Below are 137,847 nucleotides of genomic sequence, written 5' to 3' on the forward strand. Positions count from 1 at the left end.
GTGTATAATAACTGCAGCTCCATGGAAATAAACCATTTAAATTCTGTAAACTGTGTCGGAATTGAATCTTTTGGTTTTTACACCAGTTTAATTTGAGCCTTCTTCCTTCTTCCCCATGATAACAATAGTTGGTCTAAGTGCAAAGATGACAGGTAGTAACAGCCACTTTGGGATCGTTAGCAATTCTGTGTTCCTCATGAAGGTGCTGAACTGGTGACAGCATTATCACTACTTTTGTTTCCTGGCTAAAATGAAAAGTGCTAGGGGTTCAGCTCTCATGGCAGTCTATCAGGAACTCCACGTTAACAGTAATATGCTGTGGGTTAATTTTCTACATGGAACATTTCCCACAGCTCTTTCCATAGAAAAGCAATCCTCGAAGGGAAAGCAATCTATTGACTGAAGACAGGGCTGACAATGTGGCACATCTGTATAAACGAACTGGTTATATTTGTAAATACCTATATTAACCACTTAGTTAACACTGAATCAGAATACATGTGTTTTCCCCCTTTTTAGGGTCTACTCAGGCCTTTTTCCTGCCAGCCTGTCCCTGAAATTCTATGATGTTTGAGAAGTTTTGCAAAGTCAGAGAATAGTTAGCAATTAAATTTGATAACTAGTCACTTATTGTGAAGAAGGTTATAGAGAAATGTATTTGCCATCAAAAGTGCTCATTTATCACTTAGATAACACCTAGGGGACATAAGTATGATGAAGCATGACAACAGAGTGCTGGAGACAAAACATTTTTGTTTCTTCCTTTTCTTCACACCTTCAAGATATATGGTGTTGCTATTGAAAACCTATTCATACTTGAAAACAAGTCAGGTCTGAAACATGTTTAACATATTCCAGGTGGGGGAAAAGATAATAAGTAAATAAGGAAAGCCATTTATTTACCAAACCCCTGCAGCTACTGTATTATTTATCCCAGTGCAAGATGTTACCAAATAAGAATTGTGTCATTCCACACAGGTGTAAATGATTAATTACACACAGGACACAGAGTGTAGAGCAGACTGCATAGGATGCAGAAATGTTCCCATTTTAACTCAAATTCATTTTCAACTGTCACTAAATCCACCTAAGTACAATTTCTAATTTTTTTTGTATCCTTGGTTTTGGCTTCGTGTATGTGTGTGTAAAAATATCACTCTGTGTGCATTAGTCTTCCATAATTTAGGATAAAATAGGGTGAGTTACACAGGTGCACCAAGATTCCTCCAGGCATAATTGCATAAAATTATCTTTACATGAGAGAGATTTTTTTACATGTTTTCTGATGCTGTCTGATTACATATTTCTGGCCAGGAGTGATTCCTTGCCATTTTTGTAGGACCTGGGCTCGCTCACTGCACGATGAGTCCATTCTACTGTAGACCACCGTTACTTCTCATCTTCATACACTGCACAGCTACTATACTGTAGTTCATCCCTTGTCAAACGATTTAGCCGTTTTCTGCTTTTATTTCAACTGGGATTTTATTACTTACCTTTGCTGATTATTTCTTACAGCGTGATTCATACTTTAACACTATTTCTGAAAAACACCTGTATTAAGAATTCCATAGTACCAAGTTGAGACTGAAATATTCCAAGCATGTGTTAAGGAAGCTTCAACTTACTACTGTCAAAAGGCAGTGAACTGAAAGGATGTGTTGTCTTTAATCTTCCTGAAACAGGCTTAGTGTACAGAAACATTTAAAACCTACGGGAACCATTTTTCTAACTGTAATAATTGCTTAATATTCCAATAAAATATAGTGGTCAAAAAAGCAGAGTTTATCTCTATCCCAGATATTTATGACCTAAACAATACTCAGACAAGATTAAGAAACAAGTGTCAGAAAATAGTAGTTCTGTGATTATCAGAATCCATGAGGTCTTCTTTCTATTGGAGTTGTACATTGTGATTGATCAGTTTTGTTACTGAATAACATCAACAATATACCATGAGTTCACTTGTTATTGGACAGCAAAGAATACACACAGGAGAATTTGAAGGCTACAACTGTGGGAAAAATCAAAATCAGAGTTTGCATGTGCAGAGTCCACAGAGGACAGAAACCCAGACCAAGGCTCTAACAATATAATCTCTAAGATGGGAACGCCTAATACAACGGGAGTCCCACAGTCCTCTGTGTGGATTTTCTATTGTCAAGTAAGAATGAGCTCAACCTGCTTTCTTTCTTTTCAGAGGAACATGCAATAAACTCATTTTCTTCTGTGTCTTTTTCAATTAAATTTGGAGAGACTTCAAATACCTCTACTCCTGTTCCAAGTACATATATGCAGTATAATCACAGAAATTGTATTTCCTCAAGAAACCAGGCCTAAAAACAGATGAAGGAAGCACTAACAAGGTGCAGTTTCTTTATTATGGTGAGAGGTGACAAGGCTGGCCAAGCAGGTATTTGAATGGGAAGAGCTGATCTAGAATGAAAGGTTAAGCAAGGTAGCAAGGTGTTTGGTTAACCTGCCAAATGAGAACATTAGGGATGAAAACAGACAAACAGAAGGAGAGATAAAGATGAGAGAAGAAGTCAGAGAAGAGAGGGAGGAATAAATGAAGGAGAACAGGAGAATGGATGAGAACATGAAGAATAAAAACTGGCTTTTTGGGGACAAACAATTGACAGTGCTTAACAGCTAGCCCCTCTGGAGGACATAATCTCAAATTATTTGCAAGCACAAAATCATTCACCTTCATGCAAATTATTCAGGGAAAAAGAGAACAGCATCTCAGAGGAGATGTTGTCCTTCCACTTCTCTGAGGAAACAGCATCTGCACAGCCCTTCCAAAGCAAGGAAGTGAAAACTGGCTTTCTATAACAGCTGCAGATGTAGACTGCCAAGAAGTTGAAGTAGTTCATTGCTCCTTCAAGAGCCTAAAAATTCACAGCTCCTGTGATCCACTGGAAGCTTGTTTGGAGTTGTAAGAGTTTGAAGAATTCTCCTGTGGAGAATATCAGTTGTGGGAACATCAGTGTATTATCAACATTCTTCTGATACTCAATCCAAAACACAGCACTATACCAGCTACTAGGAAGAAAATTAACTCTCTCACAGCCAGAACCAGGACAAATGTAAAAGGCAATCCCCTCCATAACTGCCCATGCCCACCATGCTCTTCAGAACCACAACACTGGTGTAAATTACATCCTGCATAACTGTGGAAAGGCAGGCATCAAGAGAGGAGCACAAGGGCTACAGGTTTGTTTGCCTCACCTACCCCTACAGAGGTGACACCTCTCCACTTCTCTGTTGCACCTTCTTCAGAAGAAATGTCAGAGTTTGACCTTCCTTATGACAGTACCTGCTGAACAATCCTCTTTTTTGGAGGTAAGAAAAGTACATGGTATAGAGGGAAGAGGCAAGGTTGCCATCTTATCTTCAGCTCTTGCAAATAAATTCTCTCTTGCCTTCGAAAGAAACTGTCAATTTTGTTTCCAGCAAAAGGTCCCATGAGGATCCCAAGCAGTCTCTGAGGCTTGGCTGTGCTTAATGGGAATGGGGAGTGGGGGAAAAGTACCACAGCAGACAGGGGAGTGCATTAGCAGTGCTCCTTTGCTTTAAAATTAGACATGTGTTTTACAACAACCCTTCCTTCTTCTCATTTTTAAAGTTGATTATTTTCCAAGAAACTCTGAACTGACAGTACCTGTCTTTTAAATTAATTTGGCTAGAATACAAAGAGATGGAAATGACAGCCCAGAAGACACAGGTTATTCTGTATTTCCAACCAGTGCTCTCAACAAGCCTTAACAATAAGCACCAATCAATGCTTCTGAGGACCCTGAAATGTAAAGGAGGGTTTCAACATTTTATGGATAATGAAACTCAGACCAAAAAGAGTTTTGTGACTGCTGCTGTATGATTATTGCCCACCAAAGAAGGCTGACCTGCTCTGGTAAGCATGCGCATGTCTCCTTACAGTACGGTCCTTCTTCCACAGTTCACAGCCCAGTGTGAGAAATTAATCCACAGCCTCAAGATACTACAGAGAGATGAATTTCAGACTGTGGAAACCCCAGTGACAGAGTTTATCTCTAAGTTTATCTGCAAACTATTACATTACCTGCAAACTACAAAAGAAACTGGATTTGCTTCACTCCTGTTATATCTGACAACACTGTTAAGAAAATGGAAGAGGAGACGGGAAGAAAAGTGAAATATTTTGCAAGTGGTGTTCACCTGCAGGAGCCCCCACATTCTCAGAAAAAAAAAAAAAAGGAAGATTTTCTTTTTAGTGCGTGCTTTAGGGTATCTGAGCTGAAAGATTTTCAGTCTGAAGGGCAGACAGGCCAGGCTAGATGAGCAACTTTACTTTTCAGGCCACACCTATGCTTGTAATTGAGTTTGTGATGTGACCAACACGGGCCAAGCTGGTTACCTGAGTGACAATCATGTGAACGATTGGAGAGACAATTTGGGAATGTCTGAGTACAGTCTGTGCCTCAGGAAATGAGCTTCACCAGCATATAAAACCTACAGGCACCAGTCTTGGGAACCCTCTCTTGTGAGATCTGAGAGCTGGCTTGAAGGTAGATAGATTATAATGATACTACAACCATGTCAGCATCTGTGGCTGAATGGCAGACCATACCTTCTCTCCCTGCTGCTCTGAACAGCCCAGTGGACTGACTGTGGCTCGCTGGGATCATCTGGTCTGGTTTTATTAATGAAGGTCAGGGTGGAGCTGTACATCACCTCTGAGGTCAAAATTCAACAGTTCTGGATCTTGCATGAGATTTCTGTGAACAAAGTACAAAAAAAAAAAAAAACCAGACATAGTCAATTCATCTATAATTATTCAAGAAAAAGGTGCATTTATTCGCCTTCATAAGTTTTTTTTCATCAATGTGTAATAAAGGACAATGCTAATGGAGATCTATATATCTGAATACTGTGGAGTGGTAGATAGGTGCTTTCTCCCAATTTCCCCCCCCCCCCGAAGCAGAACCATGGCTTATCACCTGTTGGCCCTCAGCCTCAGCATAAATGCTCTTCCTATTCTGCCAGACATTACTTGTACGAACTGTAGTTTTTGATAGTTCAGAATGATCCCATCACTAGCATTTAACTGCTAAGAAACAATGACAGGAAAAGGAGCTGGTATGCACTTTTAAAATTATTTTTCCATGTACATGTCTACTTGTTGGGTAAAATTCTGTGAAAGACAAATTTGGGAATGTAAAGACTGACTTAACTGCTTCCTTGATACAAGAAAACAATGAAAAATAATGTATCATTTAAAAGATTTTTGTTTGTTTCAGGATTTTACACATTCTGAGTCACTTATCCATGTCACCAAAGTTTAATAGCTATTAATTTGATAAAATGAAACTTAATGTCACCGTATTTGTTAATTGAAAGTAGCACATAAGTGTTTCAGCCACAGCTATATTAGCACCAAACTATTTCAAAGTTAAGTTTGAGAAAGATAATTAAATAGGAAAAATATACTCTGGAGACTTAAAATGCACATTGCGAAACATCCATTATTAAATGGATATGCTTTCACCAACTAACAGAACCATTCTACATCTCCTTTATCCTTGGTTTGATGCTGAAACACAAAAGTACCACACTAATATGTCAGAAATCTATACCAGATATTAGAATATACCATATGTAAAGTATTGATGGGAGTTACTAGCTTTTTTCAACCATCTGGCCATCTGTTTATGTGCTGGCATTTAAACACTTAACTTTAAATACCTGTGTCCGAGTTCAACACTAAATTGGATTATTTTGATTCCATTGACCAAGACATTCTCTATCTTAAAATTTCCACTAGAAGGACTAATACAGTCTACTAGAAATAACATTCTTATTTAAAATCATGATCAGCCTGACAGCAAAAGCCAAAAGTTCATTCTCACACATAGTTGAAACAGGGACAAAAATAAGAAGACCTCAGGAATTATGATCTCCATTTAGCAAATTAATTAAAACAACATAAGGTAACTTAGGAATAAGAATACCCCTGAGAGTTTTTTTCATGACTTTCAAGATCATGGATACAGTACAAAGTAAAGTAATCTTTTGATGTTAGATGAGTGAAAGCAACTTCATTGGCATATTTTTTCTGCTGTTTTGAAGTTAGCACTGTGTTCTTATTTGTTCTGGCATAGTACAGTCTCCTCTATTTTTATTTAACCAAAAAGCACTCTTAAAAACATAGTATGTTAATATTCACATTAAATATTAGTGAGAACATAGTAAAGCGGTAGTAAAAGATAACTGTTAGAAACCCAAGTATGCATAGGCAATGCGGTAGTTAGGCTGATCCAAGCAGAGCTGGCATGTATTAAGCTGGTGTTTCCTGGCCTTTCTCACCAGTGTTGCACAAAACACAGGAGCACCATTTCAGCCTAACTCCAGTTGGAAACACTGAAACACTTTAAACTTAGGCTTTAACCGACACTTTCACTGTGCTAATTATCTTTCAAACTTTCACCTGAAGCTCCTGCCCCTCTACACTGTGGCATCCTCGTGAATAGCATGTACAGTGATATGCAAGTGCAGTCATACAACTCTCCTACCTGAGGAGACAGAGAATGTTAATTTACATATTTATTAAACATTGTAAGTAGAAGCACACACTGCAGTGCCAGTTGCTTTGTGAAGGAGGGCTCCAGTAGCAGCTGGGACTACTGCACTGGAAAACACACGACAGTCAGTCTGTTGACATACACGCAAATGAAGGTAGGGAAATGACACAATTAGGTATTTAAGACAAAAGCAACTTGAGAAATACCTGCACTTGACAGTGGAGCTGTGCTCTGCAGGGGCATGGAGAACATCCTTGATCACTCATTCTCTGCTGGGAGTGCAAGAGAGGCAGCACATGTGGCCATCAGCTGCCACCCAGCCCGCCCAGCAGTATGAGGGACTACAGAGGGAACCCAGTTCAGTTCTCACTTGGAAGGAGTGTGTTGCTCCAAAATGTAAAATGGAAATGCTCATTATAAAGAGACTCGAAAGCTGAAAGGAGAGGTTATTGTTGAAACCATGGGACAAGACTAAAATCAGACTGGTCTCACACCTGCTAATCGTAACTTCTTTCCTGTGCAAAGATTTCTGGCTGGTGATACTGAAAGAGCTACTTGAAGATAGTCACATCTTGACATCACACGGATGGGGGTGATAAAAATGACTGTAATACTACAAGCAGCTCATTTCTAAGTCTGCACCACTTCACCACTCAATACCTCAGAGAAGCCTTTCAACATGCTCAATGACAAACATAAACCCTCCACCTAGCCTGCAGGATTCAATCCATTCTCGCCCTTGAGTTTTTCCAGTGTATCTCCAGTGCCTGACTTCCCCTTTTAGATGGCTTTAGCCACAGTTGGTTGAGACAGCAACACCCAGGCTCCACTGTGGTGACAGCTCCAGCAGGGGAGGTAACAGAGCAAATACGTGGCAGCTCTTCAGCCAGGGCTGTCCTCCCCTCTCAGCCCTCACCAGCACTGTGGAGACCCACTCCTGACACACATTTGCTTCTGCTGTGACTCCCATGGGAACAACTCCCTCTGACCAGGACACAAGAGGACTCCTGGGAGTTGCAACACCGACTCCCATTGCAGAGACTGCCCAGCAAGCTCAGCAGTCCAGGCTGTGGAAGATCAGCCCTGCCCAGTTATTTGTAGTTGTGATTTACCATGATCAGGCCCTGACCTGTCTTTCTTGTCCCTTTGTGGGAGGTGAGGGCTCTTACTGCAGGAAGGGAGCGGACAAATGCAGACAGTAAGGTTCCTAGTCAAAAGCAAGATGCCACAAAGCAATCCCACAGGAGTCTTTGCTAATCCTAATCTTTATACGCTAAAAAAGGTATTGCTTCTTTATTGTAGAACAGGCAATCAGCCAAGCTGGTCTTTTATCCACTGCAGACATGATAATAGGAAATATGTATGGGCCTTACCCTACAATTAGGTGCATTCAGAAGTGTCCCAGGCTTTCCAGGCAGGCAAATGTAAAGCACCGTGACTCATCACTAAAGAGTGTGGTTGCTCACAGATTTGTAATATTTTCTTTAAATGCAGATCAGTTCCTTCCTCTTCGATAGGATGTCAGAAACCAGAATTTGAAGAGCCAGTTGGGGGCTGATGTGTCAAACTGCTGATGAGCCAGATAAAGCTGTTTGTGTCAATTGTTGTCAGCCCTAAAGGTGATGAAGGAAATCTTTTACCCACCTCACCCCAGGGAGATAGGTTAGCCACACTGAAGCAGTAAGGAGCTGTCCAGGATCCTGTTTTGTTTTAGTTGGTTTGTTTGTTCATTTTGTTTTTATTATCATTTTTTTAAATAACACTCTCAGGGTGGACCAATTTAGCCATGTATTTTTTTATTGTTTTAAAAAAAAACAACATCATTCAGCTTATGAATAATGCCTACCCCATGCCATGTGCATGTTCCTTTCTGACCTCAGCTTGGTCAAGTGAGTTTGACTTTATAATTATCTTGCCTTCTTCTGGCTGGCATGAAAGGGGATATTAGCTCCATTACTACCAGCCTATTAACTTTCTGCTTTCACTCAAACAGCACAGACTGGTTGTTTGGAGCCAAAGGTTTCCAATCTAAGCAGTCTGTAGATAGCACTAATATATATGCTAGTATATATACTTATAATTTAATCTGAGATGGTTTAGGGGTAGAAGATCTCTACTTGTAGCAGGGAAATGGGATGTTTACTAGGTCTTTGACATTATTCACTACAACTGCTGCTGCTTCATAGCAGAATATCACATGCCGAGAATGACAGCGTTATTTTACCATGCCCCACATTCAGAAAAGGGTTGGATTCTCCCACTGAAAGTTTCTGAAAATGCTGGTCTGCCACGGTTGTATCTGTAGAGCCAAGTTCTTCCTAACTTATTATTTAAATGCTATGCTGTCAAATATATACCACAAAATTGTTCTATGGAGTTTATGAAGTTGCTTATAGACCCATCATTCTCACACTTTGCTACAGGTAAAAGTCTGCTGGTATTTGCATTTTAGTCTACTGTAGTCAAACAGCCATGATACTGTACTAAAAATTAAGCCTGTGTTAAAGGCAAGCTGAAACTACCCATATATATACATCAAAGATACTTTTAAAATTAAAATTTAAAGGAAAAAAAATTTCTTCATGCTAGTGTTTGCAGATGAACACTCACCGAAATAATGCATATTTAAAGAGGAAAACGCCCTTACAAAGTACAAATCACTATTACCAGTAGACAGACCAATCCTACCTGAATTTTATCTATTTAATTTTTCTCATTTTCCTAACAGCTTTCCAAGCAAAATGAAAATTATAGAAGCTAAAAGCGGGCTAATACAAGATGTTTTCAACAACAGCAACAACGAAAAGTATGGACTCTTTTAAAGCGCTGACACTCATTTGACATGCACAGACACTAGATTCACCTGAATGATTACAGAAACTCCAAAGGGGTCATTATGTTTTTTTCTTGCATCAATAATCTACACACAAGGAAAGAATTTACACAATAGAATACAAGGACTCCATGGGAACACTGAAATAGAAACATTTCCACATGACACTGTGCTTCAAAAACATGGATTTACCTGTTATATTTTTAAATGCTTAACACTAATCTGCCCATTAAAAACTAGTACCCAACTGACCATTTAGTCTTTTAGCGTGTGTGAAAATCAACTGTCAAATGCAATGTATACCATACAGTAGAACTTACTATCTACTTCATAGGATTACAATGAAGATTAGTCACTATCTGTAGTGGCTTATCGTATGTTAAGTATTTTTCTATGGATTTAGATACAGCACTGTTCAACACTACAAAGAACCCCAGCTAACTAGCTCACTCCTGTGTTAAAACACAGTTGGTAAAATTCTCCTCCTGGCTTTATTGAAGCACATGAGGATTCAGAGAAAGTAGATTTCCTGAAAACGCCTTGAAGCATAGTGAGTTCCAGGCCTCATGACAGTCTGCATTAAAGCAGTCTCAAGACTATTGCTGAGTTACAATAGCCTCCAAAAAGTCATTCTCCAAAGAGGAACAACCGCAGCGCAGCAGTGCCCTGGCTCCTGCCTCCCACTGTTCTCCCTACCCCTCCCCACCCTTCCTCCACCCTATTCCCGTGCCAGGAGCTGTAAGGTGGCAAAGCAAACCCAACAGATGGGCTAAACACCAGCTGACAAAGGGACCGGGAGGTGGTTTCCTACTGGCTGGTGCCTGCCCACTACCACCCTTACTTTACTTATCAGTTTGAGGACAAATAAAATACCTCTGCTTTTCTTGTAAGTTCTTGAGGACACAAATCAATTGAAACATGGTAGGAACATTGTTCTTTAAGGGCTTATTTTTCATTCATAAACACAAATGAAACTACAGTATCACAATGTAAAAATAATTCTATTTATGGTAGTGATTTTAAGGTTAAGGCACAACAAGATGAGCTGCAATTACTGCCTCTGTAGCAGGCTTCCTGCACGTGTTTCTGTAAGTCACCACCTCTCCTCCTGGCCCAAGGTTTTTGCCTAATCTACTTTCATAGCTTTCTCTGTTAATATTATTAATCATCTTAGGAAAAGACAGGCTGGATATTTGCACAGGATCTATCTTAAAGGGAGCACTAATTGCTACAAATACTAATAAAAACAGAATCTACATTTTACCCCATCTACTTTAAAAAAACTGTTCCTTTCCCAGCTCTGCACTTTGTGCCCACCCAGCTGTGGCACTGTATTAATAGTAGAGCTCTAACAGGTGCTTGAACAGCACAGCCTGGTATGGGAACATACATAGAACAGAAAGATGCATTGCTAGGTGGAGATGTATTTACTGTCAGGAAACAATGATTTTGTGATAAAGAAGATGGAGTATATGACTGTAAACATTAAGTAGTATTTTCAATTGAGCTGTTCTTAATAATGAAAAATGTGTACTGGCCTTATTTTACCATCTGTACACCCTTAAAATGGTAGGGGCAAGGAGATGAAGCAATGATTTTTCCATGCCTCGTAGTTTTCTTGTGAGAAGTGGAAAATGCCTTTCACCCTAGCTCTGGTGCCAGGCATTGAGTTGTTTGCTATCACAGAATTTCATGTCAGATGGAAGAGACCGAACTGTGAATTTCTAAACCTACAAAAATATTTTCAGATGTCTGTGCAGCCCAAAGCAGCTGTTAAACCTCCGTATGCTGACAGCAGCTTCATACCTGGGCTCTGACAACAGGGATGAAGACATACCCAAAAAGACACTGGGCTTCTGAAAAAAACATCAACTGCCTTTGGGAGCAGAGCTTGTGAAAACAAAACAAAACAAAAACCCCCAAACAACAAAACACGAACAACAAAGGCAACTGATTGGGGAAAAAAATGCAGGCCTCACTCACCCCTGAGTGCCCAGGACTGTTCAGACAAGTCTGAAGGCTTCGCACTCCACCACACCAGTTGCACTTTTCACAGTTCAAGTACCCAATGAACTGGTGGAGAAAAAGCATTCATGATGGGTACATCAGTTAAAATTACACTGATGTCAAGTCGCCAGGAATATGAAAAGCCAGAGAGATTGTGACAATAGCTTTGTAACAATGGCTATTAAAATCAGCATCTCTCCCTCACTTCAAACTGCACTGTACATCTCAGCGCAGTACTTTTTCTATAGTTGACTACATAACAAACATCCAAAGAACATACAACATCATAACAGGAAAGTGTCATCCTTTGAGGCCTCATGTCAAATCAATGAATATTCATTCAAATAAACATCTGTTGTACCCACATATTGCTGTAATAAATCTGTTTTAATCGGGTACAAAAGGCTGGGAAAAAATAAAATCTAGACTGGCTTTTCAATTAGCCTCTGCTAAAAGGGCTTGATTTCCACTTTGTATCCTGAAAGCCACAGGAGCCACACACCGTGCAGTAGCTGATGTGGTGTGCAACCCTTGGCCAATCCACTTACTTTCATTCTGTAGACGCACACTCTTCTAGCAATATTGTTGTTTTTTGGCTGCCTGTGTTAATTTTCACCTCAAACAAAACAAAAATTTAAACACTTAATCCTGACTTTCAGAGCTCCAGCAAGCCTCATCTGGAGCATCACCAACAGAATGGGGGGGGAAAAAGGAAAAACAAAAAGACTCTCAGTGCTGACTGATAGATTTTTGATATTGCCATGTTTCCCTTTTACTAATTATGCCCAGATTGCTCATCATGCCAGATACTGTTTATGCTAGGAATTTTCTACAGCATACCTCGGGGGCAAATTGCCTGTAGTGGTGATCTGGGAATTGTCTATAGCCCACTTTAACAAACAAACCTCCAGTATTCCTCCAGATCACATCACATCACTCAACCCTCTTGCCAAATCTTCAGCATACTTTTCAGCCAAGCTAACTTCAGCTGCCCAGAGAAGGGTATTCCCTGACAGAACGATTGTTTATTCCCTCTAGAGCACAATATACACTTTCTGACCCCTTGATCCTGTGCAAGCTAAGAAAACACGGTGGTTTTAAGTCATTAGGCTGTTGATAATGAAAGCCCTTGAGGTAAAAGTCATCAAGGTGAAAGCCCTTGTGCTGGACAGCAACTGCCAGCTTGAGATTTCATGTAAATTGCACAAACATTTACAGTAATTGTACATTTCTTCTCTGCTGCAGCCAGTCATCCACAAGCTCATCTACTTTTCACAGATAGAATAAATCTTCTTTTACAAGTGGATTTTATTGCCAGTATGATCAGACTCTAAGTTTGGAATATTTACATTATTTCAATTGGCAGATTTCTTTTATCACACGGTGTACTCTAGGCGTACTGCGTGTAAAGCTGTTCAAGTACACACCAGAACAGCGCACTCACAATGGGTCAGAACATAAACTAAATCTCCGCCATGTACCATTTTCCTGTGACACGTACCGCCAACTGCTATTTATTATGCCCTTTCTTCTTGAAAGCATCCAGAATTTGGCACGCTGGTCGCTCAAGGAACAACTCCTAATTCTGTTTTTAATCTGGAACAGTACCAGGAGGGACGAGGATCCGGGGCGGCTCTCCTGCCGCAGGGGCCCTCCGGGTGTCCATGCAGGGCTGGGCTGGCGGGACAGCCAGGGCACCGCTCGGGCTCCCGCAGACACTGCCCCGGGCACCGGAGCTTCTCCAGTGCCCACGCGTGAAAATGTGCCAAGAGTGGAGATTTTCTGGAGGGGAGCATGTGAAGAAGGTAAAGGCCGGCTGAGAAACCACCGACGGCCCCATTCCCGAGCCGGCAGCCGGCGCCTGCCCCCAGCCTGATTCCCGGCGTGAGCTCTGAGGTGCGAGGCCGGGGCGGCTGAGGCGTCCGGGGGCTGCGGAGGCCCCAGGGCCGCCACGGGGACGCAGCCGTCGGTGGTCCCGGCCTGCCGAAGTCCCGGCAGTGCCCCGCAGGCGCCGGCGGGCCGGAGGCAGCAGCCCGCGGGCCCCGGGACCGGCCGACGGCTGCGGCGGCGACAGCCCGCGGAACGGGCCGGACCGTGCGCCCGTCGAGGGCCGCCCCCCGCGCGCCGCCGCTTTGTCCTTGCCCGGCCAGGAGCACGCGCGCCCTCGGCCGCGGCGGGAGAGCGCCTGCGCGCACCCGGCCCGGAGCGGTGCGCGCTCCGGCGGCCGCCAGGCGGGAGCGAGCGCCCCCTCTCCCCTCCCCCGCTCGCCGGGAGCTCCGCCGGCGGCGCCGCGGCGGCGGGCGGGGGCGGGAGGCCGGAGGCGTCCAGCGCCCCCTCCCCCGCCCCCGCCGGCGCGCTCCCGCCGCCCCCCGCCCCGGCCCCCCGGCCCGCCGCGGGAGCCCGCGCCGCAGAGCGGGGCCCGCCAGCGCCACCCGCCGGCCGCGGGGCCGCACCGCGCCTCCCCCCGTCCCCCCCTGCTCCGGCTCTCAATGTTCCACACTGCCCGGCCACAGAGCCGCCGCCGCCGCCGTATAGCCCCCCCGGCCGCCTCCGTCCCCTCCTCGGGCGCCGCGGGCCCGGCCCGGCCCCCCGCCATCCCGCCCCTCCGACCCAGCAGCGGGACAGGACGCCGGCGAAGGTAAGGGAGAGGCGGGCGAGGCGGCTGCCGCGGCGGCTGGGCGAGCGCGGTGGGGGGAGGCGGGGAGGAGGCGGGGGGGCTGGTAGAGGAGCTTTGTTCTTGTTTTCGGCGCTCGCTGCCTGGCGGCGGCCGGGGGCGCGGAGCCGGCCCGAGTTCACGCCTCACTTGGTGCACACGCACGGTGCGGTGCGGGGCCGGGCGAGCCGCCGCCGCCCGCCGCGCCGAGCCCAGCCGAGCCGCGCCGCGCCGGGCTCTCCCCACAAAGCGCGGCCGGGCGGCCGCCTCCAGCCCTGCCGCAGCTCCCCGCCGCGCCTCTCCGCGGCCCCCCCGGCCGCCGGGGCAGCCCCCTCCTTCCCCCCCACCTCCCCCGATCGGCGGAAAAATGTCGGTCTGCTTGGCGGAGCGGCGCGGGGAGCGGCGGCGAGCAGAGCTGAGCAGGAGGTGCAGTTTGAATTATGCTTCTTCCCCCTCCGGCAGCTCCGTGGTGGCCAAATGCAGCTCTCGCTGCTGGCCATGTAAATAACCAGGGCTGCTGCTGCCCGAGTTGCTTTAAATGCATCTCGGGGTTTTTCCCATTTAGACAAAAAACCCAAAACACCACCACCAAAAAAAAAAAAAACAAAAACCAACACCCTCGTTCTCCCCCCGCCCAGCCCAGCCCTTTAAATGCACAGAGCAAGTGTACATTTCCATCTGAAATCAACCCAAGTGTTATTGGCAATATATTTTCTCGGAGAGAGGGGGAGTGGGGGGATCTGGCGTTTGGACCCAATAAAATGCTCTGCTCCAGTGTAAATATTTACAGGGTATTAGTGACTTTTTAAAAAACATTTTCAGTGAGGTCTGTTATTTACCATGTGTCATAAGTTATTAATGCTCATTGCCTAAGTACCCTGCTAAATCTGTCTCATGCCTTAGAACAAAGTCGACAATTGGCATATTGTTTAAAGTATGAAAAAAATGCGAGTGGGTTTAAAAATTGGAAATATCTGTATTTTCAGAAGTGTAAATATTGCTTTGTAGCTGTCAAACTGCAGCCTTTGGGGACAAGACAAAGAAGTATATTTCGGATGATTTCTTAGTGAAACGGAGTTGTCACTAAGTCAGGTGTTCTCTGGAGCTTAGGGAATGGCTAGAGAGAGTCCTGCCTGTTTTATTAACTCTGCCTCATCTCTTCTCCTTCCCCCAAAAAAGTTCCCCACGATGTCCAGTGATAGGCAGAGGTCAGACGATGAAAGTCCGAGTACCAGCAGCGGTAGTTCAGATGCTGATCAGAGGGATCCACCTGCACCTGAACCTGAAGAGCAAGAGGAAAGGAAACCCTCTGCCACCCAACAGAAGAAGAACACCAAACTATCGAGCAAAACTACTGCTAAGCTATCTACTAGTGCTAAAAGGTAAAGGCAACAGTAAAGCATTCTGTATTATTTGTGTACGGTATTTTGAGTTGCAGTATTTTCAAGGCGGAAGGGTTCTCCTCGTAAAGCTATGTGGAAAGGAGTGAAGGACCAACTTTTGTAGGACAGGAGCCTACCAGGCAGTACCTTCATTAATCCAAGTCTTGTTTGGGTAATAATTATGCAGACTTGTCATACTTCTTTTGAAGAGTTGTTTGAGAACTTGGAAGCTTAGAGGCTGGATGCAAGGGGCACCTAAATGTGTTTCGTATTTGCAAAAATGTGTGAGAGTGTCAGCTTCGGGTGTCTTTTTCAGAGTTAGGTTTCCGTGCCTGATTGGTGTAGGGTGGGGTCCTCCTGGCGTGTTTTATTATGGTCTGTAGACTGATGACAAGCAATGTTCTTTAATTAAAGAAGTCACAAAACCCCAGTGGTTTCTGTGGGCCTTGTGAACAGCTTTTCTTGTCCGTGTATGGGAGAGCCTTACACACCTTGAAGTAATGCATTCGTCCTGCAGTTCAGGCAAGTTTTCTCCCTTGGGATGTGCTGATTCAAACTGTGGGGTTCTGTAGGTAGCCTCTACCATTTAATATTAAAATCTTCAGAAATGTTCCTTAGTTATATCTGTTGCTTTTTTATTTGCATATAAGGTTTCTGGCAGTCAGCTCTCAAGACACGCACTCTGGTAATTTTCTGTAAGTTTAGCTGTGTGAAATAAGCGAATTTTAAATCCCGTGATTCCAGTTGTCTTTGGAGATTTACCTTTCCAGTCCTTTCCCTCCAGTTGCTTTTCTTTACAAACATTTACAAATAGCCTTTAGCAAGAAATGCTGTAGAGTAGCTGTAGTGGCTCCAAGTTTTGCTTATTCAGCGTGAACACCGTAGTTCTAACTTTCAGGAACACTTGAGTCATTTTGAATTAAACCTAAATTCAGTAAATACTTTTTGAAATGTGTTAAAATCGCTGCAGAGTATGACTGGGTGGCTTTCATGACTTTTGGGCTTGTTAAAGAAACCCTTTGAGATAGGATGGCTAAAGAAAGAAAGGTTCTGGCACTGCTATGTAGGCTTTGTAATTTGTTATGACTTATCTTTTTTTTGAAAAACCTCAGTTGCAGGCTTTTGAGACTGAGCTTTCCCCTCTTACCTTTATTTCACTTAATTATTGCAAGTGTAATTCCATACATCTCAAATACTTTGGTAGCCTGACTGAATTTATTGGTATTAGTGCAAGTGTGTGCAGAGTGGTTTCTGTTAGTTTGTATTGTAACACTTGCTACTCACATGAAATTCACAACCTTTCTCATATGGATCTTCTTCTGAAGAGAAGTCTTATTTGATATTTTTAAGAGGAATTTACCGCGCGTCTTTTGAAATCCCGCCTCTGAAGTATGGAATAAACTGTCAAATTGACAAAAAGTTTTCAGTACTCTTCTTCTGGATCTTAGCATGTTGGGAATGGTTATAATAGAGTAAAGCTGAGCACAGATTATTTCAAGTTATTATATCACTTTTTATCCTGTAAATACAGCTACTGTATAAGGTTGGGGGAGGAAAGGCAGCAGAAGGTGTGGAGAGAAGCAAAGTTGATCCAGAAAGATTATTCCAGTAACAGAGACAGCCTGGCAGATCCGCAAATCCACTTTTTAAACACACGGCAAAGCAGTAGGTAAAATATCGTGGAAGGAGTGTGTCTTCTGCCAGCGCGGGCCCCTTCCTCAGCCTCAGTCACAGGTCTGTAGTGCTGGCTTGAAGTCATTGTCAAATCCGCCTGTACAGCCCCCCCGCCTCATTTGCATATTAGCTTGAAAAGAAAATCTCTCTGGTCAAAAGTGCTCGGATGTGAGAAAGAGTTACTTTTCCGGAGACTTGTGGGAAATTTCTACCGAACTGAGTTGTAAGTGTTCTGTTTACGTGCAGAGTGGAGCAGGAAAAAAGCTGCAAAGTTTCTGAGCTGTGGGATTTGGGTTATGCCTCTGAGAACAAAGAGGAAGCAGCCATGTTAGCATTACTGAAGGCAAAGCCAATCTTGCATTTAACTGCATGGTGGTAGAGGGCAGTGTAATTCCCTGATTTATTCTATAGACTATCTCAAATGCTTTGTGTCTGTTCTCATTTCACCAACAGAATCCAGAAGGAGCTAGCTGAAATAACCCTTGATCCTCCTCCTAACTGCAGGTATGTAACGGCTTCTTAAATTCCGGATGGTGGCAGGAGATTAATGTGCTCAGGCTAACGAATGGGAAACTTAGTGCTTATGGCTGGTGACTGTTAGACAAAAATCGTGTATAGGAGATTGAACAAGCATAGGGAACGCTTGATATTGAAGTTTGCTATTTTGTCTGCATGTTGGATTGATGTACATAGGACAGTGGATTTGTTTTTTCATAGTTGGTCGCTGCCTTTGTGAAGCATTAATTATGTGAACTTCAAAATACACTGAAGCTTTTGAGTTAATGTCAGAATGTAGTTTGAACTGGCTTTTTGAGTGCCAGGTATAGAGTTATCACTTAATTGTGAAGCGAAGGTAAAGATCCATATGTAATTTTTATATGCTTTCTCTCAGTGTGTTGCTTGGCAGTCAGATAAACTGAAGTATTGCATATAAGTTTATGTTGGTCAGAGTTATAGTCTCTTGATAGAGGATATTTTTAAGGAAGTTCCCAGCTTGGGAACATACCTCTGTTAGGTTTTAGAAAATGAAATTGTAAGCGTGGAAGATTGAGTGATTTAGTCTTAACGTGATGGTAACTGGAGCACTTGATCTGTGGCAAAGTTAAATAGTAGCATAACTGGCTAATTTCTTTAAATCTTCTGCATGTTTTACTTTTGTTTAAAGGATGCATGGAAGTTCTCATTAGCTGTGAGCACCCAGTGTGCATATTTGCAGTAAAGCTACATTTAAATACTGTTACTTTCATTTGATGCATCTCAGTAAGATTTCTGACTGCAAGGTATCTTGTGATTAATAGCTCGTGTGTAACAGTGAGCCTTGTACATGTTTAAAACTGCTGGAAGTGCTTTCTGATTTTATGTTGGAATTGTTTGGCTTTTTGAATTGTTGGAGAGGTTTGGTGCAGGTCTTGTGCATTCGGTAAAATGTGTGGCGTTCTCCTGTCTGAGTAGTTGGTGAGGGCAGGGACTAACTGGAGCTGTGTTCTGTTGAATCTGTGGTGAAGGTCTTACCCTGAGGACTGTGCTGTGTGTTGCCTGTGTCAGGCTGATGTATAATATTTGCATGCAAGGTTGGTGGCTCTCCCCCTTCAATAGAGACAAGCTCTATGGTGACAGCAAATGTCTGTTTGGTTTACGTTTTTTTTCGGGGGAGAGGTGGTTTTGGTTTGTTTTGTTTTTAAATAACTGTTTTAAATAACTTTTAATAAATTACTGGGATCCAGTTCTGTGTTCTTACTTAGACCCTTGAAGGGGATACAATGGGAGAGAAAGTATTTAAATGAAGTAGGACACCAACAGTTCATAGTTGCTAAAACGATAATTGTAGCAGTTTCGAGTACATCAAGTTACAGTTTGGCTTTTAGGAGGAGAAGCCTTCCCCCCTCACAGTCTCCAATAGCTCATTAGGAAAGCATGTTCCTCCCCTATTAACACAGGAGTATTGCGGAGTTTTTCTTGTGAGCTGGAACGACCAGGTGCCTGGGAATGCTGTTGAGAAGGATGAACAATGCCCTCCCCCCCACAATGTGTCTGAAATTATTCAAGTTTCTCTCCTAGAGAGCGTAGGGGAAAAGATTATTTTTTGCCAGTGAGGAAGACAGTGATTTTGTTCCCATAAGAGTTTTTGAAGAGGAATTTAACCCTTTTACTCAACACCAACTGTATGACAAGTGCAGTTTTACCTTTTGCAAAATAAAGATATTTACAAGAGAAACAGAAATTCTGGGTTTTCAGGATGAACAGTTTGGACAGTTTCAGTGCCTGAAGGATTACCGTTATATTGGAATTCACCTGTTAGAAGCAGCCTTTCTGGTATCAGGAGGTAAATGCAGCTGTGTTGTGTGCAAAGCAGCTGAAGCTTGTAACATGCTTTCTTACGGGGTGCAGCAGCGCAGATTAGGCAACAGCCTGACACAGTGTTTGACACCTCTTCATTGCTTGTCATCCAACAAGCAGCGCAGTGCTACTTATGCATTTCTGGTAAAAGAAAATTAATTTGTAAAAGAACATTTAAAAGTCTGTATAACTTGAGCATATGCACTTGTGCTTTAAAAATAAAAAACCTTGTGTCATAACTCTCCCAAAGAGATTTCTTCATGCAAAGTTGTTTCTTCTCTGGTTCTAGAGAGCACCCTTATCATTTGTAGTCCACATGTTGCAGACTTCACAGGAATACTGATGCTCTCGGACATTGATAATCCTTCTGGTTACTCAGTTACATAAGTGATAAAGTCAGCAATTTTTAAAATATGATAATGGACCATATAAACCAGTAAGTGTTATTTTAACGGGATACAGTACAAATACTGAAGAGCACGTTCAACTCTCCCGTATCGTGTGAAACACTGATGGCTGCTGCCACTTCTCGCTGCCAGTGTAACTGCACATGGAGTTGCTCCCTAGTCCGGTTCCAGCAGAGTGATCCAGGGCTGATTTACCTACTTTAAAATGACACTGTCTGGTTGCACTGTGATGCTTATGCAGGAGAGGTGTAGGTTTCCTCAGCAGTTAAATTTCCCACATTCACATCTACTGCTATAACATCTGTTTTATAAAAATGCCAGAGCCCCAAGGGAGCCACATTCCTGGGTGTTCTGAGCAGGCCTGGGCTGCACATCAACTTCTACTTTAGGCACTGGGATAGCAGAGTGTCAGACATAGTAAAAATGTCCAAATAGCAGGTTTTTGCTTACTTGTCCCAACAGTAGAGATTGGTTTCTGATTCTGTTAGTCGGGCAACAAACTATTAGAAAAATCACATTGTCATGCATCTCATCATGTTTGTGAGCAGCAGAGGGGCTGCATCTTGGGAAGTACCAAATATAAAGCTTAATACCTTAATGATGATAGCTTTATTCTTTAACATACAGTAACACTCTAAATTCCTGTGATTCTGGTGTGATTTCCAAGAAAGATAAAACATTGAAAAAATAAAATTAGATTTGATCTAAAGCCACTGAAGATAGGAGAAGGGGCAGGAAATTTTGTGCTGATTTCTCCTCATGTTTTCTCCTGTCCGACAGAAGAGCCTGAAACGAGGTATTTACTGTCCCACATGCACTGTAGCACTAGCACACATAGAGAAACTGAGGACATAGGTATCTGATCCTGTTTTTTCTTGCTTTTGCTGGCTTATCTTGAAGCTGTGCTACTTGGTGCAGTGTTCTGTATTTAATTTCTTTTGTGCTTTTAATAGCATAAAGCAAAGCTAAAAAGGTCTTGGCCCTATTGCTCCTAGGCAGCTCAATTTCAAACCATGGCCAAGCGCTTATACATACTTCAAGGTATGGAAGAGTGCCAAACCCCACAGTTATACATTCTCAAGAAAATGCTGCAAAGATTTTGCACATAATGTGTGGTAAATCTGGGCTGCAGAGATGCTCTTAAACAGGTTTGACATATCTAGAATAACTATTTTCAGTTCATGGCAGAAAACTGTTGAGATCAGAGGTCACCAGTCTGTAGCTGGGGTTATATCTGAGGTTGCTGTTCTGACCTGCCCAGCGTGGAGGCTGCGGCTCAGGTGTGGGGGGGGACTCAGCCGGCTCTGACACTCACTGTTCTGCATGGATTTTGGGACAGGCACAAGTGAGCCTCTTCCCAGGAGTATCATGATTTACAGCAGCTTCCTTTAGCTGTTTCTGGCTGCCCTGCTAATGCACAATAGCAGAAATATGTATTCCCTGCCTTCTTTCCTCACTCCTCCTCATTTCCATTCTAAAATTAATCATTTTTCATCTTCATGGGAAAGCTTTTGAAGTTCAACCCAGTATTAAGTAAATTTAGTAACACTCATGCCAGCTTAGTTTATAGTTTACAACCCATTTTACAACAAATCCAGTTTGGTATAAACTTTGTGGGAAATGAAAGTAAACACCAAAACCAGTATATCCACTCAGAGCTTAATTCATGTAGTTTAAAAAGAGGTGAGTTAAGATAGTACATCCTTCCCTTAGGCAGGAGAATTTAAGCAATTTATAGTCTGTTCTGTCAGTTGGCTTTAATATCTTCTCTTTGTCAAATTAAAGATTAGACATCTGAAAGCAAGTGGTTAAAAACAAAAGCGATCAAACAAGCAAAAAAAGAAAAGCCAGACAAAACACATGCCTTAGAACACTGATCAGAGAGACAAACTTCCTCCGTCATAGCTGCTGAGAAATGGGAATTCTTACTAAGGGAGAGCTGCTTGGATTGTCCCAAAGGCTCCCTGCTCTTTCTTGCCCTCTTGCTACTGAGTGCCCGACCCAACAGGTCTGTTGAAAAGATTTTCCTTAATAGGGATTAATATCTTGATTACGATTTATTTCAGGCCTTGTATGCTAATGCATACTAATGTGATTTCCTGAGCAATGCTACAAAAGGTAGTGGTTGATGATTTTGCTGTTTGTAGCCTCTCCTAGGCTTGCAAGTAGGTTGATAATTTATGAGTAGATAATTTTAAAATTACTTATTTCAAAATAGCAGTCCAAGGTATGTTTACTGAGCTCAATGGGAGCAAGACATGTAGGGGTTTTGTTTTAATACAGGATTCTTCTGCTTCCTAAGGACTGTATTTGTCCCTTTCATTACTGCCACATCTTGGGCTAATTCTACGCTGCAGAGTGTTGCCAACCCAACCCCATGGTCTGGAGTGTGACACAAAGAAAAATGCCTGCAAACCCCTGGCAGACGAGCACTATTACTGGTTTAGTTATGGACCCATGAATCCAGATGTTTGTAACTGTCTCACTGTGGTTATTACCCCATCAGTGGGGAAACATTGCAGTATGTATTTAAAGCAATATTGTGAAGGTATTCTTCAGACCAGCAATTTAAGCTCTTTCAATTGAGCTGTCTGAAACAATGAGGAGCAATGAACAATTGTGCTGCTGGTGCAGGGTCTTCCACCTGCAGAGGTAGTGCTGGATTCGAGCTAACGCAGCCTTGTGTTAGCAAGGATGGTGCTGCAGCTAAGCTGGTAAAAGCCCTCCTTCTCTTAGCATACTCTATCTACAGTAAGGCTATAGGCAAATGTTTACTCTGCAAACAGTTGTGCCTGTTGAAGATGTTACTGCACAGCTGTGGTTTGCTCCAGTTCTCCAGTTCTGCCATGGAGGTGACTACTCCCGTCAGTAAATGAAGCAGATTCATGTGATTACTCCACAGTGCTCCCCAGGGAGGAGAGAAAAAAAAGGAGGAAAAAAAAAAAAGTCATCTGAGTTTGCTTAAATGGTTTAAATAGGTGATTCAAGCTCACTCTGCTGGATTTTTCCTCCCTCCCTTCAGAGTAGGCATTGTTCTCACAAAGCATTTTGTCAGTCACACCAGGATATTAATAAGTCAATCCATCCCTTTGTCTCTCAAATGTAGTAAGTTTCCATCTCTCCTTTGTCAAAGCCAGGCATTAGTTCTGTTGCTTTTTTGAAACGAGTAGGAGGAAGAATATTCTGAATGCAGTCAAATGCCAGACCCCTGTACAGTAGCAGAAACGTGTGCCCAGGTCTTCACATGTACTGTTTGTTGTTTTTTTTTTCCAAACTGTTGACTTTCAGATCAATGGCAGTCCCCCAGTTTTGTGTTTATTCTGTTAGTTTCTTATTAGGCAAACATCTTCATATTGCTAAATATTGAGTCCCACTGAGAAAAAAAAAAAAGATGCCAGTTTTGCTTTTCACCTCTGCAGTGAAAACCCAAACTGTGAACACTAAATAGTTCCCTATAGAAGCAGAAGTTGATTAAGGTGTGTAAGAGACAGTGTGTGAGGTGTATGTGCAAAAATGCCTGTGCTGAAGCTGAATGAGCAAAATTTTAAAAACATCACCCAAACTCACTTGATAATGTATCTTCTGATAGTTACATTATACTTTCTATTGGTTCTCCATATCCAACACTTTCTCACCGCTGATTGCAATAAATGTGTGCTACAAGAAAAGAACGCTGAAGTTTGCAGAATTTTTCTGAGAACACAAACCTGCACAATTATTTCGAACACTTCCTTCCCTATACAGAAGTTTGCAGTTGCAGTTACAAAAATGCAATGAAGAGGGTTCACAACTCTTTTAAGAACGTTTGAAGTAGCTCTCAAGTGAATATTGAAATACTACTTTTTAGCATTGTCCAGCTCTCAACATAGTCCTGCAGTTCCTTCTGAAGCAATTCCCTCATTGTTAGTTGCTGAAGGCAAATCAGTGGCTCACAGTGTTTTAAAGATACCTGCATCTAGTGATAGTCTTGATTTATCCAGAATTATTTCTACTAAGCGTTTTCTTCCGTTCTCTTTCTTCCCTCCCTCTTTCTTTCCAGAAGAGTGTAGTCTAGGTCGGGGTAGTAAAGAGTGGTATAATTTAGCACAGCAATCAGAAGTCTGGTATTTTTATATTTCTGTCCATTTGTAGTAACAGCCTGATTCTGCCATCTTTATGTGCACACTGTGGGTTTTGCCTTATTTTTCAGTAGTCAGTGAAACTGCTTAAGGAGCAGGGATGAAACAAATTTAGAAAGGCACTTCAGTAAAACATTTAAGTGTTAAGAGCTAGAGTGCGCTGTTATTTAACATGCTTTTATTAAAAAAATGCAACAGTGGAATATTGTGTAACTCCTGAATGTTTTGAATTGTGAGAATATTTAAATTACTTTCTTTTCAGTTGAGAGTAGGTGACAGATCCACTAACTCGAAATGCCTCAAGTTTGGGTTTTGTTGTTGTTTGGTTTTGGTTTTGGTTGTTCTTTTTTCTGTGCTAGTACCAAGCTCTTGCAAGCTATAAACCAAGGGTTTTTTACCAACCCCCACAGAGTGAATTGCTCATGCAAGTAATCTCGGTGGCATAATTAAGGCAGGGTTATGCAACACAAATCAACGTATCTGCTCACGGGAGTAAGTTTTCATGCCTCCAGATTTGCATGTTAGGCACTTGTGTAAGCAGTGTGCACAGTGCTGTTGTACATGCTCTTAAATGTCTGCGCATTAGTCAAAAGGTCATATAAATCTTTCAGCAGTTTTCATTACCATCACTGTCAAAATGAAAAAAAAAAAAGTCATGGCTGTCTATCTACTCTAAAGTTGTGGAAATACTTCAAATACTTTTTTGTCAGCTATTGGCATTAGAGAACCGACCCTTATGATGTCTAAATTTTATCTGGAAACAATAGAAGATCCTGAAACAGACCAGTTTTTTAAACAATTCTTTAAGCACTGTCATGCACAAATTTCTACAAACTGTGAATTAATGTGTCCTTAGACTGATATTTACAAATATCCATTTGTATAACTGTAGAGAGGCCCTTCAGGCCCTGTGATAAAACTGATTAAGGTACACTATGTGTATATACATATACATGTTTCTTTTAACACTCAGACTCTGCATTGCTCACCACTGCCAGCCTGTCATATTTAGTTTGTACTAAAGAGTATGTATGGCAAGGTCCTGGCACACCCAATACTTCCCCAACAGACTGATTCGTCTGTTTGTGTCACTTACTCTTTTTTGATTTGATCTTTACTTTTACAGACTTGGGACACCTAATTTTAATTCAAATGAACAAAGTGCAAAGAGAATCAGCTAAACTACATTAAACCCTGTATTTAAAATGAGCGGACTGCTTCATATAAAACTGGTGTGTGGAGATCGCCTGAAGCGGGTGTAACTAGGATTTGCATAGATGTGGGATATTTTGAAACAGGTAATAAAGACATCATGAAAAATACTTTGAACATGTTTTCTGAGTTCAGGGCTAAACAGGCAGAGCAAGGATCTTCAGCTGCCATCTAGGACAAGAGCGCACATCCCATTAAGCTGGCCAGGAACTATGCTGTAACTTAAAATTGATGCCTTGCTTTCAGTCAGTAACTGCTGGTGATAAACGAGACTGCTTGCATTAATTTGGATAAATTTCCCTGTGCAGAGAGTGCACTGTGCTGTTATCTAGTTCAGAACTGTGGCTGAAGCAGTTGTTAATTTTAGAGCACTTACTGTAAAACAGACTGGCCAGATCTTTTAGGAACTCAATACAGATTTAGTTGACAGTGTTGAACCTACTGTTGTACGCATCACTTTCAGAAACAAATATGGGGCGAGATTGCCTTGATGAAATACCCCGGTGAGCTGCAGTTACCAGTGGGTCACTTTCAGGCTGGAAGAATCTGTAGCAAGGGTCTGTAGAGGACCATCCTGCAGTCATCAGTAAATGATGGGTTTATTATTGACATGGATACTGGCCTAGGGTGTATAAATATTGCATTTGGAGGTAACAGTGGGAAGGAAGGAGCTGTAGGCACACTGGAGGACAGGACTAGAATGCAAAGTGATGTGGGCAAATATAAGAAGTGAACTAAAAAATAACATGTAATTTAATAATGAGAACTTCAAGGGACGGCACTTTAGTAGGCATAGTCAACTGCACAAATCCATGAGGACAAAAAAAGACTGGATGAGGAGCAGTTCTTCAGAAAAGGTGTAGTCACTCTGAGGATCATGTGCTTTCCAGGAATCACCAATATGAGGCCACAGCAAGAGAAATAAATAGAACAGCAGTCTCGATAGGGGGGGTGTATTTAAAAGTAAAAAAGAAAAAAAAAAACATCTAAGACACATGGTATATGAAGCCGTCCCATTCAGTTCAGCACTAATAAAGGCCAGCTGGAGGAGCTTATCCAGTGTTAAGCACAACACTGCGAAGTGGCACGGGCTTGCAAGAAAGAGAGAAAGAGCGAGCGAGCAGTTGTTGCTAGTCCTGTCTGGTGGCTGTGAAGAGCAACTTAAATTGCCATAATGAAGAACTGCTTTAGACATGAGGAGTACCTAGCTTTAAAGACAGTACGCATAAGGAGATAGTGGATGTGCATCACCAGAGGTTTTTAAAAGCAACGTTTAGAGAAATGATGGGCAGGAGCAGTTTAGATACAGTTGGTTCTGTCTTTAAGCAGGAAGTAGGCTAAGGGACTTTCTGAGGACCAGTCTGTCCAAGCTATCTGTGATACTGGATTTAAATGACAATGTTAAAGGAAACTTCATCAGGAAGTGATTTTTCCACTAATTTAAAAACTGTATTTTAATTAGCATTTTGTAGTATAATCATCCTGGAAAATATACAGGTTCTATGATTTCAAGCAACAGCAGTAACAGCAATTATTTAAAAAGTCACTGAAAGCACACAGGTGTTGTCCTGTTGTCAAGTTAAAAAAGCAAATGTGTAGTGATTTTACTGCTGATTTATTATTTTTTTGCCTTTTTTTTTTCTCCCTGGCATTTTGACATTGTTTTCGTTTTGAGTCCAATTCTACTTTTCCTTGTACAAAGTTGTCACATTCTGCAAAATATAAATAAGCCAGGCACATGTCATCGGTTCTCCAGAGGTGTATCATCTTTGTGAGAAACTAATAGCACTGGTTGTGCAGTAGATACTTGGTTTTGATACTTCATGTGCTCTGTGCCTGGGTTCTCTGCTTTTGTTCCACAGGCATGTGAGTGCCTCTAACACTGCGATAAACAAAAGCAAGGGACCGTTATTCCCCTGCTTCACAGGGGCAGTTTGCAGTAGATATGCAAGCCCTAATGCATTTGTGCACAACACGCCAAATGGATCTGAGCACATCAGACACCAGTTGTGTAGCATCCTGCCTCTGACTGTGGATCCTATCTCTAAGCACCCCTTGGAGTCAGGGCTCTGAAGATTGTAGCGAAAATGTAAGCAGCCTGGCAGGTTTCCAGCGGATGAGTTAATGCTGCTATAAACTTCAGTAGTTCCTCTCTGAGGCATGCAGAAGGGTGCAGGCACTGGGAAGGTGGCCAACAAAGGCAAAGAGCAGACAGCAAAACTAAAGGCCAACCTCAAGGATTCACAATGCAATTGTCTTGGAGATGGGTTCCACCCTGGCCAGAAACCCTTCCTGTAGCTTCAGTGCAAATCAGTAAGCAAATTAATGTGCACATTCAGTGGGAAGCCAGCCTGACTTGTGGATGCTCAGCGTAGCTTGAGCCAAGACAGCTACACCCGGCGCTCAAGCCATCCCATGGCTGGATTAGCAGGACAGAGTGCTGCAGAAAGACAGGGGCTCTCAGTCATGCCAGGTCAGTTGACTGAGCTTGAAACTATAGGGGTTTAGGTTTGAACTCAGGTTATCACTTCACTCTGAAGTCTAGACATGGAAGTCATCAAAATATTGAAGACAGAGTAAACTGGTACAGCATCAGCAGGTCAGATTCCGTGGGACAAATGGAGAATGAACAGCAAAGAGAAACACTGGTGGTGTCCTTTCTGTAACAGAAGGTTAGCATCAGAAAGCTGTTTTCGTTTGCAATTTAAGTAAAGCATTTAGACTGTAAGTGCTTTGAGTAGAGCGAGTTTGGGGGGAAAAAAAAAAGTGTGTTACAGTAGTTCAGTAGCTATGCAATAGGAGATACGTTCAGCTGACGGTGATTCTTGCTGTGAAGCTGCAGCTATTGCAGCAGATAATGGACAGCCAGATTCCTCCCCACACTCAGGCATCTTTTCTAACAAACAAAGGACTTGTCTAACTCTGCAGTCACCACCTGGGGTATGCTCATACTGTAACTTGCTTTTGTCCTTCTCCCTGGTATCCCAACATCAGAGACCTTGTCCAAGCTGGAGGATCCACGGGACAAGTGAAATGGTGCAGGGGTGGTTAGTTAACACTGAGCTCTGTGTTACCATTGTACATCCGTGCTCATCCTACCTTGTTCATAGATATCTGGGACATGTCTGTATCTGCTTCATTAACATCCATGGCAGAAGCTGTAGTGGGACATTACAGATTCAGCGACACCTCCCGCTACGGCTACTTTAAGGGCCCCGTGAACCAAACCCATTATGCCAAAGCTCGGTTCTGTGTTTTGAGTTTTGGACTTCGACATCTTGAAGGGAAAAAATAAATGAGATTTGGTTTAATTTCTAGCCTATAAAGCAAAAGCAAAGAGAGGTCTTAAGAGGCTAAAATCAACTTGTAATGAATGCTGTAACAAACACTATATTCCCGTGGAAGCAAATTTAAGTGATCTAAGTTACACAGCACAACCTACTGCATATTAAGCATAGTCTGAGTCATTAAGCAAACTTGTTATGCAAAAGGTAGAAATACTATGCAACCTTAAATTCTACAAGCGTGATTAAACTGTAATCAAATCTGAGAGGGTCATCTTGACGTGATAAACTATTTGAAGCACAGTCTATGGCTGCAAAAGTGTTTGCTTGTCTGGAGAACATATATTATGTGATACCTATACAAACGTTATACGGCCAGGTAGTGCCTGGCTCTCTACAACAGCTCTATTTGCTCTTCCTCTGCACAGTGCTTGGATTGCTGGAGCAGTGTGAAGAGTTGCAGTTGCAACCTGGATACCTTGTGTTCTGATTTTGATTTGCCTCCTTTTAGGTATCTGAAAGCCAGAAGTACAGCTGGTGTACTTACTTATACCAGAGCAAACACACCATAACTTTTTTTTTTTAAAAAAAGAAACAATTTACTGAAGTGAAAGGGACATTACCAAAACAGAGCAGTATGACAGCAGTTATTTGTTTGATAATATATAGCACCAAACCTTAAATAGATCAATACGTGGATAAATCAATTGCTTTCTAGATTCTCTGAGAACAAATATGGTAACAACATTTTTCTTTCTAGTGTTTTGGCTGGCTATTTATTTTTCGTGGTAAAACTGCAGACTAGGATTATGTTAAGTTTTTGGTTTTTCTTAAGCCTGCTTGGGTTTTTTGTCTTAGGAATAGAGGAAACAAGATAATTTCTTATCAGTTAGAAGGCAAGCTAACAGTGGTGGTTGTCGATACTAAAACAACTATTGCAGACTGGGCACTGTGTGGTTCTCCTAGATATAAAGGGCATTGTGGGCAAAGTTCCCTGTACCATGGGGAGTGTGCCTTCCTAGAAATTAGTGAAGGTGGGGTCAGGGGTGGAGGAAATAAGGAAATAAAAAGAGATGTGAGCTGTGCTAATCAGATATTTTGTTATCAGTTTTCTTTCTGTACAGAAAACAAGCTCTGTAAGAACCTGCCTTCAGTTAGACTTCGAATAATTCTGATCTGGGCAGGAGGAACTGGGAACTGTTACTTCCTGTGAATTGCACTTGTTTACATGTGATTTTTCTATGCTTTACATAGAATGTCTAAATAAAACTAGAAATAATTATTTACTGAAGGTCTAATAAACTTAATTTGGCCTGGCATTGTGTGATGGTGATCCTAACTGCTCTCTGTAAGGTTTTAATGGAGGTGAAAAGGAGGAGCTGGCTCTGCAAGTTGATGCCAAGATATGCAAGTTGATGTACCTGTGAGACGTTTTGAGCTTTTCCTGTGGATCCATGAGTTTATAGAACTGAAGCTGTAGTTGATAAATATGTAAAGCTGTAGTAGACTCTTTAAAAAGGTATTAGAATGTTGGGGAGGACCCAAAGCTTGTTTTTCTCCTTTTTAACAGTTAAAAGGGTTCCTACTTTAGGCACTTTCCATTGGGCACTTGTCAGCTGGAGAGATGGAAGAGGTTTCTTCTGCTTTAGCTAATCTTCACCTTTAGTCTTCTATCCCTTCAGACACAGCGAGGGAGAAATCACATTACTGTTGGCTTGTTAATACAGTTACCAGGTGGTTTCAGATTGTCCTTAAAGTTTCTTTCCAGCCCCTTCCTGAGGGGAATTGGTGGTTGCAACAAACTCTCTCTTGTTTGAGCTGTGGAGGTTTTCTGGCTCAGTGCTTGGTTTTGGGCAGTGGATGCGGAGAGGCCCCACGGAGCATGTTGGTGCCATCCCCGCACCACCAGGTCCTGGGCTCTGTGGCCTGAAGTGTCTCTGCGCTCCAGTATAATTCAAATGCTGGAGAAGGTGATAGAAGATTTTTTGTTGTTGTTGATAAATCTGCATGGTGGTACCTTCTCCTTTGCATGGAGCGAGGTTAATTTTGTATGCTTGAATCTGGGTTGGTGCTTGATGAGAAAAGTTGAAGCATGTAAAGGACTGAGTTAGGCTGGGGGTTGTGGAATGGGTCAAATGTGTTTGCTGGCCGCTTTTATTGGGTGATCGCTAGTGAAACAGTTACGTGCTGACATATTAGGTCTCACACTGAGATTTTATTAGCAAATTTCATGTTCTCTGGGTCTTTGTCGCATTTATGTATGGGAGGGAGTTGGGCAGTCTGAGGCAGACAAAGCTTTGCTAACCTAGAAATCATAAGTTAAAATTAATCTGTCCTTGCAAATACCTAGGCTGTGGGTAACATTGGAAAAATAAATCTTTGAACTTGGGACCCAGCTTTCCAGAGTTCTTGGCTGCTGGTTCACATGGCTGTGGCACATCGCATCATTGAGCACCCCGGTACAGTGCTGCCGACTCAAATAGCCCGAGTCCCAGCAGGGTGGTGGGACTTTGTGCCTGCGGGTCGTTCCCCGCTAAGCAGTACCTGCACCTCTGCAGGCTGCTTCAGTACAGGATTGTGCCATCCAGTGAATGAATGCAACTCCTCATCCTGCCGGATGCTATTTAGGCCATTTGCGTTGCCTCTGAATTGCTCTGTGTGCTGCTCTGTGTTGTTAGCTGAGGAGCAGGCCGTGCTTGGTATTTGTGCTGCAAACGGCTACTGTCTCCTTTTTCCTCAAGCAGGACTGAGAGAGGTTTTGGTAACCCTCTGCTTTGTTTTCTGACAAATGCACTACAAAATAGACTTTAAAATTTCACCAGCAACAGTAGCGTTACATACAGATTTGGCATGCTTAATTTTTCTTTAGTCCTGTACTCAGATTCTGACCTTTGAAGAGTAAATGTAAATAAAATCTCTCATCTGGATTGTCAGGTTCAGCTGTGCTTGCACTCTCTTTCTGTTTTTAAACATGGGAGTAAGGAGACAGCAGTGACAGTGAACCTACCTCTTCCTACACCTGAGGTAAGCTGGGTACCTCTCCACTAGAATCCTCCATTCAGGCTGGGCAGCTTTCCAGTAAGGATGACACACGCCCACCCATGCGATAGCAGCTAGTTTCAGAGGCGTGGAGACAAGTGCTCTTTGAAAAATACTGCTGCACCAATAGAAACATCTGCTTCTTGAGAGCACGTGAGAAAGAACGTGTAGTTATGAGAGACCATATTGCCCCAGGTCTTCGTCCAAATCCATTTATGCCCAGGAGCGTTCCAGGTTTCTTTCTTACTTACACTGACTTCTGAAGCCTGAAGGGAAAGAAAAGGCAACACTAAATTGTGCAGTGAGTGGCCTGCGTAGTGCACTGAATGTTATTCCTGAAGGTAATTCTGTTGATCTTCTGAAGTCACTCACTGATCACAAAACTGAGGGGTCAGTTCTGGTTAGTTTTGCAGTAGATGTTGTTAGCAATGAATGCTTGAGGAGCAGTGTCTGTGAGGTGCTGCAACTGCTTGTGCCTTCCATAGGCAACATCTCCGCTCAGTACAAAGTCAGCTGGCAGAGTGCAAAGTGCCGTGAGTCATCCTGGCACTGCGGCAGTGTGTGACTACAGGCTGTGAACAAGGCGCAAGCCAGACCCTGGATTTTATCCCATCTGTGTGCAGTGCAGGACAGAGAAACACGCCTTTGCGCTCTGCTGTCCTAGGGCGGCTGTAAAAACTGCGGCATCTGGGTGCTGTTTGCAATTGCACTGGCTGCACATGGTCCCAAGACGCTGAAACCTTTGTTAGGAGTGAGTGTGTTCTTGGGGTGCCCCAACTCCGCTCCATCCAGGGCACCTCTTTCTCCCGGGGAGGAAGGTGTTGGCCAGTGTGCTGGTGGTGTAGCTGTGCTCTGCAGGTAGCGTGCCGCAAAATGAGTGTGCTGGCTGGTATCGTGCCCCTCAGGCTGTTAGGAGAGTCTCCAATTTTTTTCTAGCCTCTGAAGTTTCAGGGTTGGAGTCTGGATTGCCACTGGAATAGGAATTTGGGGAAAAAGATCTTTCTAAGTGAAGTTTGAAGCTTTACCATAAAACCTTTCTGTTCTAATTTTTGGTGTCTGCAATAAGTTGTTCCTGGTATTATTAATTTTTCTGGCAGGTGGAGTTAATTTATTTGTATATTAGTCTTCATGCTGCTGGATGAATTATAGATTTAATTATGGTCCAGGTGCTCAGAGCTTTGCTGTTCTTCTAAATTTGAAATATAAAGAAAAAATAAGTCTGAGTAATTTTTTGGCTTGTTGAGTAAATATGAACTTCAGGAAACTGTGTCAGAGTATAAATAAAGAGAGGATTTGCTTTGCAGAGAATGTTATCTACTGCAGGGTATCCTTTGTGGGGAGGATTGGTGCTCTGTGTTATACTGGGACACACCTTTTTACAGCTACTACTTTATGAAGCAGAAGATTAAAAACTTTTACCTATAATTCCTTGTATTTTCAGACAAAGTTTCTTTTGCAGTTACAGCTGATTACTAGTGGAGTTAACATAGTCATAACCGGAAACACTCCCTGATTCACTGATAGGTGTAAATAAACTGTCTGCTACTTGTAGTATTCCTCTTTGTCTGTGATACTCAGTCTTTCCTTTTTTGCCTGGCACAGTTTCATTCACAGTTCCTTAATGTTCTCATACAGTAAAGCTACTTATTTATGTTTGTTTGTTGTTTTTTTGTCCTAAAACAGTTTTCCATCTTCCTTTCCCTGAAACTGTATGAAATTTACATTTTGGATGACATTTGATTCCATGAGAGCTCTTCATAACTGGCTGTTCAGTCAGGCTGTAATAAAAATCCATGAAAAATTTCATTTTTTTACTGAGATTTCATAGGATATTTGAGCACGGGGCAAATGTATGAGCTATATTAATTAACTGGGACTTCATGCCTCTTTTGTTTCTATGTTTTTTAATTATTGCCTCTCTGCTTTGTGGCCTTCAGTCAGAAAAAGCACACAATACATTTCTTACCTTTTTCAGGAAAAGGTGTGTATGCTTAAATGCTTTTCTGAAGCGAGTGTGAATTGGCCCTGTTTCAGCTGCCACCAAACATCACTTGGCAAAGCCTATGGAATAACATGCCTGTGTGTCTGCTGCAGTACTGGGGACAAAAAAATTAGAGACCATGTTTCTTTAATGTATTTCACTGTTATAAAAATGCCATTTATACGTGCAATAGTATGAAATTTTCAGATGAAGACCAACTAATTTATTCTTGCAGTTGTCCCCTTGTGCTCTTTTTAATTTGGGAATCAGAAAAATTTGTGTCATGATTTCATTTTTCTTTTGGGGGCTGCATAACAGCTCCCCTCAGGAGTCTGCGGCTCCTCGCACAGAAATAACGTGTTTGATGCATCTTCTGAGGAAGCAGCCAAAAGTGCATGTTCTGACCTCATCTTTCAGCTTTTTCATTTCCTTTACTGACACTTAATGAAGTTAATATCACAGCCATTAAAGATCATTTTGTAATAGTAGATTATGTAATTATTACAGTTTCTTGTTGTACTGTTTTTAGTACAAAGTCAAGTTTGATGCTGATTCTTCATTTTGGCCTGGTATGGTTGTTTGAGTTTGAGGTGGGTGAGGACTTTGTTTTGGGGAAATCTGCATGTTTTAGAGCACCTGGATATTTTTATTTGAGATAAGAAATTAAGTTAAATTAAAAGGACCCCTTCTTAGTGTCTCTGTATTTTCCCCCTTTTCTCTGATGGTCAGTGCAGGACATAATTTCCAAATGTTTACCCGGTATCACTGGACTCAGTTCTGGTTCATTGGTACTGACATTATGAAGAGCTGTGCAACGTTCATCTTGATATCACTGGTGCTAGCGAGCCTAAAAGTGGATTCTTATAAATTGTGTTAAGCTCTCTTGATACACCGCAACTTTTAGTTAGGGAAGGTACACATCTAATTCCTTAATTTGAATATATCTTTAATGTGGTTAAGTTTAGAATAAGATTAGGGAGTAAAGTCTTCATAGGGATTTTCCTATTACAGAGCCTAAATTTAGCTTCTCTTTTATATAAGCATCATTTTATATCGTGAAGTACCTACACTTTGTGGGATGTTTGTGAACAAATGCACCGGGACCTGAGAGTGAAAAGGCTTTCAAGTCCTTTACTTGAGAAGGAAATGCAATTGGTGTCAGCGTGTTAGTTTGATGGAGCACATTTATAGGGGGCTTTATATAACCGTTGGGTGTGAACTTAAAACCATGTCTTCGTTTGGTACATTTGTTCATTTGTTGTGTCCTTAGGTTATTTAATAAAACATGCAGTGAAACCTTAGAAAAGCTCCTGGACTTTGTCTTCCAAACAGCTATTGCTGTCAGTGTTAAGGCTTTTCATGTCTTAAACAAAACAGTAATTTTTTTTACAGCAAAAGTGTGATTTCAAAGAGTTATTTACTCCTCATGTATTATTATAAATTTTTATTTTAAAACTGAATTATATAGATTGGTGCTTTTCCTGGTGTTGGAAGTCAAATTGAATGCACTGTAATTTCTGGAGGTAAGAATGGTACGGTGTGAAATACTTATTAAGATAAAAAATACGCAGCAAAACAATTTAAGACAGTGCCACGTACTCCTTAGATTCCCGTTGTTTCTGGCAGCATTTGTGGGCTTCACACGTGGATTTTTGTATCTGGTTGTATACAGTTGCTTTCAGCGGTACAGTGCATTCAACAGGGTTGGCTTTGCACCACTGAATTGTAATCAGTCCCATCTCATTCTCACTCTTCAATTGCGGTTCGCTGTAAGCACACTATAGATGCTCCCTGTTTAGTGCTCGGGAACTCTTTCCTTGAAAATTGCGTGCCTTTTTAATGTGTCGTGGCTCAATTATCACATTTGGTTTTGGCTGCCAAAATAGCCATATATATTGTCTAGCAAGTGACAGCCTGGGCCTTTATCTTCTCCTGGCTGCTTGCCAGCTGTTTAATTGAAGCCCTGTGTTTGCTGTGTGTCACGTCTGATGGTGGACTATTATACGCAGCTAAAACAATATTTTGAAAATGTTTCAAATGTAAACTAATTCTGTGAGACTTTACGTCCTGTTATTTACATGATCTGGTGAGGATGTAATGTAAGTAATTTTTTCCCCTACAAATAGAAACATTTATACCTCCGGTCATCTCATGGATTTCGAGGGCAGAGAGAAGACAAGATGAGGACACAGAAATGCTTTCTTGCCCCCTTGAGAGATGTAATTAAAGCCGTACACTTTTCATGTAATTTTTCATTTGCAGTTTCCAAGGCATTTTTAAAACCAAATATTCTCTTTGTTCTGCCCTTTAGAAACGAGCAAGCATGCAGAAACCGAGCTGAGATCTCAATGGGATTAGCAAAGCCTAGGGGCCATATTTCGTCTCAGATAGATAGTTTGGGTGAAGATGGCGTTGAGTTTTGAGTGAATGCTGTCTTAGAGAGGCAGAGAAGGACACAAGGAGCTGTACACAGCATGTTGGGTTGGCAGCTGCCTGCTTTCCATCAGGAAAGACGTGAGGCTCGTGTTACTCCTGGGAGAGCTGAACTTCTGGTTTGTGTCCTACAGCCCATAGCACCCGAGGGATGGAGCCCCATGGTGTGGAACCAGGAGATCAGAAAGCTGAGTGCTCCGCAGCGCTCAAGTGTGCAGGGAATCCTTGGGCTAAGCATGAATCCAGTTTTGCATCCTCCTCTTCATACAGCTCTTAGTCTCTTGCTCGCTCTCTCTGAAGAGCATGTGTCTTGGAGAGCTTCAGCTCCTGGGTGAGATTCCTATCTGGTGCAAACTGCTTTTGCCTTGAAAGCAATGAATGTACATTAGCTAACATTCTTGGCTATGTCGATTTGTTGGCAGAAACTTTGCTTTTTCCACTGCTTAAAGAAAAAATCAGGATTTGTTCTAGTGCTTGTTTAAAAGGAAGAATAACTGTTTAACAAGAAAGACATGATAAATGTCTTGGGAAACATCATTGCAATTTTAGGTCTGAGGAATGCAGAGCAGAAGAGAGCTTAAGAAAGATCCAATTTTTTTTTATAATTAAGTAGCAAGTGTTGGCTTTTTAAAAAGGAAAGAAAAATCCTGTAGGTAGGGTTAAATGTACAGAATTTTTTCTTCTTAATTGGAGGAGAAAAGATCCCATCTAGCTAAAGCCATCCAGAATGCTGGAAGAGATTCGATATTAAAAATAAAAAAAATGTAAAGGAAGTACAATTGTTAGAGTGCTCTTAAACCTGCTTTGTGGAACGTGTAATATCAGGGGTGAGCAATATACTCAAGTGTGTGCAGGCGTGTTTTTTTCTGGTTAATCTGCTAGAAAAGTTCTTGTCAACATCCCCCCACACCACCTTTTCAGAAGCTGACCTGTTTAAGTAGGGTTACAAAGTGACTATTAAAAGATATTTAGGCGGGAGTTGTGCAAATATGGGACAGCTGGAAAGTGAGTGGTTGTGGCAGTTCTGCTGTGCTGTTGCTGCCTGTCTGTTCAGAAAATGCATCAAAACAGTCGCTGGCATCACTTTGTTGTAGCAGGATCTACATAATTACAGTAGTTTACAACGTGACCAGTCTATCTAGTGTCAGAAAAAGGCCATGCATGAGTTTCTGCTTGACTAAACTCTGCCCTGTTCCATTAAGCTGTAAGTGCTCTATTTAGTATATTTTGCATGTGAGTTTCTTATATGTCTCAAATCATGTTCTTTTTGGGTGAGTCTGAAGACATCATTGACTACGTTTTGTAGTATACAGATAGTGGGTGCTGAAAGGTAGGCTGACAGAGAGCCTAGAGTGCGCGTGTCGCCTGGTTGGATACAGCAGGTGTGCGTGTGTGCTGTTGACGTGGAGACTTTGGCAGCTCCCTGATGGAGATGTTTACCAGATTTGTTAAGAAGTTGTTATTTCTGAAGAGTAGTTAAAACACTGACCTTGTTGAAAACAATTCCTTACATGTTAGATATATTCACTGCAAATTAATGGTGGCCTTGGGGAAGTGTTTTATTACCATTTGAGGTTTTCAGGGAGCCCCATGAGTTAGGTACAAGGAAGTTAAATCCCAACGAGGCTTACACAAAGCCCAGAGCTGGCAAAGCAATGATGCCGTGTACTTATCACAGCTGAACATTAGGTAGCTGCTTGACAAAGTTCATATGAAGGAGGACAAGGTCAGAACAGGTCTCAAGAATGCACAGCCTGTACGCTGCTACAGGCTGATGAAGCTCTGAATGTTGAAATAACGAAATATTGATCAAACGCAGAAAACTGGTGGAAAGCAGGGAGTGCAGCAGAGCAGGGTGAGAGCAGGGACCTGTGCAGCAACTGCTGTGCTGCTGTGGAAAGGTGCAGTGTGGTTGTGAGCCCGTGGTGTTTGGGGTGAGCATGACCCAGCTGCAGGTGCTCAGGGGTGTTGCTTGGCTTTCCCCACACTGGGCTCTGCTGCCCCTTGAGCGTCCTGTTACACGAGCTGCCTTTATTGCCAGTTTTTGACTTTCATATCTTGTCACTCCCTCTCCCATCTTCACAGCTGTGAAGTGAAAATAATTGGGGCTGAACGCTGGCTTTTTTGGAGGAATATTTGTTGTATATTTGTAGCTACTTTCTTTGGGAATTACCAAAAAAAAAAAAATAAAAAAAAAAAAAGATAAAATGAGACATCCTCTCCAGGACCAGGCAGTGTGTTCAGGGTTAAAGCAGGACATGAAAAGGGACACTTCCCTTTCTTGTCAAATTGGCTTTGGTTTCTTAGATCCATCACGCTGGAATGCAGCCCTGAAATGCCGATTTTCTTGTAAGGAGGAAGCAGAGCCAATTGATTTAAACTTATAGTTGCGTCTGCTGGCAATTTCCAGCAGAAGCTAATTACAGCTAGCAGCTATTGCCAGCAGATGACTGAGTGGTTCCACCTCTTAAAGAAAAGAGTTTAAACCTGCACAGGGTTTCTTTTCCCTTGAGATTGTACAGCTGGGGTAGAATTTTTCAAGCAGGTATTTTTTACACACCAACAGAAATCTTCCAAAATCAGATAAATTATTTTATCACACAAATAATATCTGTAGCTATTCCCAAACTGTATCACTATGTCGTTTGAAGACTACATGGCGTGCGTGTTTAAATTCCGATGTGATCAACCCAGCTCGTTTTCTGTGCTGTCAGTTCTGTAAATTACTTCATGGTAAATAAAATGGTTCAGACTTTTTTGCCAAATTAATGCTGTAGGTTTGAAAATTTTGCACCTCTTGAGACTGTGGTTCCACTAGCAAGAATTTTGTAAGAGTGAACCTTTGTAATAAGGGATGGTGCATGATTTTTTTCAACTAGCATCACTAGATGGCGTTGCCTGGTAGTCTTAACAGTTGGGTGTTAGTTTGAAAATAGCTGAAATTAATGTAAATTGATAGAGTAATTCAAAAATATTTAACCTTTCAGTGTGTGCATCTTAGGTTTTTCCCCCTTTGAATCATGCTCCTACTCGTTCAGGAGAGGGCGTTTCATTTAAGTGTTATTTCTGCATGTATAGCTCTTAGGCAAGTAGTCTGCTGTAGTTTCTCTTCTCGTTCTGCTCTCATCCTTGGCTTGCTTGAAAACTTCTTGAAGTTACTTGCTGAGGTACTGAGACTCAGACAGACCCTATACACAATTGGCCTCTCTTAATTGTAAGCTGAAATTATGAGTGGAAGGGCTGATTGGAAGATTCTACATCAGATGCACAACAAAAAGCCATGCCAGTATTGCTTTATGGAGAGCTCTTGGGATGGCGTATTTTTCTAGAGTGTGATGACCACTGTTCTCACAGGTGATGTGACATCAACGAAAGTGATGTTTGGGAGTTTTATTCTGTTTGTTTATTTTTTTCTGGCTGTTTTCCTCTGGTGTGTTAGTGGTTTGCCACAGCCCTGCTGCAGCAGGGGCAGGACAGCACAGTGCATGCACACTCTGCTCTGGTGGCTTTGTCCCAGGCAAGGCAGGAGGAAACCTGCCTTTGGCAACAGAGGTTGTAGCTGCACACAGAAGGACGTTAGCCAGGTGGGTTTATTCAGTGAGGATAGTAAGGAGAAATAATGAACCCAAGCAGCTTTTGTCCAGTGCTGTCTGTTCAGCTCCATCATCTGCCTCTGCTAACAAGTAAGTGAGAATTTGGTGTAACCTACTTCCTTTTCTTGGTTCACCAGCACTTTTAATTTAAGAGATCTCCTGCTTAAAATTATAGTTATTTTTAAATTCTTTCTTAACCCATTGCAGGTGTCAGTCTACTAAAAAATGAACAATTGTTATTAGCAGGAGTTAGTATCATTCACTTGTTGGGTTTCTTAGTTTAACTAATGGTTCTTGTCAGTTGATTTGCCTGAAATCCTACATTTAGATGTAGAGAGTGCGCACACCTCTGGTTGCTCTAACACTTGTATTTACAAAACAGTACTGTTAACATTTTTTGTATAAGAGTTTTAGCTGTAGGGTAGTGTTGCAATAACAGCTTGGACACCTATAAAGCACTATTAGATTTTGCAAAAGAATGAGAAATACAAAAGCCAAATTAAACAAACCAACAAAAAGTAAGTGTGTACCAGAATATATTTCGATGACAGTAGGTCACCAGTGCTACTGTTTACTTAAGAGATTTGAAACTGATTGCTGGACCTTATTGGAACAACTTTGTGAACACCACCGCAGTGTATTTCTGTAGGTTAATGTAGCTTTTTGAAAAGGCTCACATTAGAGAAATGACAAATAAGAACTGGAAGGAGAGCAAAGTTGTTTGAGAACTGCAGCACATTGGTTAACCACCTCGTCTTGTGTGCCAGGGGAGCAGTATAAGAATACCATAATCCTCTTTTATGTGTCTAATTGTGTATAGGTCAGAATGAATGGGAATAGCTATGGAGTAATCAAATAACCTATGGGCTAATTTTTGTCACTTTATACAGGATAATAGATAATAAAGGTACAAAATTTGGTACAGAAGAGCATTGGTGAGAGAAGTGTATGTTCATTTAAACACTGCATTCAGTAAAGTACTGAAGAATGTGCTTATCTCCCTCTGAAGTCAGTGGGGTTCAAACCCATGCAGAAACACTTTCCGGAGTGGGGTCAGTTAAATGGGGCCAAAGGCAGAAGGAAGAGGGGACAGCAGTGTGACAATCGCAAGTCAGGAATAGCCGTTGCATTCAATATGTTACAGGAGAAAGCTCTACCTCTAGCTGTGCAATGAATTGCTAATAGTTTTAACAGATCTCAGTGCCTCATCTTCAAAGATGTCTGATCCACCAGTGGCTCCGCGGGGGGCTTAGCCCCATGTCAGGTCGGTGTGTTTGGAAAGAACAGCCGTCGGTGCCTGAGCAGGGTGAGGAGGGGGCAAGCGGGGAAGGTGGGACCTGCCTGCTGTCCCCTTGCCTTTGCCAGCTTTCTTGTGGCGGTTTCAGGAATATGCCATTCAAAGGAATAACATTTCTGCCACACCTCCATCCCAGCACGCTGTCTGCAAGCAGCGAGAGCTGGAAATGTAAAGCCAGTAGTTGTCAGGAACTGGTCGCTGCATCGCTGTTATGAAGGACTCTTTCATGAATGTAAAATCAAATTAAACATTCAGTACCATTTTTTTTTTGCCTAATTCTTACATGAGGGCTGAATGCTCATCTAATCCTGTTTATTGGGGGCATTCAGCACATAATACTAAATGTGGTTGATTTTTTTTTTTATTTGCAGGTCACCTTTAATGGAGCTGTAAAAGTAAGTGTAAACTGCACCTTCTTTTGTCATCAGTAAGTGCCAAAGGCCATAATGCTCAGGGCAGGAGCGTCTCTGGGCTCACATGTGGGAGAAGGGTGGGCAACCCCTAGTGCTACCCAGTAAGTAAGAGGGTTGAAAGGTGACATGGGCTCTTGTTCATTTGCACTGTCAGTTCATACAGGCCTCCTCAACTCTGCAAATGCCTCCTTTTTTTTTCTTGGGATGCTTGCCAGGGGACCTTGTTGTGCTAGTCCCAACAGAAACGTGTTCAGAAGGACAGTTTTTGCTCTGAAGAGCTTACCCACTATAGCTAATGGTTCTCCTGCTTGGTTGAAAAAGAGGGCTGAATGGCTTCTCTTGACCTTCAGGTCAGACATAATTAGGAAACAGAGCTCAGGCTGTTACCCTGCATAGGGAGGTAGCACTTACCCCTTTGAGAGTGTCTTACAGAGGATCTTGGTCCTTGGTAGAATTTGATTAAGTACATTTTCTACACAATGTAGGCAATTCCTGTGCTGAAGAAAGTCAGGTCCAGATGCACTTTGCACATATGCCAGAAATGCGGGTGTCAGGCAGATGAAGCAGTGCTAGATCTCAAAACCCCTCTTCCCTTGCCTGATTTGTAGCTGTTGTGTTTGTTAGCCGTGCACATAAATGGGCAATGACCCAAGTGGAGTACCCTGTGAAGGCTTTAAGCTGTAACTGGGTGGATGGTGGAATAAAAAGGCAGATTTGGAGTCAGAGTGTCTTCATGAGCTGTCCACTTCCGTCACAAGAGCAGCTTATAACCCCTAGCAACTGCTGCTGCAGATCCTCCTTATTCACTCTTCCTCGGCAACTCCTGCTTGAATAGGCGATGTCTGCATATCCATGGTGACAGGAGGAGATGAGCCCTAGGGTGCTTCACCCCAGAAGATTCATCCCTTTCAGACACCAGGCAGGAATGGGCAGTGTCCAGAGGCGTCTGCCCGGCTGCCAGTGCTCTGTGTGTTTGTTTGCCCATCAATGACTGAGACGCCTGGCCTGGGTGCTGAGCAACACTGCTCCTCTAGCAGTTGTGTGATCATTGATATCAGGCTAAAGTTCTCACTTTCAAAGAAAACTTTATGTGTTTATTTTAAGTTACAACCTTTTTTGGTAAAAAAAAATAAAATCTGTTTCATCATGGTGTTTTCAGGAGGGCGGGAAAAATGTCAAATGGAAGCAAATATAGTTTTTAGTGGTGTGAAAAGCAGGGTTCAGGATCTGTGTCACAAGTGACTGCCATTTCTGCAGAAGTTGTCTTCCTTGGTGGGGAGCTGAGCTGCCCAGTGTAACGTCAGCATTGCAGGAGATCATCTAAAGCAGATCTGATGTCTTATCTCTGTGCTGGACATGTGGATTTCTCTGTTTGCTTTTAATCAGTTGCAATAAAAATAAACCTCTGGCTTGCTCTCAGTGCCTAAAACACACACCTTTGTGGGACTGCAGGTGACTTCATCCCTCTTCTGTTATTGCAGAACAAAACAACTTGCATGACACTTGTTGGGTCTGTTCTCTGAACCTGGAAGAAAGTCACATTGAGTGCTGGAAACTGGGAGGTCAGAGAGGCATCAGCCCTTGTGCGGGCAGGGCTGCAGTGAGGGGCACGGGGGGTGTCACCAGGCTCTTACGAGGAGTTGTGTGTGTATTTAAAAAGTGTAGACCAGGCTTGCAGGCAGCCGCCAGAGGGTCTGTCTCGATTTGCTGTCTCCTCTGGGAGCTCCTCTCTGTGTGTGGCTGCCAGCAGTAGGGAACGCAGAGCAGGGCTGCAGTGGCGATGTGCTGTTCTTCCCGTGCTGCTGGGGGGTGGCGAGAGGCGTGGGGGGCAGGGGAACTGCCTGCCATACAGTACCCGTTGCAGAGACTGCCCAAGGACAGAGCTTCACAGAGGGATGGACACTGTCAGCTGGCCTAACTTCATCTCGATGGCTACTGCTCAGTACAGAAATCTCAGCAGGTCTTGTAAGGAGCTGTGTGAATACACCAGAGACCATTGCAAGGGAGAAAAGATGACAGGTCCCCCTGAGAGAGACCCCCTCCATGTCCTGTACTTGTGCGGAGAAGACCACAGGAGTGACCTGGGGCAAGAAGACTGGCAGAGCATTTCTCAGGAGAAGCTCTTCCCTTGCCTTGAATCTTCTAGTGCTCCAGAAATAGGAGATTCAGTTGGAGCTTGCTGGGAGGAAACACTCATGATTTGTGTGGGGACAGAATGGTTGGTGTAGGGCATTTTGTGTGCAGGGTTGCATGATGAGACCATCTTCTGCCCATACCCAGCCTGGAGGCACTGTGGTGTAGCTTTATTTTTTTCCAGACACTGTGTGAATCAACTCAGGAGCAGGAGATTGAAGCAGCAAGACAGCTGTTATCCTCTCCTTTGAGACTGGGAAGTATCAGTATGCCGCCAGACCTGCTTATATTACATGTACTAAACACACTTGGTTCCTTTTTTCTGTCTGTTTTTCATCAAAAGGTTAGAATGCAGGCTGAGAGAAGAGGTACTTTGAAGGGCAGGGCCCCCTGCCTTATTATGCATTAGGCACCTTATAATAAACAAATGAACTGGAGGCTGCCTCCAGTGGTCTGATTCTGGTTGTACAAAGCCACAAAGGAGGGGTGGTGTTCAGTTCTGCTTTCTCTTGATGTTCTCTCTGCTTGCTCTCTGCTCCTCAGCTCCTTCTCTGCCTGTTAGCCTGTTCTCTGGCCAGGGGGGCACTTTCTCACCCTTTTGGGTGACAAGGAGCAGGAGGATTGCTGTTTCCAGGGAAAGGACATCTCCTTGGCAGTGAGTGTTTACCTGGGAGAGCCAGGAACAAGCTGGAGTGCCTGCCAGCCCGTCCCAAAGCAGTGATTTGGCAAACACGGGGTAGTAGAAAGAAGGGCACCCAGCGGGAATGTGCAGAAGCACACCTAAAAGACCAGTTTGTCCAGCTGTGTCCCCTGGGGGTACCTTGGGTTAGCCCAAGTGCTTCTTTTCACCTGCTAACTATGCTACAGGAGCAGCAGTCTACTACAGAAGGGAAGAGAAGATTTGCAGCCTTCTCTCGGTGTGGTCCTTGGCAAGGTGTGTGCTTTCAGAAGTGAGCTTGAAGAAACGCTTCCTCAGCAGTAGGCTCAACAGTTATTTTCGTGTCTGATCAGGACCGAATGAGCATGCTTTCACTTCCAGTTTTGTATGCCACCTCTCCAACAGTCTCATCTTCTACATGTTCTTTCTGGCAGCTTCCACTGTGGTGCCTCTTTGCCTTGAAATGCACCTTGTGATCCTGCTTTTGGCCGAGCGGTGGTAAATCAGGCTGGTGCATTGACATGGCTCTGCCCTGCGGTCAGCTGCGACTGCTGGCCCATGGCCAGGAAGGGCCTGTGCTTCAGCTTGTTTCCTGAGCCCTTCTCCAGACAGTTCACTTTGCTGCATCATTCCAGGGTTTTTAGGATGTCTCTTATAACCCCTGGGGTTTAGCTGGAGGCTTCAGGATTATTTTTTCTTTTGTCGCTTTTCAAATTGTCCACAGGTACTGCTGGCATTCTTGGCTGGCTTCCAGGTCAGACATGAAAATGAGCTGAAATCTCCACTCTCTTTCTTCAGCTGCTGGACAATCAGGTTGTTGCCTGCCTGAAACTCTCTCTTTGCTGAAGAGACCGTGGGGATGCCAGGAAGGGGCTGAGCAAGAACCTCCATGTAAGCAGAACAGGAGACGGAAGTGTCCACCCAGCTGATAACTGTGACAAATGCTGCGGGAGAAGCACCCTCTGTATTTGTTTGAATTAGGAGGACAAGGAGGCGTTTACAGAGATAAAAAGGGAAGAACAGCTTAAGCATATTTAATACATATTTGAGTTTAAAAGCACATAAATGTTTGTAATCATATAGATAATTCATATTTACTGAAGTATACCTTCAGCAGGGAAATGCTGGAAGCTGAGGGGTTTGTGATTCTTTGTTAATGGAGGATGGACTTCAGTTAGTCTGTTACAGTATTGACTTGAAGAGGATGGATTTGCTAACAGGGGAGTGATCCTGTCTGGCCTCAGACAAGGCAAAATGAAAAGTAAAAGAAGAAATAAGGGAATTTAATAAACTAGTGCCAGCTTGTGGCATTGGATGAGTAATCTCAAACAGCCATACTGATATTGTAGCTTTAAAGTTTTATATATATATATAATATATATATATATATGAGGGTGAAAAGGAAGATTTCATTCAGTAGACAGGATAGTGGCAGCCAAGAGAATTAGTTTACATTTTTATTAGGCATTCTCATTAAGGGAATAGGAGAGTAGGATTTATATTCTTCCTGTCTCATAAAGCTTATATGGGACGTTTCAGTACTGAGATGCTTAAGCATCTCAAACTAATGAAAAGATCATTTCAAGGCTCTTCAACCGCTTTATGGCTTCTGATAACAGAAAAGATGTGTTTATTTTGGGAGAGATTGCTTAACTGTTAGAGAAGTGTGTGCTTGAGCACTGCTTGAGCAACATACCAGCGGTTGTCACAGGCGTGTGTAACACAGGAGCTGCAGCTGTGGATCTAACTTGTTTACCAAGAAACCCAGATAATAGGACTGTGGGTTTTGTCTTTGCTCAAAAGAGCAGTGACTTAACCTGAAGAGATTTTGTATCTTTTACTAAGAGATTGTATCTTATTCTAAGAGATTTTGTATTTTGTTTGGAGAGATTGTAGAGGTTCTGAGAGATACTGTTCTGTAAAACAAGTGTTAAATCTGGAAAAACTGTAAATCAATTTTTATCTGAAGTACTGGAGGTCTGTTTCATTTTCAGTTTTATTGCCTCTTTTTACAGTGTTTATTAATTCATTAGCTACACTATTCATTGGCTATACATTATTAATGTTAATTATTGTTAATTGTTAAATGTTAATTATTAATGTGAATTAATTAACTATACATTGACATATTCTTCGTACTTTTATTATACGTTTATAGATAAAAGTGCAAGTTTCTGTTTTGGTTTGGTTTTTAATTTTGAATTAAGTAAATTAGTTCTTACTAGCATTTCTCACTGTCTAAAATATCATTGTGTTGGTATAAAGCAACTCCATTAACTTCAGTGACACTAGTCAAGCCCCTTGGTCAAAGGGGCTGAGTACACTTGTTCATTTTAATAATGGTCTGCATAGCTAATTCCAGCAAAATATTTCCAATACCAACTAAATGTACTAACTGCTATGCACCCTGCATACATCCTGTGAAAAGCTACAAATTAAAATAGCTTTGCTGATATATTTTCTGCCTCTTTCATTTCTATCCAGAAGGCATTTAAATAGAAAAATGTCCTGAGTTTTGGGTCTTCATTGGTCTTTGTTGCCTCTCTCCTGCCCTCTTGCACCTTGGATTTGCAGCTAAAAGCCATTCACAGCTCAAGAGCTAAACCTGCTCATCAGAGTGACAAAGGCAGTGGCTGGTTGTGAGAAACCAGCTCTTCCATCTAGATCCCTCTGGTTCCCTGAGAACTAGTTGAGGTCTCTGGTAAATCTTCAGGAAATGGGAGAATAGAAAATCCTCCTGCAGTAAGTTCTGCATGGGATGTTTCTAAAATAATTGCAGCCAACACAAACTCTATCTCTTTAGCAACAGAAGGTAATACTGTGCATTATGTTGATCCCCTTTATAATTTCAAGGCTCCTTTTAGTTGACCCCTCCCTGCTAACATTTGTAATGTTTCCCAGATTATAAGACTGAAATGCTGTCTGACTTGCTGTAACCACCAGGAAAGTGGTCCTGTCCTCACCTCTCCACTCCTGTCCCCAGTTCCCATGGCTGGCAGCTCCTCAGCGGTCATGTGAATTTCCCCTCTCAGTCTGGACCTGAGCACGCGGCTTTTGGTTCATTTTTGGACATGCTTTTGAACACTGCTCTCCTAAATAAGAACAAAGATTGCATCCAGCTGCTCCAGATTATTTAAATTTTTCTGAATGTGTGTTTGTTCTGGAACAGCCCCACTGAAATGAACAGAGTGGGATGTGCCAAATGTATCCTTGGTGGCTCTGAACAAATCCCTGCCTGATAACATGTTTCAGTTTGTTGTTCAACAGTGGAGTGAGTTTATTGAAATTTCAATGATCATAATTAGGCTTCAAAAGTTAATGTTGCGTCAGCATGCAGAAAAGAAGTCGAATGTTGTCTTGGCATCAAATTTCAGACTTGGTGTCACTTTTTGCTGTGTGTGCAGTACTTCTGCCAGGACAAAGACATCTGTAACCTCTCCTCTAACAGGTGTTCCCATCTAAGAGCAGTAAGGGGTCTACTACAGGGCACCTTGTCTGTCTTTTCAGTGCAGGACATACAGGGGGGCAGGCCCCCTGTGCTGAGGGAACACTACCGACTCCCTTCAAGCCAGACCTTTCTTTCTTTAAAGTCCTGTGCAAGCACCTTAGTTTGATGACAATTCCTTGGGATGCAGCGAGTCTGCTGACATAGTCTGGTTTGCTTCATCAAGGAAGCAAATTACTCCCTACCTTAGCAGACTTTATTTTTGGTGTTTCTGAGGAAAGCGTGATTTTAAAAAAACAACCACATAGAGTCTGAGAGTTCAGTTTTGGGGCATTGGATCTTTCTGATCTTTTGTTGTTGGGTTTTTGTTGTTACAACAACTGTGAGATCCGTCCAAGTCTGGAGGTGGTGTTTGACTTTGAAAACTCTCAGTTCTGGAGGAGGGCACTGCCCAAATCAATAAACGCTGGATACGCAGCTTCAGCTTCTCCTCGGTGTTACGTGTCTTATGCCTGGTGGGGAAGTGACTGATGCTGCACTCCGAGGTGAGCTGGCTTTTTTCCAGGCTTCATCCATGGAGTCACCATGGCCGATGCCAGCTCGTGTCTCCCACAGCCCCTGGTGTGGCATGTGTTCCCAGAGCAGAGCAACGTGGTAGCTCTGAGGTGAGGTTTGGGAAAAAGCAGCTTTAATATTAATTCAGATTGTTTCTGTGCACCACGTGCTGGTGGTTTTCTGCTGCTCTTGCTTCTTACTAGTTGCTTGTTTCTGCTGCTGGAACCTGTTCATTCTTGAAGGTTTCAGGCGTGATTCAGTATCTGTGCAGAAGTCCCTGAGAATTTTTTGTTGGTTTTAACTGATTTTTGGGTGCTTTTGCTAATCTGTCTTCTGGGGGCATTTCTGTGCTGTGAGACTGGGATATCTGGCCTCAGGCTGATCAATAACTTCATTTGTCCATCAGGGACAACTGGCTTAAGGTTAGATGTGCCACTGCTGGGATCATTTTTTTTCTTCTTCAGTAACACAGACAAATTTTGAATCCGAGTCCTCAGCTAAAGTCAAAATAAAGTGTTTGAGAAAACTAAAGCAAATGTTTCTGTTTACATGTTCCAAAGTAGGAAAAAATAATTTAAAAAAAAAAGGACTTTTTAATTTATTGAGATAGAGGGAAGATAAGATGATTTCTTTACAGGTGAAAGTTGTTCTCACTCTTGAAGGTCTGCAGAATAAATTATTCAATCCCCTGTCTTTTTTGTGGATATTTGAGTATTGACAATTATTGACAAGTTGCAGAAAAGTAACAGCAGTGTCATGTAGCTGGAAGAAAGGAGGAGGCAGGGAAACAGTCTTGTGCTTGACTGGTGTATGAAGTGTAATTGTCAGGGGACTGAGAGCAAGCAAGCAAACTCCCAGACTGTTTGGCTGAAGAAGTTTACTCTGAAGAAGTCAGAGGGTTTTTTATGCCTCACCATTTTTCGGCTTCCTTACAAAAAAAAGAGGATTCAGAGTGCTAAGGACAGAAGGAAAGCAGCTGCTGCTGCTGTTGCTTGGATAACATTTCAAATGCCCAAGTGTAAAAGAATTGCAAATCTGAATGTTTATACATACGCATTTTTTATGCTAAGCAGACTTCTTGCGGTATCTCCAAAACTGTACATACAACCATTCTATACTGTGCAGTCCCTTTAAATTACTGTTGTTTTGCAAATTGATGGTGCTTTTTTTGTCTGTTTTCATACAAACTTGTGCAGTAATGTTTTCTTTCTTTTATATTTACATAATTCTTCTGTTTTAACACTGGCATTGATTTGATGTCTTTTCTAGAAAAAAAAAACAAAACACCATTCTCCAAGATTTTTTCTTTTCTGTCAATGTTAATAATGATATAACATGTAATTCCCTGTAGCGGTGGGGCAGTCTTCTATATGGCTGTTTCAGGGGATATGTTAGTGGTGAACTTGGCTCAGCCTACGAGCCATGAGTGTTCTCTGGTATTTTGGTATTTTCGCTTAGCAGGAAGCTGGGTACAACCAATTTGCTTTATAGGTTACAGATAGAAAGTGTTTATCTCTAGAGGTAGTGGCTCTAAAGTTGTGAAAAATTATGTCAGATAGAGTGTATAGTCAGGTGTTAAAGGGAACTTCAGGAACTTAGAGGAGAGTTTAGAATTAAAGTCTTTGAATTCAGCATTTAGTTTATGAATATTTAATCAATCTCTAATATTTACTTGTCATTTTCCTTTTCTATTTCCATTTTTCACTATTGAAATACTTCCAGATTAAAAAGAAAGACTTTTAAGGAGAAATAAATGTTGACTGTAGAAATATAGGCACTGTTAACAGATCAAAGTATTTCAGGTAACTATAGCGGATTTGCCTCAATAAAATTGTTAGAGATTAACAGTCAAACAGCTAGAGGCAGCTCATCATCCTCTTTAGACTTAGTTTATAGTAAAAACATGATAGAATATTTCTACCTTATTATGTAACAGACATAAACCAATTAAGAATTATTTTATCATGAACAAAGAGGATCATTGCATTCATTTGACTAGAAATCCAGGAAGAAAAATACTCTAGTTTTCAGTAATTTCTGGTTGTTATGTGCTTATCTCAGGCGTGCTTGGAAGAAAAGTTTTATAAACAAAACTTCTCCAGTTTGAATATGAGTCTAAGGTGAATAATTCAATCTGTGTTGAAATCAGTCGTGGTGAAAGATACTTAGATATTGCTGTCTGTCCATCTAATGAATATTTTCAATAGATATGAGGCAGATAACTATGTCATTTATAATTAATATTTCTTCTTTGAGTGTGTGAGATTGTCAAGGAAAAGGAATTCTGCCTTCATGAGATGGAGATTGTTTTCATTCTAAGAAGAGTAGCAGTTTGAAGTGGTACTAGGGACATATTCAAGGGAAGAGAAAGAAGATGGGTTTGAGAGTGGTTTGTAGGCATTTGGCTGAGCCGGATGGAGGGAGAGAGGTGGAGCAAAGGCAGGCGCATTCTGGGGGAACCGCGGTTGGTCTCTGCTGGCTGAGATTTTAGCGGAAGACACAGACTTCCCTTGCATTCCTGAAGGGAGGTTGTGGATGGGAAGGAGTGGGAAGGTGTAGAAGAGCTTGAAAATGTGAACTATGAGGAGTTTGGAAACATACAGTCTGCAGAAGCAGTACATTAGTTTTGTGGACCTAACTTGTCAAAATTAATCAAACAGCGAGTAGATAAAGGTGAAGGAAAGTCGGCGTTTGAAAGTTGGGATTTATTTTTCTGTTGGGTGCTCCCTGGTGCGAAATAGACAACTACGTGTAGTTTATTTGTGCTTGGCATATTGAGTGTACTGTGTTGTTTTGAACTTGGCCCTTATCTGTACCTGCTTCACCTTGTGCTGTGACTGTACTGCTTGCAGATGTGCCTGGAGGCTGCTCAGAAACTAAAATCCAGCCACTGCCTGTTTGTTAGGCAGCACTTTGTTGGAAGTGCCAACAAAATTGCCTCCTGGCTTTTAAATGGATTTGAGGTGGAGCTTGACCTTCAGAGCATTAGAGATTTTCAGTGCCCCAGTATTTGAGAGATGGCTCTTCTCTGCTCCAAACCAGAGAGGGGAGGGTGCTTGGGTGTCCGAGGTGTGTCCTGGTGGCACTTACTCCCCAGAGCCCAGCGCGTTCACCCTTTTCTGTGCTCCACAAAGTTCTCCCCATCGGACTTCAGGTCTGGTTGGGATTTGTAACTGCAGTATGATTGAGCTGAGTGGATTAGTTTATGAGTGTGTAGGCAGTTGATGTGTGACTAATGTAATTCTTGCTTGTAGGAAAACTTGGCATAGCCACTAACTTGATCTGAGAATCACAGAAATGCCAATCTGCAGAATATATATAAAGCTTTAAAAATGGAAAGAAGAAAGTGATGGAGCATCATCAAGCATATAATCATGATATGCCCCACTTCATATTGCTAAGCACTGTCTTTATATCTTTGATGGTTTAGTGCCTCGTATTAATGTGGACTGTTGCTTCTCCCAGAGCTCAGATGAGCCTGTGGTTAATGAGGTCGTGCCGGGTGCTGTAGGTCTCTCCAGGGCAGATCGTTAAAGGGATGTGCCTGCTCTGAAGTGTTCGAGAGGTGCATAGAAGTGCTGTAGATTGACTGAGAGCATGTTAGGAGATTTATCTTTTCACAAAGCCACACTCATAAAATTGCTGTAATAATGACTGAAATTTGTTAACATTTAAAGAAAAGAAGCACTCATAAGTGTTTAAGGCATTCTGGGGAGCCTAGTGCCTTGGAGGAGAACAGCGTCAATCTTTTTTTTATCTTTAAACTTATGGTGGGCTCCTTAGAGCTGACAAGAGTGACTGTTCTTGAATCTTGAAGAAAAGCATGTGGAAAAAGTCTGATAGAAAATACTGGTGTCATCACTTTACCATTGACTTACAGTAGGAGAATAGTACCAGATTTTGCAGTACTTTCATTCCTAGAATATATTTTGAACAGTTTATTGCTTTTAGTCTGATTGGAAAAAAAAAAACACTGTTGCTGCCTTACCACTTGACTTTTGGCTCCCGTATGGCATATGCACATGGGCTTCAGGTTCATCCCACTCATGCAGTTCAGGAGCAGCTCTACCTTTCAGGTTCTACACTTGCCCTTCTGTAAATGGGGCCAACTCTTCTACCCTGTTGTCCCGAATTCTTTTTGAATGAATGAGGCGTCTTTCTTCCTTTCTTCAGAAGGCATGAGGTTTGTAACATGGTAGAAAGGTCTGGTTCTCTCTCACAGAGTTTTGCTGCTTGGGAGCTGTGGCTGTACCAGGGATGGAGGGATCATGTCATTCTGAGCCTGCCAAAATGGGAACTTCATGTAACCATGGTCCTCCTGGATAGCTGTGCACATGTGAACACAGCCACTAATTATATGTTTGCCACTTTTTTTTTTTTTAAGTTTTTTGTAGGTTTTGTAGTTAATACCAGTGTTTGCTTGCAACAGCAGCTCAAATGAAGATTGTGATTTAAGTGTCACTTGGTTTGAGGCATAGCTGCTCCTTCTGTAGTGGCAGTTCCTGTAAACTTGACGTTTCCTGAATGCTTTTGGGAATATAATCTGCTGAGAACAATATTTTAGGTACTTAAGTTAGTATTTTGCAGGGGGGAAAGGTGCTACTTTTAGCAGATGGTCTTCAGCTACCAAGAAGTACAGTGTATTTTAGGCTTATCATCCAATATGCGTGCATCTAAATACATTTAATACTGAGCGCTGGCAAAGGTTATTTATTTTTACACCACGTAATCTGCAGCATCCACAGGGTAGAATTTGTACAGAATAGAAGTGAAGGTACTGCTTCCAGTTTAGTCATGACAGTCTTCCCAGAGCAGGTGGCATCCAGCAGCTGGAGTGTTTTGCCTGAGGTAAATGTTCTTGTTTTGTTTCTTTTGGCCAAAGAAGTTTAAATAAAGCAACTTTGATGTTAAACAGGACATTCCCGCTATATGTCAAAGCAAAAGGCTATATGTCACCCATTCCTCTTGGCCCTGGGCATAAGACATGTTTCCCAGGTAGTTTAGAGTCATCTTTGCTTCCATAGCACAGTCATGTCATGTCATGGTCAGGTATTCACTTTGCAGTTAGCTGCACCTACGGAGATGTTACCAGCCTTCTTCTGGGGTGGTTCCAACCTCTCCCAGCTCCCTCAGCTGGAGTATTCATGTGAGTGTGGGTCTGTATTCCTGTCTTATACTAAATCCATATGGTTTCTTGGTATGGATCCCACTGAAACAGGTCAGGGAGAACTGACAGTCTCCTGTGTCAGCAGTACTGCAGGAGCAGAAATATTAAACTGACTAACTCTTCACTCTTCATCTTTTTCACTATATCCACCAAGAGGAGGCAATTCAACATCATTTCCATGCTTGTAAATTGTAGACTTGGATGCCCAACGCTCTGCAGAATAACTCTACATTGCCACTGGCAGTTATTCAAAATCAAATGTTGTGGACAGAGCAGTTGCATCCAAGGAAACATCTGAGTTGATCCTCATCTCTTTTCAGCCTCCTTTAAGATTTTCATTTAAGTCATCCTCAATAAGCACAGCATTTGAGTAGCCATCTGTTTGGCAAAACATATAAATAATTTACAACCATCATTTATATGAATTTTTTTAGTTCTAAAGTTATTTTAAAGAAGCAGCCCAAAACACTTTTTCCAGAATTAATAAATTTTCACATAAATCTGGAAATGCCTGTGTACTTCTGCTCAGATCTCCAGAAAAGTGCATTTAGTTCATTAGTTTCATGCTGAACTGTTAACATTTTAGGTTGTTTTATTAGGAGGGAACAAAGAACTCCTGGCTTGTTGAGAATTTGTTACACAAAAATAAGGATGAAAAGGTTCCAAAAGAGCTGATGTTAAGCATTACAAACTGGATGTAGTTGTGCACATTGGAAAGATTTACAAGACATCTGGTAATTAGCTTCCAGCTCCTATGGAGTCCTGCCCTGGGAAAGCTGCTGCTGCTTGCACTGGAGGGGGAGCAGGGGGGGAGTTGAAGCGTAACCTGGAACAGCAAGATCTTTGTGTTCGCAAATTATCAGTGGGCTATTGAAGAGTCTCTAGGTACCTCTTTGGAAAACTACCTCCTACAAAAACCTGCCCAGCATCTTTCCCATGGCGGGACTGTCTCCTCTGCTGGCACTTGCTCGGTGCAGTTGGGGAGGGGGAACGAGCTACCAAAGAGCTGTTTATGAGTGAGTTTCCCCACCTGGGCCAGTCTGCCAGTGCACCCCACATCAGCTGCTGTGTTTCCCGGGGACTGCGCAGCAGCTGTGGGTCGCTGGAGTGTGACTGGCTGGAGTCACCTCCCTCTGTCTGGCCCAAAATGCCCGGGATGCTGGGGACAGGTGTTGGAGCAGGGTGCCTCATCAGGAACCTTCCCCAGGGAGTGACAACAGTGTGCTTGGGTGCAAGGGACCCAGAGCCAGGCCACAGAGCTTCATCCTTTCATTATTATTATCATTATTATTACTATTACTACTGTAACTACTGTTATTTTCCAGCACTATTTTTTAAAACTCATTAAGGAAGATTTCAACAAGAAAAAAGTTTCCGTTTGGATTTGTTGTGTAAGTTGTCTCTTGGGAGCCCTTTTCCACACCCTGATTATAAGATAAGGTGTGTTTGTGTGGTTCCTGATGTTCAGGCGTCTGAGCCTTCAAGCACTGAATAGGCATGGCTGGGACCTGGTGCTTTAGTTATTTCTCAGAGATTTGGGAGACTCGGCTTCTGTACCCTGTTCTGTCCCTTACCTATACAGTCACTTTTTGCAAGTTAGCTGCCCTGTCATACTTATTATTCTGTTTCTAAAATAGAATATTCATTTTGTCTTAGACACTTTCAGTAAAAATGTTTAAGATAAAAATGATACATTTACCACTACTTTTTAGTTGTTGTCATTACAAGTATTTAATAATCTAAACATCAGTAATCAGTCCCAGCAGGCTAACTGCTAGTAAAAATGCTTATTCTTTCAGCTCTGAATCTGTTAAGTAAATGAGCAGGGAGCCTGTCTCAATTATTCTAGCAGTGCTGTACTTTAAAATGAGGCATTTACAGCAAAGAAAGAGCTTCATTTAGATTAGTTATCAGAAATAACATTATTTTTCCTAGATTGCAAATGTGTGGTTAATGTTAATGGAATTCACTAAATTATGACTGACTGAGAATATGAAGGAAGTAGAGTTATGTATCAGTATATAGTATTAAGACATGTTGGAAGAGATTGTACTTAATTTGTATATAACCCAATGAATTTTGCAGCGGTAGTAATTAAGTTTATTCTTTGCACTGGTAAATCATGCTTACAGTCTCAAATAAAAACCATACAGAGCCTGAGGCTTCTTTTCTTGAGGTTACAGCCGTTCTGTGTCCATGTTGTAGCAGTATCTAATTCCTGAATGTTGTGCAACTGGTGCTGCAACCTGATCTATGGGGAAGCAGGACTTAGCGCCCAGGAGGAGGCCAGTGCTGTCCATGTGCTTCTGCTTTGCCCAAGGCCTGAGTTGCTGTGTCCTACCGCAGGCAGGAACTGCCACTTCCAACAGCTGCCTTCAGTAGCCTGAGTTGCCGCTGGCAGGGGGGAATTTATCCTTTCCAATTACAGTTCTGAGCAGACAGAGGTGTAAAAAGGTGAAGCTACAGTGTATCTTAGTCTACCGGTACCAGTGGTCCAAGGTCTACAGCAAAGCTCTGTGCAGGTCACTGCTTTCCTAGCTCATCCTTAGTGGTGGCAGCTGCCTTAGAGGAGGGTGTGAAGCCCCTCTCCCTGGCTCACCCAGGCAGCTTCTGCTCCACGTGCTGCAGCTGTCTCCATGCAGAACGTTCGTTTGGAAGTTACTTGTTAGATTAACATTGTTAGAGGGAGCAATAGTTGGGCTGGAGCTGTTTTTTCAATAAACAGATTTTACTGAGTGAGACTTGTTTCCTTAGATATTTATTGACTTTTTTTCCCCCTGGAATGGTTATTATTTTCACATTTTTCTTCAGCGTAGTACACTTTTGTGGAGTAAAATGATCTCATATCAGACATTGATTTCTGTTTATTTGCATGCATGATGCTTTCTCCATTCCTTTGAATTGCTGTGCTTTTTGAACTAAAGCCGGTATTCATGGGGGTTTTTAATGCTTTTAATACACAAGTTACATTTGCATCTACTGTGTACCAAGTGTTGCTTCAGCTGTCTCCAGTTCTGCATTATACAAAACAGACTCCTATCCTCAGCTGCTTTTGTTTTGAAACTCTCCAAACTGTTATATTCAACTAGTGAAATGTACATTGTTGGGCTAATGGTTTAGCACCTGAATCGAGTCTGCCTTGTGCTCAGTACAGGACAGCTGCTGCTCATCAGTTGGGTCACTCTACAACTGGTTGTGCTGGGTTAACTGGTTGTGGGACAGCACCCATCACCTTGCGCTCAGGTCTACTGGAATGTGTTATGCCCCAGAGGTTTGCTTTATATGCTCAGATTGGCAAAAGCTGATTTGCGTAATTGTTTTGTTGTTAAAAGTACAAAGGTAAAAAATCTAATATAAAATAATAGATTAAATATATAAAAATTGAGAACAGTTATAAACTCATGCTCTCCACTGAATGTGAAGCTTGTCATTATTTTGCTTGAAGCAGAGTTTAAAGCCTGTAGCCAGAGCTCCCGTGATCATTTCAGACCATAATTCTTGTGAAAAAATGAAAATCGTATTTAAACAATCCTCAGTGTAAGAAATGTTGTTAACCAGTGGGGGAACACGACTAAAGACAGGACTTCTGATCATTGGACTGTTAGGTTGAACAGGGTTTTGGTTTTTGACTAACCAGATTCAGACCCCTTCAAAACAGCTGACTTTTTTTCAATTCAGACGAAGCAGCTGGTGACAAAAGCCATGTAGAGACCTCAGCCATGTTCAGAAAGGAGCCGGACTTGAGAAATCATGCAGAGGTGTGGAAGGCCTTTGTGTATGAACTGAGAAAGGTCAATTTTATTTTTGAGAAATACTAGTTAGAAAGATTTCCATCAGACTTTTATGGCTTCGGGTTAGGCATCCAACACAGGGAGCTCTGGTGCAGCATTTTCTGTTTTGTTAGGCTGTACAGTGTGATGTGGGAATGGATGGAGGCAAGAGGAGGAAGTATTTAAAAGTAATAACAGAATTCTATTTGGAAGAAAGCCCATGCTAGAAGGCGAGGAATACTGAACTGAGAACTGACTTAGAAGATGACAACATAGACTTCTTTTCAGGGAAAGTGTTCAGTACTTGCTCCAGGGAAACATTCAAGAAGTTAGTATGAAACAATTAAAAGTATGAAACTAATATGCATGTATCATATCATTAAATCCCTAAGTAGGTTCTTCTTATCCAGAGTATGAAAGTGCTTTAATGGAGGCAGGCCAACTGTTTTTGTCTTTTTCCCATCTCGGTGTGGGCAAGCTGTAACTCTGTTGCTGAAGTTGAAAGCTGATTTTTTACAGTTGGAGGAAAGGCAACTTTTAGCTATATTGCTGCAAAGTGGTGGAGAAGCCCAATCCTGGATGTCCTGGAGGAGGAGGTTCCACTGTGGTAGCACAAGGCACCTTAGGTGTTCATCTTCTTGACAGGTGGGCACACCCACGTTCCAGTGAAGGTGACTTCCCAGCAATTCTCTCGCTCATGATCCTTCATGAAGTCCTTGAATAAAGTGTGTTCACTAAGCTGCACTTTCTCCTTTTACAATATTAGAAAAAAAGTTTTTCCACAACATTACCACCATTCACAAGTTTAATCACGGGGTCTGACGTTGGGCTTGAATTGTCAGACTGTTCCGATTCTCTAATTCACGGATGTGTTTTCTGTCTTGAAAAGCACTGTGTTCATAGGTGGAGTTCCTTTCAGTTTTTGGTTGAAGATGGGTTCCTTAAAAAACAAAACAGAATCCACAGAGCAGCGGAACATATTTTTAATACTTTGGTCAGTATTTTAAATTGCCTAATGTTTAGGTACTTTGGGTAGATTGACTGCTGGGGACTTCATTTGAACAGCTCTAGTTGACTTGCAGGCTTAGTCTGTTGAAAATTGCCCAGTTATTGTTCCTAGGCATTAATCTTTATAAGTTTACTACAGTTTTAAAGCCAGTTGTATTTTTAGATTAATTAGATCCTTTAGTGAAATTAATTGTTTTAATTGTTCTTTCTTCCTGCATCCAAAGTGTGTGCATAAAGGATGTTGGGAATAATAGATTTTCTTTGTTGATGTTGAAAGTGTCATTGAAAATATTGGTAGGGAACTCTAAACTGGATTTCTCAGTGTCACTTATCTTTTTGACATGAAGATTTTGCAGTGAATGATGGAGGTAACTGATGTCTAAAACACATGGGTGCCACAGAACTATTGAGTGAACAACTAATAGTGTGATCTCAGTAAGGTGAGTAAGGTGATGGCCTGGGGTTTGAGAGATTTACACTGCAGTCCTACTCCACAGCACACGTGTTCTGGATGATGCTGGGCCAACAATCTGGTGTCTGAGTGCCTCCATTTGTGTATGTGTGGGCAGACACGTTAAACTAAAGCTGCACCGTTTCTCAGGTACTGTGTAATTCTTTCAGTATAGATTGCTGGCATCAGTATGGAGGCCAAAACATATTGAAAAAGAAAATATGCATATATCCCAAATGAGGGTTTTTTTTTTTTGTTAGGGGGTTGAGGATCCTTTCTCATGGAAGAAAAGAAAAATTTGCCACGTTTACTAAACAGAAATTCATCAGTAATTTTGAGTGGAAGGAAGATGTGAACTGTATATCTGGTTGACAAATTTATTTGAAGAAGTGATTTGGCTTTAGTATAAATTGAGTTTTATACCACCACCAAGAAAATAGCACATGTTTTTCTACTATACTACTACTGTTTCAACACTGATGGCAGGGAGCTGGTCGTGTATCCTAAATTACAGGTTTGTTAATATGAACACGGGGCAAAGTGGCAAGAAATGCTTCCCTTTACTGACTGTCCTGTTCTGTGCCTTAATAGGGAGTATGGATAGTTTCTGTAGTGTAGGCATGTGAGAGGGACTTCTATGCAGATTGCAGGATATTTAAAATAAACCAGACATTGAGCACAAACTTTCTTAATGCCTGTGAGTCCTGTGGCTTCTCGTGTTTTCAAAATCAATTCATGTTTGGTAAACTTTTTATCTATTTCCTGTGTAGTGTGTATTTACAACTCCTCCCTCAAGAGCATAGACAGAAACAATCTGACATGTTTTGTTACCTGATTTAAATTTAGTTTTTCTGTTGTAAGTTAGCGAACTATGTTCTGAGGTTAGTTATTTTTCAAAAGAAAAATTACAGGAATTCTGCCTCCCTAACTGGCTGTGGTTGTTCTGGAAGATGGAGAGAACCTGAGCAGACTTCTAAGAGCAGCAAGAAAGGTCCCAGGAAATAGCAGGAATACAAAGAGGAAAATAAAGTTAAGCTATTGTAGCAATGAACTAATCTAATGGGGCTTTTGGCAGTGGAAAAACTATCAGCTTTCCAAAGTACATTACTTGGGTTATCTACATATTACAGCTTTGATGGAATTATCAGATAATTTATTACTCAGCTTCCTTTAGTAACAATAGTGTATATTCTTCTACTAATGGCAAGTTTAGCGCTGAAGGTTTTAATCGCCTAAAACACTACAATCTGACATCTTTCTCTTCAGGGTGATTAATTACAGATCCGCACTCAGTTTGATTCCCCTAATGGTACAATTTGACATGAACCAAATACGGCCACATGATTATGTTACTAAGCTGGACTATGCAATCTGAAGTTTATGCCCTTTTGGTGCTCGCTGCAGGAGGACAAATGGCACCTGATTAAGCATAAAGCCTGGTGTTACAAAGCTAATCCATTGACGTTTTTGGAACGTGTAGGGTTTGGCCAAGTCAGTTTGCGCTGGATCAGCACTTTGCTTTGAGTACCCGTGCTGCTTTTGATGTGGGAGGAGGAGCTCTCAAGTTGGATTTACTGTTGTGTCGACCCATGGCCTCAGGCACAAGTCCTGCAGTGCTTTACAACCAGCTGAATTAGCAGGAGATTCATGACTTAAAAATAGGCTGTTGGGTTTTTTTTTTCAGCAGTAATTTCTAGATTTCAGTCTTAAGGCCATGATACACTATAAAGAAGTGACAACAGCAAAGGTTTGTACAGTGAACTAGACTCCGTGTATCCTCAGTTACACAGAGCCTCTGTGGATCTGCTAGAAGCAGTAAATAACCTTTTTCAGCAGACAGATGTAGCAGGTTGTTCAGTGGCAGGTAAAATAATAACAGTTGTAGCTATATAAAGAACACAATAGACTGAAACTTTTCTTTGTAAGAAATTGCACATAACCTGGGCACCTTAATAATAGTGACTACCTTATCAAAAAGCGTTTTCATATATTGCTGTAGACAACCCACATGTGTCCAATCCTAGAAGAATGCTATAATCCAAAAATTACAGCTATACTTGAGGCTTTTGCGAGTGCAACCAGTATGCTTTCTGTATCTAGATGACAGACTACCCAGATTCTGCAATCAGGGTGCTTAGGCACCCGTGCAGAGAATAAGTGCTGCAGAAAGCCCTGTAAATGAGACATTGAAAAATAAAGAAAATGGAAATTTCTGTCCATGCTTCTTGTTTTTTTAAAGGTCATTGAACCAAAGCCACAAATGTATGTCTTTTAATTTTCATTTCCTGGTGCTCTGTAACCAAAAATGCAAGAGCACCTCCACAACTGGGAAGAGAGGATTAAGAAAAAAGGTAATGGGTAAACTTTCTTCAAAATGCTGAAAATATCCAAGCAGGAGAATAACCCGAGGATCTTTCCATTCCCACGTTTAACATTAAAATACAACTACTGGTATGTGATTTGTGCTCTCTCCAGACTTCACAAAGTAACACTGAACTAAATCTCAGCCACCTTTTACCAGACAGAGATCCTTTGGTGCCTTGCAAGGTTTTTTGGTTTTTGGTTAGTTTGTTTGTGTTTGTTTGGTTTGGTGTTGTTAATTACCAGCAGCATGACAGTGTTTATGCCTAGACAAAAAGCCTGTGTTCTACAAGGTAGCTTGTGAATACAGAGCTAGACAAGCCTTTCTCACTGCCTGGATGGTGAGGAGGATTTTCTAAAGTACTGAGCCTAGAGGCTTGAGTTAGGAGCCAAGTTCCCCATGCAGTCAGTGAAAAGTCAGTGTAACCAGAGGGAGATGGAGAACCTTGGTATCAGGAAGTATTTAAGTGCCCCTTGTGCTTCAGAAAGTTGCTGATCTCTACCTACCCTGATTGTCTGCAAAGTCTGAGGTGCAGACATCAGAATCCACACTAGATTCCCCACGTGGGAGATATGAGTCCCCACCTCTGCAATAACTTGAAGTTACCTGAGCCTGGGGCTTTCTCCTTCTGCTGGACCTGAGTTCATCCAGCTCAGATGCTGAGGCAGGCAGACTCGCTATAGGTGGGACCTGTGTATTCGCCTGAGCTGGGTGTGCTGGGAGGATCTGTGACAGCCCTATGAGCCACGGTGCTGAACCAGATCATCATCCAACAGCTTTAGCTGAGACCTTGCTGTGCAAAAACAAAGCCTTTCGTGCTGGTAACATGCTGAGGGCCTTTCTTGCAGCAGGATTTGTAGAACTCAATTTCTGAAGCTGTGTTGTGGAATTTGCAAAACTCCCTGTGTAGCTTTATGCAGTGGATTTTTCAAGCACAAGGTTGTGGAACATACTAAAGGGCAGAAATTCTTCCTTTCCTTAGTACTTTTGGTGGAATTAAGAAAAAACAAGAGATATCTTACTCTTTCCTTAATGCATTGTCTTCACTTACATCGCTGTAAAATTACCATTGTACCATTGTGACAGTCTGTGAAGAGCTTTGGAAATTTTACTTGAGATAAAAGCTTGAGGAGGGTGGAGGGGGCTCTTTCCTCATGTAACTCCCACTCCAGGTACCCCATTTGGTTTTTTAGCTGCCCTTGTGATAGCTGCCTGGGTGTCAGACCTAAGGGTGGGCCTTTGAAAGGAGAATGTAGGAAAATATTCCACCAGGTAAAGCTGTGCTGTGTAGGCACCACCCATGGGCATATTGGGACATAGACCAGTACCTTTAGTTTTATGGTACCAATGACATTTCTCATGAGACCGTCTTAGACTCTGACAGACTCCACTGTTGGAAGCTTCCTAAAAAACAGATTATTTTTTTGCCTCTCAGTTGTATCCTATTACAGACCCAAACTGTTTCTTGTAATAAAGTATAACACAGAGTTAACATCAAATCTAGCTAAATTACATTTTCCTTCACCCTTTTGCTTCTTAATTATCACAATATCACTACTATGAAGTTGCATTCTGTCACCAAATTTAGAGCCCCATGTTTCAGAGAAGTGCTGCCGTCAGGAGAAACACATTTAGCTAGTGCATAAAGCAGCATGCTACTAGCATCATGTAGATAGGAAATTTCTTGTCCTAGTTTTTCATCCTGCAGCTAGTTCCATATGGGCAGCTTTAATGCATTTTGATTGAGTGAACAGTAACAAATGCTGAATTCTGATTTCCGTAACCATGTGTAAGGAGTCTGTCAGACTTCTTGCTGGTGTGAATTCCACTGCATCCGTGTGAATGCCCATAACATTCTGCTGGAAAAGCTGTTCTTCATCTTCATGAAACCTGAGAGCCAGAGTTCAGCAGAGCTAGGTTTAAAGGACCTGGTGTGACCCCATGGGCTCCTAGAGTTTAACCTCATGTCTTAAATTCACCATCTGAAGTCACACTTGTAAAATAAATCTGTTCAGCAGACTAGCTGGGATAGTGTGGTTGTAAATCCTTTGTCTTATCTGAATCACGTATATCTCCCTCAGTGAGGTGGCATAATGGATATTTGCTTAGGAAGCAGATGTAGCCAATTAACTTTATTCTGTCACTTTACCTAGTTTATTTATTATAAAATCAATCCAGCTTTTATGTATGAAGTAAAAACCACTTCATATTGCAAATAATATTATGTTATTTCAATTAATTTGCTTTGTTATTTTGTCTGAGATTTTTTTAGTCCATATTTAAAAAAATAATTAAGTGGGTCTTTTATTGAGAATATGCTTCTGATGCCTTTGCTGAACTTGTGATGTTCTCTAAGCTAATTTAGGAGGGCAGCAGTCTGGTGGCGATGAACTGCACATGTATGCTGTGTAGCCAAAAACACTGAAGCTGTCATCAAATCTATTGCTCTATCAAGATTTTATGTTTTAAAGGACAGAACAGAGGAGGATTTTGTGTCCACTTGTATTCCTTGTCGGGGACTCAGAAGGAGCTGAGACTTTCAGTGGTGAAAAAAGGAGAGGGAAGAAAACCATGGAAATTCCCCGTTGTCATGCTCTGCCTGGGGTTTTCTGTCCAGTTTGGCAGGCAGCAAGAGAGATTCCTAGGCTGTCACTCACCACAGCTCTCAAGGTTTAGAGCAAGATGCTTGAAGCCTGTGCTTGCAATAGGAGAGTCAGTCTCTTGAATAGCAGGAGAACTTCTGGGAATAGAGAGCTTGAGTACAACCTAGAAGCACCTCCTATGCCAGCCTCTTCAGCACCCAACAGAAGGAGAAGAATATTTCTTCTGGGTATATCACTGAAATAGAAAATTTCAAACAGAGTGAAGCTTCCTCATTCCCAGTTTTCAGTGCAGGTTTGTTGCTGTCCTCTGTGCAGTTCCCTCCCCGTGGCTTTCAGCAGCGCCAAGCGATGCTCTGCGGTGATGGAGGCGAAGGCAGTGACGGCAGCAGCCCTGGCACTTGCTTGCAGCTGGGTGCACAACTGAGGTGTTGCGTGAGGCACAGCTGCGCTTTCTGCTCTTCTCTGCAGTCGTCCAAGCAAGTGTAACCCCACCGCCTGTCCTTGGAGAAATCACTGCAGAGACCGAGATTGTCCTGGATAGATCTGGTTTGTTTCGCTGAGCCTCAGCGTGGACTTGTTTACTTCCAAAAATTATTACCTTGGTATTTATACAAAAGATAAAGCAGGATATGGCTGGCTGAGGGTGATCCCCACTGGAAATACACAGGTGGTAGAAAGCCAAGTGTGATGTTCTGTCTCTGCTCTTTAATCTTGTGTCTCCTCACACCAATAATGCAGCAATTGTGGGGATTTTCGTGTTGCTAATGAAGCAGGGATATCTTTTACACCACTGGAAGTAAGACACCGCTTCAGCTGTTAAATAGAAATTTCACAAGCCTTAATCAAGTGTAATGAAATTGTTCAATTTAACAATTTTCTCCTTTATCTGAGTGCAATTATTGTTACAGCTTTGTGTTACTTTTGACATTCCAGCAATCTTTTCTCAGCCGTAGGCGGTTTTTCAAACACAGCAAATTCTCCTTTCACAAGGCTAGGGGTTCCCCTTTTCATGTTGTAGCCCCATCTTTTTATGTATTGCTAGGGGTAGTGTAGAAGAGGACAATAGACAGTACTAGGCAGAGAGTTATGGCATATAGCTTGTGGCTGCTGGCTGGGAGATGCCCTTGCTCTGACTTGGGGACAGATTACCTGATAGTTTGGCACTGGACTGGCGACGCGCTTAATTGTGACTGATTCACTGGGCTGAAATATGTCACTAGTTTAATTCAGCTCTTTCATTAATCTGATTGAATTGCATCCAGCTGTTAGAGGTGTATGAAAGAAAGCTACCTGACACATAAGGCAAGAGCGCTAACCTCTGCATTAAACTATAAAACAGTCATTAGGACATCTAATGCTGAAATTGAATTGCTCCATAGAAATTTGGTTTCCAAGCACAATACTAATTAGCTGTAAGCTTGATGGATGTCAAGAATTAATTAAAACATTTCAGTGGCCTGTGTGGGTTTTAAATATTGTCATTATTGCCCCAATATTTTCAGTTCTTACACTAATTGCTTTTTAGAGAGCATGAATGGAATTATCTTCTGGAGTGACTGAGGGTATGAACAGTTCATTACATCATCAGAAATGGACCTGCTTGCCTCTGGATTTCCCTTTTTTTCCTAAAATTTATCTACTGTTTTTCTTCCACTTTCGTGTATGCATTGCAAATAGAAAGGTTAAGTTTGTAATTTTAGACCTAAACTTTATTTTGACAGCACTTCTAATTTTTCTTTGTTAGCTGTGCTCTAGAGGCCAGCATATCATTGTGACCTGCTTTCATTTTGGAAGTGGGAAAATAGCTACAGCTCCATCAAATGATTTTTTGTTTTTAATTAAATAGGATGTCAGCCAAAATCCATGATTATTTTGTCCTGTTAATGAAAGGCCTGCCACAGTTTAAACATTTGGTACATGAAGTGGCCACAAAATAAAAAACATGTTGGGAAGTTATGAATTGAAAAGGAGTTCATAATTAAAATCAGCTTTTGGTTGTTTCTCAAATATGATCTTAATGTAAAAATAACTAAATTTTTGGTGTAGGAATTGCAGATGTGTAGTGCAGACTGTTCGTCTTCCTCTTCTCTGATGAGTTTCTCCACATGCTTGGCTGCATAACAAGGATGAATGTCCAACATGCCATGTTGCAGACTACAGATGTATATATGGCAAATACATGAGGTGACATGACATGAGAAGAGCTTTAACACTTGGAGAACTTGTAGGGAGACTCCTCGGAGTGTTGAGCAATGCCAGAAACCACAAACTCCATGACTACAGCTCAGTGCCGTCCCCTGTTGCTTGCTTCATGTGCAATCCCATAGAACAGTCCTCAGTGCCTGTTCCTGGGGACCACAGAGGGAGAAGGATGACGACACTTCACCGTGTGTCTGCCAGGTGTAGGTGGTGCCTTGGAGGCTGCTGAGGTGGGGAGAATTGAAAAGGTCTTTTACAGAGCTATGTTATTGACTTGTCTGCATAGAAGTGATAAATACACCATGCCTGCGTGAGCTCAGTGGGGTTGTTTTCCATAGCAGTCAGTCTGGATCTGAGCTATTCAGATTTAGGACCTCTTGCAGAAGGTTAGGTTAGTTTCTGCTCTGAGACTCACAGAAATAAGATTGTGCTTTGATTTTTTTTTTTTTTTTTGGTGAGGTCAGATGGTTACTGTGTAATATAGCATTAAGTATGATGTTTCAGAAGTCGAGAAAATGCTTGTTCATGATCCCTTCTTTCAAAGCTTTAATAATTAATTACACAATAACCTTTCCCCTAGTGAGAAATGTGTTCAGTATTGGACTTCTTAAAATAAACTGGTTTTGGCTAGTAGTCTGAATGCTGATTGCCTGGAGGCATAGCACAGATATATCCTGAAGAAAACAGTTATTTGGATTGACAGTGCTGTAAGAAGCTCACCTCCAGGTTACTTGATTCTGTCTCTCCCATCCCCAGTTTTCTTTTCCTGCCAAAGGCTGTAACGTTTCGCTCTAGCCTGTGAAACAAGCAGCAATAAATGTGTATCAATATACACGTAAGTAAAATTTTTTATGAAAGTATGATCCGTTTAATGCCTGGAGAAGATGAATGTGGTCAAGATTTACAACTCCTTTTGTGTATGGATATGATGTCACTGGAAGGGCATGATGTAGATGCTCAGAGCAACCACATACTCGAGAAAGCAGGTCTGGGTTATGTTTGACAGTGACAGTCCAGTAGTTCACGGGCAGTCTGTTTTGATGCAAAGGGACGGTGGTGTGCCCAGCTTTTGTGCCTCTTTAAAACACTGAGCCCACTGAAAACAGTTGGAAATTAGGCACATTTCAGAGATGGGCAAGTGGTTTGTATTAAATGAAAATAATGTAGAAGGAAATCCATCAAATGCCTCTCAAAGGTACACCTGACTCTTTCTTTCTCTCTCCTCTTTTTCTACACAGTGCTGGTCCTAAAGGAGATAACATTTATGAATGGAGATCAACTATACTAGGACCTCCAGGTTCTGTATATGAAGGAGGCGTTTTTTTCCTGGATATCACATTTTCATCTGACTATCCATTCAAGCCACCAAAGGTAAGGGTAAGGTTTATCATTTTTTCACACGTAAGAATGCAACATGCAGCGAATGAGTGCTCAGTGCTTTCTGAATATCGAATTTGTGTATGATCTCTTGAAAACTACAAGGTCCAAAATCTTGGCTTGCAATTTCAGAAAAATCCTGCATCTAATTTATGTCCTGATTACTACAGTCAGTACTGATTTCCAAGCTTTAACAAGTGATAAATGAGATGATAAATCTGGTCAAAAGTAAATATGCAATAAATTTTAGTTTTAATAGAAAACAGCACAAAGACCTTCTTATGTTTCTTCCTTCTCTTTCAGGCTACTAAAATATATGTATAATAAACTTTGTTCTGTTATGAACCAGATTCTATATTATATCTATGTAATTTTTACCAAAGTAACGAAAAGCTAAAGTAAGCTTATACAGGTGACTAGAGTGTTGTATTGTGTAACAAATTGGGTAGATTACTGTGATAAGTTCCATGATTGTAAAACATCAGTCCATTTGCTACTGGCAAGACCAATAACCTTATTTGATACTATTTTTAAGAAAAAGCTCTTTTTATTAAATAAAACTAAAGTTAAACTAAAATTTCCTTTCTTTGCTGAGAAATAGTATGAACGCTTAAGAAATCATAATTTACTGATGGATATCAAGGAAGTTTAAGGTTGTTCGCTTCTTCCCTCCCTTAGTGTCGAATTAAAGCTCTTGACCAAGTCACCAGTAAGGACACTGCTAACATTTGCAAAGACTCCATACATTCTACCACACAACATTTCTACAACTTATGGCTCTTGGAGCTATAATGTTGTTATTATCAATCAAATACCTTTTTTCATTCCCTGAAGGATATAAGGAATATAGAATTATATAAAGAATAATATACTCTCTATGTATTTCATACTTCTCTGAAACACACAAAATGTAATATTCTCTGAGTCAAGACTGTTATATGAAGTGATCTAGAGCTTTAGACAAATTCCTCATTAAAACCTTGTAGATTATTTTTTCTAGAGCATGATCATTTTTGAGTTTTCAGTAGTTTCAAAAAACCATCATAGATTTTTCCCCTCTGCATTAGTATGAAAGGGAGAAATTTCCTCATCTTCTTGTGCTTTATATAATTAAAACACTTAAATATTTCTAATGTATTGTTTGTGCAGAATAATGTTTACATGCTCTACCAATATTAGTCTGAAATAATTTAAAAACAAGCATGGTATTAATTAGTGTGATAGCATAGTTTTTGCTGTTTACTGTGTTCTGCCTAATGAAGGGTAAGGCAAAGATTTCATTGCCAATTTGAACAAGAATAATACGATACTCCAATTTTAAATATTAATTTTTATGGTTTATATTTAGGATTTTGAAGGAAAGGAAAATGTCAATTAATACTGCACATGCAGCCAATTTCTGTCTACTTCTTCACCTTCAGAATCCACAGTAAAGTTACATTTGTGATTGGATCATTCGTGATATGCAATATGTTCTTTAAACAGCATAAAGTACTACAAAGCAGGCCCTAATTTTTGTGGGTACCAGAGAGAGGGCCTCTGTAAAAGCAGTTTAGGCACCAAAGATCTCCGTGGTAGGTTTCTTAAAGATAGCCATGACTACATTACATACACACCCTTCTGTTAAATGACTGTGTTTCAGAAAATGTGCGGCAGCTCTGCAGAACCAGGAGTGCCCCGGGCACTGCTGCTGCGAGACGAGGGGCAGCACCCCTGGGCAGCGCTGCCTGACTCTCTCTCACATTGTGATTCCAGGTTACTTTCCGTACCAGAATTTATCACTGCAACATCAACAGTCAGGGAGTCATCTGTCTGGATATCCTGAAAGACAACTGGAGCCCTGCTTTGACTATTTCAAAGGTTCTGCTGTCTATTTGTTCTCTTCTGACAGACTGCAACCCAGGTAAGGAGCTGATAATTTGCTGAGTGTCCGCTCTTAGTCATTTGGCTTAGTTGCCATGCAATGTAATGTGTGTATTTGAATGTATGCAGATTAAAGTAAAAAAAAATAATTTTAAAACTGGGGATGAAACACTCCTGCTTCAATGTTGTCCCACATTTAATGGCATTTTTCACTCCTGTGGCACAGCAGAAAGTAAAGAGTGTTAGGCCCTTTTTTTCCCAAGGTATGCTGGAGAAGATAAGCTGATGTCATTGAAGGTCTGTATTGCAGGAGCTTCAGTGAGTGGTCGGTCCCAGGAAAGCAACGAAGTTCTCTTGAGTTATAAACTCATTAATCCTACAGGTTGGAAAGGGCCACAGGAAGTCTCTTCTCATAGGACAGCAATTGAAATGTTTAATCTTGTGAATGTGAGAGGGACGATATTCAGAGAGATTTTTCCCTTTTTCAAAGAGAGTTCCTTGCTGCTGTTGGGGGGAGGAGCTCCACTGGAAGCAGCACAGTTTCTCAGAAGCAACTGTGTGACCAGTGTCATTAGGCAATGAGTGCTAATTGCCTGTGGTCAGAGCAGGAACTGAGCAGTAGTGCTAAGGTGACAGTTCATTGACAGAAGACTGGTAATGATCAGGCAGAAATGGATTAGCCTCTTGGATACAAAAATTTGATAACTCTTGAAGCCATCTGGATCCCTCAGGTGTGTGTCCTGCAGTCCTGATACCCCAATATCCACTAGTCCGTCCAGCGCTGTGACAGGAGCACCCCAGGCTGTGCTCGCTGAGTGTCCCCTGCACCCAGGGCCCCTCTGAAGGGGGAAAGCAGTGCACCCGGCTGGACAGGATCGAGAGATTCAGATAACCAGAACAGATTTTTCTGTTTTCTTTTTCTGTTCATCATGCCTTGTGTGCTTTCTCTTGGAAATGTCTTGGGTAGTAAGAGCCTTGGTGTATCTCATAGCATTTTCTGGCCTAACAAAGGCTATATTTTGGAATAGATTCTGTATTTTAAACTATGTGTGGATATGGTTTGTGTTTGTTTTGTTTGTTGGTGTTTGTTTTTTATTGTGGAATGCTTTCTAATGTGCCTTCCCCTGCCTTTTGCAGCTGACCCTCTGGTGGGAAGCATAGCCACTCAGTACCTGACCAACAGAGCAGAACATGACAGGATAGCCAGACAGTGGACCAAGAGATATGCAACATAAATGACAAACTACTTGTGCAGTGTGAAGGTGCAGAAGGCAACTTTGCAGTGTGCAACAAATCTTTATAGCCTTTACAATACGGACTTCTGTGTATATGTTATACTGATTCTACTCTGCTTTTATCCTTTTGAAGACTGGGATACTGCCCCCCAAAAAGGTAAATGCTATCAAGAGTAGAAATTTGTAGCTGTAGATTAGTTATGTTTAAAATGCCTACTTGCAAGTCTTGCTTCTTTGGGATATCAAAATGTATTTTGTGATGTACTAAGGATACTGTTCCTGAAGTCAACCAAATATTATAGTGCATTTTAGCCTAATTCATTATCTGTATGAAGTTATTAAAGGTAGCTGTAGATTACTAGGAATTATGTCATTTGTATTAAACCCAGATCTATTTCCAATATGTGGTACATGCTGTTGTGAAAACTGTTTTAACTTTTACCTTTGTCAGTTTGTAATGAAAGGATTTCCTTTTTCCCTTTGTAGCTCAGAGAGCACCCAGTGTATCATCTCAAACACAATAAACATGTTCCCCAAGGAGTAGTTTCTTTGTTTTCCTATTTTAAATTAATATTTGAATAAATTTAATTATAGTAACAAGGCAGGGCCAACGTATCACAGATCCCTGTGGATAATCTTTAAATTAATATACATAAACAAAGGCTTGCTATTAAATGTTTAATGCACACCTGTGGATTAAGTTTTCCCTGGTTTGTTTTTTATAGAACAAATGTCTTTTCTACAATTTCCTTGAATTTAATACTGTTTGACTCTTTCTCAAGGTGGAACGAGAGCATTGCGTATGCTTGCTCCAGAAGTTAATGTAGCTGGTTGTTTCAGGGCCAGTCCTGCTCTCCTAACAGACTGCCTGAGTCCTGCTGTGTAGTTTTTTTGCAGGACAAGGGCTAAGTTAGAGATAGTCTGGTGCTTTTGTTTCCGAGCAAAGCGAGTCAGACTTGCTGACCTAGAGAACTACAGTTACCCATTGAAAATGGTCTTCCAAAGCATGGTTGAACACTATGACATCTGTCCAGGAAAAAAAAAATAGTAGAATAAACTTAATCAGATTTTTGTGATTAAAAGCAGTTTTGTTAGTGAAAATGAAATCTGTAAAACTTTTAGAATACATTTTCCCCCCTTCACTTTCTGGCTTGGAAATTTTGTAACATCTGTAAGTAACAAAGATATACAGCTTTATAGTACATACAGTTTAAGAAGCAGAGTCACTAATAGTTTTATAATTTAAGCTTTTATAAGTTGCCAGTCACAATATTGATTATAAAAAAGAGACTTGATCCCTTTAAATGATTTTTAGAATTATGCTTAATTTTAAACTTTACAGTCTCCCTTACTAGATGGTGTTTTTGGAGATAATGTAGCACTTCCATCAATAAGATGCTCTGCTCATTTAATATATGAAAACTGAATGTTAAGTTTAAATATTAAAGCAATAGAAAATATGTTAAAGATTTAGATCTGAAGTTAGCCATCACTATATAAGTCCCTGTTTTTTGTATCACATAACCTTTGACCATAAATTCTCCACTCTACTTTAAAGATTTCTACAGATTCCTGAAGGTGGCTTGAAGAAGTGTGTATCCCAAATGTCTCAACCAGAAGCCAGTGTCTCTTGGTAGCTACAAGATAGCTTTAGAGTTCAGGTTATAAAGTGCAAAAGGGAATGAGAAACAGGGGATCTGGCAGGTGAATATGCCTAAGTCAGATAACAGAATCATGCCAGGAGATGAAGTGCTGGAAATCACTGCTGCAGGTGACCAGAGTTTCTCATGGTGTCTCTGGACGTATGAGAAATAGCACAGATTGGCAAAGAATCCAGGGGCTATCGCATCCGGGCTGGGTGTCTTGGGTCCGCTTGCTGCTGACCATTAGCGCACTCGTGGGAGACACGGTGCCCATGCACCACTCCAGTGACTTCCTAGTGAAGAGCTAACTATGTATTTCACATGTTAACTGTGTTGCCTACAGAATTTACAGATATTTATATCATAAAATATTATGGTATAAAAATACAGGTTTTAATCCTAATTTTAATGTATTTTGATTTTGTATTGTACCTACAACTTCAGATACCTAGGTGTACAAGTGGGATGCCTTGTTAGTGTTGCCCCATCTTGCCTTCCTTGCAATTGGATCCTTTACACTGAATTCCCATCCTTTTTTTTTTTGTTGTTGGTTTGTCATGATTCTGTTCTTTTTTAATGTAGTTTTTTTTGTGTGTAAATTTTATATTTACTGAAGTAAAGGTTGTTTTTGTGTAAACATTTAAACTTTAAAAAAAAGAAAAGAAGCTAATTTTGTTTCTCAAGTTCTCTCTGCTAAACCATGCAGTAGAAAGAAATTTGTATTGTTAAATAAATCAATTAGTTGTTAAATGAGAATGTGTGTCTGTTTTCATGGGGAGGGGAGAAATCCCGGCTGGAAATACATCCAAAATACCAGTTGCAAAGAGCATCTGGTGTTTTCAAATTATTTCCTTCCTGGCTGTGCTGGGGTGAATACCGGACACTACCAAAGCACAGCATTGCTCTGGTTTTACGGTTTTTCAGTTCCATCTTCTTATCACCAATTGCTGGGTTCAGAAAAAGTGAATTGAAATGACATTTTTTGTGAAAAGACCAGCTACAGGTATTATACATCCCCCTTCCTCTCTAGTTTCGATGGGCTTTTATTGCGCTGTTGTCTTTGGGATTGAATGAGGAACACATGCCAGTGGCTGGGAAGGTGCCTAGACCAGGCTCCATGATCTTGTGGGGGAACCGACTGTCCCAGCTTTTGGCTGTGACACTGCTGAGGAACAGAGAGGGCCAAACCAAACAGCCAAATGCAGTCACATCTCTCTGCTTTTCAGCTGAGGTGGTGGCTACCTTCAGAGCAAATACTTTGTGATATCAAATGAGAAGCGATGGGTGAAAATAAACATATTAAATATAAATAAATACAATGGAAAGGCAAATATATATCAGCCTTGTTGTTTATGTATTAACATGTTCTTGGTGAGTTGCTTGATGTTCTGTGATGTCTTAGTGATGTGTGGGATGCCTTATGTGAAAACAGTCTCACTTACTGATCCATGTTGACTGGCGATTGTTTGAAGCCTAGAAGTGGGAAGGGAAGGAGTCACATGGGGCTAGAAAGCAAGACTGCAGGGTAGCCTGAGCCACAGGCCAGGCTCACACAGCCTTGTAAGGAAAGCAGGAACTGAACTAGGTCTGGTTTGTGCTCTGCTCCCTCCCTGCCTCTTGGGGGGCATAGGAGACTCTGTCACACTTTGCTGCTCAACAGTTCCTGCTCTGTGTTGGCTTATTTGTGGTCATGGATATTGCAGAAAGTGGGACTAAGCTGCTCCCTTTCTTCACATTCCTGTATGTGAACCAGGTTTGTCATCTTGCAGCAGCATCTCCACTTGGTTGCACCATGGTGGGGGAGCTGCAGGGCTTGGGGCTGAAGGGCTTTAAGTCGGCTGGATGCATCTGAGCCACAGGGCAGCCCCCACTGCCCCCCTGCCACCGCAGCTTCCCTGTGGCCATGCCCGGGTCACCATGGCACTGCAGCGGAGGGAGCTGGAGACCACAGCAGCTTCTGCATTGATCTCATGGTCTTCTGCCCTGGGGTTTCATCTGCGTGGACACAAGTGGCAAAAGAAGGACTCCTGTCTCCAGGTTGAAGATTCAATTTCATCTTTCCTGCATTTTCTTCAGCAAAACTCAGCACTGGATATTTATGTGAAAGAAGGAAGGCTGGTGCAGGCATCCTGAACTAAAACAGCTTTGAAGGACAGTGACAGTAGTGTGACTAAAACGAGATTTGATTCAGCCGTAAACCAGCATTGTACTTCTGCAGCCTGTGCCATAGCTAGGGAAAGAGATACATTTGAGAACTTGACGCTGCTTTGTGTACAGCATCCCTTCAACTCTGCGTGGTGGAACTGCTTGTGTTCAAATCACGTGGTAACTTCCAGGGCTGAACCACCACTCCCTTTCCTCGCTAACCGCCTGGCTGAAAGTGGCTGGAGAGGATCCCGAGACAATAGGAGACATCATGTACTAAAGAGAACATGTTTTATAAAGAGAAGTGAAACAACAGCGCAGCTGCTTGTACCACTGCCTGACCTTGCTGATGTCGATGATAATTAGACACATTCAACTGTAGCTTAGGTGGAAGAGCAGATGATGCACTTGGAAGATAATTGCTGGAACATTTGCAGCACATAGGGGCTTTTGCTTCTTTATCCTTAAAGAGCGAAACCTGCCTCAGCTTGTTTTCCCCTACCTCTCTGCGTGTGTGTCTCTCTGGAGTGCAGTTATGACTGTCTCTGCTGCTGGGTAGAACAGAAAGCATCCAACATACTAGCAACAATTTGGAGGATCCTTTAAAAAAAAACCCAAAACCAAAAACAAAAGCAAACCTCCCACGAATAGATAGAGCACGAGGCATACTATGAAAAAGATGCATATCTCATCCCCTCATGGTGACTACATCTGAGCACAGGCTCTGCATCTGTAGGGATGTAAGATGTGGTAGGACCACGTGCATCGATAACAAGCATGTAGTTGTCTCTCTTTCACTCTTGTTGGTACTGCTCTTCTGCAGGTGAGGTATGGGCAGCCCAATCTGTTTAGGTAGTGTTTCCAAGAACTGGGAAGCATTTTTTGACTGTGTTGTCCAACATAAACATCTCTTTGAACCATCCTAAATTGTTACCCTCAACAACATCCTTTGGCAGTTAATGCTACAGTCTAATTACGGACTGTGTGAAAAAATACATTGTTATGTGATTATTTCATGTAACCTACTGTGTGAACATTTCATTTTATATCTCCTAGTTTTCTACTGTGAGAAATAATGAACAATTGTTTCTGTTCTCCTCCTTGATCCCACTTATGGTTTTATGTACCATCATTATTATCAGCCCATAGTAACCACTTTTCTTCCAGGCTGGAAAGCACTCACTTATTTCATCTCTCCCTGTATGGAAGACACTGACTATCCTGGTCACCCTTGTCTGTACATTTTGTAATTCTGCTCCTGCTAATTTAAAGGAACAAGAGCTGCATGCTGTACACAAAAGGTGAACTCACAATTCATATGGAATAATGTTTTCTGGTTTGGTCTGCTTGCCTAGTAATTTGTAATACTCTGCCTTTTTGACCATTGCTTAGCTATTGTCTTCATTAAGGTGTGCTCAGAGATGCTGGAATCTCTTTTCTAAGCAATAGCTGATTTAACCTTTGATGTAGGTCTAACAAATTTGTCTTTCCCAATATCCGCTACTTTGTATTTATCATCACCAAATCCATCTGTGATCTTATGCCCCAGTTCTTAGTACCATGAAATCCTTTATGACTCTTGGCAGTCAGTTTTAGTTTAGTCTGCCTTGAATATTGACTCTGTGAGTGCCACATACACTGGGGTGGGAGGTAACAGCAAAAGTAATACCAAAGTGCACTGGACAGGTCCGTCTGCCAACAAGTGATGGGTCCCCGAGGACAAATTATCAGCTGGCTTCTGAGTGGCACAAATGAAAGCAGCTGCCAACTGTTCTCATCAGTCTGGGCTTTGTCTCCCTCTACAGAACAAATGTCAGGTCATTATTTAAAGAAGAGCTCAGCGTGGGTATTCTTGCCAGAGTGCTGAATGAGCTGTCATCCTGGAGATTAGTTTTCTGGGATATCATATAAGGAGACAGGGGTGAATCGCAAATCCTGTGGGAGACTGTTCCTCTGAACATCACAATTGGATGTATCTCTGAAGGATACGGTTGGGTTAGAAATCTGCAGTCCAGTGTTCATTCACGGAGCCAGGCAGCACTAGTGGGGCTGCAAGTGCAGAAGCAATAAATGGAAGTGGAATGAAGCTGTTAAAGTACAGCGGTGCATGCTGGCATTTCTTATACTGAGGAAGGCAGCTTCTTGCAAGTGTAGAAGTCTATGGTTTTGTTTATGTATTCCAGCATTTTAAATCTGAATACATATTTGTGAAAATTTGAACCAAGCTGGGACTCTGTTGACTGCATCCTAAATAAAGAGGTTACCATTACTTATGGTTCTTAATTTATAGGTAATGGAATTAAAGTGATAAATTATTTTAAATCTTTTGTCAGTTTCTGAAGTGAAATATTAATACATCCTGTGCCTTTTTGCCATTGCCTGCATTTCCCTGTTAGCTGTGAAGCTGTCTTTTCACTTCCATCTTTTCAGTGCTGGAATGATCAGTTATTACATACAAGCAACATCTTTCATTCTGTTAAATTCTGAGTGTTGCTGTTTCCAGATGATTTTTTTCATAATTATGGAATTAATGAAAAATTAAAAACATTGAAGTATCACTGAAACTTCATTAATAGATGTAGTTGATATTTTACTGTAGCATGACCTGAATTATCTTTCTTGAACTAAGAAAGTAAAAATTCAATTACAGACTAGTTCTTTTGGAAGATTATGCTGTTTATTAGCAGCTTTGTTTCCTAGTTCAGTATATTATACAGGTAAATCACAGAGTTTACTGCAATTTTCCTTTGTCTACTGCATAATATTGGATCCAAGAATTTATAAAGTAGCAGACAGAATAAATGAAAAAGATGAAGTACTGTGGAGGTTTGTTGCAATGAGGGAGAAGGAAAATAGAAACTGCCATGTATATAAAAAAAACATTAAGTATCTGAACTTTGCATTAAAGAAAAACTAAAGTTAGGACAAATCAAACCATATGCTGGCCTTTCTGGTTCAGCTAAGTTCCTGCATTTCCATGAGGAAATGCAGAAAATAAAGTAAAATGTAATAAATACCCGAATAAATACCAAGCCAAGAAGACAGCCCAATTAAGCATTTGAGAAGTGTTCGTTTAAGCGGGCTTTTTCAAGCCCAGCTGTAGCAGCGGTCGTTCCTACTACATCAAGCATGGCTAACTGCAGGTGCCTGCTTCTTGGCAGAGCGCAGTATCTCAGGCTTAGCAGCGTCTGCAGCTGCTCTCCAGGCTCCCCGGTGGAGCGGGGGTGGCCGCGCTCCCCAGCCGGGCGGAGGAGCCGGGAGTGCGGTGCCAGCAGCTTCCCCGCCGTGGCCACCCCTGCTCCCACCACAGCCAGCTCATGAGTGGCCCGGACTGTTTGCCTGTTCCTCTGCTCCGCGGGCCCTGGCTTGCCCGGCAAGTTGCCGGTGGACAGCAGAGCTGTTTAAAACACGCCGGGCCGTGGGGTCAGCGGCGCGGGTGCCCGGGGCGGCGGGCGGTGCTTCGGGCCCGCGGCTGCGGCGCGCGCGGAGCCCGCTAGGTGGCGCTGCCGCACCGGGTACTGCCGCCCGGCTCGGCGGGGGACGCGCCTGCGGAGGTGTCGGGGGGACAGGACACCGGCCGTGCCCCGCTGCCCCGCAGCCCGCCAGACGCACCCGGCCGCCGCTTGTCCTCCCGAGGTGGGTGACTCTAGGCTTGCGAACCCCCGGAGCTGGGGGGTGAGCAGGATCTGGGTGCAGTTGCGCCAGCCCCGGCGCCCTCCCCTCTCCCGGCAGAGCCGCGGGGGTGGCAGCCAGCGGACACCGCCAACCCTTGGGACAGGAGCGCTGGGCCGGCGGCTTGGGGTGCCCCTGCTTGTGGGGAGGCCAGCAGGGTGATATATTGCCTTGTTCTGCTCAACAGCCACTGTGTTGCACTGTAAGGACAGGCAATTCACTTTAAAGTCTGGTTTTACTCCCAAAATGTTCAAAACTGCAACAGATTACCTGAAACAGCTCTGCCAGCCCAGTACTTGATCTCTGCCCAGTTTGTTAAGCTACCTTAAGCTCTACAAAATCAAATATCACTTACATAAGCCTAACAGCCCAAGAGGAACATGAAGCACTGGTGTACTGGTCAGTGCCTCTCAACCTACGTGCTCATCCTCTCTGAGCACCTCTTTTTTTCTCAGAAAGAGAGATCATATATTTAGAATAGTAATACTGCACTTAGATGCCACTGCTTCCAAAGAAGAAGCAGTTAAAGAAATCTGCAAGTTAAGAAGACAGATCTTTCAAAGTTAAATCTTTGCAGATGGGTGGATTTAGTCCAGCTGGACTGAAATACCATGTTTACTTTCTGTTTTTTTCATTTGATTAAATATTAGGCCACTGGCATCAGAAAGTTCTTCTTCCTCTTCTCATAAGCAATATTGACCCATAAGAAGTCCCACTCTGAACACTGGTTCACAGACAGCTGGTTTTCTTCCAGCAATGAAGGATCTTGATGGAACTGCTTCCTTTTCTCCTTTGCACCCTCTGTTCTGCTCCTCAGGCCTTGCAGGAGTTTATCCACACCCGTGGCAGTTTGGGGGGCACTACTGCTCTGTAGCCACCAAGACTTTTCCTGGCCCTTGTTTTGAATTTTGCCACTTGAAGGGTGACCTCAGCTAAAGATTATAAATCAGGTAAAGTTGACAGGTAACTTGTGACTTTCTCAGTATTTCAGTTGCCTACTCAGCCATAATGCACTAATTCTGCTTCTTTTACCCCTCCCGCAGTGGTTGCCCAGTTTAACAAATGGAGCTGTGCTGGTCTGCCACTGTCTGCTTAAAAATGATATATGGATAAATATTTTAAGTTTACCAAATTTCTAATGATTTTCAAAGGCTTTAGTTGGGTGATTAAAGCAGACATTGATTTTTCAGGCCTCAGCCTATGCTGTAATTCAGACACTCTGCAAAGGAAGTCGTGCACAATCAGGTTTAGCCAGCATTCAAAGTGAGGCCCCTGCAATTACCATCACAAACATCAGGTCTTGTGTGTGCCTTATTAACTTGCATCGGGAACCTGTAGTGACGCTGTGAAATAGCAGTGGTCTTCAGATGTTTCCTGTGGTAGGCTTTTTATTAAAGACATTTACAGAACCATAAAGTGCAAAGGGGGATGGTTCATGCAAATTGCTGAGATTTATGCTTTAAACGTGATGTAGGTCTGCAAATGTGCTGGAATCCCTACAAAATTCCTGCCAAGTCCCACAGACTGCACTGGGAGGAACCAGTACTTCCTGGCTGTGAAGTTTTAAAACATTTAATAGTTGAAACAGTCAGCAGTGGTGCTTGGAAAGCTGGTTAAGAATGACCAGGCTTTTTCCAGTCAGGCCAGGATTCAGGTTGGGAGTTTGGCACAGGGCAGCACTGTGGGAGCTCATGTGGCACTAAGCCCCCATCGCAGGCACTCTATGACCCATCTGTCCCATCTATCACCGAGATGCTCCATACAGGCAGTTGCTACTTCACAAGGGACCGTCTTGCTCACTCTTTTTTGGATGTTCTAGCTGCTAGAAAGAGAGGAGGTACATTTTGTGACCCGACCCAATTTATTTGTATAACAGCAGTCATCCAGAGTGAAGAACATTTGCCACACTCAATAAAAAACTCTCACAAAACAAGAATCAACTGAGAAGCTCATTTGAGGGCAATTTGAAAGTGTAGTGTCAAGCTAGTCCTTGGTATTCAAGCCCCAGCTCTTCAGAAGGTGGCAGGGGATGAGGTCTTTGTGATGTCCTGAAACTCAAGCCTTTGGGAAACATGACGCTCTGGAGAAGGGAAGGTCTAAAAGTCCCCACATATGCTACCTGCTCCAACCTGCTAGAGGTGACCTTTACTGTGAGGATCTGGATGTGTCTTGGAATCTCAGATATAATTTTTTTTTGTTGTTTTCAGATCTTTCCCACATTTTCTTTTTCTGCCTTAAATTTACAGTAGTTCTTATTTTCCTGCTTTTGTTGCCATACAACTGACCCTGCCCTTCCTGGCCTCTGTTAGGGACACATCGGGAAGGCGGCTTTAGGAGCTGCTTCTGCTGGTTTAAGAACAGACAAGTTACCATAGCAAGTGCCAAGCAGACTCCGAGTACTAGGTGAGCATACCTTCCTCGTAGTGTTATACTTTGCAGCAGTACAAAAGATTTTTCTCCCAAGGCCATTCTTCCAAACATTTCTACTGCTTTCTCTCCCTTCCACTTTAAGAGTTTTGAAAGAAGAGCTAATTTCATTCAATTTGTTATTATGAAAAACTGACTAATATGAATCTAAGGGTTCAGTCTTGGATTAATGTGAGGTTAACACTCATGGCAGCTGAGTGATGGGAAAGCAGAAGCGATTCTGGCTTATGCTGGTTTGCAGAGGGTCCCTGGAGGCGACCACACTGGCAAGAATTATTGCCTAGAGGGCAATTACATTGGCAAGCATCAGCTGGAGCACCATGCACCCTACTTTCTCACCTCATCATGCCAATTCATGCCGCCAGCTTTGTTCTGACACCCTTCCTCTATCACAGGAGCAGGTGGCAAGGAGCCAGCTATGCTCAGCGTGGGGTCTCTGCTCCTCAGAGAGCCGGTAACCGAGGGCCAGCTCAGCCTGCCACTGAGGCTGCAAAAATCCAACACAATGCAAATGGCAGAAATAAAGCCTGACTGCATAAAACACAAAAGCTTGGACTGGTCTAAAGGACTTCTCTAATAAACAAGAAGAGCAAGACAGTGGGAGTGAAGAAAACAAAACTGACATGCTGGAGCTAGGCCTGACTGGTGGGAAATGAACAGATGGATGGCTCTACTCATCTTCCTCCTAGGGAAAGGGATGGTAATTCGACTGTGAGACAAAAGATGTGGAGGGGAAGGTGCAGATCTCCCCATCCTGGCTGCCATGCCCATGATCCTGCTGGGCCTTCATTGCTCTTACCCCATCAGGGTTAGGGATGGGAGACAGACAAAGCCAGTGCTGGGCTGGAGTGCTGCTGGATGGAAACCAGCGAGAGAGAGGCTGTGCTGCCCTAAGACTGGTCCCTGGGTCAGTTTATCCTCTGGACCATGACTGGGGGTCCCAGGCTCAGCCTTAGCCCCAGGCAAAGGCTAGGCATGAAGCTGGTTCCAGGGCTGTGGGACTACTGCACTTTTTACTTAATAAAAGATGAGAAGACTGGAAATGCAAGATTGAGCAGCTATAGAAAGCACCCATAAATGAAACAGAGAAGCATTGCAGCTCTACTCATTGAAGACAAAATGCTACTTTTGCAGAGCTCCCCTTTAATAGGGTCCCAAATACACTTCTGTTCAGCATCCATACTGGAGGTCAGGAAAGATTTTTTAAAATTTGGAAAAAAGAAGCTAGCTACAGGATAAGAAAAGGTATTAATGAAAGCAAGTAAGCAATAGAGGGCTGAATATTAAGGGGACAAAGTTTGCTGCTGATTCATAGTTATTCAAAGTGGTTAAGAGGAATGCTGACTGTGAAGAACTATCAAAATACCCCACAGTGACTAGGATTTAATACAGCAAATAAAATCCATTATATTTAGATGTAAAGTTATAAGCAGGAGGAAATGAATCTGACTTTATGTACATGATGGGATCTGAGCAGCTGCTTGCCTTTCAAGAGCAATGCCTGGGACTGATTGCTCACTGTCTCGTCCAGTGCCAGGATGAAGCAAGTACAGCACAGCCTCAAAACAAACTAAAGACAACAAATATTCCTCAAAGCAGTGAGGAAGCATGTTAGGAAACTCCTTTCCTCAAGGATATTGTTAGGAATGCTGGAAGTCTACGCAGGATTAGAAAAGGTCAAAGAACAACAACAAAAAAATATACCCTGACACCCATTTCTGGTTATGACAGCTTTGAAACAGAGATTGATTGTTTGTTTGTTTTTTTTTTCAACAAAAGTGTTTATGTGAGCTGTGACTACATACCTGACTTTTCCTTGTAGTTAAGGCTGGACAGCTGCCACCAGCTGCTGCCACGCGCTCCCCCAGTTCAACTCAGACCAAAACGTACAGGTTGGAGCAGTGACAGATTGGACCCAAGACCTGAGATTCATGTCACTTAGGTTTTTATTGCAAATCTGGGAATTACTGTTCCTTGTTTATCTCTCTGAGCTCCTCAAAAGACATAACCAAGAGAGAAGGATTTTTAATCTTATTTTCTCCTATCTATTGAAGCTAATGGTGGGCCTCAGCCTGTGCATCAACATCAACAAGAAGGCCTTTGAAATCAAGCCACATGCTGATAATATATTGACGTCTTAAACTTTTGAAATGTAAATTTGGAAATTTTGGCTTAAATATACTCTTTCAGATTCCTCCAAGAATCCTGTAAGTGGACCAGTATAGTTATCTTCTACAGAGTCATAATTACATTCAACCCCCTAACAAATCTGTGCCACGTCAAGCTGTACTGAGACCAGTGCTCCAAGATACTGGGCTGTATATCCTCCACTTCAGTATTTCTCAGCAGCTTCAGAAAAAAAAAAGAAAAAAGACACAGCGAATAACAATAAATAAATTACATGCTGAGCTGATTTAAATGGCAGCTCAGGTGTTTTGGGACAGGAGCGGTTGCAAAGGTGGGAATGACACTAACAAAGAAATCAAGTTAATACATGGTGTTCCTGAAAAGCAGAGACCCTCACTATCCATGTACTGAGTGATCATGGCTCACTACAAAATTAGGGACAGTTCATTGTCTTATGGTGAAACTCAGCTCCTGTCTTTTGCCTGAATTCAGTTACACAGTCCTTCTGCTCTGTCTTTCCATGCTGGGGAGCATCCTGCACTGTGACCGACGTTACACTCTGCCATGTGTCAAAACCACACAAACCCAAGACACCCCATCCCTCCTAAGACACCAGGTAAGCGCTTGTGCTCATTTGAGCTGCTGGTGCTTCCAGGAATGACTTATGTCAAGTACTACCCATCCTCTCTTGTTCTGCTCTGTTGAGTGCAACAGCTGACAATGGCTGCCATGAAAAGCAGAGAAAAGGGTATTTCCTGGGAAAAGAGCTGCCAACAGAGAAAAAAGTATCTTGAAATCTGTGGATTTCCAGAACATACCTCAAGATTCTTTCTAGTAGTTGGAATCAGAGGGTTGCAATAGTGATTAAAAATGAACAAACAAGAAGACAATTAGCCAAATCCAGGGAGTCATAAACTGGCAAAGAAACACTCCATTTAACGAACACACAATACATAGTTTAATAATGAATCTAAAAGCTGACAAATATGGTGATATCATTTGGAATTGAAGAGATGCATATTTCTGAAACTGCATGTGCTATGAGGGTAAATCAGAAACATCTGCTGTTAGGCAAGAAAAAGAGAGGCAATGGCCTCAATAAGGAGCATCTTCCCAAATGCCAAGTCAGCATGATGGATATGAAGTTGTGATTCCTGACACCCAGCTCCAGGCAGGGCTGTTTTGCCCCAGCTCTGAAAACAAAAATGAAAAAAATAAAGATCTTTTGGTGGGGGAAGTCGTCAGCAGCTGCAGGCTTATGCACAGAGTGACTCAGAGGCAGCGGTTGCAGCAGGCAGGCTCTGGTTCCCAAAAAACAGAGTTCCCGAGAGACTGAGAGCTGAAAAGTCTCTCAAAGCTTCAATGGCCCTGTGGGAAACATGCCAAGCAGAGAAGCACGCTGCTCAAACATTTCTCTTCCCTGCACCAGAGGGTGCAGACAGCCCCAGCCCTGCTTGCTGTGGCCTCGGGACCCGCTGCAGCTCACCAGCCCCAAAGCAGGTGACACAGTGCAGTGGCTCATGTGGGGGCTGGTGGGACCAACAAATCCAACCCAGGGACTGACCGCACAAAGCAGAGCTGCCCTGTGGCCCTGGACGGGTTCTCACTGCACTCTGCAGGCTGCTGCTGTCATTGGCCAAGATCTTGCTTGCTTGCTTGCTTTCTTCTGTTCATTTAAGTTAGCAATCTTGTGTTTTTAAATAACAAGGATATGGGCTTTTTCAAGTTTTCCATTCCACCTGTGTTCTCCTCATAGCTGTCATCAAATCATTCCCTGCTTTATTTCCCTCTCATCATCTCTTACTTCAGAACTGCACTTCATTCTTCCAGCAGGAGTACTTTACAGTGCCAATATCAGGCTTTTGTCTGAGGAAAATAGTTATTACATTACATGATAGGTAAGAAATGTGGCAGGAGACTAATTTTGCACTTATCTTCTTGAGGGAAAAGTGAATGCTACAATTTAAACCAAATTTGAAATTCTTTCTGCGGGGAAAACTTCTGTCAACATCAAGAGGAGCTCTGCTCAAGTCATAATGCCCAAATAAGGTTATTTTTATGGTGATTTATCAACACCACTGTTTAGTCTGCATCCCTAAATGTTGACACGCCACTTATTGACAATTTGCTTGCTCTCTACATCTTTTCTTAATGACTTCAGCATTAAGAAGTGAATGCTTGTTTTTGGAGGAACTCCATATTTGCTGCAATTATAGAGAAAAAGAAAAGTGGCAAGAACAGAAAAAGAGCGTTTTTTTATTTTATACATATGTAAAGCCCAGATGTCTTTCACAAATGATTCAAACATTACCAGCCTAATTTTTCTGTTGGCCCTACACCAGCTGCACTGAAACCAACAGATACCACAGTGGTGCAGATGCAGGGAATCAGACCCTACACTAAAGAAAAAAACACAATCATTCCAAACATGTCAAGAATCACGTTGTTAAATAACTATAGGATGCCCCACCAGCCCCCGTACATCCGGACAGCTACTACCACGTGCAGAGGACTAAGGACTGTACCTGCCAGGAGCTGTAATTTCTAGCCCTCTAACAGCTGAGAAATGAACTACAGGCCAACTCAGCTCATTAAACCAGCAGACAATATAGGGGAAAAAAGATCAAGTTTTGTGCAGCTGCATTACACTGCATGAGCTCAGTCTGAGGTCAAACAGGTGCCAGAGCTCACACACAGGTGTGGGTGAGACTGCAGAGCCAAAAGCAGGCACAGAGATTCAGAGACAGGGAGGACAGGAAGACATCTGCCCTTCTCAGTGGCAACAAAATGAGCTGCCCTCTCTCTACAAAGTACTTACCTACTTGCTTAAATCTAAATCAGTCCTAAATTGGGGCCTGTAAACTCTTTGGGATTGAGACTCTATCTTTAGACTTGAAGGTGCTCTGCACTTGGCAATAAATTGCAGGAGACTTCTTTCCCCTTTACGTTGCTTTCTAGTGATATTCAGTTGCATTCAATTACAAATAAAACCTTGGAAACCTGGCACAGGTAGATCTTCCTGACTAGTTATCAGGAATGTCATATTAAATATTACATTATCTCAACTCCCTTAGCAGATAAGTCCATTATCTCCTGTCAGTGGCTGATCAGTTTTCCTCTCTGTTGAATGCTTCCATTTCCTGATAGAGCAACACATGCCAGACTGGGCATTTCTTGGGCTTTATTTACTATCTGTCTGTGGTGCTTGAACTCTCTCATCATTTAGACTATGTGACTCATAAATGCACTTAAGATACATTCTGAAATAAGCCATTTTTCTCTCCAAATACAAATCCTGTTATATTTATCTCCATATTCATAACATTTAATGTTTATTTTTATTCAGAAACAGAGTGCTGCCGGCAGTGCTTACTACTGACTACAGAAATTGTGTGCGGTTTTCTTTCCAGTCTTTAGTGGATTTTTATGAAAAAACAGCAATATTTTTTTCTTTGGGCTGTGAATTGCGTATTCTTTGACAGCATCAAACATTACCCCATGTTATACCTATAGCCTAGAGAATGACTAGCAGTACTGTCTTTCATCTATTTTAACTTCATTTATGTCTGTTTAAGTGGATTTAGATGTGTACAGGACATGTACAGGCACGATTTCTCTCTTGTTGACTTGCGGGGGGAAAGGATGCTCAGTGCCCACCCCCTCATCGTTTCTAGGTAGTGGTAGCAGGTTCCAGTGGGCTGAGATCAGTGGTACCTGCTACAGCTGCCTTTGGTTTACATGTTCACTCGTTTTTTACTGTTTTCCTGGAGACCGGTGCCAGACACTCCAGCCTCCAGCACACGCTGCCAGGTGCTGTAGCGACATACACAGAGGTGCTCAGCACTGGGATATGAGTGAGAACAGGTTATTATGATTTAGTTAGGCTTTTCACAAAAAAATCACATTCAGCTCCCGTGGGTTCAGTTTGGGAAGGACAGCACTGTAGGAGCTGAGGAGATGGAAACAGGAGCACACAAAAATTAGCAGTTGTGAAGGACTGTGCAAAAAGATGTCTGTGCAGTTTCAGATTCTGGAAGGCTTTGAAGACTAAGTCATGTGGATGAGAAGTACCACCTGGGTCCTCGCCTAGGATTTTGAGTACAGGCTTTCCCAAAGTTCACATGAAGATGTATTATTTTCTCAGTTCTGCACACCTGTCTCCAAATGATTGATCTTATATGAGATCCCGCTCCAGCCTATTTTTTTCAGGTCTGTTCACACCAGCTAATTTGAGGTTTTTGAAACCAACCTCTGAAAATCCTCCATGACCGTGCCTTGTGCCCCAGAGCCAACTCATTGCTAATTAGCACAAATCACAGGGACATAACCTTTGGAAAATACTGCTGATGCACAGGGCATTTCAAAACAGTATTCAGCATTATGATGTGATTTGTAGAGAACATTGTTATAAATATTATTTTACACAAGAGAAGCATGGCTGAGCAGAAAACCTTATCAAATCCTGTTTTATGCCACATGCCATATTAAATGTATCAACCACTATCATACAGGATTCAGATGTAAACATGCTGTTGGCTTTAAGGATATACTGATTTTATATATAAATATAAACCCTATGGCTGAAATGTCTTTTCAGTTTTATCTTCGCCATGCTGGATTAACACATCAACAGCTGTTAAAGAATGTTTTCAACCATGCCACAGAATCTTATTATTAAAAAACTGTCCAGACATAATGTCCAACAGAAGAGAATTTTAAGCCTTAATTACTCTCTGCCTCTGCCACATTGATGTGAACAAACAACATGCTTAACATTTCAGATTTTACTTTCACCCCAAGAAGGAATAAGGAGTTGAAATTTTGAAACTCATGGAATGGAAAAAAACATGCACTTTGGGAATACCAAAACAAATTTATTCCGTCATTATGCCGAGATAAGATCAGAGTACTTTGATGTTACCATTTGCACGTGTGTCTTCCAGAGCATCCCTATCAACATCCAGGTAAGCAGCCTGAACAAAGTGGGTTCACGTGACCAAAAAATACATAGGGGATTTCTCAATAATTTCCACAAAATATAATACTGATAAGTATCATGTGTTCTTGCAAACCTTTTGATTACATTAAACCTATATTGCCTCAAAGAGGAAACAAGAATTAAGTTTTCTTTAGAAAGATAAGACAGATTAGTTCATTGTGCAGGAATAGTTAGAGGCAAAAGGTTTTGCAGATCTTGCAAACAATGCAAAATTAGACCCATAAACCCCACAGCCCTACTAATTTTTTCAGTAAATGCGGATGTCACCTTACAGGGTGTTTCCCTTCACCACTGTTTTGTTTTCATCCACACCTATGTGAAACTAGAGTCACTTCCCCCACGCTGTTCTGCTTTAGATATTTTCTCTTTTCTGTGTGTGCCTTTCTAATTTCCTCTCTTTACATTTTGCATTTGTCTACTTCTTTAATCCCATGTACATACTACCCCTTTCAGTCCTGCTTCAATTGCCCTGGAGAGCTTCACATCTTGCTATTTCAATGAAAATACATTGCCCTTCTCTTATTCTATAGCACTATTTATGTTGAATTTGCAGGTATGGTTTGGAGTAAGATGCTTTTCAGAGTTCTTTTTGGCTGAATGGAAGAATATCATTTCAAACAGTAAGCAGTGGCAGGCCCTGCTCTGCTGCTCACTTGAGAGAGCATTAAACTTTGCTGAGGGAAAAAGACCCTTCCCATCTCTACCAAATCAAACATGCAAAAGAGTTTTCTTCTCTTTTGTAGGCTTTGTATGTCCAACCCGTGTCTTCATTCACCAGATGATGGCTTGTGCTGCAGTGCTCTGTCAGTCATGTCTCTGCTCTGCCATTCCTCACAGCACCAGCAAACAGCTCCAGGCCATCTTCTGAGCTCTCCCCGTGATAAAGCTCCCTGGGGAGATCCACCGTACCCTCATCCCTCAGCTGAGCATGTACCAACAAGCTGCTGCCTACAAGGCACTAATGAGCACATGTAGAGTTATAGCTGTCCCTTATCTACTTTGTGCTCTTTTGTTGGATCCACTTTTTGTGGTGCAGCTTCGATTTCCAATAAAAGTTCTTTCAACTTTTAGGGACAGCTTTTTGGGAAAAGTACGATTTATTTTTAACTGTATGTATAAATAAAATCTAGGACAGTTGCATTCTGGGCCCTAGAGAACACAAATCCCACAATTATAAGACAATTATAAGACAATCTCCTCCCTTATCTTGCTATCTTTGGCTCTCGGAATAAATGTGCCTCTGAAGCGGTGAAAATGCTGTCACATGTCCCTTCAGATTCCAGTTTTCAGCACCTCTAGCTATGCCATTGATGGTGATTCTCAAAGTATTCTATTCCCACTGGATTCCACAGGAAATAAAGGTGCATAGCCTTTTGCAGTTAAGGCCTTGTACCATTTGGTGACCTAATTCTTTAACACTTCACTTTCCATGATGGCAGCACTGTGGCTGTCATGGCTGTTTGTTCCTATGCTAAAGTCCTGTCCTAATCTAGAGGAAAAAGAATGCAGTACGCAAAAGCAAACTATTGACAACATAATCTTTGAAAATAAAGCTGTTCTTGGCTGTGTGCATAGGCATGTGTTTCATCATTCCTCTCCGTTCTAGTAAGCAGAGATATTTCTTACCTACTAAACAGTTAGGGCAGAGACACACTGGCATTTATGACAGTCACCAGTGTACTATCAAGACCATCTATGCAGTGGTAGGGATATAAAGACTTCAGAAAACAAACATCCTGAAGCACATGAAGCAAGAGTGGTGCAGTTAGAACAACAGACTCTAGTCAGAAATTGCTGTCTCTGAACTTGCTCTTTGGACTAGGCTGAAAAAAAAAGCACAGAAATGCCCCTCCTGAAGACCTGCCTGGAGATTTCCTTCCAGGTGACACAATCCAGATTTCTCTGTAGCCCTCAAAATCCTTTTCCCTTGTCATCCTTAGGTTTACAACTAGTACTCCAAAAAGGAAAAATGTAACACCACTTAGTCAGGGTAGGGTCTTCCTACCTCCATCTCACGCAGCTTCAGTATTACTAGGCCAGAAAGAGGGAAAAGCCCAACAGAGAGAAAAGCCCCCTGATGCCTCCCCATCCTCCGCCTCCTCCTCCCTTCCCCGGCAGTGCCCGGTGAGCACCAGGCAGGAAAGCCGCCTTGGTGCCTCTCTCGCCCCTGGCTGCTGCCACCCCCGTGGGGAGGATTGTCCCCACGTCCCGGGCAGCGGCACAGAGCACCCGGGTGGAGGGCACTATGGAAACGTCGGATAAAGGCTCCAGGTTCGAGATAAAAACCGGTCTCTGGGGGCCCGGTGGAGCGCTGCCGAGCGCCCGCAGGGTGAGCCGGGCGCTGCTGCGCAGGGCAGTTTTGGACACTTTCCCCCCCAGAGGTGATTACAGACACACCACAGCGGGACGCGCAGATGCGGAGAAGAAGCGCGCAGGCTCCGCCGGCGCTGCCCCGCCGGGCCGGGCGCGGCGTTGCCCCCTAGGTGGCGCTGCCCGCTAGGTGGCTGCTCAGCAGAGGCCGGGGCGGGGGGGACGGGCGCGGGGCGCTCGGGGCTGGCGGGGCGCTCGGCCTCGGCGGGGCTGGCGGCGGGACGGAGTCTTCCCTGAAAACACACAAAGCGCTCATTGTCCCGACGGGAAGGTGCGTGCGGCCCGAGCCCCGCATGGCTGCTTTGGTGCTCACCTGTGCGCCGGCAGAAATCACCCTCGTTCTGTGCTGGTGGGGCGTTTCGGGTGACTTCTAGTTAGAGATCAGAGAATCTAAAATAATGCTGCTGTTTGCTTGCCTGTGTTTACGTATTTTCCTATCTGTCAAAAGTACACCCCTATAATCAGATAAAGAATGTGACTTTCTTTTTGAATCTGTTTGGCAATGGATGATAATTTTTATTAGATGGTAATTTGATTAGACTCATAGAAACCCAGAACAGCTGGGGCTGAAGGTGCCTCTAGAGCTGGTCCAGTCCGCCCCTGGCCCAAGCTGAGTCAGCTGGAACCGGCTGCTCAGCCCCAGCCAAGCCAGGCTTCAAGCATCTCCAGGGATGGTGACTCTACAACCTCTCTGGGCAGCCTGTGCCAGCATTCGACCACACTCACAGGATGCGGGTTTTTCTGTTATGCTTAAAGGAGATTTATTGTGTTGGAGTATTTAAAATAACGTTCCTGAAACATGTTGCCTTCAAACATCGGAAAAATGTCAGATGGAGGAGGATGCTCACACCCTAAAAAGCACAGTCACGGCTCACTCAGTGATACTGAGTGATATATAAAAGCTAGGCTACTAAGAGCTTTTAAAATTGGATGTGGTACATTCATTCAAGAGTTCTTTATGTACACAGGTCAAGTGGAGCATAGTTTCTTTACCGTATTTTCTAGTCATTATATAATTCCCCATGCTTCCCAGCAGCTGAAAATGATCCTTAGGTGAGACTCTGTTTCTGTTGGTTATCAGGCCATTATCATGTCATTCAGTTACTGTGGCTACTGAATTACTTCCACATGCCTGGTACAGATCTATAAACATGAAGATAGTATCTCATAACATCAGTGTCAAATCCTGTAAGCTCACCATTTAGATAACATTCTGTTTCTTTTTTCCACAAAAGATTTCATAAAAATTTGAGAAAGAAAATACATTATTTCCCTCAACCAAACTGGCAGAAGTCACCCGATCTACCACTAAATAGAAGTGAACAGATCTCCACTAGTTCAAAGGCCCTTAATTTTTCTTTTTGATCCATCTTACACCGTTCTGTCTCAGGAGCATCTGTTCCTGATTTACACCAACAGCCCCTCAGGAGGATCAGCCCCACTAACTCCACCAAAGCTGCAGTGGCCGGGCTGTGTCCAGCCACAGCTGCCCTAACGCGCAGACTCAAGATTTCTTTGTTTCACTGGGCAGGAGAATAAAGCTTTCCTGAACAGCAGTATTTAAAGCAAGTGAACTATGTGAAATCTCTCCCCTCAACTGCTATTACACAGCTTGCAACCTTTCGTTCAGGAGATTAAGTTCGCATCTCTTTGCATTATCTCTTTGTAATTGGAAAAGTTTCATTTTGACAGAGACAATGTGGCAGCCTCCCTGCGAGCCTCGCTACAAGCCAGTGCTGAGTGCCATCTGGAGAACCGATGCCGAAGTCAAACAACAACATCCTGTCATATTTTATCTGGAATTTTGTGACAGAACAACTAATAACATCTTAAGCTTCATTTGTCTGGCTCTCTCGTGCTCTTGGCAGAGGTCATAACCAGTAGTGGCTTTGCTGATTTGCTGCATCAAAACTAATTAGATTACAGTGCTCACTGACAGAGCCTCTCATAATGGCATAAAAGCCTCCGGGTTTAACTTCACTCATCAGGTCAAGGTAAAGTTTGAAACTCATAAAACTTGCACCTGTATCACCTTCCCAGTCGTAAACATTAACACGTATTAATAGTGCTTTTTCAGCTTGGCAGAGCTATCAGCCCCTAAACTTCATTTTCCCCTTCCTTCTTCAAAAGTGCTGCTGGTGAAAAGGGGGGCTCATGGCACAAAAACACGTGCTTGATGTTGCAGACACAAATTTCCAAGTCCAGCCTCTTTGCTTTTGGCATTCTTCACAGCAACAAGACTGCCCTGAACAGACTTGGTGTGGTTTGTAAGTGAATGTGCTGAAGCTGCCTCCTGCCTCTGAAGAAAACTTAGTGTAGGTGACCTTTTAACCGTGCTTATTGGAAATCCAGTCTTCTACCAGACACTTTCACAGTTTGTCTTACTGAATGAGTCATTTTAAAAAATCTGAGTAAAATTAAGATAACCGTCACACAAGGTTAAAATTAGGGCAATTCTCAGGGTAAAAGCCAGGGCATCTCTTAACGGCTCTTAATCCAAGTGAGAAACCAGCAGGAAAGAAGATTTCTCTCTGCACAGAGGGAAGAAAGAGAAGTAAGGTTTAACAGTTTCCTGCTTAAATGTTGTAAAACAGGTCAGCAGGGGGCTGTGGCAGTAAGAAGGATTGTGCTTTCTCACAGCAGGAAAGTGGCACTTCGCTAGACTGGCTACATTGATTATCAAGATGAGGCCGCCTTAAAGAGCAAGCACAGCACTTAAATATATTATAATGTGTGGAAGAATCATGATTTAAAAAGACAGCACTGTGAATTTGCTCTAAGACTTCCCACCTGCTTGCAGGGGCTGCAGTAGTGGTGAGAGCTCATGCAACTTTCTTTTTTATTCTTGTCTCGTGTAAATACCAGCTGAAACCTAGGGATGGCTCTCAGTTTTGCACTGCACCTGTAGAGAGCCTGGATTTTGTTGGACATTAATGTCAGATCATCTGTGTTTGAGAAAGACATGAGGAGTGTGTGAGAATGAGGGTTACATAAGTATTTATTTATTCATTTAATTCTTCCTATTCTCAAAGTGATTACCCTGGTGTTATTTAATATTCTTGCACTTCCTATTTATTTATTTATTCCTTATGCTTTTTTGCATAAGGAAAACACCATGAAATTCTGGAACTTCCAGTGCTTTTCTTTGAGATCAAGACTTTGAATTACATTAAATTATGAATTCTAGTTTAGAGCATTGTAAATAACACTGCTCCTTTAGACTTGCCTGATTCCTCCTGATAGATAATGCTCTGCTCTACCAAATCTTCTTACTCTTTCTTATTTGCTGTATTCCGTGCATTTTTAAAAGTATGGAAAATTTTTGAGCAATGTACGTCTTTTCCAGTGTCATAAAATGGAACATATGCTGTTCACCCCGGGGAGCATTTCCAGTTGGGAGCTGTATCTGTCTGAACATGAATGTACATCAATGGTTGTGACAAATCGTGTGAATGCGTCTTATATGATGATGGACAGATGTGAAGAAATCACACCTGGAATAGCGTGTTCATAGTGTTCCTATTTGGTTACTTAATTAACTGAAGAGACTGGATATTTAACAGGTAAAAGTTACTACATGCTTAATGCTCTGGATGGATTGCTTTTGGAAAGGAGACTAACCTAGACAAAATACATAGCTTGACAATGCAGCGTTTAAGGAGATTATAGCTGTCTGAGTCAACAGATATTTGAGGAGGTTCAGATTCCCAATACACTATGCATGTACATACATTTATTGCTTTACCACCTTCATTTCAGATTCTTTGTGATAACAAAGTTAATCATGTGCATAAATATGTTCAGGACTACAACCTAACAATGAAGAGAAATTAGTTAGCATGTCATGCGCTACTCCAATTAAGAAGTAGAAATTAAAGGAAAGAAAATTAAGACTGAAAATAAGAGATCCCTTGTTACAGAAGATGTCAGGCTATGAACTGTTTCCCATGCCTGATGAGGATAATTTCATTGTTCGTGTCTTAAATTGAAAACAAAGCAACCAAATTATTAATAAAACCAGCAACCAGTATGCCCTAAATGGGTTAGGCACTGGCTGCAGCTTCTGCATCTACATGTGTGTCTCCAAACCGACATTTTGCACTGATCAGAACAAAAGCAATATCTTATTATATGTACTTGATGGGAGCTACAGGTACAGATCATTCAGTCTTTTAAGAATATACACATGGTGTGACGTGGCCCCATGGCAGTACAGCAGCTGCCCTTTCTGATTTGGGAACTTAGCATGAGCTAGTAATCCTTACTGTCCCTAGCTTGAAGTATTTTTTTAGTATTATTTGATTTAGGAAACTTAAAATTCTGAGACTGCTCTCTTGGGACAGAAAAATGAGCTGAGAGAGAGCATCATGGACAAATAAATATACTTTTATCTGCATTCATGCAGTAATGTCACTCAGGAGTTAGGAAAAAAAAAAAGGAAAAATAAGGAAGGCTTGGCTGTTATGTACTTATTTTGTGGATTTTTAAAATGGAGTGGGGTTTTAAGCAGGAATGATGCAACACAAACCAAAACTGCACATACAGCTCAAATTTTGAAAATATGCTTTCAGGAGATATGTATATTTCATTTCCTATTTTTCTTACACCACTTGGCTGAAACACGAACTTTAAAACTGCTTACTTCAGGGAAAAGGGTGTTGCCTAAATTATCTTACCACATTAGAGGGGTTGGTTGTGACAAAACATAATGGAGAGTGAGAGTAGTGCCCAGTGCTCACGCCTGCTTCCAGTGCAGGAGGGCTGTGGGGACCATGTGTCACAGCTGTCTTGTCCTATGAGGTGGCTTAAAGAAGAACATAATCCAGCCATAAATTCACAACAAAGAACCCCTTGCTGTAGAGGAATGCTGCTGGATATAAATGCACCACAGTCAATCTGTGCAGAGACATAAAGGCCAGTTGGGAAAGAGGCAGCAGGACTGAGGTGCAGAGGGATTAGTCTGTGGTGTGTGCCCAGGGCGCTCCTGCCGCTACGCATGGGACTGTTCCCAAAAATGTTCCCTCCAGAGCTGCTCTCTGCCCTCCATGAGGGCAAACGTGGCCATGTGAGGGAATGGCCTTCTGCAAGGGTAAAAGTCTGCAAACTGAGAGGCTCCTGCTCCACCTGCCTTTTCGCTCAAGTTGTGCTTTCCCTCTGCCGCAAGGGAGATGCCAGCCAGCTTCTCGACCTGGGAAGGGGCAGAGGACAGTCAGGCTGTTCGTAATATTGAAAGTCATTGGCAAGTAGTGGCACTGAGGAAGCCGTTGGGAGCTGGAGCACAGCAGCCCTCTCTGCCCCTGTAACCAACTGTCACTCTTATCAGGTGCAAGCATTAGTTCCTATATTGTGCAGTGCAATATGCTACATTCACAAAGGCCTTCCTCTGAGCAGCTGAGGGGCGAAGGAAAGGGCTTTTTCTCTTTGTTTCTGCCTCCTGATTAATTTAAAAAGTAGCTTGCTTTCTTTTGTAACATTCGGTTCCTTTTAGCTGCTCTCCTCCTTTGGAATTAGCTGACAAGTCCTAAAAGTAGAGGTCACCGTGCATTTTGCTCATGTTCTTTCTGCCTGCAGGAGAGGAGGTAGGAGAGAGAGGCAGGTCTGAAGTTTTCACTGTTTCTCCTTTAATTTTCTCATGTACCAAGGAAGAAGATTCAGAAGACTGAACTGAATTAATCTGTCTTAGGGCTACACTGAGGATTTATATCATAGGTAAATCCATGCTAGACCCACATAAATGCCCTCTATGTTGAGAAATAAAGTTGTAGCCTGCTACTTAAAGGTTTATCTGCGATTGCCTTCATTCCCCTATGTGTCCCTCTAACACAAGAGCACGCTGACAAAACTATGGAAGGAAGCCACATATTTTGCGTTCAAAAGGCAAGTGTAAATGTTGTCATAGCAACACAGGAAAGCAGAATGCTACTTTCTAGAGGTGGTGGTGGGGAAATGAGGGAGGGAGGCAGAACTAGGGGTTTACAGAACATGCAAAAACGGCAGTTCTAGGATGAGTAAATGAACAGGAATTTTCCATGTGGCATCTTCAGCTAGTTGCAGGAAAGTTTGTTTGCATCTGAAACACAAGCAGTTCCAGTGAGCTAGGTAACACACCTGAACAAACCAGAATCTTTTCATCTCCTGTGTCTTATACAATATAAAACCTGATAAACCAGGGGTCAGATAGACCGTGAGCTTACTCAGGTTTATTACTGGAAGAAGAGACTCATGACTCACAGTATCTTTCATTTTTATAAGCAGCTTGTGACATCTCATAGCATGAAGAAGAACTGAAAGATTCCACTGCAACTGCTAGATATTAGATATTATAAAGAAAGAGAGCTAGGAGGGCAGATGTTAACATATCTGTCTCACACTAGACCCTTTGGCTGTGAAGCCTTTTTTCTTTTCTGCTGATGTAAAAGATGGCCCACTCTGGTGTCCCAAAGACAGAGTTTTCAGTAGTTTCATCAGGGAACAAAAACAAAATGGTTTCAGCAAGCAAAGTGAAAACCAGGATTTAAATAATAACACTTTAAATAATAACACTTTAAATAATTACACTTGTAACAACATTAAAAATATTCCTCAACAATTTTGTTTTCACCCACTAAGAAAAAGCTGTGTTTATTTCCAAAACACAGCTCAAGTTACCTTACTACTTTAAATGTGTGTATATCTGTGTAGGTGGTGCATCAGGGCACTGTGGACTTGAGAAGCTGCTGTAAACAAACCCAAGAGGACAAGAAAGAGCCCACGGCCCTTTGGTGATTGACAGATTCAGTCACTTAAATGCTCAGCCCAAAGCTGAAGCCTGAGCAGGGTCTGCTTCACAGAACTATGTGAATGTCATCGGAAACTTTTTGCATTTTAGCTTGTCATTTAAAAATATCATCCGTCTGAGGACAATTCATTCCCAGGACTTTATATAACATGCAAAGTACTGTGAAGGGAATATTTTTAATGTATCTGCAGTTTGCTTTAGTATCATAGAGTGAGAGAATGTCTTAATTAGCTTCCTTCCCTCCTTTCCTTTAGCCTGTACTATAGATACAGATCATACTATTCAAGAGGGAACAGAAGGTTGCATTTTCATTTGGAGTTGGCAAGTGGCACATCATTTCCAGACTTACGGAGGTGAAAAGCTGTATAAAAATAGAAAAATGTCTATCTGACACATTTATGAGAATAAAATGCTGTTGCTATATGCCTTGAAAACAAAGAGAAAGAAATGTCTACGTAAAGAAATCTTTCAGGCAGCTTTTGTGTCTGCCTGTAGTTCTGTCTTTCTGGTGGATTTCTGCAGGTCACAGATTCTTTTAAAAAAACAGTTGTGAAAGGATCTGAAAGACTCACAAGAATCTCTCTAGACTCTGCTCTTCTTCTCATCTACAAATGTTAGTCTCCCCTAAGTAACAGATAATTATAGAAGTGGGGAAAACGAAGTTGCCAGCAGGCAGGATGCTGGAGGTATTTTGGCTAGAACACCTCGCCATTTCCTCTCTTGCTGTTGACAAGTAATGGTTGAAGGTGGTGATGGCAGGAGATCAAAAAAGTAATACCAAAGAAAAACTAACACAATGGAAGTAAAGTGCAAAAAATAACAGCACCGTGGTCTTCTCTGTCACTTTCGTAAGTATGATGATGGTTTTAAAACTACACATTGGGTAAGTCAGGAGCTCTGTTCACCTAGCAGGAAAGAACTGTTACCAGGTTCCCTACAAAGTCAAGAATTCAGTGTCTCCTCCTTTTTTTTTTTTTTTTTTCCTATATTAACAAATCAATTTTTCACTAGAAATAAAATAGATAGGAGAAAATAAGTTTAATTAATTATTGTCTAGAGTGGCCAGACATCAGTTTCTAATCCTGGCCTGGATCATAAACACAAAACAGGCACTAGTATCACATCCACTGGCTGTGAGTTGAGCCACAGCAGCCTCCAGAGTGCCCTGTGTGCTGCATCCAGTGGCGCGGGATGCAGACAAGCTGCCGCTCCCCAGGGAGCACGGACCCCTGGGGATGGGACAGGTGCTGCAGCTCCAAGGCAGCTCTTATGGCAGAGTCCAGCCCTGGAAAGCCTTTGTCTCCTAAGTCATCCTGTCTCATCAATGTCAGTGGGTGTCAAAGTTGATCCTAATTGAATTCCTGCACACATAAACAAACTGTAACTAGTGCTGCCTCTCTCACCTGGTTCTAAACTCCTGATTTGTATTTCTTTCTAATGAGAAACCTTGCTTGAATTTTAAACACTTCCCAGCCCCTTTGGATAAGTGCAGTTCTGGAACTTGTTGGGTTGGTCCATGCTCATGGAAATTAGAAATGATGCCTCAGAGCCATGGAGGGAGGCTTTCTGACTCTTTCACAGCTAGAAAAACAAAACCAAACAAACAAACAACTCCCCCTCCAACCAACCAACCAATACCCACAAAAAAACAAGAAGTGAAAAACAAAACAACCCTCTGCTGTGCCGTCTGCTCTAGCCTCAGACCATCCCACTTGGTTTCCATTTAAACACTGAGAAAGGCTATGTGTAAGTTGTTTAATATGGCCTATTTAGTTCCCTAGATTTTACAGTATTGAACTTTGCAAGTATAAATTTTAACCAGGGTTTGTATCATTGTGTTCTTAATTCTGAATCTTGTGCAGGGATGTAGATTATTTTAAAAGCTCTTTAAAACAAAGAAGGGGTTTCTTTTAAGAGAAAATAAAATGGAAATACAATCACACCAATCTTACCAATCTAAGGGTTATTTTAAGAATGTCACCTTGGGTTCCCAACCTCCAGCCACATGCAGAGGGGTCTCTATGGCAGGCAGGTAAGGGTTGTTATCAGAAATCACAGCTGTGTGCAGGTGTGTTTACAACTTTGGAAATGTGATCATTTCGAAGGAATGTGTCTTCTCAAGAAACTCAGTTTAAAAATGTTTCTAAAATTGCTAAGAAAACTAATCTTAGAACCAGAACCGTGAGGCTAAAGCAGAGAAAGAAAAGCAAGATTGTTATATACAGACCCCTATAGAGGGGGAAATTCCCAGGCAATGTAAAGCAAACACAAATTAATGCTGCTTGTTGCCTGCAGCAAATGAGTTCTCTGGACACTTGAGCAGACTGTGCTATCTACCCTCCTGTACCCCAGGTTGCCCCGTGGTCCTACAGTCCAGTGGGAGCTCTGGTGCAGCACAGGGTGGCACAAAACCACTGGGGACCTTGTATGAAGCGGAGGGACAGAACACTGGAGGAACTACAGCCACGTTTGCAGCTCGGCAGCTCCTGCAGCCGCCAGCCAGCCTCACTGGGCAGAATGAAAGAGGGAAAATCCACTCCTGCCCCATTAGCTACATGAGTCTTAATTGCTTTCTCTTGTAGGGATACCAAATATCTTTGTAAACAGCACTTTCGGATTCTTACATGCAAATGTACATGTGATACCTTTATGAAATATGCAAAATATGACACGCTGGGCTATGATCTGCTCTGCGTGTGCATTTGAAATCCTTTTCCATGCTTTGGTTCGGGTACTGAACGTTTCTGACAGTTTGTTTGAGGTAAACAGAGCCAATCTGTCAGCATGATTCACTACCAGCACATCTGATAAGTACGACTTGCATCAGGCTTGTATGTTTTTAAAGCACTTGCCTACTTTGCAGTTAGCAAATTACTGTATCACAAAGCAAACACAAAAGGAGATAACAAAAGGAATGACGGATTTGATCACATTCTAGAGGAAGTGGGATGCTGAAGGGCTTGCTTTACCTAGCTTAGACACTTGGAAAGCAGAGCGTGTGTCTGAGCTTGGGTGTCTGAGCTTGGGTGTCTGAGCTTGGGTGTCTGAGCTGCATCAGAAGCGTGATCCTGGAGCCCCATGCTGTGAACAGGCACTGTAACAAGAGGCTGTCATCACATACTGCCCCACATTCCCTTTTATATGGATTTCCCTGATTAAGTTTCTGTTTTGACAGCTTTTCAACAGTAACACCTTTCTCTTTTTGCCTCTGTATTTCCTCCCTCAAAAGGTGCAAATTAGGGTTTTACTGTGGCCTGTTAAAGGTGCAAATAAGCACAACATAGCCAAACTGTCTTGAAGCAGTAAAATATCAGGCCTGCATCCTGTTGAAAGGTAATACGTATATATTGATGAGCTAGGGCTAAACGGTGGCAGATATATGTGTGAACGTTTTCAGGTAGTGTGAAGTTCTGCATTTGCACAGCCTGGGAGCTTGGTAATGCTGAGGATGGGGAAGGCATGACAAGCCTAAGGACAGGTAAATTCTGGGAACAAAACAGATTTTGGTGGCAATTGCTACAAGCAAATAATGTTCTTGTCCTTGCTTCACTTAGCCAGGGCCAAGTAGATGCCTCGTGGTGTGAAAGGTGTAACTCTTGTTACTTGCTTCTGAACTTACTTTGACTTCTCATTCTTAGTAGTATAGAAATTCTGTGCCTAATTCAAGCAGAACCACTTGTACCTGCTGTTATATGGAACAGAAAACCACTTCCTCGACCACAACTTATTGCTAGCTGTTTATCACAAGAACACATAAAACTATCATTACTCTATTGCAACTTCTTGGTGGTAAAGGCAGAAAAAGAGAAGCAGAATCACATTTTCTTCTGTATTTTCTTTAAATATTATAATGGAAATAGTCTAAAAGAAATTTATGAGTTTGTGTGGTTTTGTTTCTATATCTTCACATTATCAAAACTCAGTCAATAATGGTTAGAATCCAATAAGAACCCATATATGCTGATCTGCACTAGTTTAGAGACAAACAGTCCAGCACAACACACTCAGTTACACACTTACCCTGCTCTTTTCACTTGCATGGAGACAGAAAAAAATAATCTTTCAAGGTAAAACTCTTGATGTTTAGCTGCAAGTGAAAGGGAACATTTGTTTTGGAATGAAACGAACACCCTCTCTTCCATTTCCACAGCAAGAACAGCAAGAGGTTTTTTTTGTTATGGAGTTTAAAAGGGCTGTTTCACCCACATCTTGAAAAAAATAGATCCTTTCTGTAATGTGCCTCCTGAAAGAGCTCAAGCGATCCTGGTAGAAAAGAATTTTTAAAATGTTTTTCAAATCACTGGAGTATGCACTTTACCTTGGTTTTTACTGGAAAGTTTATCATCTTATTAGAAGACCTTGAAGGAACTGTAAAAAGTATGAAAATGGACACGTATTCTGCTTCAGCTTCACCTCATGCTTGTGTGCTTGAACACAGCTCTCTTCTCACTTGCTGGTTTTAGTTGGTCTAACAAAACATACTGTCTCTGTCTGCAAACCAACCCTGCTTCTGGATTAGCAGACTGTCGTGGCTGATTGTAACACCATTACTGCTACAGGAGTTTCACTACAGGCCTGTGAAGTCCCTTCTGTGGCACTGGGGTGTCTTTTCTCCCCAGTCAGAGTGGGAAGCCCATGGGGTGAGGCTGAGCTGATTGTGTGCAGGAGCCTGTAAACTCCCAGCGTAACCACACAGGAGAGCCTGCGCAAGCAAAAGCTGCCACATGAAGCTTTGCAAAATAAAGCTGTGAGTGGAGAAAAAAATATACACTGTGTATTGTAAGAGTTCCTTCCCATTTCTAGTATATACATGATATACAAGATATATTAGTCTTTCTTTTTTAAAAGAAGGGTGTGTTTTTACCATATGTAGTCACAAATATAACCCAACCACAATATATTACTATTTACTTCCGTCATTTAGTTCAGTCTTTTGCAACAGTTTTGGGTAGTCCTATATCCAGCTACTTCAGTGAGATATGAGCTTCAGCGGTTAACTGGGATCCTTCAGATATTTTTAATTTTCACACTTTTTCTCTTTGGAATGCTGAATGGAAAAACATGCACCAGGCTATGTTTAAAATTCATGTTTTAAAATCCGCATAGCATAAAGTAAATGAAATTAAAAGTTAATGTTTTGAAACTGTACATTTGGTTGTATCAATTTAACATCGCTGTGGCAGAAGTGAAGTACAATGTGCAATGCAGCCAAATTAACAGTTTGCAGTAGAAAACCTCAGATATCCCAAATCTTCTGAATTAACAAAGGATTACTTCTGCTTGATTGTTTTTCTTTTCTGTCCCTTGCTTACTAAACTTCAGCTCATCACTTTGTAGAGATTAGATACAAGTGGCGCAATATAGTTGGTGGTTTTGCTAAGGACACATTTCTGTGAACAGAGATGTCCCAGCTAACATGCTTTCATAGACAAGAGAGCAAGTTCTGCTGGATCTCCTGGCTTGGAAACTGCTGTTTAATTTTTTTTCTTTTGTTCATTTTAAGTCTGTTTCGAGTAAACTACTTCTGCAGCCTGACACACACCCTCAGTGCCACCAGTTTACAGAGCATCATGTGACGGAATACATTTTGACACATCCAGATGTAATGTGATGCACATGTCACAAGAAATAAAGCAAAACAGAGGCATTTAAATTTTCTCCTCCGTGATGGATTTGTAAATATCCACAGGTGGTTGAGTCTTTCCTTGTGCTCCTGACACAGAAGTCAGACAGGCCACATCTGCCCTGAGGTTCAGCTCTCCCCTGCAGACATTCGTGTCTGCAGGAAGGCCAAGCCAGCAGTGCTGCAGCTGGCACTGGGCAGAGAAGTTGCTGCTGCTCTTGCTGGCTGCAGTGATACCTTGGGGCATGGCTGTGGTTCTGGCAGAGGTTCTCAGAGGTTCCTGGGATGAGGGGAGGAAAGGATGCATGGGGCAGGCACAATTTATTTGCTCTCAGGTTTATGCTTCCCTAAGCAATAAATATGTAGTCTCAGCAGTACGCATCGCTACCTGACGTGTAGCAAAAGCAACAGGAGTGTGCTAAGATGGAAAAACCTCTCAGCATTTTTTTCCTTCGGGTACCAAGCATTACTTTAAGCTGAGAAACAGAGGTGAGAAGTGCACTGCAGTATTATTTTCTTTAGTACAAAGAGTGAGGCAAAATAAACCATTGTCAGCATTTGAAACTGGTTACTGACTTTACAAGTGCTGGCAATATGAAACAAATCATACTGTAAAGGGTAAATTTGCTGTATTTGTTTCTTACTGAACACAGCAGTGTTTTGGGGGCAGGGAGGAGCTTCTACTTCAGCTTTGAAGGCGGATAGCACAACTGACAGCATGACTGGTAACCAAATGACTTACTCTACTTTGCTCTCTCCATCTGGGTACTGAGACACAAAGCTGAATTTGTCAGCAAGTGACACTAACAGTTTTCATTCTTAGTCAGACAGCTGCCCTGGAGCAGAACGCAGTGGGACAGCGGACCTTGCCGCAGCTCTGTGCCTCCTCCAGTCCCCTCCAGGAATCTCTGTAGTCCCCTTCCTTGCAAGCCAACAATTGTCACACTTTTGACTTAAATATGTATAGGTGCAATAATAAAGGCTATTTCTTTCTTCAGACTGAAGATTTGCCTGCTAATGCTGCCTGAGCAATGCCACCCTACAGCTGCCTGCTGGGGGTGCAGACACACGAAAGTTTCATTCACAAGATTGGTACTATGCCTGAATCATATGGCAATTAATTCTTGCAGGTGGTGGTGTTCTTGTTTGCTTTGTTTTAAAGGCAGAAAAAGGGCAAACATATTAATTGCTATACAATGAAATACATTTGTTCAACTGTGCGAGTATCAGGGGATATTTTTACTGCAAGAAGTGAGAGTTCAGCATTATATCCCAGATCCTTTTGTCATTAAATTTTATAGTTTACTCTTCTGCAATGAATCAATCACTTAAGCTAGAGAGAAAAGGTAAGATTTTCACTAGGGCTGAGATGCTGAGTTCTAGTGACTCCAGGTTGAGAGCTGAGGGCTGTAAACTACTTCATGTCAAATAGCTTAGAGATCTTGAAAGTTTTTTTGAAGTCTTTTCTTCTTTCTTTTATTCTATGTAGGAGATCTTGCTATTTGTTTATAAAGCTCTATTTTCCCGGGAGCTACCTGCGTGGCTAATTTTCAGGTAAATTTGCTTTTAACCTGGATTTTTAATGAACTACTGTACAAATATTAAACCTCAGTGATTCAGAACAGAAGACATCTAGTTACTCTAACCAGTTGTCTCAAACAGGTTTTGATATTTTTCTTAGAAACAAAAAGTCACTTGATCTGGTTGGTCTTTGTATGTTTGGGGAAAGAAAGAGTTCACATGCATAGATGCATGTGTTGGTGTAAGCAAACACTGCACTGTGTTTGCCTGCTCCTGAACAAAGAACATCACCCTAAGATTAATGGGCTCTGAGCACTTCCCTTGGATGTTCTCAGCTCCACTTTGGGTATTGGAGTTGCAGGGCAGAGATATGATGCTCTTGTCCTGAGACCTTGTGGTGCTAAGCTGAGCTGTATGTCTCAGTGGACAGGCAGGTTTATATACGCTCATATTTATGTGTACTCAAAATAAGCCCTGATGTGGTTAAGATAACCTTTGAGGAGAGGCGTAGGGAATCTTCATCAGTCATTTCCATATTCTGCTGCCTCTAGTCTGCTGTTGATTTGATCTAGGTAAACAGTTTTATTCTACATGCTTAAACATTTCAAAGATATTGCAGGGGAAGGAAATAAAAATTACATGCTTTGAAGATAATTTTTTCAAACCAAATTCTTCTCTGAAGAAAGAAAACTAGTCAATAGTAATGCTATAATCAGCATGAAAGCCTGATGAATGACCAGCGGGCACAAGAAAACATAAGCAACTCAACATAAAACTCTGGAAACAAAGTTTTGGAAACACCCAGGACAAGGACAAATCCTATTAAAAGGATTTTCTTTTTACACAGGAAGTAACATCAGCCTGTAAATCTCTGCTCTGTTCTCAGAGATGTTTCCCATATGGATCTGTAGGCATTCTGATTTCCATATGTCCTGAGATAATTCTTGAGCCTCTGATCATGCAGCAATTCAGGATATCAGATACAACACAGCCAAATGTTAGATGGGATGTTTATACATTTCTGTCTTGTGAAATTCTTCAAGGGAACTTTTATCTAACAATTCAAATGTATTCCTTTGCTCCCAATGCATTTCCATTTAATTTACTCTACCAAATTCTTTCTGGATTAAAGTCTTTTCTACATTACTCAAGGAAATATTTCAGAGCTCATAAATGAAATTTTATGAAAGTTGTCCTTTCAAAAGTATATCAACCTTTGGGGTTTTGGCAGGAAATTTATCGTAGAATATTTCTGTAGAAAACTATGTTTTGAATGATGAAACATGAACACCAACGTTACAATCTTCAGTCATAAGGAAGAAGATCTTCACAAGATGTTAAAAGAAATCAATGCCTGTCAAATTTAAATGAAACCACTAGTGCACTGAGCTTGATCTATAGATCTAATCTGAATTGGTAATGATTTTGAACAAACCTGCAAAAACGCTCATGAAAAAAATGAAAACATAAGAAGATGTGCAGTTGCAGTTCAGAAAATGAAGAAGACATCCTCTTCATTCAAAAATAAGAGGTTCTGGGCTGAAATCAGATTTGCTAATTTGGCAACAGATCTGAGCTATTCCTGGGACTCTTTTTTAGGAAAAGACTTTTATATTTTGATGGACAGTGTCACAGCTGTCAAGATGAAAAAAAATCAATATCTCCCAGACCCTCTTTGGCACTTTATTCAGTGGAAATCAGAAAGATGTGATGGAGGTCAAATGATCTCAGGGTAAGTGCCATCATCAGAGACCTCTTGATAGTCATATGAGAGGATGAGATAGCAAAGGATACTGGGGAAGAGATGGCATTTAAACAAATGAAGATGAACGATTGCTGTAAAGATGGTTTGTCATTGGGCAGCTGCAGGAGTCCAGTGGCTGACACATGCTATAAAAATATGCATTGGATTTTGAACACCCAAAATCAAAGTAAACCCAAATATAAAAATTAACATTAGAAAGCTCTGCAGAATAGGTGTTTTTCAACACTGAAACTTGGAGCAAGCTCTTACTTTCATCAGAGTTCTTTTCAAGAATGTAAGAATCATCCTCATGGAATAAGACATTCACAGCCATAAAAAAAACCAGCACAAACCCTAATAATTAGATGGGCATAATTGATACATTGAAACTAAATTGTAGATAAAATTCTCCACTAATCAAGGAGTGACCTTCTCACCAATCTCTGCTCTTTTAGAAGGAATCAGAGCATGTCCAAATGTTTCCTGGAACCTTTGCCTGCTTCATATGCTGCTTTGTAGTTTGAGATGAGCCTGTCATCCCCATTGCTTCTTTATGTAGCTAGTCATTGAGAAAATGAGAGCAGTAACTCCAAAAACAGTAATATATTTTTTCAGTCATTTATCCATTTACTCATTTATTTTGTGATCTTGAACTTGAGATGACTTTTAATAACATGCGTTTTTTGAAGGAGAGATGCTGCAGGTGTACTGGCCCCGGTACAGATTCCTCTCCAAGCACAGGCAAGCCTCAGGGGCATAAATGGCAAAGACTTCTCCTGCATGTAGAAGCATCTGGTTACTCCACAGATTCCTGAGGCAGTTCTGTTGGTGGCCCTGGGCTGCTCTTGGCCTCTTGTGTGATTAGGCTGCAGATGGTTGTCTGGGATCCCTTAGCCTCCCAGTTACAATTCCTGTTAGTGTGTCCCAGATGCTAAGGAATTGAAACCCTTTGGAAAAGAAGATACTTTGCAATTTGCTTTCCATATACCTACTTTGTTAACATAAATAAATAAACTAAAGGCTGCAGTTATATTTTTCTTAACAGGATTTCAGGAGCTGAGCCACTGAGGCCGAAGGAGGTACAGCCACATTCAGCACATGGAAGAGATGACATCAACAGAAAAAGTCAAGCCATGTTTGTGTTCAGTTTCTGTGTGTTTCCCTTTGGGTCATATATAGGATACGACCTGTTCAAACTGTGCCATGAAGAGCAATTTGGATCCTTGTGGCTCACGCAGAATACCTAGTGCTACCTCTGCAATTCCACTGTCTTAGTTTTCATCAAGACTGTGATAAAGGCTGCAGAAAAGGAGCAGTTCAACTTGACAGAAGACATCTGGACTTTTTCAAAACCTCAGGAAACGTTTGAGCTTTTTGTTATGCTTCAAGTTGCAACAGTAGGGTGGTTGTTCAAAATGAAGCTCAACACATTCATTATACCATTGTGCACTCTGCTGATAAATATGCAGAGAAATTCTATCTGTTTAATCTGTGTGGGCATTTGAACCTTGTGTAATACTTGGTAGAAATAACTGGGCTGAATAAAGATTAATTATTTGTACTGCAGGAAAATGAAGCAATTCCCACAGCAGCTGTTTTAATCTTGGTAGTAAAATCAGGAGAGTTTGTGCAGATGCTCCAGTCTTGGGAGGCATAGAGGCAGATGTATCAGAGGAAATACCAACACATGGTTTTGCATATTTTCTTCTCACTAGTCACAGCTGCAGTAGCACCTAATTTTCTGTCCATCATCCTTTTCTTTCACCACTATTTCCTGTAGTGCAGCAATACCACCCAGCTTCTCCCTTCTATTAGCTGGCAACACAGTACAGAAATGTAGAAGTGCTGACATACATCCACATATTTCAAAAAAGTGAATTTTGCTAATGAATACTTCTTCCTGTGAATAGGACACCAGCAGTTCCACTATCTTCTGTACTGGGTTCATATCTCAGCCAGAGGTTGGGGGTCTGTGTTGTGGTTTGCCAGAGGAAGGAGCACAGAAGCAGCTTGTTCTTGCTGAAACAGAAAGAAAAAAGGTCTCTTCTAAATTACATAGATTGGATTTGTTTCATAGGTCTGGGCAGATGTATCAGTATCAAGAACATCTAAACAGTGGCATGTGTTGGTTGGGAAATGTGCGTATGAATGACTATTAATTTCTTTAACATAGGAAGTTAATAGGTGTATTATTGCCTTCCTGTAAGCAGACGAAGCAATTAAATAATCAGCAAAATATAATTCCCTGTCGGAGCAAGACTCAATTAATTCTTCTTTTCTTATCTACACTAACGGATAACTCATGAAAATTATCTATTGTCAGAATATTCTGTCCTCTTACACTGATGCAACTTCTCATTATTTCCCATTTGAAAGCATTGCAGAAAAAATGTATTTCAAGAGAAGATATTTGAAGATGATGATTTAAGTTAACTCCAGCCTCCAGGAGAGGGAGGAATTGTAAGAACAAGAAGCATATGGAAGAACTCACCACAGGAGAACAGTAGGAGAGTAGGAAGTGGGGTAGGAAGAGCAGAAGGAAGAAGATTAGGAGGAGGGAGGACAGCTGATCTTTGCCAGTGGGTAGAAATGATTGCCACACCATCAGCTTGTCCAAGTTCCCATTTCACTCCTGTGATGACTTCTCACACACTGTGTTTTAGTCACACATTTTGTAAATAGAAACGGCATTTAACCCACTTACGGGAAAACATCAAAGAAAAAAATGCCTGATCCCCACTTTCTTCTTTGAAGTGAATTTTCAAAAGATTATACAAGTTTTAACACCAATGCCTGCCACCACAGTACATAGAAAAGTTAGAGTAAGCAGTGTACTAAGTAACATGACTAATATCTACCACACGTTGTTCATTTTTTTCCATTCTCCCCCTAATGGAATAAATTAGTACTTTGGAGTTTTCTTTTTCTTTTTTCTTTTAAATAAAACAGGTCTGTCCCACTGCATCTGTATTACAGGCAGCAGACCTGTTTCATTTGAGAGGAGGGGGAGATGTCAGCAGTAGCAGTTCTGTTTGGTGCGGATTTGTTCTCTAAGCTGGGATTACTCCAGAGCAGCTCTGTCTTCTGCATACGTGAACTTTTGCCCCGTGGTAGGGATTTCTGCTGTCAGCCTCAAACCTCTTCCTGAGTTTTACAGCGAGGAAGGGAAAGTGCAAAGAAGAGGACAGGCTCACTGGGAGACCAGTGATCAGGGGACCGCTCTCCTCCGCTCTTTGTCAGTGCTTCCTACAGCCTCAGTTTCATAGCCAGATGTGTTGCTATTTTCCATGCCTCTAGAAAAGACACATATCCAATATGAGGCCACCTCTTGCCAGGGTGGGACACTTTCCCCTGCCAGCCAGAAGCAGCAGAAAGTTTTACTTGAATGACCTCTACAATGATGGATTTAGCCACTTACTCGTACACATGTACCACTAAAAGACCACACTACGTCTGCAGATTCTTCAAGTATTTCCTTTGCAGATCAGTGTCACATCTCTTTCTGAGGTTCATTTTCAAGCAGCCATATTTTTGCTTATTATCTGATCTCGTCCAAACACTGAGACTGACTGTTGGTATAGGAGTATATGATATCTTTTTGTCAAATTGTGTTTACAGGAATATTACCAGTGCTTGCTGTCATGGCATCTCATGAGCTTGCTTAGTTGCTGCTTGAAGATGTTGATTCACACTAGAGAGCACACTAATCAGTGTAAAACTTTGTAAAAATACTGATACTGCTAGAGTTAGTGGTGGGTAAGCAGTATACTAAACAAAGCAACACCTATGTTACCCGCAATCACCAAAAAATGGGTTGATTATTGACAGAGAAGTGGAGCATAGAATGCAGCCTTGGAAAACCATTAACTGTGAAGTATTTTAGAAGCTTGAATACTACTAAATAAAAGGCAGTTACATGTCTGGAAATGTTATTTTGGTTTTCCTTGTAATCTAAGGATCAGCTATGTCAATGGCTTTGAAAATTGTATTAATGAAAAACAATTTTTCATTAATTCAGATTTTGACACCTTTGCATGTTGATCCATGTTGACCCCAAGATGCTACTGAGCTAATCTGTAGTGTTGACAGTTGCTGTCTTTCAAGTAAGATGAGTATTAATTTCCCTTGGTTACTTTGCAAAAATGGCGTTTTTGCTCTGGTGTCCTGGATGGTTCTTGCTTACAGTTTGCCTCATTTAGAAACAACGTAGGGCTCTCAGCAAAGATTCAGCTGGCACCCTCTTCTAGTCTAGTGCCTTTCATTGATGAGTCTTCATGTTGTGGGTTACAGAAACACACATCTGTCTTCATGTTTGTCTTTTAGCCAAATTGCTTCTTTTGAGTGTGTAAAGGATTCAGGTGACAACTAGGAACTGGGAGAGTTCTAAGGGCTCTTCCATAGCTTTTACATGCCTACTCACATGGTTTTGTTGGGTGGCAAGATTTTCTTGGCAGAAGCAGGGAGGTTTCATCTGAAAACCAGTGAGATCTATGACATTCTGTGCACAAGACCCTCACGGTCTCGCAGAGTCAGGCTACCACGGTCAGATTAGTCCAGAGCAAGGCTCTAGCAATCATCTCTATTTGAAAGTTTTTACAGGAATGTTAACAAATTCTAGAATCAATTAGTCTGGCTTGAAATTTTCTACTGGTTTCATGGGGAAAAAATTTCACTGTCCTTGATCCCAGTCCTGGCTCATACCTTTTCCACTTGAGAGATCCACAGGTCTCCCCAACAGGGAAGCAGTAATACAGCAGAGGTGGATGGGTTGGAATGCCCTCTTTCCATTTGTCTCCACTGGATAAACCTGCCCAATACCAGTACTTCATCATAAGAATGCATGAACCTCTTCTATTTACCATGTTGAAATTAGCTCTCAAAGAAAATTAGTCATAATAAGCAATTCCTAAATATTTTTTCTTACATATTATTGTACTGCTCAGTGCTAAATCTACAGGAGAGAGCACAGGTAACACCCGAACTGTTACATCATTACATGCAATGACCTTTCAGAAGTCACTACTTCCAGGAAAGTAACCAGCGTGCCAGTTTTTCAGCTGTTTGGATCCACACATGTTGCCCGTGATGTGTTGGCGAGTCAACAAGTGAAAAGTAGTACTACAAAAACTATGTGCCTTTGGAAGACACCCCATTAAAAAGACATTTTAATTTATCAGAAAAGATTGTGTTTTTTCTTCTGTTCTTTTCAAATGTTTTCTAAGTGAGAATCCTGTAATTAGATAGTTTAATGTAATTCAATGTAGTCAAATAGAAAGCCTTAAATGATTGTCTCAGGCTCATAGCCAAAGTATAAAGTCATAGACTATATCTATTTTTATTTCAGAAATGACTAATAGCTCAGTTCATGTCTTTCCCAGCTGTAGCTGTTCAGCTGAATGGTGAAAAAACAGATGTTCACAATATGAAAACTTCCTCTGATAGTTCATGAACTCACAAATGTGTATGGTAGGAGAGTAGCCTGTTGCTATCACAAATGGGAAATACTGCCACCAAATACAGCTTGAGATCCAAGCCAGAAATTGTGTTACTGAAGAACAGTTCTAGGGGCACTTCCCAGGACACAGACAAATTTCAAGATATAGGGTCATATATTTTTATTGACATTGAAGCTGGTATGATTTTGGTTTACAAAAATGTATGTGTAAATGTCAGTTTCTCATACACACATCACTAAACTGCCTGAAACAGTGTTTTTTAAAAACTCAGATTATAGGGTTATTATAGTTTTTACTATTATTACAGTTCAGGCGCAGAAAAGGAACTTGGAATTAAAATGACTTCCCTCCCAAATCTTTGCATACACTGCCTTTTGGATACTGGGATCACTTATGCATAATCCTCAGTGACCTGAGACTTCACAAAGACAAGCTGTTAACAGTGACACAGTGCCTGAGTAAGATCAGGTCAGATGCTGACACATGATTTGTAAGCATTAGATGATTATTCTTCCCACAGATGTTGCTTACTCTTAAAAAAAAAAAAAAGACAGAGATTATCTGTGTTCTAGTAAGGTGTGTTTGCACAGAAACTTTTCCAAAATATGTGGGTGATTTCACCACAGGTATATGAGAGACATGCTTGGACAGGAGCTGTCATGCTCCTACCCCAGCTGCCCAGCCACCTTTTCCCTGTCACTTCCAGCACCATCAGCATTAGGTATCCTCAGCTCCATCACCATGGGGAAACCACACATACCCAGTCTGAACAGTAGCACAGCTGCCTTGCTTTTGCCAGGGTGGAGATGTTCCCCAAGACCCTGCACCCTCTTTAGGGCATGCCAGTCTCTAGGACATGCAGTTTTTCCCCTGCCAGACTCTTCAGGCAAGCCCCATGCTACTTCAGTTTTAATGCCACAGATGCCAGACTCTAAAGCAGAGTATCCTATGCTTGAGTTACTGCTTTCCACTTTCTGGGGGTATGGCTTTGCTTTCCTGTTTCCTTTAACACATCTACCCTGTTTCCAATTTTGGGTCACTTCTTCCTTCAGTTCCCCTGTTCTTACATCCTTATTGATTATTTTGCCCCTATATTATACTTAAAATGATTTACCTAAACCTTTCCCCACACTAAGAGGGTCTAATGTTGTTTCCAGCTTCCAGCTTTTAAACTTTCCTGTCCTGAAAGCTTTACTGCAGGTTTCAATCACATGATGCTAGTGACTACACATCCAACAAATCCTTGAGACGCTGAAGAATATAGAAACAGTTAAGCTTACATTGGATTCAAAAGGTGATTCAAATTATTTCTGTACTTCTTCTGAGAGTTTAATTTTCAGAGAAGTTGAGTGAAACGTTTGTTTGTTTGTTTGTTTGTTTTTTAACTGTAATAGTTTTTCTAGGCTTGTTCTTAGTGGTCTGAGATCTTTTCAGTTTTGCAGGAATTACCTCAAGTTACTTCAACCTCAAACCTTTGTATCTGATGGAGCAGGTTCACGTGTTTAAGGCACTGAGCCAGGGTCTGTCCAGTTCTCCAGTCTCTCCTCACCTGTCTCTTGCTCCTCGTCATGGGAAAAGCAGGGCAGAACTGCTCAAAGTATGGCCAATCTACTGGATGTTTTTCAATCAAGCATGTGAAACTTCCTGCTCATTTGTGTCTCTGTTATTCACCACATCTGCCATTCTCACTGGTTTCAGCATTATCAACATTTTAATGATCTCTCTCTAACAGTGAATGTTCTTGTTGCAGTGAAACTGATATTTTTATAGCTTTTGATTGTATAACATGGAAAAAAGACCAACATGTTAATAACTTTCTTGCATACTCTGTTCAAGAACTACCTTCTGGGAAGATTACTCTGACCTCACACAGCAATAAGTCATCTGCGAAATCTGGATACATTTCCATCCCTCCAAATGAGTTGGGCTAAAAGTGGCATTTCACAATGGTGTCAACTATAAAATTAAGACAGATTTGTGGCAGTGTAAAACTAGAATGAACTTTAAAATAAATGGACAAAATAAAACAAATTTCAACTCAAACTAACATCTGCTACTGTTTAATATTATTAAAGGAAACTGAGACAGCCAGGTTTTAAACTTGTGTTTTGCACATGCACAAAGCACTGCTTTTAGATAAATTTTGATTAGGAACAGCATGAGTTCTGGTTCCATAACTGCATGGCTGACCAGACTTGTAGTCTATTGTATACTTAATATTGGTCTCCAGAATTTTTCTAATCAGGTAATTGCTAGTTTTTCATGTAGACAATACAGGCTTTAAAGGATTGTAATTACATCATTATCATCCACAGTAGCCTATAAAAGAGCTGTTACAAAATGAATATTCAGTGTTTCAACCCAAATATCTATGGAAGGTCCTTTATTTACAGAGGATAAAAGGAAAAAAAAAAAAAAAATAGAAGTTTTAATGTTTAATTGGTCTCTAGTAGCCTAAAGGAAATTTAAGTGGGTGCCAGTTTACAAGAACCCCAGGAGACAGGGGTTTCCCTGTATGGATGTCCTTTAATCCTTGTAGTTTTCCTGTGGGAACTGAAGAAACAAGGTCTTGTTCTCCACCCACATAATATTAGTAATTGTCAGAATAAGAAATTTTGCAAATTAAATCAACAAGAGCATAAATCAAAACTCCAACAAAAGCTTAGTAAATCACAAAATGAAACCTTCCAAATTATTAGGCTTAGATTTTATATCCACTTATAAAATATTTCCCTATCTCATCTCATAATGAATGCACTTTCATCTCCTTAAATTGAAAGCCCAAAGGTTGTAACAAATACAGAGGACAATAACCTTGGGAAATTCCCAGTTAAAGACAGTAATACTAATTGACTTGGTATGCAGCTATTTGGGTTTACGTCATTTGTACAGCCCTTCTATAGCTAAGAGAAATCTTAGACACAAACATTTTGAAACCAGCTAGTCTAAATAACCTCTGGGGAAAAACGTTTTTCCAAGCAGGTGTTTAGCTGCCCACACCTGTGAGATGGCTGGTGGGCAGGAGCTGCACTGCACATTCTGGCTCTGGAGGACTCAGGAGCAGCCCAGGACCGTGGGGTAACTCTGGTACCCAGTAGCCATTGAGGGAGGTCCCACTCCTGCTCTTCCTGCCCTGCTGCTCTTCTCTGCCTCTGTGCCTGGCTCCCGGCTCTGCACAGCTCCCAAGACTCACAGCCTCCTTCTACAAGCAACTTCCAACAGCATAGCAAAAGACTGGCTACTTTGTCTTTTTGCAAGTGAGCTGCTGCATCTCATGGCAGTTCAGAAGAATATCATAGCTGGCACCATGTGAATAATGAATGCAAGCAGATAGGATTGTGGAGGAAAGGGATTTGGAGGGAGAGAAACTGAGACTACTGTCTTTCAGCAGTGGTGGCCAGTTGGAATCCAGTGACCTTCCCTCTCCTCCTTCCAGCTTCATCTTTGTTGAGAAGCACCTCAAGCCTCTGCTGGGCTACCCAAGAAACACTGCTGCGGGGAATGGACTGCAGTGCATGGATTGTGTGTGTCTCACATGGTTTGCAGATGCTGATTTCCAAAAATTGCTTAGCCAGCATCACTGGAGGAATAAACTGAACAATTAATCAAGATGAAGTGCCACAGAAAAGGATCCCAGATGCAGTGCTCATATAGGTCTGCAGGTTGCACAGAGAGGTAGTAGATGCCTCATCTCTGGAAACATTCAAGGCCAGGCTGGATGGGGCTCTAAGCAACCTGATCTAGTTGAAGATGTCCATGATCATTGCAGGGGGCTTGGACTAGATGACCTTTGAAGGTCACTTCCAACCCAAACTATTTGATGATCTGTGATTAGTCATGGATCATGCCCTTCAGGCCTTGCTTTCTTTGAAAGCGAGTCAGACACCGTAGCTAGGATGAGAGGGGACTTGAGTGATTTAAACAGTTTGCAGACCCCTATTGGGCTTCCCATTCTTTTTCCTTTTGCTCATTAAATGTAACCAAGGCTTATAGTTTAAATCCAGTCAAACAGGCATTTACCAGTACTGATTAAACTTGATAAGTGTTAGCAAACATGTGAGTCAGTCATGCTGCCTCCTACTGAAGGATGCTCAGTTCTTCCTTGTCTCTCCCACCTTCTCTGATCCGATAGCTCACCTTTTCAGATGGCTTTTTGTCATCATTTACACAGGGAATCTCTTTGGTTACAGTGACCCACTAATTGCACGGAAGTTTTAAGAGTAAAATGTCGGAATCATCCAGCCAGTAGCAGGAAGGAACATTACAATACTCATAGGCAGAGTCCCAAAGCAAAAAAGGAGCTTTCTTCAGCCTTCTGGAAATTTTCCATGTTGTCTCATTACTTCAAGAGCCTGATTTCAGTCCCTGAAAATCTTTAAAATGTGGTTGGTAAAAGTAACTGCATAAACGTAAGAAGCTGCAGTCAGACATTTGGCACAGTGTTCCTATTGACAGATATTCGTTTAGATTTGTCTAATAAAATAATCTGTGATTTATTGATACAATGTATCATTAACTTTTCAGCTGGGACTGAAGCAGGAGTTTTATGCAAGGTTTACAAGGATTTGCAACCATTCCTACCAGTACTGAATATTCACATAAACGAACTGGAAAGTACACATAAAACCATGGTGAATAACATTTACAGATGACTCAAATATGGGCCAAGTAGTGAATCTCAACAATCAGGCTGGGCTAGTTGAAACAAAGTGGATTCAGACACAGCTAAATGCAAAATACCTCTGGGGACAATGAATGCAAATCACACGCCTGGCATAGGGACTATATCTTGGAAAGCAGCGACTTTAGAAAAGAATTAGGGTCAAAGTGGACAACTAAACAAACCCTTATGCTCTGACTAAACAAACCCTTATGCTGTCACTAAATACACATGTGTAGGGTGAAAAAGAGAAACAATTTTAATTGAATCTCTCATTGACAAGGCTGATATGGAAACAATTCCATTACAGTATCCACATTTTAAGGGGGTATTGAAAGTACAAAAACCCCCACACGAGTGGATGTAAAAAGGAAATGTTTCTGAACGAGAAAGACAAAGATTTCAGTCTATTCACTGGAAAGAGGTGATTTGACTACCATACTCAAATAGCCACCACAAAAAAAGAAGAAACACATATTGCAGATTCTTTAAACTGGTGGAAAATGCTGTAAAAAGAACCAGTGCCTGGAAGCTGAAGCCAGAAAAAAAAAATGAGGCACGCTAGATGAACCTTAGATGAACATTAGATGTTATTAGAATGAGGTGCTTTTGGAGGTCATGTACTTACAGTCGCACATTTCCTTCAAATAAAGAATCTATGAGCTTCATTAGGATAGGCTCTAATTAAATGCAAGTCATATATTCAGAAGTCCCAAAACATTGGGTCAACAGGTGTTTAGCAGGTCATGAGACAGCAGTATCTTGTGGTCCTTTCTGCTTTAAACTCCATTAATATATGCACAAGGTTGAACACAAAGGCTTGCTTTTTAAAGTCTATTTTCCAATAATTTTTAACTGCTTCATTTTAAAGTGTTTTCCCCAGAGTGTCTTAACTGACCTGGCCAAATGATATTCGACAGTGACACAGTAGCATGCAGGAACCTGAATATATAGCAAATGTGTAAGCACAGAAAAAAAAAATCTCACATGTCCAGACCCAGACTTCATTGCGATTTCTTTACAGAGGAACGATACAGGAAGTGGGACTTTGTAGTGATTAATTCTGCATTTTTCTGGTTTGCCATACATACAGACACACCTCTAGACGGTCAGGAATTCTCACTGATTCATTTTAGACTCTTCCTCGAGTTGCAGCCCTTATCTGCATTTATGTATTACTTCTGAAATTTGTGAATTTTAACAAAATTATTTATTGCATTCCACATTTCAGGTGCTGCAATACTTGTTCTTACAAAATGACGTGATTTACATGTGCCCTTCCTTGTGAGGAATAGCAGAAGTGAGACAGAGGCAGCACTGCAGCCTCTCTCCAGCACCAGAAATATGGGCTGCTTCCTTTCCTCTGGGTAGCACTGCCCACTCGGGCTCCCAGGGGCAACCTCACCTGTTCCCACTTTGTCCAAAATATCCACAAGCATTCACAGGCTCCCCTGTCATGTGAGTTTTAAATTCCTGCTCGGAGGGTCACTGTTCTTTCCGAATCTACCCTGTCTGCATTTTGATACAGGCTGACTCATGCTTTCCTATCTGAAATCAGTGTTCTGCCACAACCATCTGCTTCAATATTACTTTCATCTGCTTCATTAATATGAACGAGAAAAAATAACTCCAAAAATAACTCTACATGCAAAAGGAGAGATTGCTCTAAAATTATTCTATAGGATTGATCACGACATATTTTCTTAAAATAGAAATTTAGGGCCAGTCTGATTTACTATACACAGCCAAACATTTTCAAGACAGTGACTTAACTGACAACAGAATATGGACTGATTTATATTAATTCATATTAGCAATTGATTCAAATATGTTTTAAGATGCAGCTTACTGTCTTGCTATACTGTATTGTCTAAACCAGGGGTGTCAAACTAATTTTCTCTGTAGAAGTAGTTACATTTATATAGTCCTAAAATTACATTTGTCCCTTTGAAGGCAACCACAAGGCTGATGTGGCCCCTGGTGAAAATGAGTTTGACACCCCTGGTCTATACCTTGTCTATACTGTCTTGATAGGTGTAGACTTTCAGTTCCCTAGATGCACATCAATGCTAACATGGTTAGCAGCATACTGGCGCTAAAACCATGTCTCAGGGACTGTATCTGTTCGGGGTCACTGATTTCCTCAGGGCCAGGGTCTCAGTGTTGATGAGAGCCTCACATCTGGCGTTACTCTCGAACAGGGTTGCTGATGTGGAGGTTTCCTCCTCCCCATGTTTCTTGACCAGCAGCCTGGGAAAGGGCGCTGGTGCCAGCAGCCAGGAGGCTCACAAGGAGTTTTCAGGCAATATGAAATATTGCTTGACTGAAGAACGAATCTGTGGCCACAGAATTGTGATATACGTGCGCTTTGTGACTCAAGAGTTGAATTGCATGGTTTGCTGTTCCTTGTCAATTCAAAAGTAGAATGTTAAGGTAATAAAAGGCCCAATTTGTTAATAAATAAAATAGGTGATATTGTCAATCATAAGCCACATGCATATACACGTGAGAATTATACGCAAGGCTCTCAGGGAACTTGAACTGAAATCTATTACTCCCGGACATACTTGCACAACTACACTGTTGTTCACAGTAGGAAATAGAAGAGCTTTTGCTTCATTTATATTTATTCCTTACATCTGAGTAGTGTTCTTTATTGAGATGTCGTTCACACTCTTTTTAGCACTATTAGTGACATTCTGTATATATTGGGAACTTCCCTGTCATTTCAATGGATCAGAACTCTATTTCATATTGTGCGAAGAAATACGGGTGTAAAGAATTATTTTTCAAGAGAGTCACAATATATGCAGAACAGCACAACTAATTCATTTTTACTGAATGTCTAAATTTAGCAAGCCCCAAACAATCAGAAACATCCATTTAGATATGCTGCTATGAAAATAGTGATAGAGAATGATAGTCCTGGCTCCCAGTGAAGCAAACAACCTCTTTTAGCAGAATGTGTCTCCAACCCTTTTCTTTGAGGAAAAGGTTTCACACTGTTTTTAACAGAAAGAATGACAGAATTCTTGGGCCAGCTCTGCTTACCGTGTGTGTGACTCTAATGCATGGATCCCTCTGCTCATAGTTTCACATATTGATATATAATTATATGCAGTGTGTATACAAACACACAGGCACTGACTTATAAAAGTAACAGGTGATCAGCTTCACATTCATGTCAAAAATTCCTGGTACATAATCTCAGCCTCAATCATTAGCTTTCTTTTGCGAGCTGCTCTGTTTGCTGAGAGATGTCTGTACTGGGCTCTTTTGTTGCTGTTGTCTGTAACTGTGCAAATGTAATATTACATGCAAAATAGAACAGTCAAGTCTGTGTGCACTGAAGTCCAGCTCTATTGGATTCACACATCATTCACATGTAGCCCTTTGCCTACAAATGACATTCATTTAATTTATCCTACACACCCCCTAAAACAGAGATTTGTTCTCTTCTTGAGCACTAGGGAAATTGTCACTAGGGGATTCCTAAACCATGTAGGAGAATCAGATTTTCTAATTATAAAAAAGTAAAGCATTTGGGAATAGCCATATTACTGATTTCCAGGAGGCCCTGAAAGTATTTCTGTTCAGGATGGGAAAAGATTAAAATGCCATTTGCATGACTGATGTTAAATCTTCTATCTTGTAGTCTTGTAAATGAATTGCTGCCTCACAGGCACTTCATGTTATGAAAACATTTTACGTTCAACTGGAATAATTGCACATTTAACTTCAAAGTTACAACCTGCCTCGGGTATTAATTTGTCAGGTCCACACTGGAACTGTAGAAATGTCAAAAGAATCGGCTCAGAAGAGAGCTGTCATGCACTACAAACTATTCCATCTTCTCTGCAGTGTCTACTAGAGATATTGAATCAAAATTTTTCATAGTTCAGGTAAAATCAAACACTTGACAGTCATTGCAGAAGGTTTAGTTTGCCTGAGCAAGACTTCTGGGTAGTATTATAAAATGAGGAGCTATTATATCGTACCACTGCCAGCTTGCTCTATTGCTTTTAAATTGGTTTTGTATGCACAAATAGCTATGGAGCTAGGCCATGTTCCTCATACAGATAGTTATTTAATCTCTTTTAAATTAAAAGAAGGCTGTGAAGTTGGTTTTATTTTTGAAGCACTGCAGTAATGAATACTTGCAAAGAGATAATAGCCCTGGTAATACAAGCATGAGTAATGCCCAAGTGATTTCATTCACTGACTGTACAACATTCTGCTGGTTACAGAACCATTTGGCATTAAGATCATCATTGCTTTACAGGGTCTGCTGAGAAATGCAACAAAACACCTTAGAATTCATGTCAGTTTGTGATTCAAAGACAGGGAGAAAGATTTCACTCTTTTCTACGTGTTTTTTTTTTTAATATCAATGATCAGAATCAGATGATGATGTGTGGGGCAGGTTAAACGAAGCAAACTGAGATAAACCTAACAACGTTACATGGCATCTGGGGACAATCTGCTTGTAATTGCTGAAGGATTCACCATTCAGAAGGTTAAAGCAGGAACTATATCACAAGGATAAAGCCTTTAAAAATAAAACTCTTCAACTCGAGTAATGCATTAGTTTATACATTAGTGAGTCTTTTGATCATGACAGAAACTTGATTCTGCTTAGTATGTTTTGCTACTTAAATAATTTGCCTGAATAAAATACATGCAGAAAACTGATATGGAAGTCATTTGTGAAGTAGTAGTCTATTCTTCATATTTACTGAAAACCTTTCTTCTTGGAATTTGTTGTTATCACTTCAAATATGTCTTTACCTTAAAAATTATGATGATGTGAGCTGCAGCTAACTTTAAATCATAAGTAATATCTTAAGGCTGTTATTCTGTTTATTATGTTTATTTATAACACCTTTGCTTCAAAACCATTTCATTTGTTCGATCTTTGCATTTTCCAATTTATGTTTAACATTTAATAAAATGAGAGCTCTTTTAACTTTCCTAACTGAGATTCAAAGGGGAAAAAGATGTATTTGTAATTCAAGTCTGATATTTCTGATTATTTCAGCTCTTCCATAACAACTTGATATTATGTTCGAGATAGCTCTGAAATATTTGTGCACTAAATATTTCTGAAAAAAATATATTAAACAGGAAACTGGTGCTATCACCATTACTGGAGTAAAATGTTCTTGTTAAATCTTTCCAATAAATCAGTCAATGAGGCAGGTATTTCATTTCTATGATCTAATGTCTTCTGCTACTTTTAATTAAAAATGTATCCAATCATGTAAACATTATTATGAGCAAAATATTTTCTACTTATGAGTTTTTAAGAGTCAGCACACACATCTGGAACTTTGCTTAATAGATATAGAAGTTTCCAGTTTTGCCAAGACCAAAAATATAGACAGCAAATTCCAGAAGGATGGGGTGTTGTGTTTATTTGCAGCAGTCTGTAGAGCTGACAGATAACATGAGGGCTTCATTTAACCACCAGCAGTAAACTATTATTTTAACAAGGCAAGTGCTTTCAGAAAAGACAAGACATGCTGCATTTCAAGTGACATGATTTCTATATTTTCAGCACTTTCTATAAAAAAGGTGCATAATATAACCTGTAATATATGATAGCACATAATCACTACATTTGTAGAGAATTGAGGAGCTATCACTCAGTCCACTGAGTGACACAAAGTCAGAGGGCAACACTGATGTCCCTCCCACAAGGCTGACTAACCACTGCAGCTTCTGTTCAGGGATGTGGACGTAGTGAAATATGTTAATCTGGGAACAAGTTCCAGTGGGGTATTAAAAAATCAAACAAAGGGAAAGAAATGGTTTTTGCCACAATTGGTGTGCATCAGAGCCCTGGCTCCCTGCTGTTTCCCAGACTGTGGCAGCAGCTTGATAAGTGCTGGGGTTGGTTCAAGGTGAGGCTCTGAAGCGAGATATCTACACTGAGCAATTCTCTGAGGTATGGAGATATCTCAGCTGGTGGGAAAACTGGGCTGTAGAGGTGGATGAAATGGAGACTTGGTGAAGCCAACAGTCGGCACTTCACTAATTTCCATGAGACTGTATTTCTTTTTCTGTGTTGTGGTCGTTGAGGTATTACAAACTGTATTTGCAGCCGAAAGCAAACCTGGATCTTGTCAGCTGCTGCCATTAACCTGCCTGCTGGTCTCACTGGGGTCAGTGGGGACCTTGCCAACGTTTCCTTATCTCTGCTGTAGGGATGAATGCTGTGAAGTTGAGAGGGGAGGCAGAGGCTGCCTGTTGTCAAGAAGCAGCAGCACAGTTACATCAAAACAATCTTTCATCTGGCTGTGCGTCTCCTGGAAGGCCCACCTCACCATGGATGGGGGCAGGGATCGATCCCACGCAGCATCTGGCTTTTACAGGAAGCACTTCAATGAGGATTTGAGTTGCCCTTGGCTCTCTCTATTGCTAATAGATGAGAGAGGCATGTCCAGAGTGTGATTTAGCTGATCTATCAAATTAGCTAATGCAGATCTAAGAAACTCTAATTTTCAGCAAGGTTGCATTCATGTAGGTCACAAAAAAGCCAGGATTTAAAAAAACGGGTATGTAAAATCAAGTTCCTAAGTATATTTTCAATTTTTTCTTCTGTTCTTTTTACAAAATCTCATTGAAGTCAGTGTTTTATATGTGATGTCTTTTATCAGCCAAGGATAACAGCTTCAACACCACTGAAAATTTGCAATAAGAGGGCTCAGTTAAGGTTTATCAATAATTTGAAAAATATTTTGAATGGACTACTCAACAGATGATTATTCCATTATTATACTCTCTGTCAGTCATTATCACACTCTCCTGCAGAGAAAACCTTACGTTGTTGGCTAATATTTGTTAGGTAAAATTGCTGGATCTTTGGACCACAAATTAGAGTGAAGTAGTAAGTATAATAATGAGAAACGCCTAGCAGAGATAATAGAATTTTCATTGAGATATTCTTTAGACTGCTTTGTGACCAACTGCTCAATAGCGGTACTGTGCTAATGATGTTTAATGTTTAACTAGGTTATTAACTGTTACAAAATCTCAATTTTGCATGCCAAAAGTGAATGTTTGAGTACCCCTTCTAAAATGCCATTTGATAACCTGCAATTTTATTCCTAAATTAATAATATATCAGCACTGTTTTCTAGTGAAAAGAAGAGCTTTGTTCAAAGTGCTGATAGGCAGCAAGGCATCATGAATGTTCTCAGACTTAAAGCATGCAACTTTATCAAACAGAAAGTAAAACCACCTTGTTACTGGTCTGTACAGGAATGTCACAATGGGAACCTCTGTTTAGAGAAAGGCATCTCAAGGGCACCAAAAGTGCTTTTTTTCACCAGCATCAAAGTGAAGCTGCATTTAATTTAGAGGCTTGTTTGGTTTTCTAGAACAGCTGCTAATCTGTTCCTACAGGATTCTTTCCTGATACACTGCAGAGCATTTTCTGCCTACACTAAGATATCAGTTACATTGGCTTTCACTGTAATGATTGCAGGGAAAGGATTAGAAGTCTTGGGTTTTGCAGGAGAACAATGACATTAAATTCTTGGGTTTGTATACATCATTGGACATTGACATCCATTTTTTTCATGTAAAATGTCTGCTTCTCTACAGTTCCTGAGGAGTGCTCATTTGACTGGGCGATGACAGTTCAGGTCCTCGTGCCTGCGTGTAACAGGAGCCACCAAGGTTTTCTGGCCAAAGAACCCCTGTTGTGTCTCGAAGGGAGTCAGCAGCTCAGCTCCCACATGGCATTGGTTTGGGATTTAGATTATTTGTGCTTGTGCGTGCATGCTCGAGCTGCAGACTTCACCCTTGGCATCTTCTTTGGCTTTCATGTCTCCATAGTTCAAATGCACTGGCTTCAATATTAGTACCATTTGCCCTAGGCACTTTAGTGTGTCCCTGTGAGTTGCATCAACAATGTAAATATTTTTAATATTTTACAGTTTATTTTTTGTTCTGGGGCACAGTACTTCCTGTGATAAACCAGAATGCAGTCTCATATCTACTGCAATTTTCTTTCAGTGAAAGTGCACAGAAATCATGGACACACTGTCCTGAAGTTTCATTTCAGCAGGGAGTTAAAGAAGGCTATGAATAATACTCTCCAAAATTATACTGTAGACTAACAGGTACATTCACAACAAAACTCTCATACTAGAGAACCATAAACTTTACTTAAAATCTATGGACAAAGTACCACATTGTTTATTGTGGATAGGGGTTACTAAGGGAACAGGGGACCTGAGCAACCAAAAATCTCATTAAGTTATTCCTGTTGTTTTCCCCCTAGAATAAGTGCACAATTAAGCTCTGGATTCCTTATGAGTTTGAATATAGTACTAAAACATTTATAAGTTTATACTTCTGTAATTAATTCACAAATACTGACTACTAATTATATGCAACTATTTTTAGCTGTTGTCTTCATGAAAATAAAAGAGAACTGTGTGTACTGATAAATACTCATTATGATGAGGAGAAAGCGACCATCACAGTTTTTATTTTTGTGTCGTAATACAAGTGCTCTCCCTGAAGACAGTTTGTAAGTGTCTGACTATATGTATTCTTAATCGGTAATTGTATCTTCAGTGCCTTCAGCTGATAATATATGGATTTTCTAGGAACTTGTATTTGAGTAAATCGACATATTTAGCAGTCTTATCCTCTCAGTTCCTTTTTCAAGCCATGGGAATTATTTCTTGCTGGGCTAAGGCAGCAGGACTTTCTCTCTTAATTCTTATCATTCCATTAAGTAAACCCACTGAGCAAATAGCTGTTATTAGAACAGTGTAGATTTTCTTCTGCTCCATTAGAATGAAAATAAAGTAGATAATTGACCAATATCTTATGGCATTTATTCAGTGTCTTAATCTAATTTAATCCATATTCATGTGCTCTGTTTGTTGCCTATAAATACCAAAAAAAGTTATCAAGTCCATGTCAGCAAGAAATTCTGGTTAAACAGGAATGAACCACATGGGGCATGACTTAGTAGTCAGCACAGAACTACTGTCCTCTAAATGAGAGTCTCTCAGTCTTTCGGTGTTTTGGATTAATCTTTACTCTGTTTAATTTCTCGTACATATTCTTACATTGCAGATCACTCCATGAGTTTAAGACGAGGTTTTCAAAGGAGTCAGGTAAATGCATGTGCTCAAATCCAACTGATTTGGCACTATGTGAGTGAGCTTTTTCATACCCTGGAATTTTCCTTGCTTTTCCTTAAGTCACCAAGAAATGCTGTCTTCTTGGAGTAAGAGCCAGCTAGAATGAACATGTCTGTCTTCACCTCAATATCCAGACACACCAGAAGAAAGAGGAAGAAATCCAACTTATTCTGCATATAGTGGAATGCCTTTTACCTTACACCATGTTCTTCCACTGCAGAGGCACTGCAGTGATAATGAAACCCGCTGTCAGCATTCCTCACCTAAGAGTGAGATCTGTAAGAGATCCTGCTACCACAGAGGCTGTTTCCCTATATAAATTCAGCTGCTAGGAAGGATTAATATTTTTAATGGCAGCATTTGCACAATCTTTTCAGTACGAGGCCATGGATATCAATCCCTTTCCTGAAGAGCTGTCAGGGCAAACTTCTGCAGTGATCACATTTCAAAGTGTCTTCTTCATTCAGATAGCACCCTGTAAAAAGGAGAAGGCCACTCTCCTTTGACTCAGGGCTGCCTTTGTGATGGGCCCTTTAGAAATTCAAAGATGATCAGCATGGTGGAAAAGGCATGCACTTCAGAGGACCAGAAATTTAAAACAGGAAGCAAGCCCTTAGCATAATGTAAATCTTCATTAACTTTATTACTTTGGGTTTAAATACCTGAAGTATAATGGTTTGGGTTTATATCTAAAAGGACAGGAGAGGAAGAAAAAAAAAAGCAGAACTATAAAAATTCAACATGAAGAAATGGAGAGTGTTTCAACATACAGGTAAAAGAATGAACTAATTCAAGAGCAAAATACAGAAATGCAAAGGGTGTTACTTTCATATTGCATACACAGAGGGCATGGAAAACTTTTTTCAGAGTCCAATGGCCATTTCTTAAAAGTATCCAACATTTCAGTTTTCACATCATTCTGAGAACAGACTGAGCTCACCTAGCTGCTATGTTTAAGAAAGCAATAGAGGCTGGAAATATGGTTTATGTTTTCACCTCCCACAAGCTGTTTGCGGTTGTGTCATTCTTGACATTGCTCTGTTTTGATCAGGGGACATTTTCCTGTTAAGTCCATCTTAAAAGACCCACAGAGACTCTGTGAGTTGAAAACCTCAGGTTCTTGATGAAAAACTTACATTAGTTTTCCATAAAGCAATTTTAAATACGTTCAGGGAAGAAGTAAATATAACTCAGAGAAAAAAAAAAAAAAAATGTGTTATGGTACTAATGAGAGCAATTTAGCTTTTTCTTTTATATGTCTTCGTTCTGATCTTTGCTCAATGATCAAGGCAGCTCCCCTAGATAGGACTGAGTGTGTAAAGACGCAAAATTCCTTTTCATTTCCTGATCATGTGTTATTCTTGCATGACTTTTAAATTTATTTATTTATTTTTAAATTAGCTTCAGTTTACTCACTATAGTTCCCACATTCAGATATGGGAAGAAACTAAAGCCACATTCTCTTGCTACTCTACAAGGACTTCAAGCTCTTTCTCGAAACAGCAAGTAGCCTGTATTTTTTCAGTAAACATTTTCCTTTTTTAAGATGGGACTTCCTGTTATGAAAGAATAACTTGTATAAGGAAACTCCAAAGTAAATATTCATCTCATTAGGAGTCCAGTTTGTAGTACTAAGTTGATTTTGCTGTGGTTTACTACCCTTTGGGATATTATTGACTAATCCATAAGAAATGAAAAATAACAATAGCTATAACTGCATAAGGTAAACAGTGAGTGGAAATAAAAGTTTTTATGTTCCTTCCCACTTCCCAGCCTTACCATGTAATCCTAACACAACAAACAACTAAGGATTACGTTGCATTTCCAACCCCTTTACTTCTGTCCTCTCAGCAGTGTGCACAGCTGCACACTCTGCTATAATAGTGGACGTGTGTTACCAGTTGATACTGTAAATAGCATGAATGTAGATAATATGTAAACCTAGTTTCTCAAGGAAAAATTGGATCCAGAAATCTGGCCCAGACACTATGCTGGTGCCTATGGGATTTTACAGTCTTTTTTTCTTTGGTTGTTTGGGGTTTTTTTGCTTCCCCTTTCCCCACTAAAGAGTGCTGTGGAATCTTTTTGAACACCAAACTTTGGGAATTCCATATTTTACGTACAATGACTTGCAGGCAAAAAGTTTGATGGAGAACCGTGCAAAGCAAACCCACAGTGCTTATGTTTGATGGATGCAGTTTTATTTGCTGTTTAGCATTCCAGGAAAAAAAGGTGTGAACGAAGTTGGAGAATGAACGGCCTGAGAAGGCTGATGGCAGCAGCACCATCTGTGCCAAACTTCAGTCAAGCAGCAGTGTGTGCCTGGGCCCTTGCACTGTCCTCAGGTGTGAATCAAAAATCTGCAGTGATTTAATCTGGTTCAACTATACATTGGTTGTGGTTGGAACGTCAAGCTCCAAACCTCTGGCACGATCCTGTACACAGTGTAAAACCTAGGAAGGTCATATCAGTACGCTTGATAAGGTCAGAGATTCTCATACTGTGGATTGTGATGCCCAAGGTGATAAGGAAAGGCTTCATAGGGGGTCACACGGTATTTTTTACCAGAGTGATTTAGCAGCAGACTGGTTTTTGCCAAGGTAGAAGGCTGAAAGTTGTTGCAAGCGACTCCAGCACCTCCAACCAAGCCAATGTGGCAACTGCTGAGGGCTGAGCAGTTCCTGCAGACAACTCCACGGCTGCAGGGGACTAGGAGAAAACACTCTCAGTCAGGCAGAAGTTTTCTTCCCTCCTCCCACGAGCTCAGCTGATCCAGAGATGTCACACCTGGGATACAATGATGACCCAAAAGCAGGTCACTGTCACTTTCTAAAATTTGAAAAATCCTTATCTGGTGCAATCCTGTCTGGCTGCCCCAGAAACCTTGTCCAGGGCTTTTCTATCTGTAATCTAGTTGATGTTTCCATTTGGGAATATTTGCGTTAGGCAGGTAATCTGAAATCTATCAATATTTTTTAACATGTCAAACTCAGAGATAGGCAGCAGAGATTTGTTAATATCTTGTTGGATATCATGGGAGCCAAAACCAGAAAAAGCTTGCAAATGTTCTGCTGAAAAATTAACATTTAAAACTTTTAAAATCCATTTAAGTGTAAGAAGTTTACATAGCTTGTGGGAAATCAATTTGGTGGACATTAAATATCTATCTATATCTATAGTTCTTTTCTCTCATTTCTTCCTCTTCCCAAGCAACCAATAAAACACAGAAATGCATATAAAAATAGCTGTTAGAACCAGTAAAATAACTTATTAACTTATATAAGATGCTACATCCAAGGATTTTTATGTTCTAACACACACTGTGCTGCATGCACTATCATGTCTTCTCCCCCTCAGTGACAGGAAGATGTCTGATCTCATTCAGAAAGATCATCAGTTAACTATTTTTAAGAGTGGCATTGTTTTCATATGGACAGCATTGAAAACATATGGTCTTTCCTTTTTCCTGTCTTGTGCTTTCATCTAACAGATATATATGTTTGAAAGTACTGGAAAGCATTTAGCTTTAGAATCTATCCCTACCTTCTGGCACTCTGCTTAATTTCCAAGTTTTTACACCAATGAAAGCCGTATTTCAGCATGGAAGTATTTCTCCCTTGCTCATATGTACCTTCCAAATCAAGTGTTCAGTGCTACTGAGGAAACAGAGCAAGCTGAGGACTTGCTGAAAAAGGGCAGTTTTGCTCAGAAGTTTTTAAGCGCTTTTATGTGAACCAGTACCTGGAAATGAACCCTCAAAAGAATTCATTATTTTAATCAGAATTATGCAGTAAAACCAGCTTAATTTGTATGTTGGATGCTAAAAGCTCTAAAAAATAAGTTTGTCTGGAATCATTCTTCACTTGAAATAATTGAAAATATATTTTTTGAATAAGGACATGCTGGAGTTTATCTTATTCAGTGGGGTACTTCAGCACATACACGTGCGGTTTATCTGAAGAATGACAGTTGAATGACAGCTACTTGTTTACTTGCAAATCTGATGTGTAATCAGATTTTTCTGAGGCTGGAATGTGGCTGATAGCACACCCTGGCTCCTCTGAGCCAGCAGATCCTCCTGTGACACGTCCCAGGGGACACGATGAGTTGCCCTTTAGGTCACATGTGGATGAAGTGCCCTGTGCCCTAAGCAGAAGTTAATCTCAGCTCCACCCGCCTGTTTGCCAGCGTGCAGGTTAATAGAAGTTCAAGGCGCAGGCAATGAATGAGCACATTTAGGGAACCATGAGCTGAACCATGATCCTCTTTGTGCAGATGAGTGCTTAGCTGTACGTTCTTTCATCTACCTCTGATAACCATGGTCATGCATCATTAGGGAGCTATGAAAGGACAATCATGCAAGAGTAAGTTAGTCTGTGCCTTCTTATTTTGTTTATTACATTTGCCTTGTCAAAACGTACACAATAATCCTCACTCATGCCCTGCTATTAAGGGTGAGAAGCAATATTTTGTTTGCGCAGCATTTTGCACACAGGGATCTGGGCTCACCTCTTGTTTTTTTCAGAAGAAATGAAACAGTAACTGTTCCTTCTTCTGGCTCTTGTCTGGCTCCAGGGCAGGAGCTGCGCACCCACGGCCTACACGTCTGTCAAGTTAAGGATCTCGTAGAGTTCCCTGGAGGGGGGAACTCTACTACCCAACTGCTCTTCCCTTGCTCAGGGCCAGTGTTCTGTCTGGTGCCGTGGGGATGAATCCAGTGGAAAAGAGGTAAAAAAGGTTACACTGCAGGCAGCGCAGGAATGGGCTCTGGTTCACCAAGAGCACGCACAATGGCTGGGTTTCGTGAGGCTGCTTTCGATTACAGAGGTATTGCCCTACTCTGTATTTCTTTCCTGTCTGATTCTTGTCAGGTGATTTAAAGTGTCGAAGTCTTGATTCTGCTGAGAAAATAATGTGGACTCTGAAGATGTGAATGTTTGCAAGTTCAAGGGGCGATTGCTGGGCTGCATGGGCTGTGAGAGCTTCCCTGGGGAACCAAATGGCCTGAAACTGCCTGAGTGATGCCAGTTAAAGATGCTACCTTGCAATACTGAGCCAAAACATTTCCACAGTGAGGAGAAAAATAAGTAAATTGCTAACAGTTTGTGAGGCTTTTTGAAACTCTTTCCATATAAAGCTGTTTTTCAATCTGTCATCAATCTGCAGTAACCCAGTGAAGAAAAACAGAGCTATGGTATCAGTTTGAATGTCAGATCCAGTTGTAAAAAGCTGCTAAAAACATGCAAAGCCAAATTTGGAAGATCACAATTTCATATTCCTGGAAAAGGATGCATTGGCAGAGAGATGAGCAGAAGTAAGAGACATGCCTAAAACATGTTTATACTCCTTATTTGACCAGTCTTTGGAGCTTGAATTATCATATCTTCTGCCTCAGCAGCAAGGGTTGTTTTCACAACATGAGAGCTCTTAATCTGCCACTGACATGGTTAAATTCAGAAGCGTTTTCACTTCTTGGTTTAACACATCCTGACCAATCCTCTCCTACCACTATAAAGAAGGATTTCACAAAGTAAATACTGGGAAACTCTTATGCCTAGTGATTAAAAAAACATCAAAAGATTTAAAAGCCCATCTTGGAGCCTGCTGTTGTGGACACTTTCCAAAGGTTACCCTGAAAGCTTTGATAGACTCTTTATACAGTCATTTCATGTTGCTGTTGCCTGCCTACTGTTTTGTCTTCTCAAATTAAATTGATTTCTCTTTTTTGTTGTTGTTGGTTTTGATCTCTTTTCCTTCTGCTTCCAGGATCCCCAGTAGGCTCTTCTTTTTCTTCCTACAGGACATTCAATTCTTATTTTCTTTTTTCTTCTTTTCTTTTCTTTTCTTTTCTTTTCTTTTCTTTTCTTTTCTTTTCTTTTCTTTTCTTTTCTTTTCTTTTCTTTTCTTTTCTTTTCTTTTCTTTTCTTTTCTTTTCTTTTCTTTTCTTTTCTTTTCTTTTCTTTCCTTTTCTTTCCTTTTCTTTCCTTTTCTTTCTTTTCTTTTTTCTTTTCTTTTCTTTTCTTTTCTTTTCTTTTCTTTTCTTTTCTTTTCTTTTCTTTTCTTTTCTTTTCTTTTCTTTTCTTTTCTTTTCTTTTCTTTTCTTTTCTTTTCTTTTCTTTTCTTCTTTTCTTTTCTTTTCTCTTCTCTCTTCTCTTCTCTTCTCTTCTCTTCTCTTCTCTTCTCTTCTCTTCTCTTCTCTTCTCTTCTCTTCTCTTCTCTTCTCTTCTCTTCTCTTCTCTTCTCTTCTCTTCTTCTTCTCTTCTCTTCTCTTCTCTTCTCTTCTCTTCTCTTCTCTTCTCTTCTCTTCTCTTCTCTTCTCTCTTCTCTCCTCTTCTCTCCTCTTCTCTCCTCTTCTCTCCTCTTCTCTCCTCTTCTCTCCTCTTCTCTCCTCTTCTCTCCTCTTCTCTCCTCTTCTCTCCTCTTCTCTCCTCTTCTCTCCTCTTCTCTCCTCTTCTCTCCTCTTCTCTCCTCTTCTCTCCTCTTCTCTCCTCTTCTCTCCTCTTCTCTCCTCTTCTCTCCTCTTCTCTCCTCTTCTCTCCTCTTCTCTCCTCTTCTCTCCTCTTCTCTCCTCTTCTCTCCTCTTCTCTCCTCTTCTCTCCTCTTCTCTCCTCTTCTCTCCTCTTCTCTCCTCTTCTCTCCTCTTCTCTCCTCTTCTCTCCTCTTCTCTCCTCTTCTCTCCTCTTCTCTCCTCTTCTCTCCTCTTCTCTCCTCTTCTCTCCTCTTCTCTCCTCTTCTCTCCTCTTCTCTCCTCTTCTCTCCTCTTCTCTCCTCTTCTCTTCTCTTCTCTTCTCTTCTCTTCTCTTCTCTTCTCTTCTCTTCTCTTCTCTTCTCTTCTCTTCTCTTCTCTTCTCTTCTCTTCTCTTCTCTTCTCTTCTCTTCTCTTCTCTTCTTCTCTTCTCTTCTCTTCTCTTCTCTTCTTCTCTTCTCTCTTCTCTTCTCTTCTCTTCTCTTCTCTTCTCTTCTCTTCTCTTCTCTTCTCTTCTCTTCTCTTCTCTTCTCTTCTCTTCTCTTCTCTTCTCTTCTCTTCTCTTCTCTTCTCTTCTCTTCTCTTCTCTTCTCTTCTCTTTTTTAAATTTTGTTTATTTATTTTTTAAAATTTCCTGGAGTACATAGAAACAGGAGCTCAGCGGGGAAAAAAAAGGCCTTTTTGTAACAAGGAATAGATTGTTAGAAATACAATTAATTTTCTAGCCAGCTCCAGTGCTTTCAGTGGCAGAAGAGGACAGGGATTTCTCTCACTTTTCTCTGATGCCACTTTGTGTTGCTGGGTGGTGCCTCTGAACTAGCCAAGGACCCGTCCCAGTCACAAACACACATAAACAAGGGAGAGCAGAAGAATGTCTGTACACTGTTACACAGGATCTTGGTGAACCCTTGGCTACTGTCTAAAACCCATTTCATGGTGATTATTTTGATCTGTGCTGGAAGCTACCTGCTGTCTTCTCAGCTAGGGGTCTTATACTAGGCTTCTGTAAGCATGAGTGTAAATTCCTGGACTCTGCTTATGCTGCAAAGACAGAGTATTAAAAACTTTTGGTTGTATAAACTGCTGTGTTTACTCGCTAGTGACATATGTAGGAAATTGATGAAGACTGTGTTCCCTTATTTGTAAAACATTTCATAGGGTTTCCAAGTCAGTTAAAAGTTGAACAATGATCTTCTGTTATGATCCTACTTCTGCTACAGATCAGTATCTTCCAAAATACTGGTTCAGTAGCTGCTTTAACAAAGACACAGCTATGTTTTGGCTAAAAGCTTGAAGGCAATTTACAGATCTTCTGTATATTTTGCATAGTTTGGTTTGTTTGTTTTTTTGTTTGTTTGTTTTCTGAAGATATGAGTGATTCTAGGGAAGTTCTCGAAGAAAGTCTAGGAAGACCTTCAGACTACAACAGCAAATCCTTTATAATAGTTATCTGCTATTATGAAAACATACAATGCCTGAAGGTTTTGATGATGTGTTTTAATTTAGTTAATGTAAACACCCACACCAAAAATAGGAGAGCAATGTGGAATTCTGACATCGGTCATGTTTCAGATGAAAGGATGTCAGTAGTTATGCTCAGATATTGCACCTCCAAGATTGCACTGCCGTTGGAGTACAGGCCCCACAGACTGTATTTTGTCATCAGATCATGGAAAAATTATCCTTCATAGGATCTATAGTTACAAAAGCTTTAACAGCAGTCATTTAGTTTATGTTAAGATGTTTGAGACTAGGGATTTTTTCATTGTTCTGAGGTTTGTCTCAACAAAGTTTCAGAATAAGAAGTAAAAAGGCTCATAAACATGAGGATTCTTGTTAAAACATTGGGCATTTGTACAAGAACTAAGTATGTTACTAAGAAATCATATAAAAATTTATTTTCATTCTTGGTTCAAGTTAAAATGAGACATATCATAGAGAACCTACACAGAGTCAGATTCAGTGGTAGCAGATCATGCAGACATCTTTCCTTGGTGTTCCCATTAACACAAAGCTTCACACCCAGGTACGAGCCTTGGGGTATCCTAAAAGTGTCACAGCTGCTGGTAGACTTTTAGGCTTAAACATTATCATCTAGAGAATCACAAGGATGACTAACAGATGATTAACACTAAGATTTAGACGTTTTGCTCAGACAGACAATAGACATGTTTTCTTTCATTCAGTCATTATAATATACCCTCTGTTTAAAAGTTTTCTAAAAATAATGAGATGATAAAAACAGATTTCTGATTGCTCCTGGCTCTTTGAAACTGGAAAACAGGTTTTTGGATAAAAGCAGTTGTTAGACACTTAGGTATGTTATCTTTCAACTTTTAATTAAAGGATTATTATAATATTTTACCATCACAGAAGAAGAAGTTTCAGAAGGTTTTTGTACATTTGAACAATTTTCTTGGTCAGATAGCTTTGAAAATACAGTGTCTTTTGCAGTCTGCTCTGAAGAGAAATACAGCCCTCTGCCTGGGAGTGAGAAGAGCAAATGCTGATGCAGAAGGTGCTCTGGGCTGCTGAACCTGTTTCAAAGCCTGGATCCCGCTCACCTGCACCTTGTGAGCTGCCCCTGGGGCTGTGCGTTATCAACAGAAACAGACTCTAGCAGCCTACAAACCATTGCATGTTTGAGAAATGTTCTTGTGCAAAACAGCATTGGTTAATGGTTCTTGTCTACATATGATGTCATGAACATGAGGAGATGGACAAGGTTTGAGTTAAGCAATTTCTATGGATACCTAAAATTGTAATGTAAAGAATCATAGTATTCAAGAATTTTGGCAGGAATATAAATCCTTATGTACTGCTAAATAACAACAGGCAAAATGTTTCTGGACTACTTCATGAGAACGGCAAGTTTTCTTATATACTTTCCTAAAACAAGTGTTATTGTAATATTGAAATTAACGTTATTTTATGTAATTATTTGTATTACTTTGCTATTGTAAAATTTTCTAAGAACTAGCAATAGTAATTATGTAGAGACAGAAGATAAGATAGTTTCACTGGAGTACTAGACTTTAGTCTTCAGAGGGGCATTGTCAGCTCTGGCTCTTTGTAAATGGAAACCAGTGGAAGTGAAGCAACATATTTCATATACATTGGATTTCTTCCCAGTTCCTAACTTCCCATTTCTATTGAGACTGTGGGAACTTTTCTCAATATGATTCCCATGTTATTTAAAGAACTGGCTTAAATACAGATGTATTTGTGACTACATATTAAGATGAATACACACACATAGAAAAAGAAGGTGCACCACAGGAGATCAAAACCCAATCTTCTGTCCCTCATTGCAATCAGAATATAAATCTTGGAGGGTTCAAACTTGTTCTTCTGCAGCTGGTTTCCACATACCAAATCCATGGAATTACAATGTTGGATGGTACTGTAGATTTATATAAACGCTGTGAAACTCCCCACCAAGTCCTGAAGAAGAAGCAAAACTAATGAGATCAGGAGCTGTGCATGAGACAGCCAGAAGGCAGAGAAATGGCCATAGTGCTCATTTTGCCCTTCAAAACATGTTCTTGTTACCATCTAAGCCTGTAGTATAATTCTGTCATCCAGTGATGATTTTCTGGAGACAGAAGCAGGAAGAAACCTTTGTAATGACTACCTACGTAATGACTGGACCTTCAGCGCTGTCCTCTACGCCATGCTTACATTCCTCCTCAGCCTTATTTCGATGGAATCAGGGTGGCAACTGTGCTTTCATTATCAGAAAGCCTTAAATGTCTGATATGTGCTAGGGTACAAATCTTCCTGCTGTTACACAGAGCACCATGCTAGAGTTATACAAAGGTAATACAGAGCTCCACTCAAATACCACATTAAAAAGTATTTGATTGTTATAAAAATGAAAAATTATAAAACTTCACCCTGTTCAGTTGAGAAGAAATCAATAATTTGAATCTGTTGTTTCTGAATGAAGCTTGAGAATTTCCTCTATTTACAATTGGCCAAAGGAAGAGACATGAAACCGAGCACTCTACAGATGCTGAAGTTCAGGGTTAAATCGATATTCCAACCTTATAGCCTTTGCTACATTTGTCACTGCCTGCATAAAACAATGCTAGGGATATGCCCTAGACCCAAGAAATAGGGTCATGCTTGCCAGCTTTAGTTGATTATATTATCGTTTTTTGTTTGTTTGTTTTAATAAGCAACAGCAAATGGAATATGAGATGAGGATCTCAAGGACATGACTGTAATCTGAGACAGCATAATGGGGTTAAATGTAGTTTCTTCAGTGTACCCAAAATAGGGAGGCAGAGTCTCTGAGCTGTGCTCTTCTTTACCAGAGGTATTTATCATGAGAATCAGAAAGTAAAGGGAACATATGATAACTAATGAGCTGCAAAATACAGCATGCCAAGTAGAAGAACGGAGAAAAGAAGCTGTGTGAAGATCAGACTGCTTTTCTGGAACACGTCCTGCTGTGTCAGTAGCTTTTATTTTTACACTGGTATATTAGCTCTGACTGCATGAGTCAAAGTGTCTGGCAGCTCTCGTGCCAAGAGAATTACAAGTGGTTGTCCAGAAAATAAAGAGATACTGATTCTGTTCCGTTTTTGTTTAATTTTTAAAAGCAAAAGCAGCAACAACAGTGCTATGAAACACTTCCTTCACGTAGGAAATTTCCAAGGTAACAGTGAAACAGAGAAGGGCCTGAATGTATAGTCCAGTTCAAATCGATGAGCTTTACCCTGAAGGGAGGCAGAATGTGCCAGGCGAACTCCTTACAGTGGAACTGCAGCACTGAGTGTGAGTGATGAGCGGAGCATTTGGAAAGCCACTGGTTGTTACAAAGAAGCACCACCCAGAGTGAGAGACCTCACATCTGGGCTGACAGTAATCTACCTGATTTATAGACTCCCTGTGCTATAATGGTATCTGTCAGTGGCAGTGGAGGCATACCTGGGGTTCCAAGCAATTTATTGTAATAGAAATAACCTGTTTCTTGTGACTACTCACCACCCTTCCATCTGCTGAACATTTGGAATAGACACTATCCATCCAAATTGGATCAGATACCAACTACACTGGCACAAATGAAATGCTAAAGCCAGCTATTACTGCTCGGCAAAATTTGTCCCAGACAAAGCTTAAAACCTTCTTCCACGTGCAACATTTGACATGCTCTGTTTGTTACAGCAAAATAGGTCCTGTGTACTGAAACAGATGATTTTGTAAAGGCTGCTTTTCTACCATTCAAAAGCCATGGCTCTCTGATTTCTTGTAGCTAAGAAAATTGCGAAATTGCGAATGAGGACTAAAGCCTCTCTTTTTCCTAACAAGGACCCATATTGACTTCTTTTTTCTTCTTTTTTTTTTCCCTTCCCTGACAGCCCTCTATTTTCTAGCTGAATCTCTTTCTTTTTATTAAAACTCCACAGAAAACATCATCCTGTTGTGTACCACTTGTACACACTTTAGTAGTTATGCACACATGGCTCCAGATTGGCTCTTGTGGTTGGTTAAGTTGTTGCTGAGACTTGAAAAAGCAACTTTGTGTTTTAGGCCAGTACAGACCTGATGTATTTTCATTCTTTCATTGAGTTTTAATGCAAAACATAAGATTTTAAACATTAATACCTGGTGCTGTGTGTGTCCCAGCTGGGATATATCTCATTGACAGTATCTTTTATCTAGTAATGACTAACATGTATGAATGTTTATATACTTTCTCATGACTCAGTATCACAAGCTATCAGAATGTGATGCATTTTTTGGTCTGCACAGTAGAATTGGAAACTCTTTGTGCACTGGAAGAGAAACTGTACCTCTTTTTCTTTATTTTTTTTTTCCTATACACCTTCTGAATGATAGACTAGAATGATGAGGGATTGGCTTGGGAGGCTTTCTTGTTTTTATAAATAATTGACACTACATGTTTTCCATGGCAAGCACTTTTCTTTTCACTCCACATTTATTTCCTTCTTTGCTGCCTTGGAGTAGACATCATTACCCATGTCTAATTCCAGCAGACTTTCATAATGCAATGTAAGGCCGAAGAGAATATGCTTTGCTACTAACCATTCACAAGAGCAGAGAATTAAAGTCCCATATTTTCACTTTTTCAATCCTGTAGGATTCACACTGATCCTGTATAAAATTTTAAAATTCACTGACTTTTGACCTTGTGCCTACTCTGCTGCTGAACACAGAACTTTAGCCCTTTGGGGAAAGGCGCTTTTCAAGGATGCTTAGAATTAATTTAGACATTTACCACTCATTTAATTTAGCAGTATTTGGTGATTTAATAGTATTGTTCCAGAATTGTTTAAGGTGTTGTTTTTTTGGTATTTTTGTTGCTGTTGGGGGAGCCTGGGGGGTTGTTTTTGTTTTTGTTGTTCTTGTTCGTGTTGTTTTGCTTTTCTGATACAATGAATATTTGTATTTTTAGTTATTTATTAGAATCTTAAATTTTTAAAATGTGAATTAATGTTGTTTTATTTGCTTTACTGTAATTGTATTTTAAAAGATTTCATAAGCCAAATAATTATGTACAAAGGTTCTTGTTTGTTCATCTCAATGGATCGCAAGAACATGGAGATATAAAATTAACTTTTCAATAGGACTCAGATAAGAGACAGAACTCTTCACAGCTTATGTCACCCACCAATCAGCAGTGAAATATCCTTTTTTTGTAATAAGTATTTCTCCAGCAACATCAGGTCTTCATTAACAATTCTGTGATAAGAATTGACCCTAAGAAGGTTTTTATTCCAGCTTGCCTTAAAAATAAATCTTTTTCCAATTCAGTCTATCAAGCACATATTCAGTTATTCATAGAGATCTGATTCTAACTGTTTGCAATTGTTTCTCAAGTAGTTTGGAAGCAACGGGTAGAAATCAAAGTGCAAAGGAACAGAATACGACAGAAGAACAGTTATCGAAAGGAAAAGGCAGGTTGGTGTGATGGAGGAAGGCCTAAGAATTCTCTCGTCAGCTGATACATCAGCAAATGCTAGTGAAGAGC

At 41.2% G+C, this 137,847-nt stretch overlaps 1 protein-coding gene and 1 long non-coding RNA gene across 3 annotated transcripts; both read left to right on the forward strand.

Annotated features, from left to right (window-relative positions):
* The first annotated feature begins 13,819 nt into the window (after positions 1-13,819).
* On the forward strand, positions 13,820-72,442 carry UBE2E3 (ubiquitin conjugating enzyme E2 E3). 2 transcript variants are annotated; one of them, XM_065068892.1, is made up of 6 exons: positions 13,838-14,038; positions 15,233-15,435; positions 17,563-17,613; positions 66,813-66,945; positions 68,707-68,854; positions 69,952-72,442. In XM_065068892.1, exons 2-6 carry the CDS (start codon positions 15,242-15,244, stop codon positions 70,047-70,049), a joined length of 624 nt encoding a protein of 207 aa, XP_064924964.1. In that variant the 5' UTR covers positions 13,838-14,038; positions 15,233-15,241; the 3' UTR covers positions 70,050-72,442. The 2 variants fall into 2 exon arrangements, with proteins under 2 accessions (XP_064924965.1, XP_064924964.1); XM_065068893.1 differs by lacking the exon at positions 17,563-17,613 and having other exon boundaries at positions 13,820-14,038.
* A 19,621-nt stretch (positions 72,443-92,063) lies between these two features.
* Positions 92,064-108,853, forward strand: LOC135579866 (uncharacterized). Its single transcript, XR_010473691.1, has 3 exons — positions 92,064-92,246; positions 92,779-92,995; positions 106,144-108,853. It is a non-coding gene; the product is annotated as an uncharacterized LOC135579866 (long non-coding RNA).
* The last annotated feature ends 28,994 nt before the right edge of the window (positions 108,854-137,847 follow it).

The sequence above is a fragment of the Columba livia genome, chromosome 7 (assembly GCF_036013475.1).
Source record: "Columba livia isolate bColLiv1 breed racing homer chromosome 7, bColLiv1.pat.W.v2, whole genome shotgun sequence".
NCBI classification, from domain to species: domain Eukaryota; kingdom Metazoa; phylum Chordata; class Aves; order Columbiformes; family Columbidae; genus Columba; species Columba livia.

Excerpts from the sequence above, each read along its gene's own strand:
- UBE2E3 (XM_065068892.1), top strand. The coding sequence starts at position 15,242 with ATGTCCAGTGATAGGCAGAGGTCAGACGATGAAAGTCCGAGTACCAGC. Across the intron at positions 17,614-66,812 it reads GATCCTCCTCCTAACTGCAG|TGCTGGTCCTAAAGGAGATA; the intron begins GTATGTAACGGC and ends TTTTCTACACAG. Across the intron at positions 68,855-69,951 it reads TCTGACAGACTGCAACCCAG|CTGACCCTCTGGTGGGAAGC; the intron begins GTAAGGAGCTGA and ends TGCCTTTTGCAG.